The 123,326-nt window shown below is 47.3% G+C and overlaps 3 protein-coding genes across 5 annotated transcripts; 1 reads left to right on the plus strand and 2 right to left on the minus strand.

Annotated features, from left to right (window-relative positions):
* Nucleotides 1-3,981: 3,981 nt before the first annotated feature.
* On the minus strand, nucleotides 3,982-89,842 carry LOC8033295 (HEAT repeat-containing protein 5B). Of its 3 annotated transcripts, none has more exons than XM_029988706.3 (41): nucleotides 89,739-89,842; nucleotides 84,888-85,024; nucleotides 83,824-84,038; nucleotides 83,232-83,340; nucleotides 81,438-81,587; nucleotides 79,788-79,959; nucleotides 78,534-78,688; nucleotides 77,636-77,882; nucleotides 74,829-74,978; nucleotides 72,251-72,501; nucleotides 70,633-70,744; nucleotides 67,803-67,955; nucleotides 65,174-65,273; nucleotides 63,162-63,271; nucleotides 62,150-62,313; nucleotides 58,412-58,444; nucleotides 57,378-57,452; nucleotides 53,015-53,221; nucleotides 49,068-49,136; nucleotides 48,839-48,960; nucleotides 47,721-47,880; nucleotides 45,896-46,085; nucleotides 45,263-45,432; nucleotides 44,561-44,702; nucleotides 43,988-44,227; nucleotides 41,960-42,226; nucleotides 40,123-40,226; nucleotides 39,758-39,835; nucleotides 39,224-39,292; nucleotides 38,331-38,504; nucleotides 34,718-34,925; nucleotides 31,582-31,866; nucleotides 28,994-29,156; nucleotides 25,065-25,180; nucleotides 23,598-23,900; nucleotides 22,174-22,422; nucleotides 18,959-19,107; nucleotides 18,386-18,623; nucleotides 17,011-17,156; nucleotides 6,448-6,636; nucleotides 3,982-5,452 (listed from the first exon to the last, which is right to left on the minus strand). In XM_029988706.3, exons 2-40 carry the CDS (start codon nucleotides 85,014-85,016, stop codon nucleotides 6,463-6,465), a joined length of 6,348 nt encoding a protein of 2,115 aa, XP_029844566.2. In that variant the 5' UTR covers nucleotides 85,017-85,024; nucleotides 89,739-89,842; the 3' UTR covers nucleotides 3,982-5,452; nucleotides 6,448-6,462. The 3 variants fall into 3 exon arrangements, with proteins under 3 accessions (XP_029844566.2, XP_029844573.2, XP_029844577.2); XM_029988713.4 differs by having other exon boundaries at nucleotides 3,982-5,447; nucleotides 89,739-89,820; XM_029988717.3 differs by lacking the exon at nucleotides 58,412-58,444.
* LOC121046995 lies at nucleotides 10,640-11,284 on the plus strand. The gene has a single exon (XM_040501791.2). It carries the CDS (start codon nucleotides 10,640-10,642, stop codon nucleotides 11,282-11,284), a length of 645 nt encoding a protein of 214 aa, XP_040357725.1.
* A 3,927-nt stretch (nucleotides 89,843-93,769) lies between the features above and the next one.
* On the minus strand, nucleotides 93,770-123,194 carry LOC120841784 (RNA-binding protein 25). The gene is made up of 13 exons (XM_042288568.1): nucleotides 123,158-123,194; nucleotides 123,005-123,075; nucleotides 122,125-122,220; nucleotides 112,632-113,086; nucleotides 110,909-111,020; nucleotides 110,487-110,576; nucleotides 109,451-109,524; nucleotides 102,605-102,755; nucleotides 101,460-101,627; nucleotides 98,837-99,107; nucleotides 97,242-97,522; nucleotides 95,886-96,032; nucleotides 93,770-94,672 (listed from the first exon to the last, which is right to left on the minus strand). Exons 1-13 carry the CDS (start codon nucleotides 123,192-123,194, stop codon nucleotides 94,580-94,582), a joined length of 2,046 nt encoding a protein of 681 aa, XP_042144502.1. The 3' UTR covers nucleotides 93,770-94,579.
* Between the last annotated feature and the right edge of the window lie 132 nt (nucleotides 123,195-123,326).

The raw sequence follows: 123,326 nt of genomic DNA on the forward strand, positions 1-123,326 counted from the left end.
CTGGTCGGTTTTATCAAAATCGGCCCTTAAAGGGGCGATGCAACGATTTTCGTATTTTGCGCAAATACCGCTTAGAACGGATCCCTGACGTTAATGACCTGTGAAATACCCGTTCATTTTTTACCACGCGCAATCGAAGTCGCAGAAAAAAATAAAGAAAAACGAGTAGAGTTCTCCCCCTCAACTCGCAGCCAGAACAAGCGGCCACGTGATCTGTAGCCGATTATATGCCGCCAATGTTGATCATAGCCACGCGCTGGGGTTGGCAAGGCACAGGACACGCGCTGCGTTCCAGACATTGTTATGGGTCGGCTGTTGTCGTCATTGCAGCGGTTGGACACAGGACACCACCCGAATGCTTCTCAAGCTATAGATTATCACGAGCCCAAATCGAGTGCCCACGCAATGCTCGGGTCCAATCTATGAGCCGCATTCAAATATCGTCACTGGGCGGTACTGCTACCGCCCAGCTACGTCATCAGGTTTTGAGAAGTCGAGATTGAATGAAAACGCTCAGTTTTGTCCTCGAAATTACAGCACAACAAAGGAGTTTCTAAGTCAGTGGCGTTGCGTGCGAGTATCCTTGAGTCCCACTAGTGCCATTAAGCTCGTGTAAAGTGAAAAACATTCCAATTGAATATCGTTGCATCGCCCCTTTAAATAGGAAAAACCAAACCTTCGCGGGAAGCAAATCTTCATCTAGTTTTATTTTGGCACTAAACACTGCCTCCAATGAACCTGTCCACGAGGCTGGTTTTTGCTCTGGATCCCCACATCTCGTTTCTTTCCCTCGTCGGTACGGGGATGTATTTCGATTATCCGGGTCACGCGAATGTTCCGCGGAGATTGGGGAATCACATGCCCCATTTTCTTGAACATGATATCTGATAACCTCAGTTTTTTCGTCCAACACCAAAAGTAGTCATCGAAGAACACCGACTCTGCAGGAAAAAGTAAACCCCGAAAAAGCATCCACGCATTCTAAGAAAAACCCCCAAAACGCGAAGAAAGCATGAAACCTTACCAAACCTCTGAGCTAGGCAGCACCAACGTGTGGAGACTCGCTCAAAGCAATGAAAGCTCTAGCTAGCTATACCTGTTTTCACCTCAAGAACCGAAGTAAAACAAGTGCGGCTTCACGCGGAGCATTACTTATTTCCCCCTTTATGTGGTTAATTAAGATATATGTAGGTGAATTTTAGATTAGATACATGTTATCTTATCGAGACATACACGTTCTAAACGCTAAAAGCATCGCTTTTTCTTCCGACAACCAAATCTCGAAAGAACTACTTCGCGCCGCGTATGAATAATGCGCAAAACTTCCTTTTTTCTTGAGGTGAAAACGGGTACAGACGGCACTCTGGGAGTTAACCAGGCTGACCAGCGAAAAAGTTGCAGTTCATCAGTACTTACACTGAAAAAGAAAGGGGATAGGATTCCCTTACCTCCAATGGAGCATGCGCGTGAATCCCGTACTGGTGAAAGAAAGGCGATAAGGAGTCTGAAGGAAGCAGCAGCCTCGCGGACAGTTCAGTGCGAGCGGTGTTCCCGTTCAAAACAAAATAAAGCTGCGATACAGGTTTTCTCCCGTGAATCTTGGGTTTCAGACGTTTAGATTTTTTTCGTTTTCTTTGATTTTGATAAAACCAGATTGGAGGTCAATTTTTGGGTTTTTTAGTATATACCAGAAAGATGGAATCCTACTCATGTGCAAGAGAACCCCTTTCATCGGCGTCGAGTTCAACTAGACACAGTTTCTTTCTGGTCCTCCTAATAAATTTTGGATTTCGATTTTGCCACAAGAAATTTTTGCGTCTGCTATTATGTGACGAAACATTCGCCAAAAAGCTCCACACCAGATTGCGTGGTACAATAAGGCCTACGAAATAATATTTTATCAAATTATGTCCCGAATACCCTTTTAGCCTGACTCTGTTGTTTTAACATATAACCAGAAAAACAAGCACTAAATAAGTTAAGGGCAATAAAAAAAAGGCTTACCATTTACGCTGCGCTGCATGTGATGTATCTGATAAGGCCCGAACGGGCAAGCAAGGCTTGGTCGGCTCAGACACCATACAGAAACAAACTCTAATCACAAATCCCGGGTCAATTGCTCGTTGCCATTTAGTGTGGCCATAGAGTGTAGACTTGACTACCTTCGTCTAAACCTGAAGAGATCGGAGTGACAGCCAGTAACACCGAGATTGTTCACAATAATGCTGGCTCCTCTCTTTCTGCCTCTCTGGATGAATTCTTCGGAACAGCAACAAAAGGTTTTCGAAGTTGGTTATCCGTAGCCTTTCCCACTTAGAAGTGCTAATGGAAGCTCGAAGCCTGGACAGGGTGCTGGGAAGGAAAGTAACGACCCTCAAAGACCAGTCACCCTGACGCCTGCAGAACGGTGCCGTATCTCTGTCGTGCTCGGATCTGCTATTATTTTCGACATTCTGCTCTTTAAGGGGGGACACTACCCAAAAAAGTAAATTTTTTAACCACTTGTCTGATTTAAATGACATTTACAGGGCTTGTTGCCGTTCATGTTGAGAAAATTTCTGCCAAAGTTTGTTACCCTGGGTGAAGTACAAAAAGAATTGCAAATGTTTGAAGATGAAAGTGGGCGTGTCTGCATAGGAAAACTATCGTTTTGAAAATACTTATAAATTTGTCGTTTTCATGTGTTATATTGCTTTAGGACAGTCCAGAGCAGATAGCTATGGAGCTATATTTCTATATTATACCACCTTTAATGACAAAAAAGCCACATAAACTCAAATACTGTTTTTTAGATTTCCATTCTTTGTCCAAAATTTTCATTCTTGAGCATGAAAAATGACAAAAATAAAAAATACAAGCTCATAGCTATCTTCCCCTTTAAATTTCTCTCTAGAATAACTCATAAAAATGAATCCAAGTTACGTAATAACAAAACAATAGTTTTCCTAAAGGTAAAATCATGCCAAAAAGTGGAACGGAGAAAAATGCATTCAAAGTGTTCCAACCCCTGCCTTTTCTTTAGCATTGGAGGACCGAAAATAATTTATAAAAAATTAACTATGCAGTGTAAACTAATGAAACTTTCTGGGAATACTCTCTAGGTGTTGGTGGATGTAAATATGACATTTTTAAAATCAACTTTTTTTGCCGAATTTGTTTTTTCTGGGTAGTGTCCCCCCTTAAGAATGGCGACGTTTAATCCCCTCAAGCCTGCCGAAGCCTTCCGAGGATACGGTGAAGGTCTCTACTCTTAATAAAGCCCATTGTCAAATGGAAACAAGCTCGTTTTTTTTTGTTTTTCTACACCACATCGTCACGAGGATGCAGCTGCACTTTGACATTTGGGGCCCCTGCTTATCATCTTAACTGGCAAGTCGCAGGAAACGACACCACTACATGGTTTGGACAAACTTCTCGGAGGTTTGACTGTAAAATGTTCAAAATTTTAACTTTGAAAGTTCGAATTTCCTGTGCTCCAATACAAATGTTTTTGAATCCATCAAAGTTTCGCGCCAGGTCCTGGTTTGCGCAGTATAGTCAAACAAGGGGTGGTGGGTGCTGATATGTCTTGGGAGGATTTCAAGCCCCCCCTCCCCTCCCCTGCCCTCCCCCTCCCCCCCCCCCCCCAAACCTGGATCTGCCACTGCCTGCACGACAATCTGGGCTTTTGCCTCGTTCAGTACGAAGTAAACATCAAATGCTTACTGATTGAATCATCCAATCACCGTTTGTTTTGACGGTGACCTATGCATATTCGTGCGACAAGGGGTCAAAAAGTACAGATTGACCAGCAGGCAAAATTGCTGCAAGGTCCAAGGTCCAGAGAGCAGCCTTCCCTGCTCGAGCCATTCCATTGAGCGTTATGTCATGGAGCAGTTTCGCCGCTGCTACCAGGATAGCGCTCCCGCAAGATGAGACGCCGTTCGCGTATTCCGGGTGCAAGTTTGGCCAGCGCTGTATGTCATTACACGACTCTGGAGATACTTGGGGACTTGTTTATTAGTACACAATTATCAAACAATAAAAAAGAAAGTAACAAGTGTAGACAGTATATATATATGTATATATAGTGGTCCAGAAAAAAAAGGGTGGAAAGATTGGTTCTTTGGAGGAGACCGACTGGAACACTTTTTTGAACATTCCATGAACATGGCTGTTTCATGCGCTTTCTTTTTTCTACTGTTCCTTGCATTGAAGTTCCAGATATGTACACTGCAAACTCCTGCGGGGACTACTACTATGCACCCTTACATCTGAACAGCTTCAGCTATCTAAATAAGTCTTAAAGGAAGTGTCTGACGAGAGGCTAAAACGTGCTTGGCTCACCGAACCCGACTACTACGACATCAACAAAGGCACGAAACACAATGTTACGAATAGGTTGATGCCAGTTATGACCTTCGATAGCCAGGTGATCTACTCTGCCATTAGTTCACTGCCTCTGGCACATTGGTGGCATGTACAGCTCCAGTTATTTAAAAGCATTGCGCGAACGTCGACTTGCAGGCTGGTCGGCCCCGTACCATTGAGCAGCGCAGCGCTGTGTGCGAGAAAAAGTGTGTGCACTTAATGCACATTGAAGTGCAAGTGTCGTCTGTTAGGCTCATCTGCTAACTGCACACGGCGCCTGCTTTTTACCTGTCAGTAGAGCTGTCCGCCATGAATGCCGTGTGCAGTCAGCAGAAGAGCCTAGCAGACGACGTTTGTACATAAATCTGCTTTGTCCGCGCACGCTTATTTTTTCTCGTATTGCCGCGGCGACTCCGTGACACGGTGTTGACAGGCCTGTGGGTCGACGCTTTCACAATATTAAAAATTTGGAGAGCTGTACACAATCGAAGCTTGTGCAAAGCACCATTCAAGACAATGAGCTCTGCTGCAGAAAAGATCTTAGACACACCATCATTCTAAATCTGCTAAGAACTATCCGTGTCGACTAAAGTTCTGGCTCAAATCCACAACAGCAGTTTTAGCCTTCGGGAATCACCGCCATACTTTAAAAGCGAGCACTTTTGTTTGTGTATTTACGCTAAACATTAAGAAATCCCCAAAAGTAACGTAAAAAATTTTAAGAGATGATTGGCCGTCGGTTTTTGCGAGGTTCCGTTACCAGTTTAAAGTTCGTCGAAGGACGTATACCGGTTTAGACCTATGGAGAGATAGAGAGGGTACCAGTGTGGCTTGTTTAGTGAATCCGCAAACTATTAAAAAGAACCACTAGTGATTGTGCGCATCCGACCAGCAGATGACTTTGTTGCTTGTTCTAGTGTTGCTAGCTCATCCCTGTAGCTGGCTGCGGGGCAACCGTTTTCTGTCTGACACAAGCACCTCGCACGAGCCCTGTTGCCAGGTGTGCCGACCCTCGTTCCGCAAGTAACACAGAAGATGTGGATGTCCAGAACGACGTTTCCTTCCAAGGCTCTCCCATTTCTCCAGTTTGAACACATCTGTACTGGAAAAAAAGACAAAGAAAAAATCTGGGTTAATTATTTTATTTATTTTATAGCATTTGTATCAGTACAATGTCCCCCCCATAGTCTTCATATTTCTTTTCTCTCTACATAAGTAGGCATATATATAAAAAGCTATACCAAGTGAATGAAAGTATGGCAAACTAAAACTTCCAAGTGCACTCTTTTATTCAATTAAGTAGGTAGTAGACTGAGCTTCATGACATTCGAAGGTATCCCTGGTGATGCTATTTGTTCCACTTTATCTTTGGTGAAATACAATTAGTAGCAAAAATTTGGAGAAATAAATGAAGTGCTGCAGAGTACTCCCAAAACCAAGGCGATTTTAGAAGAATAAAATAATGGCATCAATGACCAAAGAAAGTCTGGCTACAAGGTATGTACAAGCTAGCTGGTTGACGAGCATCTTGGTTTAAAACTGTGCGACAAGACGAGGACAAAGTAAGGACGAGACAACACTGTCGTCTGTCTCGTCTGTCTTGTCGTGCTGTTTTAAAGAAGTCTGGCACCAGAACTATGAGGGTTTTGTTTGTCAAAACGCATTTTATGTAAATCTGGAATGTTTTGAACTGCTATTAATCTGAGTGTCTTCGGCTATCTAAAAACAAGCGACTATCAGCAGCAGGTGATAAACTAGCATTATAAATCGCATGCATATTGGATCGCCGACATAAAGAAAAGTCTCGCCCTGTTGACTTCTGTATATTTACTTGGCAAATTTTAAGTTTTTCAGTACTTGATAGCCTTGCCAGCGCTCTGTCTTTCCTCATCTGGTCCCTTGTCCCGTTTTAAATCTCAAGTATGTCGTAACAGCTCGCCCAGGCTTCAACTTTAGCTGTTTATAGCAGATTGACAAAGTCTTTGCCGTAATTCTTGAGCCATAAGACGTTGCGCAAGCTCTTCCTCACAGTGCCCAAGAGCTTACGTCGTCAAAGCGAGCAACAAAGAACCGGCCAGTTACGCCGACGTTGCTCACCCGCGTCTCTGGCGTCTACCCCGTGAAGTTGCTGAAGTCTGTCTTGAGCTTGATGCTGGGTGTGCCGTGATTGGCCGGGACGGCCACCTTGGGGGCCTGGCTCCTCCTCCCTTCTTCGTCGCTTGACCGAACGCTACTCTCTATCTTGCCCTTGAGCTGAGGCAATTGCGCCATGACGGAGCGAAATTCCTGTGGCGAGGATAGTTGCAGAAATATTTGAGTACAAGTCCCGGAATAATGTGCCGGTTAGCCTGACGATTCGGTCAGAATATTTCTATGAGCGGGCAAGTAGAGGTTATGAACACAACTTTCACTTAAATCCAAACGTAGGAATCTTAAGGAAAGCATATATCCACCCAAAAACATAAAGACTTCCATTCCAAGAAAGAAAATATTATGATTCTATGGCTGTAACATTTAGCTGAGGTATTCCAAGCCAAACCAGGTTCTAACACAACATGATGATTCCTTGGCTGCTAATCGATTTAAAGTTTAAACAGAATGAATCGACTGTATCAGCGCCAGTGTTCGCTAAACAGGACAGGGAAGAGATGTGCCCTTGACGTTTCCGTCTGCCGCACTGGTCGCCTAAGCGGAACCCCTCACTGTAGAGGGCGTGTAGGCACAGTGAGCTACGGGGAGCCCTCTAGAGTGTACATAAAAAGGGTGTGTGTGAATAAACGGGGGGCTTTTTCCGTCCGAGCACTGGGAGCGTCAGCTGTGTCACTCTTTCCTCCGCGGCCCTCGGCTCTGGCCGTCACCTCGGCCGCCTCGGCTCGAACCCGCCCACTACATGGTGTCAGAAGTGGGATGCCCTGTTCCCAAGGTTCGACATGGCTGCTAAGGACGCTCCGGTTCCTGCCCTTGCTGCCGCCAGTCTCCGGAGTCCGGCCCCGTTCTCCTTCGACGATGCCGGCGAGTGGCTTCCGTGGTTGCAGCAATTCGAAGACTACGCCTTCGCCACCGGCATGCACGTGGCGCCGGACGAGACACGAGTCAGGACCCTCCTCTATTGCATGGGTCCACGGGCACGCATTGTCCTCAGTTCGCTGATGTCCGACGAAGAGGCCTACCAGTCCTACGCAGAAGTCACCCGCCGGCTCACAAGCTACTTCATGCACCCCATAAACGAGGCGTACGAGAGCTCCCGGTTCCACAAGCGGACGCAACAGCCAGGCGAGACCGTCGACAGCTTCTTCACGACCCTTCGGAACATGGTGCGCAAGTGTAACTATCCGTCACCATCTGTTGAAGACCGTCTTGTTCGCGACTGTTTCGTCGTGGGTTTGGGGGATTCTCGTCTCTCGGACAAGCTGTGCCGCACACCGAGCCTCTCCCTGGACGACGCACTGGTGCAAGCCCGTCAGCACGAAGACGCCGAGCGGGAGAGGCAACGCCTGTCCCTCACAGCTGGTCAACCGACAGCGCACGTGGACGCGGCAACTTCGCGTAAACCCGTGCAGCGTGCACACGGACGGGACATCAGACGGGACTCTGGCAACTCTGCGTCACGTGACAGGCCCGAAAGTTCTTGAACCAGCAATGTTCGATATAGGAGGCTGTTCGAGAAGTTTCTAGAAGCAGCCAAAGTGTGCAGTGCCTCTTCTGCGGTCATGAGTATCACCGACGGTCGGACTGTCCAGCTGCGAAAGCGGTCTGTTACCACTGCAAGAAGCGAGGTCACTTTTCGTCAGTGTGCCGCTCAAAGAAGCGCCTCGGTTCCGTGAAGCTCCACTCCGTTGCAGCGGTAACTCGGAACGGGCGCCCTCTCGTCTTCAAGCTGGACTCTGGCGCCGACGTTTCGGTGGTTCCAATCTCGTTTCCTGGCTGCCCAGTTGTCCTCGACAAGTCACGTGGCGAGGAACTTTTCGGACCGGGGAAACAACCCTTGAAGGTTCTCGGCACCTTCTCTGCGGCGCTCTCTTGGCGAGGCAGACACGTCAACGAGCGGCTCTACGTCGTTGCTGGACAGGAGCTGCCCCTTCTCGGCTATCCCGCTATCGTCGCCCTTGGCGTTGTCAAGTTTGTCGGCGCAGTCACGGCGGCCCAGACCGCTGCTCTCCCGGACACACCACCTCGGAAAGTCTCTCCAGCCCTTTTCGCCGGCCTGGGCACGTTTCCGGACGAGCACACGATCCGCATCAAGCCGGACGCGGTACCGTATTCCCTCAGCACAGCCCGGCGTATCCCGATACCCCTATGAGACGTAGTCAAGGAGGACCTCGACAAGATGGAGCAGGAGGGCGTGATCCGGCGCGTCGACGAACCGACGGACTGGTGTGCCGGCCTTGTCGTCGTTCCAAAGCCAGCGGGGGGTTACCGGCTTTGCGTTGACTTGACCAAGCTCAACCAAGTTGTTCTGCGTGAATGCCACATACTCCCGACCGTCGACCAAACCCTCGGACTTCTCGGCGATGCCTGCGTTTTTTCAAAGTTAGACGGAACTGCAGGCTTCCATCAAGTATGTTTGGCCCGGGACTCCCAGAAGTATACGACCTTCATCACTCCCTTTGGCAGGTACTGCTATTGCCGCCTCCCATTCGGCATTACGTCGGCCCCGGAATATTTCCAGCGTCAGATGTCTCGCCTGCTGGAAGGGTTGGCCGGCGTCGTTAACCTCATGGACGACATCCTCGTGTTTGGTCGCACCATGGAAGAGCACGACCAGCGCCTCCAAGCAGTCCTCGGTCGCCTCCAACAAGTGGGGATCACCCTCAACGCCGCCAAGTGCAGTTTCGGCGTGTCAAGCGTGAAGTTCCTTGGTGTCGTCATCGGAGCCAACGGCATTGCTCCTGATCCAGACAAGGTGGCGGCCATTCAGTGTATGCCAGCTACTTGGGATATTCATGGTGTCCAACGCTTTCTGGGTATGCTCAACCATGTCGGTCGCTTCCTCCCGGATCTCCCTCAAACGACTGCACTGATCCGAAGCCTCCTGAACAAGACTGCAGCCTGGACGTGGGGACCAGCACAAGCCTCAGCATTTGAGAAGCTTAAGACAATGCTGTCCTCGGACATCTGCCTCGCAAGGTACAACCCTGCACTTCCGACGACCGTCTCCGCAGATGCCAGTTCCTTCGGGCTGAGTACAGTGCTTCTTCAAGATCAGCCATCAGGGTATCGCAGACCAGTTGCATACGCCTCCCGTGCACTGACAGAAACGGAACAAAGGTACAGCCAGATCGAAAAAGAGGCACTGGCTGCCACCTGGGCCATTAACTGCTTCGACGAGTTTCTGCGGGGCCTTCGTTTCACCCTGGAGACTGACCATCAGCCGTTGGTCAAGCTTCTTGGAACCGCGGACCTTGACCTCATGCCACCCCGGATCCAGCGCTTTCGTATCCGTGTCCTCCAGTACCAGTTTGATGTCAAGTATGTGCCTGGGAAACAGTTGGCTACCGCGGATGCACTCTCGCGGGACCCGGTCGACCAGCTGCCAACGACTCCAGCCATCGACAAGGTTGAGCTGTACGTCCAAGAAGCGCTCCGCGCTATCCCTCCCATGTTTGCGGTCCTCCTCGACGACTTCTGTGCCCACCAGGCTGCGGATTGGGAGTGCGCTCAGATGAGGGCGTACTGCGAGCAAGGGTGGCCTCGGAAAGAAAGCCTGCCTGTTAGCATGGCTCAGTTTTGGGGCCATCGCGCTGAACTCAGTGTCGGCGACGACCTCCTCCTCTGCGGGGGACGTCTACTGGTGCCTGCTTCTCTGCGGAAACACGTCCTGTCCCTCATCCACGACGGACACCTGGGAGTGAACCGCTGCCACGCCATCGCCAGAGAGGCTGTCTGGTGGCCGACCATGGGGAGCCAGATAAAGGCAATGGTGGAGAACTGTCCCAACTGCGCCACCACGCGGGTCCAGCAAGCAGAGCCACTGCTCCCTACGGTGACGCCTAGCCGCCCCTGAGAGAGAGTCGGTGTGGACATTTTTCATCACGAAGGTACAGACTACCTTCTCCTCGTTGATTACAACTCAAGGTACCCAGAAGTGCTGTCCCTCCGCACGACGACATCCACTGTGGTGATCTCCATTATCAAAAGTGTCTTCGCAAGACATGGTATCCCGGAGACCCTTGTCAGCGATAATGGACCTCAGTTTTCATCAGCAGAGTTCCGTGCCTTCTCCCAGAGCTACGGCTTCTCCGTCACCAGCAGTCCCAGGTATCCCCAGCCCAACGGTGAAGTCGAGCGGATGGTGCGGACTGTCAAGGAACTTTTCAAGAAGTCTCCAGACTGGCCCTTGACTTTCTTGTCCTACCGTAACGCACCGGGGGTGACTGGGTACAGCCCCGCTCAGCTGCTCATGGGGCGCAGCCTTTGGACCCGCCTCCCAGTTCCAACCGCCATGTTGGTTCCAGGATCACCTGTCAGGGCTGATTTCCACAGGCGTGACACTGCCCAACGACGTCGCCAGCGTCAGGATTTCAACCGCCGGCATGCTGCGCATGCTTTGCGTCCCTTAGGGGAGGGGGAGAGAGTCTGGATACGCAACGCAGATTGTGCTGGCACAGTCCTTAGCCCAGCACAGCGTCCACGCTTTTACGTGGTCCAGACGGATGCAGGTGCCCTCGTCTGCAACCGAAGACATCTGGTACCGCAGCAGTCTCCAGCAACGAGTGGCTGCGACCTCAGCAGCTCTGGTCCAGGGCCGCAGGAATCCCAAGGTCCACCACGATCTCCACTTCACCCAGAGCCTGCGTGCGGCAGTCCCACTCCCAGGGCAGCTAGTCCTCTACCAGTTGCATCGCCAGAGGGTCCCCTGCTGCTCCCTCAAGACTGCCTGCGTCGGGTGTGCGCACTAGGTCTGGACGCTGCGTTAGGCCACCGGTGCGGCTGAACTTGTAGTGCACCATGTGGCTTAGGTCATTCATTACGTTCCTTGGGAGCTAAGTGTGGCTCTCGTTTGTTTTCCCTAAAGGGGGGATGGAGAGGGCGTGTAGGCGCAGTGAGCTACGGGGCGCCCTCTAGAGTTTACATAAAAAGGGTGTGTGTGAATAAACGGGGGCTTTTTCCGTCCGAGCACTGGGAGCGTCAGCTGTGTCACTCTTTCCTCCGCGGCCCTCGGCTCTGGCCGTCACCTCGGCCGCCTCGGCTCGAACCCGCCCACTACACCCACCTTCTGGATACCTAGCACAGGTTTTCATTTTAGTGGTCGCTGCTAGTTTTTGTATGTTTTATTTTGTGAGGGTTTATTCCGCAAAGATACCAGCAGCTTAACTCCATTAGAGATGCTGTGTGTCGGACCAACTTCATCTTCCGTCAGCTTCGGACCGTCGGAAAGTAATTGTTCTGTCTCCCATCACTTGGATGTCAATCCTCACTGCATCAAAAAGGCACTACAAAGGTGTATTCATGGACATTTATTTGCTCTGAAGCGAGTGTGCTGATATATGAAGAATACAAAGAAATAGGCATTCGAGCAGTAGACAGCACAACACGTGTTAACCTGTTTGCTGTTTCTGTGTTATATTACCTCTTACTTAACATCAATTTGAACCCCCAAAACATAAATTAATATTCTTTTTCCCCCAAGAACAATCTGTGATTGGAACGACCTTAGAGAGAAAGTTGCAACAAGAAACTTTTCACATAATCTTGAAAGCATTCTTTTGAATGTAAGTTAGAGAGCCAAATATGTTTGTTTCTGTATTAGTCATAAACCGTAATGAAGACTCTATTTTTATGGTTTCCTTTTTTAATGCTATTAACATGCAAATATGTGCACCTAGTAATTATGTTTATGGTTTCCTTGTTGTAGGCATACTGAGTCCGTGTTTAACTTTACGTTTTAAGTTTTGTAGTTTGATTTATACCATAGACCCATTCAAGCCCCTAAAAAGAAAAAACAGTATTTGGAAAAATAAATTGTAAAAAATGAAATGGATAGTTTGAGATACTAAAGCATAAGGTGCTAACTGTTTATAAATCAAAATCATCTTCAGCATTACTTAAAAAAGCCTACTGTAAATTACATTTTATTTTCGCAGGCTCAATAGTTTGCGAATTTCGGAAAGTGAGGGTTTCGAGAATATTCTGCGGACCCAAACTTTGTGACTTGGAGTGAAATACTATGTATTCATCACCGTGGAGTGACAAAATCTCGAGACAAATTTTTCGCAATAGTTTTGCGAAAGGCTGGTTCACATACTTGTGGCCGCTTACGACCGGGTGCCTTAGAAACTTAAAATCTCTTGAGGCTCGTTCACACAGTTGCCTTTGAGTGAGACTGCAACCACTTACGACGAGCCAATGGGGAAGCACTGTGCGGCACAAAGTAACGCAGCGCAGTTGACACGACTGTGCGAACGAGCCTTTACGATGAGAGAAAGCGCTGGCACCGTCTACCGGGAAGCTCGTAACACTTCCAGTTTTCGTATATTTCATAATTTTTTTTGTGCGTTATCCTTTCTTTTTTTTTTTTGCTTCAAAAAACTTTTTACCTTGCTATAAACAAACATTTCTCATGGGTAGTAGGTACATTTCATCTCGCAAATACCGCAGAACCTTCGATCTGGTGAAATGCAGTTCCAGGGTCACCTCGTAGATGGTGCCACCGTGCGAGTGTCTGCTCTCGTTGTAAGAGACAAGAAGAGCTCGTTCCTAAGGAAATGAACCTCAAAGGGACACTGACAGGGTATTTATGCTCGCCAAGGTGCTTATTCCTACATGACGTATGAGAGCCCAACTGCCCAGAACACAAGGTGCGGCTCGAAATTCGTTTTCTTTCCGCCCGAAAACTGCCAATCGAGAAATGGCCAGTTTGAGTCGCGCTCACTCTCTTCTCCATAGTCATGTCTACGGCTTAGACACACACCAAGTATAATCAAAGTCGTGAGTCATTGAAGGCACACACCCAATATTAAAAATAGAAAACAAAACATGATACCCAATTTTTGTGGCTTCTAAAAAGCTGCAAATAAGTTAATAAAAAAAAAAGTTACACAGAGAATTGGTTGCACTCTGTGCATTCTCCGCGTAATTCTCAACATGGCGTCGTATCGCAGAAGTTGCAGGCTGGGCGACTGATAGAAGCAAACTATGCGATGGCGGTGGATGACGGGCGTGGAATCTCTACTCAGACCAGTCTCTAGTCGAGATGTCACGTTATTACTTCGTGCTTGTGTTTCGGTTTCGAGCAGTCGCGTTTTGTTGCTTTATTTAAAGTATATGTTTTTTGAAACTCTCATATTTGGATTGAATATAGTTTAAAGTACCCACATGCAAAGTTTCAATGCCCATTTCAATGTCCAAGTACAAAAAAAAAAAATGCTAATTACGATGCCTCAGCAGCGTTCCAATCGCAACTATAAAGCAAAAAGTAGTCGAACTCATACGTGGCACCTTCCGCAGCCGCCCTGTAGCTGCTCGTTGGATCGCGGCCATTTTGGCCTTGTTGGAAAGCTGGTTCTCTTTCCTCCTTCCCCGACCCACTCATTCTCGTGACACCATCAGGGAACGTCCGCATTCCGCGGGTTTTCCAGGCCCCCCCCAGCGACTGCTGATTGGTAAGCGCGCATGGGAGCACATACGTCATATCTTGCATTCCCGCTATTGGCCGAGATGGGCCCCTCCACTCTTTTTGTCATCTCCTCCTCTCGGTTTGTGCGCTGACGAAACCGTCGTTTGCTCCGTGTTGTCGGCTGCTCGCTAGTCTGCTTTGTTTCTTCAGTGATCGAGTGCACATTTTTAGTTCCGGTTTGCCTGCTTAGATTGAACATCGATCGTCGCCTTGTTTTATTAGAGGACTGCGCAAGTTTCGAGTTCTCGAGATGCGGGCCGATGCTCAATTGAAAGTGAGCATGTGGCGAGCTTATGGAAGGAAAAAAACATGCCTGGAACAAGATGCCAAAGGGGTCTCCCGCAAATGCGCCACACTGCAATCGGCACTTCTGGAATCGTTGGATCTGCCGGCAAGATTGGCCAGGTCGCCTGTCGAAGACATCGCGAGTCCCAGCTGTACCACGGGCCATTTCTTGAGCTCTTGAACTACAGTGCGAGTCGACTCCACATACTTCTACGCGGCTGAGAGGGCGCAACGCGTCCAACAAGAGGAGCAATGCAAGCGTGCCTTATCAGAAAAGTTGGGTAGCCAGCGCAAGTTCGACCTTCCCAGCGTCAATGCGGGAGGCCAGACAGGCGATGCCGGGACACAGTTCATTGTAGTGAACAAGAAGGTCCTCAACTACCTCTTCGCGCAGATGAAGTGTGGAAGCTGCGGTGCAGGAAGTCTGACGATCACCGAGGCTACGGACAAGGAGTATGGCTTAGCAGTCAAACTTCTTTTCGTCTGCACCACATGTGAAATTAAGAAAAAGCAGTTTTCTTCACCAAGAGTGTCCGGATTGGCAAAGATCACTCCCTTCGCAGTCAACATGCAGGCCATGAAGGGGATTCAGTTGATCGGCAAAGGAGTTACAGCCTTGGCGGACTCCTGTGCATGCATGAACTTGTCCCATCGTGGCCTGCACCCCAAGTCCTTCCAGGGGCACTTGAAGGCTTCTGAAAGACTGTGAAAACTCGGCAGTGTGAGTGAAGCTGCCAGTGTGATAGTTATGAAGAAGCTGTACGCAGACTTCTCAAACCCTGTTGCCAACATCAACGTCGTCTTTGATGGATCTTGGATGACCAGAGGACACAGATCCCACATTGGTGTGGGCTGCATTGTCGAACTGTATTCGGGCCCATCCTCGACCATGCGGTCTGCAGCGACTGGTACGCAGTCCACAATTGTCGAAGGAATGTTGACTGTAATGCTGGTCGCATGGAGGTTGAGGCTGCATTGACCATGTTTGAAAGATCCCTGGTCAAGCATGGGCTGCACTACACCACCATTCTCTCAGATGGTGACAGTCGGAATTTCATGCGTTGACAGATGCATATGTGTATGGCTTTGTCAAAGCTGAGAAGAAAAACTGCATCAATGACGTCCACAAGCGGATGGGGGCTGCCTTGCACAACCCCCCGGACAAAAAGAAAGCTCAAGGCAAAGTACTCCGTGGAAGGGGCAAGCTGACTCAGGAGAATATCAAGAAGATCCAGAACTACTATGACTCTGCCCTCAGAAGCAATAGCAACGATGTTCCGGGGATAAAGAGGGCAGTGCAGGCCACCCTCCTGCACATGACGTCTACGGACGACACCCCAGACCACAGCAATTGCCCTGATGGTGCCGAGTCCTGCTGCAGGTTTAACAGGGCCTTGGCAAGCTGTGAGCCTCCTCCGCCACACAAGAATTTACTTGTGGATTGTGTTTGGGATACACTTAAGCCCGTGTTTGCGAGGCTCAGCAATGGAGATCTGCTGGCACGGTGCAGTGAGGGCAAGACCCAGAATGCGAGCGAAAGCCTACATTCAGTCATCTGGATGCAGACGTCCAAGAACGCATATGCCTCCCTGGACAGCGTGAAGAGGGCTGCAGCTGAGGCTTTTGCCATCTACAACCAGGGAAGGAGGCTGACCAGCAAGTTCATTGCCGCAAGCCTGGAATATGCAACTGATAACTACATTGAACGCCGAAGTATCGAAAAGGACAGTCTCCATTTGCGTAAAGGAAATGCTGCACGCCAGAGCAAAAGCAAGGCAAAGGAGGAGTATGCCCGGCGACACAAGGCAGGAGCAGTTCAGTATTACTACCCTGGACAGCTGTAGAGGCACCTTGCAGAGTTGCACAGACCAAATGCCCTTTTTAGAGCCAAACAAAATTGCATTTGGGGCTTCAAACTATTGCTGGCCCCTCCCACTGTCTCTCGTAAAATCGACTTGTTGGTTTGCAAAATTTTATTTTTACATTGTAGTTATCCTTTCTATCTTTCAGATTATTTTTAAGGTTTTAAGCCCATTTTATCTCAATTTGTTCAGAAAGAACTACTCTGCATAATGATGAAACTTATTGCCTAGGATCCCTCATACAATTTTCTGCAATCAGTGTCAAATCTTCAACTGCGATTTACTCAGTTTCATGTGTTTCGTCTCTATGCTTAGCCTCACAGAAATTTGCAAAGCTTTTCTTTTTTAAGGATTTCCATAAACTTTATCGAGTTTAATTCAGTGAGAAGTGAACTGTGGAGCTATGCCATTTTTGTATGGCTGAATGCACTTGAACAAATATTATTAGGAATAATGTGACCTCGTTTTATATTATAAATAGGGTACTTGACATAATTGTACTAATTTGATCAAATGATCCTTTTTAGAGTGCAGCTCTTAGGTGCCCGTTTCCAGCTTGAGCAGCGTCGGCGTAACCAAGGTCACCTGACCCCCAAGGTCACGTGACCACTCCCAAGGTCACCTCAAGGTCACGTGACCCTCCAAGGTGACCCCCCCCAAGGTCACGGGACCCCCCTCCCTTCCGAAGTCACGTGACCCCCTCCCCCCGAGGTCAGGCGACCCCCCCCGGAGCATATTAAAGAATGAGGGGAGGAGGAGGAGAAGGAGGAGTCTACTCTCCCCTCAGCACCCTTCCCTCCTCTTCCTCGAGAACTGCGCTCCAATTCGGCGTTACACGGAGTTGTAAACGGCTTTTACTTTTTTTACAAAAGTACACTGGTGTTTGCTTGCCACTACCTGCGGGTACTGGGGCCCCACCCTGGTGAGGCGCCCCAGGGCGTTCTGGTGGAGCTGCTTCCGGGCCGACAGCGCCGACTTGTGTCCTGCGGGGTCCAGGAGCAAGTTCACCAGCACCGGCACGTACAGGAGCATCATGTGCGCCTCTGGAACCGACGAAAAAGCCCACGGGTTAGACTGACGCGACGGCACTGGAGCCACTTGGAAAATTGGCGTATCTCGATTGTATCCGGTAAACTCGAAGACGCGCACGGGATGTGTAGCAAATGAGCTGGGCACATGCTGCGGTGTGTATGATATCACGTCGTGAAGACGCGCGACTCTCCGATGTCACAGCGACTTGACATCAAGCCACAAAATCATGTGACCTCCTGATGTCAAGGTCATATATAAACAATATACCGAGTGTTTCTGCAAACTCTTTCAAGAATTCCTTACAAATAAGATGGTTGAAAAAAAAAAATCCTTCTGAAAACATTTTGCCAGCCACGGCGGATGTCGGGGATTGCGGAAAAACACACAAATTGGCAAAGTGATTCCCGAAAATTTACTAATCACCCTCTTAATTAGTAAGAATAATCATACGGTTCCAATAGACCCTTTCTCGAATTCAGTGCCATCTGGTGACTCAAATGGCAGTTTAACTTTTGCCGTAATAATGGTGGCAGCGAACCGGTCTGCAGTAATTGATGTGGCACCGTCACTTTCGCAAGTTTCCGAAGACGCGGTCGGCAATTGAGAATGTGTGTTTCACTGTACAGTTCTTTTTCAATCTCATTAAGTGTCGATGGCGAGAAGATGCAACCAGTCAGAAGTTAGAACAAAGCACCAACCCACATAGAAGCCTTGGTGAAGTTCTATACATCAAGGGGCTGTGAAGCCGAGTGTGTGCTACTAACAGATTCACTGTACACAAGTTAAAAATGAACGCTTACGCAGATCTTGCATCCAATTCCTGATTCATGTCACGCTAACATCTAAAATGTATAGGCCTTGAATCATTTGCTTAGAATCATCTTCAACTTCTTCCTTCATCAGTAAACAAAAGGCCGCCATTAGTATAGCACATGCCATTTTTCTGATGATGATAGCGATCAAAGTGGCCAGACTGAATTCTGGAAAGGGTCTATTAGAAACTTGCTGACGTCACAGGAAACTCCTAAATCAGTCAATTTTAGGTAAACTCGAAGCACGTGAGAAGCGTGGGGGTGTGCAAAAGTTTACGCTCATGCAGCAAGCGGAAGGCTGCCGACAAGAAAACGCGGGCAATTTTCTTATTATCTGCGTTTCCGCACACGAAAAAGGGAGTGATCGCGCGCTTGCTGGTCACGTAGAGAAGACTGGACAGCAAACGAGACAAAAGGCCGAGACTCACTTCCTTCAGAGGGTGCGGCGATGAGCAGCGACTCGAGCGTCTGAAGGCACTCGAGGGCCACGCTGAGCCGTAGGTCGCTGCTCCCGCCTGTGTTGCCCGGCGCAGAGGCCAGGTCCTCAGCGCAGCGCACCAGTGTCTCCACCACCCGGGGCCCCAGGCTGTGGATGTACGGCGTGGACACTGTGCGGTCCTGGTGCTGGAAGATGGACCTCAGCGTCTGGATGCACCACAGCTGGACCTGAAATGCCAAAGAGGTGCGTCCACAGCGCTCGTATGCCATACTTTCTGAACTATAGCCCGCATACTATATACACGTTTGAACGTTAAAACTATATGCGGTGCAGACCGTCTACAGGTGCGGGCTATGCGAGGATTGGGTGTTCTGAGATCGTTCGCTACGACGAGATGCAACAGATTTCGTGAATGACAGATTACGCTAATTAGAATAGTACACGGGTCTAAGAAGCGGATTTATACGATCCAGTGAGTCGGCATCAGGTTAGAGCGATTCACGGCCGTGTAAACAATACACAACATGGGTCACTTGCGTGCACTTCATTGCCAAAGGCTCACCAGATCATCTTTGAGGAGTCCCTGCTTGAACAGGTTGATGCAGGGGTACTGCAGGTTGGGTACGGAGACCACTTCCTTGGGAGCGTTCAGCACAAACATGGCGATGGCCAACAGCATCGAGATGTCGTCGGGCGTACTCGCCTCTTCGCCTGGGGAACGAGGGGAGTTGTCGTTGCAATGATTGAGCGTCGCAGATACGCCGATGGCATTTCACGTTGGGCAGCCTAGAGCCACTAAGTAGGCTTGGCTTCAGAGCGATGACAGTTCACAGCCACAGTTGTCAGTTATTTAAAGGTTTATCTGAGATGGCAAGACTCTCTTTTGCGTCCTCCAAAAATGTTAGAACAGTATGCGACAGAGCAAAATGACATCGCTGGAGCTTCCCGACACCATATATAAAAGTCGGGAAGTCGCATATTTGGATCGCGACAATTCAAAAACACACCCGCTCTGTGCACCGAAATGGCGGTGCCCACAAGAAAATCGGGGTTTCGAGTGCCAATGCTCTAAGCGTAACTTCAATAGTGGCTCCGTTACACACCGGTCCCCAATGTTTACAAATCCACAGCTTAGCGTGCGGTCTCCACAGCCAACCCTGTGTACGTTGGTCGCTTTGCAAAGCAAGCAGACCACATTCCTTATGAACAAATGCTGAAAACGGCACTCGCTAGAGCTCGTTATTGGAATGATCTATGCGGAGAGCAAGTTGTCTGCTTCTTGCGCAGGGGTTGCGGTGACGTCAGAACGACGGTGAGCTATGGTTGGCTCTGACTGAAAGGATAGTGGGTAGACCTCAATGCTAGACAACTTAAGGTCTACCCACTATTTTTTTTAATCAGCCAATAGGAGTTCGGTGTTCTGACACCATAACAGCCCCTGAACAAGAAGCAGACGAATTTGCACTCCGCATAGCCAGATTCAGCCTTCTCACTAGGATTCATAATAACTACATGTTATCCTGAATTCAATATGGTAGTTCTTGTAAACAGACCTCGTGGTTTCCTTTGGCTTTAACTACACACACGACCACAACCTCCGCATATTTCTTGCGGTTCGCAACTATGCAGTTCCGGAGTCATCAATTTGGCTCGGCTTTCAATGATTGCCAAAAGCTCTTTCCTCGCTTCTTGAAACTAGATTAAGACTGCCTCCCTCATGTATCTCTGCTCCCGTCTTGCACCTTCCCTTGCTCACACACACTCAACAGATTAATCACCTGGATTCTACACAAAGTCTGAACTAAGCATAACGCAGACTTAAAGGTCTGTCATAGTGCGACATATGACATTTTTTCTACTAAATTCAGCAGAGGTTCGTCACTTGACACCAACCCCACGATCACGTTGTGTGATGTCACTTATGCTGCAATGCCACGTGAGACTGAAGTTATTTCATTGTGTGACATCGTGACGTCAAGTTTCATGGTCACATGATCGCATTTAGCACCAACCATGTGGTCGTCATAAACCTATGTTATCAAGTTTTCATTACACCTCTTTGTGAAACTCGATATAGGAGCCAGCCCATAAAAGGGCTGGCTCCTAAATCGCTTTAAGGGGAGAGGGTGGCAAGCAACTTAAACTTTTTTTATTTTTATAGCTATTTGTATGAAAATTTCAGGGTACATTCATAGCACATATATATGAGTAATTGCTAAGTTTTATAAAGCTGTGCCCATGAGTTCTTAATTTACAATTTTTTTTTCAGGATGGTTCAATTGCTTCTTTTATCCCAAGCCTGGAGAAATAGCAAAACATAGTGGGAATGTGAAATTTACTATAAGCATTCCTGCATAGGCACCCCAGGGCATGACAAAACTCTTTTATTTCTTTTCTTTAAAAAAAAAAAAAAAATGCACAACATTGAATTTTATATTGTTGGTCATATTCTTATCCTTCAAATTTAATTTTAATATTATAAAATTTTAATACAATTTTCTAAAAAAGGAAGCTTGTTATGCCCTCACAAAGTTAATTAGGAACAGAACAAAAAAAAAAAAAAAACTGCATGCAGATTTATTGATTAGTTCCCGAGATATCACTGGGATAAGAACCAATGCCAGTGGAAAATTTCATTTTGAGAAAATGGCAGTTGAAAGTTGAACACACATTTTCAGCATTGAACTCGTTTCACGTGGCACGATTCTGCTTGCACTTTTCATTCTTGCGCGACAAAGAGCTTGTGGAAACAATACGGATGCACATTAGTCATCGTCTATGGCCTTTATTTATTTGTTTTCTCTCGAGAGAGCAATGTCGCAACAGAAAATCACGAATATCGCAAGCCGGATTGCACTACGTGAAACGGCTTTACTTGCAGTGTAGCTGAAAATGTTCTTGCATACAATCTTTTTGTTCCGCTGTTGTCTTTACTTAGGTTTGACGGTCGACGGCATAGGCAGAAGAATCACAGTCTGCAGTAGCGACGCAATGAGCACTGGTAACCCACTGCGCAGATGCGGGCCGCCAGTGCTGCTTCCTATGGTCGCGATGCAAAAAAGCTTGCATGGACTGCTACCGTGCATCGAATGCATGCACCATCTCGTAATTCGTTTCCCGCATCCCTTGCGGCCACGAAATACATGGGCAAAGTATGCAAAATTACTAAAACAAAGGGCTGCAAACGATCATAAAGATGGAGAAAAGCGAAGTGGAGTTGACAAGGCCCAGGAACAAGCAGGCGATGCGAGGCTGACGCGGTGAGACGCGTCTCTGCGGCGCAATGGCCATGGCAATGGAGAACAAATGTCGCAGCCAATAATAGTCGCAAGCTCCCTCCCTTGAATGGGAGTTTTGGCCAATCACAACTTCGAAATCGCGAGGCGGGTAATTGCCGATCAAGCCAAAACTATACTGCAGACACTATTTTGAAAGGCGGCAAAAAGAAGAAAAAAATCTCCGCTTCAAAACAAGACCAAGATGGTGGCCGTCCGCCAAGTGGAAAGCAAACGGGAATTGCTCAAAGTCTGGCTTGATTTTGGATTTTTAGCACGATTGGGAAGCCGCCGGGACCTCATAAATATTTTTTGAACTTATTTTCACAGTGAATCAGGAGCTAATAATTACAGAGGAGGTAGTTCATGGAACATACAATCCAAAAAAGTGGTTTTCCTAAAATCCACTTTTTCGTACTTTTTCGGTTTTCAGTTTCCGCGTTCCCCCTTTCAGAAGGCAAACGAGGCGAGAGAGGTAGACACGGCGTGAGCCTAGACCCACTTGTCTTGCTGAAGTCGATGATCCTGGACAGCGTGCTTCGCAGAAGCGAGATCCATTCCTTCGAGTGGTCGCTGTTCTGGGACAGCGGCAGCAGGGCCAGGGCCTTGAGAGCCTGGAGCACCGCGCTGACCGGAGCGGTCGTCACAATTGGGTTCGCCTGCTGCGACGAGCCCGGCTCGCTCTTCACCGCCACCTCCTTCAGAACGTTTGTGGTGAGGAACAGGATTGTCGGCACCACTGTCATGCAGCCTGCGGGAGAGACGAGGGAGCTTGAGTCAAGAAAGTAACCGTTGCCTTGGTCATCATCACTTCAATCCCAAGCTCCATCATCGTTTTTGCCTTTGGGACTACGTAAAACCGGTTAAAATGAATCAGATAAAGAGCAGTACCTCCCTGTAGCAAAACTGATACGGCAAAGAAATGTAGTGAACCAAATTAGAATTGCTCGTAATATATGCAAAACAATGGACACGCCGATACCGTGATGTAAAGATACAATTTTCACGCAACTATAATTTTACTATAGAAATTAACTTATGGGTAGCTCAAGTGTGGCATGTTGCTTAAGAGTGCGAATCAGGTTATGTATGGATCTGAATTCCAGTAGTTTGAATGTTCTCTAACTGGAACGGTTTCAAGGAAGGCCCATCTCTCCCGGCTAATTGCCGAGGTGACCCCCCTCGTGGCGGCATTCGTGCAACAAGGCGGCGCAGAAGCCTACAGATGTTCTATGATACGATGCGCACATGCACATTATTGTGGCTCGCAGTAATGCATCAATGGGTGCATCAATAGATCCACTAAAATACTTCTTAAACTTCGGGGAAATTCAGGGGTTTCCCCGAGTTCGGGAACAGTTCACTGAGCGCTTTGACCTTTTGTTGTCATCCAGCTCGAAATATAATGGCCAGACACTGAAAGCTGCTCGTCTTTTGACATGTCAGAAAAGGCAACTCTGACAGCAGCCACAGGAATGAAAGCAGGGGTGGTGATACTGTGCTGCCCGGAACACCCTTTCAACTGGGGTTCTGATTTTGGTCATTGCGAGAGTGAGGGCGAGACCTAATTTACCTCTCGCGGAGCGAGCGAAGATGGCACACGTGGTCGATTCGTCTGCTAGCGCAAGCGAAGGACGCGGTTCATCTGTTACAAAGCTCCATTCGCAGACGGATACAAAACAAGAAAACACAATATGTCGTCCGCTAACGAACCAAAAAAAAGTGCCGATCGTCTGGTACGAACCGAGTGCTGCGGCAAAGTGAGCTCGGACGCAGGATGAAGTTGTGATCGTCTGCTGACTTGCTTCTTTTGCAAGCCTAAAGTTATTCTGATGCCATACGAAAGCTGACGTCGACTAGTGGATGAAGGGTATGCGGTGAACATGCTGGTCGGAGACCCACCCCAGGCACCGTAGTGATACTGACCTGCGGGAGAGCAGAGCAGGGGAAGGTCGGCCATCACGCCCAGCGCCGCGGCGACCAGCTCCCCGGTGTCGGCATCCAGCCTGCGTGCTCCCTGCGCCCGCCCGGCACCGTGCACGGCGTTCGCCAGGGTGGGGCTCAGCTGTGGCAAGTGGCGAACCAGGAGGCAGAGGCACACCTCCAGCAGGGCGTGCACGACCGAGCGCCCCGCCTGCAGCTCCCCTCCGTTGTTGTCCGCGCCCTCCCCGATGGACGCCAACGCCGCTTCTGCAGCCCCCCGGGGCTCTTGATTGGCCGGACCCAGTTCTGCATTGACGGTAGGGTTGGACCATATTACTTTATTTATTTTCAAATACCACGAGTTTTCTTTAGAAACTGCAAAAAAAAGGAAAGTAAGAAAAAAAAAATGCGACCATAGGTGCAAGACACTATAGCAACGGGCTTTTAGGTTTCATTAAGAATTGAGATTACTACAGTCTGACACATTTATTTTAAGTGCTCCAGATGTTTATACATGATACTTCAAAGCTGCCCATACCTTCTGAAAGTAAATACTGTTGATGTTCTCATACCTTTGCCACAGAGGCAGCCAAACGCGTACGCAGTCAATGAAAAACAATTGTTAAACTCAAAAATACCTTCCGTAAACCTTCTCAAACTCTTTGACCACGGGGAACCCTGATCTACCTTGAATGGCAGCGGAGGAATCCCTCCTGGTTTTGGCATTGGTCCAATAAAACAGTAAAGAAGGCTGCAGACCTTGTAAACAAAAATTGACAGTAACCTTTAACTCCAAAGTTCTATAATATATGAAGTGCAGTATTTGAGGAGCGACTGTTCAAATTTGTTTAGAACGCATTAAACAGTAATTTTGGGGAGTGAAGAACCTACTTTAATAATTTTCCCGCTAAATTCATGTATAGGTCTCGTAACGTCAGGTCACGTGACGTCAGTTTACCCGCCAAATTTAGTGGAGAAACTATACTATTTTGTAGAGATCATGTTACATAAATTTTTCTGCAAAATTGAGCACGGAAGCTGAATTAGTGTGTAGGTCACGTTACATCCATTCCCCCGCTAAATTTAGCGGGAAATGCACAAGCAAATGGATAGACGGACAAAATTTTAAAATTGGAAGTTTACACTGAAAAGCATTTCATGCTTTAATAATGCACATAGTAGAGTGTTTGAGTTAAGCATCAGTGAGTAGCTCAGATCTGCTAAAATGGTTCACTGGAAGAAAAGTTTACTCCGGAGACAGGGGCGGCCGAGAAAATTTTAGCGCTGAGGAAACCCCAGAACTCCCATGAAGCTGTTCCAGGGAACCCCAGAGTTCCTAGGGACCCAGTTTGCAAACACATGCACATAAACAACATTAAATGTTTATAAAATACAACAAGACCCTTTTGTAACCTCCACCTCCATTGCATTTTGGCCTTATATTGAGAGAGGCAAGGCTCCAGAACGCACCCCTGAGCTTGTTCTTTCTCTCCGTGTCGTAAGACTCCTGCCAGGCGCCAACCACCAGCTTGGCGATCTTTATGACCATGATTTGGCACTGGGCGTTGTCTCTCGCCAGCAAGATCCTGCGAAGCAAAGAAAAAGTGTGACGCTGTAGTCATTGCGGGCGAAGCAGCAACGAAAGTAATTTCACGAGATAGCCCAGAACACTAGAATGCAGCCAGAAAAAAAAAGAAACTGGAACTACCAGGCAAAAATGAAACTGAACTGCGTCATACGCAGTAATTGAGAAGACGTCATAGGGAAATTAAAAGGCTTCTTAATCCTACGGATGAAGTTAGGAAACATTGCGCTCCTCCCACCATTAATTAGGAAACAAAGACTGCAAAAAATCTGAGTATGTATGTACCAACTATCAATATGCTAATCAAAGCTGCACTGCTAGTGCAGGGAATAGGTTATCCGATTTCTGAGCGACAGGTTAGCTGGGGTATACAAGTCTTCTCCAAAGATGAATGGATGACTAAAGATAAAGCCCTAGGCTTGGAACCCAGTCCTAAGAAACATACTGTGTTACTAAGAAAAAATATAGCCCCAAAATTCCAAATAAACATATATATTTTTTTAAATATTGAATTTATGTTTATTAATTCTTAAAGCAAGGTTTTAGAAAGTGTAGTTTATAAATATGTAGGATTTATCTTACAAAAAATGTTTTGAGTTAGGGCTGCTTTGAGCTTATTTAACAGCCAGAACATCTCACCCTCAATAGAAGCAAAATTTATCCTAGTTTTAGCATGCAGAAGCTTTCTAAACACCCCCCCCCCCCCCCCCCCAAAAAAAAAAAAAAAAGAAAGCTGAAAATATGGTATTATTAGGGATCTTATTGCTTGATACCCGAAATGGGCCTTGAGATTGGCCCTGCCCAGTAATGTGATATTGTTTTTATCTTCAGCAGCACCCTTTTGACAGTACCTTCCACTCCAGATCATATTGCTGATTTGCTGCTCTTCTTTAGTATCATTTGCCTCTTAGTTCTGGGCAGTTTCCCTCCTGTTGAGGAATGCCTGCTACCAAAGTTAGCTCGCCCACAGAAGATGTAAACTGGCAGCCGTTGCCAGTGGAACCACAAAGTCTCAAAGAGCAGGATGTTACCTATGCTCCAGATTTCGTGTGCCTGGGGCTTGTAAAAAAGGAAGAAATGTAAAGCTGAAAGTTCAGGTACATTTTTCTCAGTTTCACTATTAGGCAGGGTATGTTGGACGACGAAATTAACCATTCCACGTTCTGAAACCGTAAGGACTTCCATTCCGGAGTGTACTGGATGGAAATCTTCTGAGTAACAAGTTAAGCCACTCATATTCTAGAAAAGCTCACTCCTTTATGATGAAAACAAAATATTATAAAGCACAAAATTTGTGAAGACTTTTTGTTCTGTTTGGGTGTATTGTTTTTCCCAAGAATTGCGTTAGCTACAAATAATTTTTGCCTTAAGGGGGGACATGGGCCTAAATTTTAAATTTTTTTGAAAAAATTCATTTTTTAATTTTGAGGTTTTCAGTTTTAAAAACTAATTATACACCCTTACACCAAATTTGATGACCATACGCCAAATAGTTGCGTTGATATATAATATTTTCAACACATTGTGAGGCAGTAACAAAGTAAAGGAGTTCAATGTTTGAATGCATTTTTCTCAGTTCCCCTTTTTGCTGCAAATTTCATACGAAGGAATCTTTTGTTCGAAGGTGAAAGTATTCTGTTACCCCAATCAAGATGTTTCTGAACTGAAATTTACTCAGGAATCGGGCTATCTACTTTATTTTGTTTTAAGTTGAAGTTCTTAGTGAGAAAAAACTAAGTTTTCAAAAATTGACAGATGACAGATATGCATCTCATAGTTTGAGGTAATAACTCTTCCTGAAATATTTACATTTAAGTTATTAAATCTAGATAGCCCGAGGTCCCATATCCCCCACTTTATATTCAAGCAGTTAAAATTATGCTTAATAGCTTAATTTGCATATCATAGATTTCTTAATGAAAAGTGACACATCATCTTCTGCAGGTATGTAAATTTGCCCTAGAGAGCTGAAAGTTTGCACAGTACACCTACATCTGAAGCTAAATCTCCCCTGCAAATTTCATTCCGATCACTTGAGTAGTTCAAAAGTTTGACCTCTAGCCAGTGTCCCCCCTTAACTTGCACTATGGGCATTCTACTTCACATTAAAACCAAAACATTGTGGGAGGCAATTATTTCTTTTGATACACTTCCTTATAAGTCATTTTTTGTTTTAGGCTGATAAGCGTAGGATGTTGTAGAATAAGCCCACAATACTAAAACTTTGAATTTAATAATTCCTAATATAATTCAATATGCCCTGAGAATTTGAATCGATTTAAGTGAAGGGTTAGAAAGTTGACCCTCTTAGGCCATATTCTCCCTGCAAAACTCTTTACCGTCGAGAAAGAAATTCTCATGGTTCAGAGAGACGACTTCTGACCTATCCTCATCCATCAGCGATCAGCACATATTTTGTGCTGTTTGCTGATGGATGAAAGAAGGTCAGAAGTCATCTCCCCAAACCATGAAAATTTCTTTCTTGACTAGTAAGGAGACTTCAGGGGGAATATGGCCTGAGATGGTAAACTTTTGCATGCTACTTGCTAAACGCAAATGAACTCAAGGCTTGGTTGAGCCATCTTATCAAATACATCACCTAGTAGAATTCTATACCACGGTGGTTCAGAATACTTGATGGATCGAGCGACTGGCACAGAATGCATAGTGTGCTTGTGTCTAATCTCCTAAAAGATTACCTCAAAAACCTAACGGGCAAAACAAACAGAAACGATTCAAACAGGTCGACAGAAACACACGACGCATTCTAGATCGGTCGGCTTCATGCAAAGTATAAAGGCATCAAGGCGAGTTATAATTTTCGTTACAACATTAGGTGACACTCTAGACTTGGAACCCAGCCCTAAAATGCATCCTGCATTAAAGGGGCACTGACACCCCAAAGGTCGTATTCTTTTTTATTGTCTAAAACGATGCAAGTTGTAGTCATAGACACGCAAAAAAAAAACGCATTGCGAAAAAAAATTTCACTGCGCGCGCGCGCGCCTTTTTATTTTTGGCGTTTATATTTCCCGCGCTCACCTCCTTGCTTCTTTTGATCGGTGACGTCAAAAATCAGGACATTTAGAAGCTTTGTAGGCGACATTTTTATAACATTTAATAACGGCAATTGTAAAACATCTTTTTTAACGCAATGACGAACGCACTACGGCCTTTCTTTTTGAAATACCAAAAATCAGATTTCGGTGTGATGTCGCTTCCTGGACTTGTGTTCTCCCTCGGAAAACTTGGTGGCGCTCGAGCAGAGGCTTATCGCCGAGTCGGGGAAGAAACCGGTTTTTCCCCGCGCCGACTCCCTTCTATCCCGCCTGCTCACCTCCTCCTCTCTTCGGGTCGCGGTAGCAACGGCGCTTTGCTTCACAGCGTGGTGCGGAAGTCCGAAAGAAAATCGAGTCGCAGGAGACCGCAAAATTTGACTCACTGCACTGGCGCGGATCGCGCGGGAACTTCAAATTCGGCATTTGGAAATTGTTTTTTTAATTCACAAATACTGAATTCCCAAGTTTCGAATTTTGAGGGTAATGTCCCGGCATCATTTTCAATCGTTTCAGATAATAAAATAAATTACGATTTTGATGTGTCAGTGCCCCTTTAAAAATGCACCCCGCCACCATATGTTGGTGCTTGCAGGTGTTTCCTAGCTAGCTTCCACAGCCAGTGCAGCTGTGGTGCCATCCCGTGGCGACGTTGCAAACTTTATGTGTGTGCTCCAAACCAGTCCAAGGTCAGCACATGTACCAGGGCATTAACGCTGACACATTTAAAGAGAACTGTGAGCCCGCAGGAGCGTCACCTGTGCAGCACATTGCAGAGCTCCACGGAGAGCTGGAGGTCTCCGCCGAGGATCTCCCTGGGCAAGGGATGACTGAGCAGCTGGTGCAGGGCTTGCAGGCACACCAGCACGCACTCGGGAGGTTCCGACACTCGAGGACCACACAGCGCCTCCATGCACACCCCTGGGAGAACGCAAGTGCACGTCAAACATTGGGCTTCGCAGCCAACTATACTGTCCTTCTCACCTCGCTTCTCGGATCTACCTCTCTGGTGTTGCAGACGAGGCCATGCTCAGTGTCAACTACGTATTTTTCTCCACGTTGCCAAAACTATGCTAGCCTCGACGACGCAGAACAAAATAGTCGACACCGAGTACGGCCTCGTCTGCAACACCGGAAAGGTAGATCTAAACGGGAGAACTTCTTCCTGCCATTCCACAGTGCTCCAGCTCTGCGAAAGCTAGCTTCGCGAGCCTGTGCAAACGAGACGCGAGATGAAGCTACAAGCCCTCGCAGCAGTGCGGGGCTGCGGCGCCGTGAAAGCCACCGCGGAAGCCACGCTAGCCTCGACAACGTAGCGCAAAATAGTCGACGCCGAGAGTGGTTCGGTCACCTGCTCGAATACTGTAGGTGCTTTCGGGCTACGACGAGGGTGGGAATCACTTTAGTCGCATGCATTAGGTACTACAATTCACGATTTGTCCACAGACACGTGCCATCTTCGTGCACTCCTATGACCACCGAAAAAATGAGAATGTTGGGGCATGCCTTTTAAACACTTGGCCTCCTACGTGTACTCGGGGTGCATGAGACGCTGGAGCATTGCCGAAGGCCGGAGTGCACGCCGAAGGCAGAAAAACTTCTCCCCGCCATTCTCACCTTATCAGTGACTACAGTCGGACGCCTTTGTAGCAGATGCCTCTACTATGAAAACGCCCTTTTTATTGAAGTAAAGTGAAAGTCCCGGCCAATCTCCTATGCCTTCAATGCATTTCTCTGACCACTACAACAAATTCCTGATGAACAAATATTTCTGTTTAATTGAAACCATTTTGCGGACCCACGAAGCAAAAATTACAGGCATTACGAACGTTCGAGGAGAAAAGTTGTCGATTTCACGTAAATTGTCGCTCAAGTTATGCGCATAAAGAAAAGAAATACTGCCGCAGAGGCGATGGTTGACACCGCCACTGCGCCGCATGTTCTCGGGTCAAAATAATTCGGTAGTGTGCAATCTTGCATTCAATGCTGCTATGCGACTGTTGCTGCGTAGAACGCTTGCAGCAACATAGTCACATAGAGCCATCTTGACAGACGGCTGCACGCTAACAAATTATTTAGACCCAAAACTGAGAATGCGTGTACGCACTGCAACGGAGGCAGCGTTACGCCTCCGTCGCACTTTCGTCGCATGCATACTTTTGTTGCTTTCGTTTCGCTCACGCCGTTGAGTATGCGCCACTCCGCTCCAAGATGAGATTTTTTTCTCAACGTGTGAACGAGAGTATATATATAAGTATATTGTCATCGTCAGTCGCAACTTTCTTTACAGTGTCTTGGCATTTGTTTGACTGACGCACCGATCTTCATGAAGATCCAAGATCCTCGACCTTGCCCGACCGGAGTCCCAACTTGTTCCACCTTGGAGCGATAATATGTGGTCTAGCAAACAATCTGTGACTCTACCCGTGATGCCAAAGTTCAAGCGAAATCAGCGGAGCTGCACAGAGAGAAATGTGCCCCCTTTTTGTCCGGACAGATGCGAAAAAGAGCTCAGTTGCCTCGGCTGTCCACCGCTGCACGTGCGACAGCGCTTGGTGCTCGAGAACCTCCTCCGAATGACCACAAGTCGTCGCCCGATTCCCGATTTAAGAAAGGGTAAACTAACACGGTCGGCGAACGCCTTCGCTGCGTGGTCGGGGGTCGATGTCGGTGGTTTAGTGATTTCTGCGATTCATATTTTGGTAAGTCAGTTAAGTTTGTTGCGTAGAACTTGGAAGTGCTTGGCGTCTCGGCTGTAGATGACAAAACTTTGCCAGTGGCAGTACTAGTGGTACGACTGCTAGCCTGATTGCGTCATGCAGGGGTTAGTACATGAACGCGTGCCGGTACTATTTTCATTTAGAAAAAATAATGAAGTGGTAATCGAGCCCAAAATGACTGGATTCTGCAGTGCGAGCTTTTGCCCCATGTGCTCCGAGCTGCGATGCGCTATCAGACTTGTCCACCGTTCTCCCTTTTTGGCAAGTCGATTGTCAACGTATGAATCCTTGTTTCTGATGTCGCTCACACTATATTTGGCGCTATACCGTTTCCTAAACTACCTCGAATGTCCCGCAGACACGCCAATATGCGATAGCACAAATTCGGTTTCGTGTGATTGACTTTTGACGCTACACTACAATTACAACAAAGTTACCTGTACTACGAAAAATATTGCCGGTCCCGCCGACTTTCTTATAAAAGCTTTGAATGCATAACCGTAACAGGCATGGGCTTGTTTGCAGTCAGGTACGAAGAGACAAAGCTTGCACTGCTGCGATCAACACTTCCAGTATCAACCAGAGCCGGAAAAGGCTCCCTTTCCCAAAGAATCTGGCCGACGTACCGAAGAGGAGGTAGAACCAGTCCTTGTTGATCTGCTCGGGGCTCCTGCTGTGGGCGCCCCTGGACAGCTGCAGGAAGGCGGGTCCCCCCCGGAGGCCCCCCGGCCCCAGCGCCCCCTGGGGGGCCTCCTGGTGCAGGGCCCCCTCGAAGCCTCCCCCCTCGCAGAGCCACAGGGAGGCCGCATGCAGGATCGGCGGCCACGCCTCCCGGTAGTGGGGTCTCGCGGACTCTACCGTGTCCGACGTGTAGAAGGCTCCGCCGTCGTGCGGCAGCTGGCTCGAGAACTCTGCATGGTGGACACGCCCAGGCGGAAGAGGTGTTTTAAGGTTCTCTTTATGTGTGCCTTGGGACAAAAATAGGTGCAGGCCACAATGCTCTGTCAAACTGCCCAAGAACGCCTTTTCCCGTGAAACATGCTTTGTCTGGAAAAGGGGGGGGTCTAGAAATTTGTGAGCCTGAAAAGTGAAGCCACCGGTTAACTCAATGCTGATTGGCTGAGCTAGCTGATGAGATCACACCCCCTAGCTCGACGGTGACTGGCTGGTTCACGTTCTCGAAGAATGCCAGGGGTTCGAAACCCGGGTTAGTGCCGGTATCTCCATTCCGGAATTGCTATTGAGTGTACATGCCACGCATTAAGCCACTTGCTAAACTTGCAGATGAAGAGCGCCGAGAGTGCAGATGTCAATCCCAGAGGAATCAGACTGAAACCACACGTTTCACATGCAATACAATTGCCCAGCAATTTGCTATGCATTTTTATTGTTTTTTCTTTAACAATAAAAGTAAAAAAAAAGCACACACACAAAAAAAGCCTACAGGCAGACAGCTGCCCAGTCAGGTCAAAGTATATTCTCAGCTCTGACAATTCACAAAAACACTCAACAGGTCACTTCATAAGCATGGTTACATGCAGTAAATAAAAATTCAACTACAGGGTAGTCCCCAAAACTAATTTACGGTTGTTTCTTCACCGCAAAAATAAACTATACATCGCCGAATGCTCGGTCTGTGCCAAAATGTAGCCCTACTGGTCCAGTCCAGAATCCAGAATTTGAGAGCTTGCCGTTATCTGGTTCAGAAGATATATTGTAAAGTTCCGAAAGAACGTCCACCCAAAATGAAGAGATAAATGGTGAAAAACATGGGGTGGTTTATCTTTGGAGATGCCATAGCAAAACTTTATGAAAAAGTAATGATAAACATCCTGGCGCCGGCAACGAACCATGTGACATGGGGAGTGATACTGCAGATTGCAGACACCGCAAATTCATGTTTCTCGATGCGATAAACACGCAAAATACGCTACGATTTCCTGTGTGACGGGAAAAGATGCCGCAGGTTGCGGACACAGCAGATTTGTGTTTCACAGTGCGAAGGACTTGCAGAAACATGGCCGAGAACTCGCATCTCACAGGAACGACTACTGCAAATCGCAAATGCAGCAGATCCAAGTTTTATGGTTTTATGGCCACGACAAACCAAACAGAAAAAAGACAAACGCGCATCGCCCGCCCCTCGCCGCCGCCACTGCCCTCCCGCCCCAGTAATGTCCACCCCTCAGAAATTCCTGGGGAGAACCCTGATTCACGCCATATTTCGTAAACATGTCAACTGTTTGGAGAAGTTAGAGGGCGCGCAGGCAACAGTGACACAAAGTCGTTTCACCTTAGCAATAACAATCCAATCCAATTCAAATTTTTGTGAACACATCTGTGTCTCCTTTTTGCATCTGGTCCGTATATATGCCCTTGCGTCGAACATTCAATCCGACTCATCTTCATTTCTTAATGGCCACTGGTTCTGATCCTGGATTCTCTTTGACACATGACTTCCAAACGGTACTTAATCCCTTCAGTAGTCTTCAGCGGTAGCAAGCACACAAAGCAACCGCAAGGGCTCGATGAGCAGATGAAAAACTCTCCTCTGCATGATGCGTCTTGGCGCACTGATACATACGACGGAGCAAATATATCATGCGGTTTCTAATAGGCTCGTGATTGGACTCGGCGGCCTGGAGCATTGAGCTTCAGTCCACCGTAGGATAAGATGGAGTATAGCGGCTGCGCTATCAACCGGGACGGGTGCTTCTTTCTGAGGCGAATGCAAGCCTTTCCGAGAACATGACTCAGGTGGCAGTCATAAACAAAAAGCTGCAAAACGGACGGGCCTTTGATAGGTTCTGTGTGTTCAAAATAAACAATGCACAGTAAATTGCATCGACAGTTGTGGCAACTTTTGTATACAAGAAAAATCTGTTTAGTAATTCCTCACATTGGACTTTTTGCCTGTGGAGACCAACATTAGAAAGCAAATTAGCTTGTACTGTCTACAAGACGAAAAGAAAAAGAAAATCGGTAGTTTTGCAAAGTAAAATTTTTTAAGTAAATTTAGGTGATCATGAGATTTCATAACTGGAAGCTCAAAAGTACTTCGAGAAGTTATATTTACGCTAAAAGGGCTCCAAATTTCATGTTTATGTGCTCCAAAGTGTCCTAAAAGCAGTTTTTAGGTGCTCCAAAATTCTTTTTCAGGTTCTCCAAAAATTGCTCCAAATCACAATTTTGCAGTAGCATCCCTGAATGACTCATTTTCTAGATTCGCCTTATGAAATCTGCCCCCTAACGTGACCCACGCCAAACATGCACTGCACGCAGTACCCAGTTTCTCTCGTCAACACCACTTTTAAGAGTAACCCAGAACAATGATTCTCAAGTAGAATGATTGACAAACTCGTTTATGATATGCACTTGAACACGCCGCAGGCACAAGGCACTATTAGCCATGTAGCAGATAATAAAACATTTTCGACGATACCAAAGCAAGGCTGCCGGAATGTCCTCTCCGATGTGCTCGCGACTAAACCCGAACTACCTCTGACGGGTCATGGTCCACGCACGTGGGACTACAATCTCCGACAGGACGAGAAGGGCAGGGTGCCCTTTCGAATGCCCGGCTTCCAGCACGCACTTGCCACCTTTGGCTGTGCTTCGGACAGTGCGTGCACGCCCGAGGCTCGTGAGACGCTAAAGCGTTATCAAAGCTAGAGAGCTTGGACTAGAGGCCGGACAACTCGAAGCCCTTCCAGCAGTTCTCATCCCGTCGGTGAGTACGGTGACTAGTGCGAGGCGCCTCACCTCCGGGCAAGGAGAGGAGTGCGTGGTCCTTGAGAGCGGCCAACCAGTAGCGGCTGAGGCACACCAGCTCGGGAGAAACGAGCTTGAGGAGGGATTCTCTGCCCAGCGCTTCTTCTGTCGGCACCGGGTCGCCCGTTTCACCGGCGGCGTCTCCGCTGCCCCGCTTTGGCACGTTCTCCTGCTCCTTCTCCATCGCCACAATGTACACCTGCAAACGCACAAAGAAAAACTTTGCTGGACGAAGACCGTGCAAGTGGAACAGGAGTGTTGGCTCCACTAACTTTGCAAATCGTGAGAAAGGCCAAGGTATGCCTTGTGCCTCCCCCTTGTTTGCAGCTTCCTCCTCTCCCACCTTTACCCCGCTCCACCCAAAAGTGTGGTCCTCTGCCTCGCAGAAAATCGGGGTTGTATGTCGGCCTTTAAGTATGGAAAGAGATCACCAGAAAATTCCGAGCGAGTGCCCAGCCCCCCAGGGATCGCCCACCTTGTATTTTTCCCTTTTATCTCCTGATAGTGGGTGCGGAAGGTAAGTTAGACGCCGTTAAACGTCAGGTTCCGGTAAAGACACCATGATGCAAAGAGTGCCACATGCTTTTTGGTGGTAGAAGTAGAAATGGGACATGGCGATGCAAGAGTGAACTTCTAGAGCATACCACCATATCACAAATGGATATCAAGAGAGTGGGAGCCACTGGCTCCCACACTCTTGATAACCATTTGTTCCCTCCCTCGAGAAGGCATAAGCCGTGGACATGCCATTTGAAGCCGTCTGGCTTTGAGCCTGCTCGTACCATATCGTGATGGGGAAAGTATGCCACCATGCCGGCCTATCCTCTCGCACCCCTCTGCGCGTCTCTCATTTTTAGGGGACCCGCGAGATCACGCGATACGGTCGAGCGTTCCCTCTTTTGAGTGGACGGCCATCTGGTCGAGGAGTCCTGGATCGGACTCCGGGCAACGGGGCGAGTTGCATCGTACGAGCTAGTCCGACCGGCAATGACTTAATGCTAGCCTTTCCCCTGGCTCTAACAGTCAGCGTCCCCTCCTCTGAGTCGACGTCCGTCTGCTGAGAGTTCTGGCCCAAACTCCCGCGATGATGGGTAGCGGTGTAAGCTCAGCCCATTGGCGATGACTCCGCTCGTGATTCGCCTTTGGCTCTCAGGTTGGCGGGCGCAGCAGGCACTCTGTGTCCACGGCTCGCTTGACCCCAGTGTCTTGTTGGGGACCCAGTGATGTGATTGGCCTAAGCCGTTTTGGAGCACCTTTTGGAGCAGCCAAAACAGTGTTTTGGAGCAGCAAAAGTGGCCTTTGGAGCAGCCAAAACAGTGTTTTGGAGCAGCCAAAACAGTGTTTCGGAGCAGCAAAAGTGGCCTTCGGAGCAGCCAAAACAGTGTTTTGGAGCAGCCAAAACAGTGTTTTGGAGCAGCAAAAGTGGCCTTTGGAGCAGCCAAAACAGTGTTTTGGAGCAACCAAAACGGTGTTTCGGAGCAGCAAAAAGTGGCTTTTGGAGCAGATTTTTTTATAAAAATAAAAAATGTGTTTTAAGTGCTGGAAAAAGGAAGGGCAATTTGCTCGCAACAATAAACAAACTATGGTCAAGTTAGACGACCTGGGAGTCTTTCAAGTTGTTAACTGAAATGCCAATGACACAACATATTTTGCAATGCTTCAGTTAAATGACATATATGTACCCGCTATAGATAAATAAGAACCAAATTGCACATATTAAATTTATTTGAAAATGACCAGCTTAGCAGTAAATACGAAAGCATAAACTTCACTAGTTATATAATATAATAAATTGAAGCAGTATCCAACTGATGAAAGACGTAACTACTGCAATGCAATACGAAACTGTACATATAAAAAGGGTGCAGTACGACTGGTGGGTGCTTTTCCTTTTGCTTGTTGAAACTTTCTACAAGGCTGCTGCCAGCCTTGCTTAGCTTTCGGCAAGTAATGAATGTCCACTTTCAATGTCTCCAAAGAGACGTTGAGACATCCCACAAGTGTACAGTGCTGTAGGCGTTGCCGAGCAATTCCAAAACGTCTCCCACCGTTTTACTGGTTCCCGACATGCCAGATTTTCTTCAGAAGCAAGCAAATGTAAAGCAATGGATTGCAAGCGTCCCGGCTGGTACCTCTGTCGTGCAATCATGTTCGCACGCATGTGAGGGCAACTTCGGCAGCTTGCAGTTGCACGCGCTTCGTTATGCGAGCGGAGACGGCTGTTCGATCGAAACCAAAACTCTGCCACTCCGCTCCGACACCATCTGGTCCCCAAAATTGTATGCAAAATGTAACAATCCAGAATAAAAAAAAAAAGAAGAACAGTCCAGCGGCGCGTGCTTGCCAGGCCAGTATGCGAGGCACAAGCTAAGTTAAAAGGTTAAAAAGCGCAAACAAAACAAGGACAATAAAGCTAATAAAAAAATTAAAAAAAACCTGAGTGCATCAATGCAAGACATTGCGAGTCAGGGTCAAAAAGTTCTTGGAGCGCTTTGTGCAACAACTGAACTCAAGATAAACAAGCGCGCTGTGCGGGTTCAGCGTGCAGGCATTGCCTTTTGTTGCTTTAGCTAACTTGTCTTAAACTTTCTTTTGCGACAGACTTTTCATGTACCGGGGTCCCTCTCAAAAGAAATCCTACCCAGAAAACCTAGGTAAACAGTACTTCGACACAACAGTCTTTGAGCTAGAGGGATTTTTGTAGTAGCGTTTTATTGTAAACAAGGACAGGATTGCTGGTTACCCCGCAGCGGTCCTTACGTTTCATTTTAGAAAGCGCCATATCTGCAGCAATGTGTGGACGGGAACACCCGACGTCATAACCACGGTGACTGGTATAGGCAGGGACCAAAAAGAGTTTTGCCACGGCCGTTTCTTTCAGAAGCGAGTGCTTCAGATCACAAGCAACTCCCAATGCGCAAAAACGTGGTTTCGTTTTACAACATGACGGCATGGCTGGTATCCGGCAATCTAGCGTCGGGGCGTCCATATACGCATGCATCTATAGTTAAAACATTTTCAAGAGGATGCGAGACGAGACCCACGAGAGCGCGAAATGAGGAACGGCGGGAAAAACCATGCCAGACCGGATGGACGATTGATGCAGCATACTTTCTGTCGGGCGGTCGCTTGCGCCACATAACCCACGCATGCTCAATTACGGTACTCAGTTTAGTTTCGGTTTTGAAAGGCGACTGAAATTAGTCCTTTGGCGCAGGCTTGGCGCAGTTTACCCATATTTCGGCGAAATGTAGCAGGATGTAGCAGGGTTAGCCCCTTGGCGCAGTTTGGCGCAATTGGCGCAGCAATCACATCACTGGGGACCCCTGTTCGCCAAAAAACGTTGTTGAATATAGGCGTCATCGGTGTTGGCATGGCATTGGTGAACCCGGCGCGGCGACTGCCCTCGCTGGTTTCTGTCGGCCGCAAGGTGGGACGGGCATCAGGTTTTCCTTCCAGCACCGGTCCCCGGACATAAAGGTACATAATCCTCCCCACAAGACTTATCTTGTGGACAAGCGAAAAATAGTCGTTTTTGAATCAAATCAAACTGAGTGCGAGAGATACGACAGTTTTAATTAGGCTCGGAGGTAAGCTGGCTCACCTCAGCCCAGGCCTTGAGTATGGCCAGCTTCTCAAGAGTGGATGCACTCTCATTGTAGAGCAGGGAGTTGGCACCCTTTTGCAGCTTTGTCAGGGAGGACACGAGAAGCTGGTGAACGCGGCGCAGGTCATTGAGGTCCCGCGCCACTCCGCTGCCGATCCAAGCGCTGCACACCTGGGGAGAATCGCATTGCAATTGACGGCGTCGAGTTTGATATGAAGCTACACAAGGTATCATTGTTAAGACGGAAGCTTGCGCGAGTTGGTCACAAGAGCTAATGTTAGCGGCTACAGAGCGTTACGAACAAGGGCAAAAGGAAAAAAAAACACAAAAGAACAAACAGTGCCGCGTTTTTGTTTAATGTATTCTCTCCTGGGCATATTCTCACAAAGGTACGCATATTCTCACAAAGAAACTGAGCTTAGGAGTTTGTTATGCGAGTAAGTTTGTACTAAAGGTTGGTTCACACATCCGCATTTGAGTGCGACCGAGAGTGTCGCGCCCGCTTGTGACTGCACACGATAGAAAACACTGGCACGCTGGCACCACCTATCGGGAAGCTTTGGAACACTTCTCGTCTGCGTACAACTAGACTAAAGGTTTTGTAGTATTCGCGATATCAAATCTATGCACCATCTATGAGGAATGGTTGCTTATAACTTTGTTAGAATTACCTCAAGACGACGGAGAAAGAATGATGCGCAAAATTTAGGAAATATATATGCCGGTCGGAAGTCGTCCAGGGCTACCCCTTAGATGGTGCTAGTATGTTTTCTCGTCGTGGTCGTCGAAAGTGGGCACAATGCACCTGGCCACAATGAAAGGCAAATGTACGAACCAGCCTTGAGCATGCATGACGTTATGCATAGTATAAATACTGTGCTAGAACGTACCTGGCAGGCCATTGCAGTTACGTGGGAGGGCGTCTCTGGAGAGAATGCAGGCCGCAGTGCTGCTCCAACCTATTTTTTAGAAGGGGGGAAAAAAACAACTAAATGCGCATCGCAGAATTTTAGGTGATATTCTACAATTAGTATCAAGCTAAAAACTCTTGGCATGTAGCAATTTAGGAAATCAGGTAGGTAAAAAAAATAAAAATGGAATAGTGTTTGGAACTAGGTTGAATTCACAGTGCACTATTATTGTTCGAAATGTTCACAAAGAGACTCTACAAAGCTTTGAGGAAAGTATAAAATAGGAAGTTATTTTGTGTGCTTATAGTTGTTTCACAATTACGGGCACTTATAATTTTATTGAAAAGTCAACAGCTCATTCATTTTTACAGTGTACAACTGTGATGCTATAACAAACTGGTTATATTTTATACCTTTTTACAATGTCTACTATAAATAAACAGACAGTTATAAAACTTTCCTGTACAGCTGGCTGTGACATTCGCATTCAATCCCATCCAAACAAATTCTCACCTGTGCTTGGTATTGCTCGAGGATGACATGCCCCGGGAACTCTGGCTCTGGCACTTGTGAAAATTTGTCAATGATGAGCTGTGGAAATATACAATGTACGAATGTAAGAGCATTTTAACTAGGATTCCGTGCTTTTGATAAATGTACCAATAAACCCCGAGATATAACCCCCAAACAGGTTTTATGTGTAAAAAAAAGAAACGAAAAACCTCAAACTGCAATTTAAATAAGAAAAACCTAAGCTTCACAGGAAAAAAAACCTTTGTCTACAGCTTTATTCTGTGATGACCCAGCGTACAGCCCGAACTGAACAATCCGCAAGGTTGTTTCTTTCACCCTTTACCTCATCTTCTTTTGTGCCTTACCTGCAGTGTCTTCAGCCCCTCAAGACGCAAGGCATCGCTGTCGGAGGTGGCGGCCATGAATGCCATCCGGACCAGGTCGGAGAGGTGGAGCACCAAAAAGTCCTCTGATAATGGAAAAGTGAACCCATGATGAGTTGTCAACTTGGTCAAACAGTCCTCAGTGCCACAGGTTTCAAAACTACCACAACCAGGCTTCTCTAAATTCAAATGCCGGTCGCTCTAACTGGCATATTCAGATTGGAACGAGCGAGAAAGGCTACACGACTTCTCATGGGAGATGCATTCAGCTCACCCGATCGGTTATATGCAGCGCCTGCAAGCATAACCTGAAAATTCTTAAAGGAGGGAGTGTTGTGTGTGCTTGTACAGTGGGGGCCGATAACAAGGAAATTGCTGAAAGCGTGCCCTTGTCCCCTGTGAACAAGTGTGAATGCAGCATTTATCCACGGATAAATGTAACTTTGTTTGTAGCATCGCGCAAGTTAAAGGAAAAGTCACCTTCCCAAAATGAATACCTTTTTGTCAAACAAAAACAGAACCATATCCAAGTCTCACTTCAAATTACAGACTTCTCTCAAGATTGGAAGCCTCCTCAGGTGACTGGGAGGCACACACAAACTAATACAAAATAAAAGCTGGAGGTACACCAAAGCACTTCTTATGAGTTGTGAATGCGAAAGCGTGCAAGCCGCTCCCCACTCCCTTTTTCGTCTGCTGCATACTTCGCGTTGCCGGTCAGCGCGCGTGCTCCCCTGGGCACGCTGACCTTGGACGCTCCGTGTTAACGGCGCGCTGATGGACACGCAGCACTATGGGGTGAGCGGTCGTGGAAACTGATGAGTGCAGCGACCAATGAGAGCCTTGTCGAAGCGCGCCAGCCAATGGGACCGAAGGCGAAATCCATCAGCTTTACTTCGCTCCTTTGGGATCGGGGAAACTAGGTGCCGTTTTCGCGCTTCAAACTGATGATGTCAGCTCGCTCCATGGGACCCCCAGTTAATGCTTTCACATTAATAAGTGGAACAAGTGACTCAATCCTGTGGGATCTATATATTGTCACAGTCCCGAAGCAGCCCGTTACTGCTAGTTTTATACGTGCGATCAGTTCAGGAATGTTCCGAACCAAAACGCACAATAAAAGCGAAGAAAGAGCTTGAACTTTCAGAAGAGTACAGAGTTATAGAAGAAAAAAGTGGTTTGAGCGGGGTTCAAACCCCATACTTCCACACAGCAGCCAAGTGTGCTGACAACTCCACCATGCACACAGCAATATTCTTGTTAAACTCGCAAATGCTGTGGTGATAATGGGCTCATTCGATTTGTTGGCACCAGCCTACACAGGTGCAGAAAAGTGCAAGGCAAAGTACTTCGACTATGCGTTTTAAGACTCCTATAGTCTGCTGCAACTCAAGAAGGTGGGGCGAGGGAAAGCAAGGCCGGAAAGGTGCAAGCAAACGGAATGCAGGAGAGGAGAGGGCGAAACCTTCTTCTTTCTCCAGCATTCCTCCTCCCCAGCCTTCTTTTTTCTCGCCCTACCTTCTTGAGTTGCAAGAGACTCTAGATCAAATATGGTGGAGCGCATAAAGTGTAGCTGGTGCAGGAGGTGTAGGTATATCAGACGAGCCTAAGATGTATTGGCCATAGCATAGTCGGTCTAGGTTTTACATTTCCCTTCTCTATGTAGTTTAAAGATAACATCTCTCCTTCCCTTTCCTCACAATCCTTCTTCCTTAGGTTACATCGTCAATAAATCGGTTCTTATCCCATCTCCAACCCTCACGGCTTTATCGGCCCGCCCGTTTGCCGGCCGACGCAATGCCGGCCAAAGTGAGCTCACCCTTGGGATTCATGGACTTCTCTTCCCTGGCCAGGGTGAGGTCAAAGTGGGCTTTATTGCCTTCGCAGAGCGCCACAATCCGGTGCAGGGATTCCGCGGCAAACACCTTGGTCGGCCAGCGCGGGCCCACAGCCGGGTGGGACGCCGGCTCCTCTCCGGCCTTGATGGCTTCCTCGTCGTCCACATCTTCGTCTTCGTCTCCGGCTTCCAAGTCCGTCTCCCTTTCCACGACCGTGGCTGTGGTCGCTGTGGCAGAGGCTGTTATGTCTGCGACGGAAACCCCACCCGTTCCCTATTTTTGGTACATGCCGGACACTGCTGTCGCTCTAATTTAAGCTTAACAAGCTTGTCAGTTTTGTATAATGCCCTCGTCCGGTAGTTCTCAAATGTCGGCCCATGAACTCTTTGGAGTCCCCAAAAGAATTCATGAGATTCCAAAAGCTCTCACCTCTCAATCAACCCAAATAACTTTTTTTTTTATTGATGCTGGCTGTCCCACAGAGCTAAATAGTAGACCAAACCGCGTGCGCTGAGAGAGTAGGGTTGATTATTCACCGTTCCACAGCCTCAAGGTTGGTTTGCACGCATTTACCGTATTCTCCGGACTATCGCCCGTGAACTATACATGTTTAAAAGTTGAAATTTTAGGCTGTGCAGACTATCTATGCGTGGGGACTATACAGGAATTTTTTCTTTCAAGATCGTTCATTATGACGAGATGCGACAGATTTTCTGAATGAAAGAGTACGACAATGATGATTTACGTATAATACAAGCATCTCTGTGAGTTAACAAAGCAGACATTCGTCAAGGTGTGCCGTGCGTGAGAAAATTTTCGCGCCGACTAAGCACCAGGTGTGGACTATGTACGGTGTATGGACTACAGTCGACTCTCATTAATTCAAACTCTCTTAATTCAAACTTGCGGATAATTCAAACTAACATGCAGGTCCCATCCTATGCCTCTCTATGGGAGGGAACTCCTGGTAATTCAAACTTTCCTTTATTCAAACAAATTTTCGGTCCCCCTCGAGTTTGAATTAACGAGATTCGACTGTATGCACCGGGTGCAGACTATAGCGGTCCTACTAGAGCAGCGGTCTCCAAACTTTTTGGCTAAGGGGCGGGATCAGGGTTATGTCACAACCTCGAGAGCCGGGAAAAATAAAAGAGTATTTATAAAGAAGGAAGAACTAAATAAATAAACCTAGGTGAACATTCAAACACAGAAAATAATATTTGAGCAAGTACTAAAAACCCCAAGGTCGATGAATACACATACTTCAAAGCTAATTATGACACTACACAACAACTGTGACCAAGAAAACTTACCAGGCAGAAATCAAAGCGCTTGGGAACTTCCGACATATTCGCGCAGTGCAAAAGAGTAATGAGAATGATAAAACTAATGTTGACAATATGTAACAGTCGTGACAGAGGACATTAAGCACAGTGCACGTGAGGTCGCAAAAGAATTTTAACATGGTTACAAAGACATGATGCAGGGGGCTAACAATGTTGACGCTGGTGATGGCAGAGTTAAATGAGTAGTATGGCGAGAGCACCCGCATTACGACGCTGTTTCTCTCGTCCTTTCTGGTATCTTCATTTGCACAATCAAAGCGCGTCGCGGCGCCATTTCTTTACGCGCACTTCTTTTCGCGCCGCTAGCTGCGAGTCTGCTGGAAGCGGGCCGCGAACCGACCTTTATTGGAAGGACGGCGGCAAGCCGCAAACCGGTCGGAAGACTAGCTTGCGGCTTGCTTCCAGTTTGTTGCTCTAGTACAGGGGTTTTAAAGATCCCCGTACTAGAGGAACAAATAGAGGCAGCTGATGCCAACTAACCTCAAGCATGTGTAGTATACATGCAAAGGAATCTCTGGCAGGCTTACTATCTCTCGGTGCTTGCGAAGTAAGCGCGAGAGATCCGTGGTGCGCCTCAAACATAGGCCGAAGCATTGCCGGAACTTGCAACAGCGAGAGCCGAAAGGAGGCCGGACCAGAGGGAGAGCGGGGCAGAGTGCTCACCGGCCGCGGTGAGCACGTCCTTGCAGAGTCCCAGCCAGTGGCCGAGGCTGTCGTCCAGCATGGCCTGCAGCATGCTGGTCAGCGAGTCGTGGACGTGCGACACCAGCCGGGGGTCGGTCTCTCGGTCCAGCAGGGCAAACAGCACGCCGGGCAGTTCCGCCTCCCAGGGCAGCGGGGCGCCCTCGCATGCCCAGCGCTGCTGCTGGGACTGGCTCTTGTGGTGCGACGAACCCCCCTTGCCTGCGAGCAAGCGACTTCGTTTCAATTCGGTTTCCATTTGTCATTGCTCGTCGAGAGATACGGTCTACGGTTGCCGACAGAATGAGGATGACAAAACACGTCTTCCGAACGCCCGGCCTTTGACCCGCGCTCGCTGCCTTCCTTGGTGCTTTGGCTGCACGTGTGCACTCGAGATGCACGAGACATCAAAGCATAGTGGAATGTACAAGGCTCGCACCTCCAGTGCAAGCTTCCTACGCCAAGTTTGGGGGTTTCACGTGCCAAGCCAATGGAGGGCGTCTAGCGTGCCTTAACGAAAGACAACCAGTGTAAGAAAGACGGGCAGCCACTCACCGTTGGAGGCGCCCACTCTGGCGTTCTCCTTGGCCCAAGAGCCGGCGTGCTCGCAGACCTCTCGGGCCTCTCGCTGTGACAGCTGCCTGAGGCAGGCCACGGCCGCGCGCCGCAGGAGCAGGTGCGGGCAGTTCAGGGCACTCTGTGAGAACCGTCGTCCTTCTTGGAAAGTTCTGTCTTCTACATTTGTCTCCATTCTTTAGCACGACAGGTTCTCGAACTAAGTCTCCAAAGCACTCTCTAGCAGCGATGCGATTGGTTCGAGTCATTTGGGAGCACCCTTTGGAACTGCCAAAAGTTCATTTTGGAGCAGCAATAAAAAAAAGAAACCCTTGGAACACCAAAAATATTTTTTATTTTTATTCATTCTTCTGCAAAAACCATGTTTAGATTCATGTGCTGGTATGTCAAAAAAAAAATATGGCGTGTCTTTGCCTTCACGTTTCCACGTAAACACCTCTGACATCACTTTTTCATTGCTGCCAGTGGAGACTTTCACTTTAAAAAACCAACTTTGTATTTTTAATAACTTTGCAAAAAAAATACCTTGGCCCATTATTTGGATCACTATTTCAGCGATGTTTGTTGGTGTGTTTAGCAAATTTTCAGGCAAATCGGGAACTATAAGAAAACCGCCGGAGTGCCCCTTTAAAACTAGGCACGAGCGTTAGGCATGAGCAGAAAGAATTGCACAGGACTCACGCAGAGCACGGGGACGAGGGAGGACAGGTTGACGTGGCGAGGTGCAAACATGTGCAGCTGCTGGAGGCAGGAGATGGCCTCCGTCTGCACCAGGGCATCCCCGTGATCCTGCATGATGCTGCAGGCCACCAGCAGAGAGGACCGTGCAGTGCTGATGGAGCTGGTGTTGCCTGCGTCGGTTGCGTCATAGGGGACTGAGTCATGCTCAATAATAGAAAGTACATATTTAGGAAAAGAATGTAAACATATGGACAGGCATGATTGTTGCCAGTTGGGAGCCATGTCTGTCCATCCGTTTATGTTTCCTCCTTACACCCGAGTGTCGTATGGACGTTTGCAAGCAGCCGTCGACTACTAGTCTGGCCACCGAGGATGGAAAACGCTTTGTTTGGGCGCCAGTCTGAAAACCGTGGGTATGCCTCAGCAACGCTTGACTATCGGACTATCTACCCACGCCAACATCAAGATGGCAGCGCTCAGGAGACGTACTTGCAAACGAACATAACCATCCCGCTCATCCCGAATTTGACTTGGAACTTTCTCGGCACAGAGACGCAGCACACGTAAACCGGCCTTCACTGTCTTCGATGGCACCCGCGTCCTGGCCTTCCCGAGCACGGGCGAGTCCCTCACCTTGGAGTTCGGGCCCCACGGTGGTGATGACGGCCGAGAGGCACTTGCCGATGCACTGGTGCACGTCCACGTGTGTCGGGGGCATGCTGAGTAACAGCTTCAGGGCCAGGGACAGGGTGGGCTCCACGTAGCCCCGGAACATGGGCCCTCCCGAGTCGGCAATCAGGCCTAGGGCGTGCAGGGCCCACACCTGCGGGCAACGGGGCGGGGTCGTGGCGCTCGGCACCCAAACCAGCGACCGAAGAAGGCCTCGGGGTCGGAAGCACTAGTGTGGAGCTGGGATTGCGTCTCCGACTACGGTCGCCGACGGCCTCAACTTTTCGCATAACAATTCGTCGTTCGGCGTCCTTGCCGGGGAGTACCGCAGTCTCATTGGCCGCGGAGCAATAATGAGATGCTCGACTTGCCTCGCCTCGCGTTTCTCGAGCTGTCTGAGAGCGCTAGTATGGTACTTGTGACGCATTTCCAGCTGCTGTGCTATGTCCCAGTTGGTGGCCCCTCGATTTTGGCCTAATGACGACGTAAGGCTGCCTGCCGTGATCCTGGCGGTGGCAGGGCGACAGAGGTGGATACGGCAAATGCCTGTTCTGCTGTGGGTGAATCTCCTGCTTGACAGTCAACGATACCGTCGGAAGCCGGGAGTAGGGATGCTGTAACGACGGCGACGTCGCGTGCGTCTGTCTTCTTTGACGGACCTCCTATGACCGACCGTTGGGTTCGCGACGTCCGACGGCGTGGCGAGCCTACTTCTGCGACAACATTTTTTGCCTTTTCGGGGTCACCTTCGAAGCGTGGGCGGAATAAGACGCCGAACAAACCGGTCGAAGGTGCGTTCCCGACACCCTAACTCTGCTGTCCCATTTTCCTCCATGTGCAGGTTACTCGTTTTATCTAGGCCGTCTGGTCATGTACCATTACATTCGGAGAGAATGCCCGCCCCCCGAGAGATCGCCCATCCCGTTTCTTGGGCTGAATGTCAGTAACGTAAAAATTCCGAAACGACGCCCACTCACCAATTTTTGCCTGATATCAATTTCACGATGTCTCACGGGAATTGCGTTGGTATCGGCACATGCGACACGCGTGTTCGCCACGGGTTCCCTTGCGTTTACTGTGCCGCGACGCGTGAATCTGCTGCATCCACAATCTGTAGCATCTGTTCCTGTGGCGAGGAAGTTCGTAGCTCATTCCTGCATTTGCACGCGACGCTGGTTCCCATGAAACGCGAGTTAGTAGCGGTTTCCTGCGTTTGTTGCACCGCGAAACGCGCATCTGGTGCGTTTGCAATCTGCGGCATCTCTTCCCGTCACACGCGAGTTCATGGCGGGCTCCTGCAATTTTAATTTTTTTCGCAATCCGCATGCGCAAGGACATTGGTTCCCATGACGCTAGAGTCTGTAGCGGGTTTTTGCGCAACTATTGCATCGTGAAGCGTGGATGCGCTGCAACAGGGGAGTTCATAAAGAATTCCTGCATACTCGACACACCCTGAAACACAAGGTTGCTGTGTCCACGATCTCTGGCATCAGTTTCCGCTTCCTGTAATTTGTAGTGGCAGCCCGGTCCCCCCACTCCTCGCGCTTATCACCATTTTTTTTATAGAAAAGAACTGAGCTGTTGCACTTCCAAACAATGCACACCCCATATTTTTCCCCATTAACCCGTATCTGTTTATTTTAGATGGGCATACTTTCAGAACTTTACGGTAATGCCTGAAGTACACAAGGAGCGACATTTGCAGCTGTATTTCAATCCGGGCATCATACTGCTAGGGACGCGGCACCGGACGCTGTCGGCACGATCGAGGGGTGTCGTGCGGTCCCACCTGCACCACGGGGGCGTTCATGTCCTGAGCCAGGGCGAGCAGGATGCTGACGCTAGTGTTGAGGTGCTGACCCGAGCCCATGCCCCCGACGTAGCGGTGCAAGCAGCCCAGGGCCAGCGAGTGGCCCGTGCGGGACACCGCGTCACGCGCCGTCTTCAGCCTGCAACGCAATTTAGAGACGCGCCCGGCATGGGGCTTGCCACAACTGATGTGTTGGGACTATCTCATAATTTGCGTTTCCAGCGGTCCGACTGAACTACGATCTCGCAGTCAGGCACGTAGCCAGGGGGAGGCCCATGGGGCCCGGCCCCCCCCCCAAAATCTTTTATTTTGCTGGGACCCTCCTTTCCCCCTTCCCCTCATACAGCATTTTGTCATGGGCAAGCCCCCCCCCCCCCCCCCCCCCCCCCGAACCAAGATCCTGGCTACGTGCCTGCTCGCAGTAAAGATGGATTTCTTGGGGACCCTGACTCAAATGATGCTCTGTTTGGCCATTGTCGGCGACAGGTTAAGAATTCGGAAGGAGCTTTGCCTTCAGCCCATGCTCACTGCCTTCTGCCGGGCTTTGGTAGAATGTGCGCTGAAGTGTTCTCAAAGGGAGAAACCTTGCGCCGGAGGCGATGCTTCTACAGGCTTTTTGACCTGTCGCCGACTATGGGCGCAACCACGACGACCGGTTTGCAATCTTACGGTTGAATATCCTCACTAGATTTAGACGACCGGTTTGCAATCAAAGTTATCGGTGGGCATTGCAAAACTAATCGCGATAACTGCTAGCATTTTTCTATTCCACGAGACAAAGGCACAGATTCTCCACGGTTGCGGTTAGGTATTGTGGCAATTGTTTAAAAATTTTCCTCTTGCCACGAACAGGCCTCCTTGAGAAACAGTTCAGCTGGAGTTGTTGAATACGTTGGCTCTGCATCTTCCTTAAACTGTTTAGGTGGTATTTATCCTTTGCAACTGTTCAAATTATGTTTCTGCCTCTGTCGTCATTCTTTGCAGATTTGTGTTATTGTGTACCCCCTGTTGGGGTCTACTCATAAAATGAGCAATATTGCTATATAAATAAAAAAATGAACAAACAAATAAAACGCAGAGGTATCCAAAGTCCCAACCTGTCGAAGCTGTCTTGGGCCATTTCGGCAACAAAGCGGCCGTCGCCCACCACCTGTGCCATGCGCCCCAATGCCTCTCCTGCGGCGCAGCGCAGGATTGGATTCGGATGACTCAGGGCTCCCTGAAAAAGGAAACAGACAAGCTTATGTGGCCTCTTTGTATAAACTATATTTTGAGGAAGAAATGGACATAATTTGCATCAAACTGTTTGCCGAAAAGCCCACTCACGTGAATGAGACCGACAGCTGCCTTGCGGACGTCTTCGCCTCCCAACGAATTCTTTGTCTCGGCCAAGGCCTGGGCAGAGTTGAGGGATGAAACCACCATGTTACAAGAGGGCAATGTAGAAGCAAAGTAAATATTGCAGCGCCTTACATAAAATCTGATCCCGGGCAACATCTATAACAGTGGTACAATCTGGTAGAAATAATAATTAAAAGTATAAAGCATGAAACCGGTGATTTAAAAAAAAAGTATGAAGTGATTTGTACTCTAGGCAATGTATAAAAAAGTTTATTGAGTGAAGAGTACTTTAAGAATCTTAAAAATATGATGTAAATTCCTCCAAAACAAACTACGGCACTTGTTTGACAGAGTCCTTTCCAGGACGCCGGTTTTACTAAAGCTCGTCTGGCAGCTACCAGAAATGTAATGCGATAGCATTTGGGATTCTTTGCACCTCTTCAAACGCCAATCCAGACTGTCCAGCTCGGACTGCCTCAGTGCAGTGTTGTGTTCGCGACAATTCTTCCTAACTTGCATTGGTGTATGTTTATACACCGATTCAAGTTTTCCAGATAAATTTAGCGAGGAAATTGAACCGGTGTGGCAACTATACAAAAATCGAGGTTTTCCCGCCATATTTAATGAGGAAACGCTTTCTTACTAAGTGTAGCAGGGAAACTGAATTGGCATTTACACAAGGTTTTCCTGCTAAATTTGGCAGAAAAATTGAATTGGTGAACACTGGTGATGAGCTAAACTTTTACCGAATCGAAAATTCGGCGCCGAATCTTGCGATCCGACAAAGCCGAAGTTTTGCTGAACTTTTTTAAAGATTCGGCAAATATACATTGCTGCCAGACTTATAAGTTGATATTTCGTTTTCATGGCCGAAAAAAAAAAAGAAGTTCTTTAGGATTTCTTTTTAATGCATGATATTGACACCAATAAGGTGGTATTCTACAAGGCATTTGTATTGGTGTCATTCTTGTGTATTTACTGGCAATTTTATAGTGACATTTTGCAGAAATGTTCTGACAACAAGGTTGGGTAGTAGCGAGCGCAGCCATGATACGCAAGTTTCGGTTTTGAGGCCTCATCATGCACAAGCCTGCAAGTGTGTGTACATTGTTAGAATAAAGGCAGACCACTGTGCTATTTTTACTTTCTCTGCAAGTCACCGTTTCGTGTGCGAAAATAAATGCAACGGCTGCTGAACCTTCATTAGAAGAGATAACAATATTATTGTAAATATAAATGTTTTAATGCAAAAGCATTAACTGTTTCATGGAGCGAACCGACGTCATCAGCTTTGAAGCTGCGCAAAACGGCCCCTTCCCCTGTCCCAATGTCGTCTGTAGCAGAAATCTGATGGATAGGCTTCCATTGGCTAGCAAGCGTCATCAAGGAACAAGAAGTACTTGGGCGTACTCGGACTTTCTTTCGATTTGAGTCACTTGACGCCAGCTTTGCATGAAAGTGTGCGTCCCATATTTGCAACATCTCGTTTTTAACTTTTAAAATGATGGTTTCTGATGTTAGGACACACGTGGACGTTTAGGAAGATGAGAAGAGTTAGGAACGCCGGATGTGCAACATCGAGCATGATAGTAGTTCTGTGTTTTGTTTTATGCGGATAGATGAAAACCGCAAAATAACACGAAGTAAAGAGCAATATTATTTTGTTTGGCACAAACTATACTTGTGGGTCGAAAACAGGATTGCTATAACTGCAAAAAGTGCTTTAAAGTACTTGTCACTCAATGTTGCAACTACCTCGTTGCATCACTCGAAAGGTCAAATGAGAGAGAGAGAAGGGTTTGTTGAGGAAGGACAGAGAGGTTAACCTGAACGTAGGTTCTGGTTGGCTACTCTGTACTGGGGAGAAGGGCGAGGGGGAAGAAAAGATATGACGATGAGGAAGAAAGATAAGGTGAAGTTGTCAATGAGGGCGAGCAATGGTACAAATATTCAAAATCTCACAGGCATTTTTAAGCACCCTACGAAGTGTCTGATAATTCCGTGTTTGTGAGGAACATTACCAAGGCCTTTGTGGCCTTCATGAAGGCCAAATGAAGATTGCATCATCTAAAATGTACCGCATCATTTGTCACTTGCGGAGTGGACTGCGTCAATTCCTGATCGATCTTCTGTTCTTGATGCAGAAAATATTGAAGAGAAGCACACTCACAAAGGTTGACAAACCCAAAGTTACCATATCGCCTACTCTGCAACTCGCCGAAACCACTGGCAGTACTGCACCGTACGATGGTAACTACATAACCGCATAGCGTCCATTTGCAGTGCATTGCCCCGTCGCATTCTCGAGCGTGCGCAGACGTTTGCCGAATTTTCGTCAAACCTTTGCCTAATGTTCCTTCAAAAGTTGGGCATGCGCCGAATGTTCCTTCAAAAGTTCAGCAGATTCGGTTCATCACCAGTGAATACATGAGGTTTTACTGTTATGTTTAGGAGGGAAATTTAATTGGTGTTTACACGAGGTTTCTCCGATAAATTCAGCAGGCAAATTGAGGTGGGGTTTACATGAGGTTTCCTCGCTAAATTTGGAAGGGAAATTGAATTGAAGTATGCATCAGGTTTCCCTGCTAAATTTAGCGGGAAGACTAAATTGTCGTTTACAAAAAGGTTTCCCCCTTAAATTTAGCAGGGAAATTGATTTGGTGTGTACGTACACACGGTTTTCTCACTAAATTTGGCAGTAAAATCGAATTGGTGTATATACGAGGTTTCCCCACTAAATTTAGCAGGGAAAATGATCATGTGGTGTATACATGAAGTTTTCCTGCTAAATTCAGCTATTGAGTCGCAACGAAAAAACATTTTCAATCTCGCGGTCTGGTGGCCCTAGAGATGCAATCATATTTAAAACTGCAACAGGAGATGACTACAACTTCAGAACGTAAAGCTGAAGCAACCAAAATTAAAATGAAAGCATGTGAAGCCCAAAATATTGGAAATATTGGAAATAATCCCAATATTGCTTTACACAAACTTTTTAATGTGAAACATTCTTTGTCTAAGTATTTGGTGTCTCGTGAAGCCTAAAAGTGAAGCCTGGATAAAAGCGTGGCTTTCCGAGGGGAGGCTATCGTAGTAAAAGCGCCAGGCAGGAATCGAATCCAGACCACTTAGCTTATAAGGCGAGTGACTTTCCAGCATGTCACTACATGTCGCCATAAGTTGAGGCGCATTTGACAAGAAAGCCCCGAGGGGCATCCATTCTGCGTCCGGCAGACGGCAACTTGAAACCCTGTCACACGTTTTAATGTGAAACGTTCTTTGGCTAGGTGCTCAACATTTTATGAAGCCCAGATAAAAGTGAATGCTGGATAAAAGCGCGGCCGCAAGTTTCGACACCGATTATTATCGTTATCGGGTGGGAGAGGTGGAGTGAGGTGCTCGGCACTGATTGTTTAACGGGGATGTCATGTAACTCGGAGGGGCAGGCTAGGGGGAGCTCGACCACCCGTGTGCACGGAGGGAGAGGAGGTCAAGAGTGTGGAAGGCTCTGGAAGATCGCCAGGTTTATCGGCCTGATTAGCGGTGGTATCGCTTCATTCTAGAAACAGCTATTGAGTGTAGACACATCACGCGTTAAATTATCCGATGAAAAGTGTCGTGAATGTAGGCGTCTGGCAACTCAGAGTATCGCTAAATGTTTGTGGTGCAAGAACGTTTCACATATCCAACGCAATTGCCTAGCAATTTTCCATAAAATTTTTTATTCACAGAAAGTCGGGGCACAGACGAGCTGGTGATGGGTGCACATGACAGACGAAAACCCCTCAGCTAGGGAGAATGAGAGACGACACGACGGAGTCTTGGACTCCTGCGTTTTGTCGTCCCTTGTAGTTTCTAGTCTCGGGCTTTCAGTCTATTCCCCTTTTATATCTATCGGCTAGAACGGTTCTGGGCAACGGGAACTGCCTTACCTTGAGGGCACTGAGCAGTGCGGTGAAGATGTTGATCTGGACTGCCTCCTGGCGCGTCGCCTTGCTGTGTCGCACGCACTCGGAGAAGTGGTCCAGCATCTGGAGGCGGTGCTTGAACGCCACGTGGGGAAAGACCAGACCGTACAGGACCACCGACATGTCGATGACGGCCACTCCCAGGGGCAGCGGTCCCGGCAACGCGTCGCCCTGCACGGTGCGGAGCGTCAGGTAACGGCCGGGCGGCAGGCGATCAGGAGCCAGATTTTAAATGTGCAGAGTTCGCAGGGCTGGCTCTTAGGGATTTCGCGTTTGCGCTCCGGGATGTGGTCTCGACAGTGACATCACGCTAGTGACGTCATGCTAATGACGTCACGGCGTTCGTGACAGTTGGTGTCCGAGTCCGGCGCCAGAAAGGGTGACGAGCCCTGAGTAGGAGTGACACGGTGGGCTCGCCCGATATACCCGCGCCTCCTGCACCGGTGCAGAGGAGTGTAGGGTGGTGTACTTCCGGTCATATCTAAATACATGTACCGGAAGCATACTGCCCTACGCTTTTCTGCACAGGCGCGAGAAAGGCGGGTAAATCGAACGAGCCTACAGTCAGATCATTTTTTATGCGACAGTGTATCATAGGACACCATGACATGCGACACTGTGATGTCGTAGTCATGTGACATTAGGTGACAGAACGATGTCATCGAGGGCCTATATATGCCACACATTTAAAGCACCTTTGGGACGCACAAAAGACACAAGCAGTTTTTCCAAGACAGATGTGAATGCTTAGTACATGAATCCGTAACAGGATGCTGATCTGAATATGGCGGTGTATCTGGATATATCAACTTGAATACCATTGTATCCAATTTGAGGTTTCAAATAAAACAACTGCATTCATAAGTCCCAAATAATTTGAAAGGTTATTAGATAAAGCTACTCAGCAAGGATATTTTGAAAAAAACAAACAAACATCAATTTCTTTTTTGCCAGCTAAAATTTTGATGCGTCCTTAAAAATAAAAACGGTCATGGCTATTAAACAATACGCCGGTCACGTGTCAGTGGCGTCTGTTGGAAGACAATTCAAATAAAAAATATACATATAGATTTTAATACATTTGCCACAAATTATTTGCAATATAGGAACACAGTTACTGTTTTACAGATGGACATATGTTATTTTATTAAAATTTCCTGCCTTCAATTAGGAAGGTTTCATAAAAATTCCACCCACACCTTTCAGTTGCTAAAATACTTAAAAGCTAACTGCAGACTTGGTATTGCCATATCAACTCCATGTGAAATATTGCAGTAGACCAAGGACTGAAGTATAACTTTAGTTCTCAGCCCATAGAGGAATGGCATCTTCTCTCCTTGTCTGGATTTTACATTTTACAATATTTGATTCAACTTTTAAAGCCTTTCTGCCAGGATAACTTACTCAATTCATATTCAATTCAGTCCCAAGCACATGCTATGTGCACACAACTAAGCGTTATAAGAAGTAAGCTTCAGGAGTCCGCTAACTAAATTATAACTGCTTTCCAAGCTGCTGATGAAAAAGCTGAAGTACAGCTCTAGATCTAACACACTCAGAAAACTTGGGGAAAAAAAAAATAAATAGGGCACTTCACAACACAGAATGACATGGAGGCAGGCTTAACTCTTGTGAACATAGTTTTGTGTTACTATATGTACAGTGCTATGGTTGGTTCACGCGTTTGCACATGAGTGTGACAGAGCATGCTGCACCCTCTGGTGCTCGCCTGCGACGAGCAAAAACACTGACACACTGTCACCGTCTTACCAGGTGGCCTTGAAAAACTTCCAATCTGTAAGCCTAATTCTGAAAGCTTGACGCATCATTTTTTCACAGAGGGTGTGAGAGACCTGTGACAATGTTATAAGCAATCATTTCTTATAGATAGCACATAGATTTGATCTCACAAAAACTGCAAATTTTTTTGTCTAGCTATACGCAGATCGGAAGTGTTTCCAGGGCTACCCGACAGATGGCGGCGGTGAATTCTCTCTCGTCATGAGAAGTGTTGGTAAAGTACATCTAAAAAGCATTTAGAAGTAATGTACAAAGTAAATGAGAGGTTATGTACTTCAAGACAAGTAGTAAGTCCACCAATCACCACATGCTTGAATTAAAGTACTATAAATACAATGTACTTTTTAAGCAAAGTACAAGTACTTTTTAACACAATCTTTCATGATGTCATTTATTTCCCTAATACAGCGTTGTTGTTTTTTTTTTAAAGCGTAGCTGCAAGGTGCTTGTTTTCGGGTTGAGCGGCGTCGCCCTCGACGTCGCCGTAACCGCGCTAAATTTCGCGGGAAAATTGATTCGAGTGTTCTCAACAGCAACTCAATTCCCTACTAAATTTGGCGGGGAACATTACGTCACATGACTTGGCGTCACGTCACTTATGAACAAATTCAGTTTCTCCCCTAGATTTAGCGGGAAAATTGATGTCACGTGACCTCAACACCAATTCAGTTCCCCGCCGAATTTAGCGGGAAAATTGACGTCACGTGACATCAACACCAATTCAGCTTCCCCGCTAAATTTAGCGGGAAAAATGAAGTCACATACACTGGTGTCACGTCACCTACGAACAAATTCAGCTTCTCCGCGTGATTTAGCGGGAAAATTGACGTCACGTGGGGAGGAGGAAGAGGAAAGGAAGAGGAGGAGGAGGGGAGAGAAGGAGCAGTAAGAAAGGAGGAGGGGTGGGAGAGAGGAGGAGGACGGAAAGAGGAGGAAGATGGAAGGAGGAGGAGAAGGACATACCCTCCCCTCTTCCTCCTCCTCAAGAGCTGCGCTCTAATTTCACGTTGCGGAGATTCGTAAACGTCTCATTTTTTTTCGAATTGGTGTGCACTGTCCCAGGGGTAATGGGGGTGCACCAGTTACTTTCTGAAATGGCGGTGAATATTGAATAAAGTCAGGTTGCCACAGAGTAGATGTTTCACTCTCACTGACGAAGTCAACTTATAAGGCACTTACGTGTATTGGTCTTATAGCCGCCATTACTTCACTCGGAGAAATGACGAGATGACGTCTCAGAAGCCGATAGCATGTTTTCTTATGACAACACCGTAAAATCCAGAGAGATAGCCCACCTAACATCAAGAGCAAATCGGCTCAAAATATGCAATGGACTGTCTTTCGATGTAGGATCAAGAAAAGTTTTAAAAAATTGCTATTTTTAGGTCGTGTCCCTTCAAGCCTGTTACGGTGGCGAGGGGCAACGAAGCAAAGGTGACTGTACTTCCCGCAATAGCTAAGTGGCCGCATTTATGCTGAGGTCATCATTGATCCCAACACTACTATTACTAGGAGTGGGCTATCTTTCGGGGGTGGGGCATCTCTCTGGATTTTACGATATGCTATTTTTTTGTTTTCAAATTTGGGGAATGTACTTCGAAGTCGGGAGTTGTACTTTCCCCAGAAAGTACCAGAAAAAAATACTTGAAGTACACACTCAGAGAATGTACTTCAAGTAAAGTACAAGTTTTTTAAACCTACTTGAAGTAGCACTTTAAGTGCAATGTACTTAAAGTACCGTGCAGTTCACATAAAATGATAATGTGCAAAACCTGAAACTAATCTTTTTTAGTTTAAAAACTGATCGTTATAAGCGAAACATTGTTATATGTGGTATCGTTATAAGTGGATTGCACTGTACTTCCCAACACTGGTCGTGAGCGGCCGCAAGCGGGCCACAGCACAATTCGCTCAGTCACACTCAAATGCGAGTGCGTAAACCGGCCTTGAAGTTAGAAACATGTCCTGAAGTCTGTATTTTCTTTTGTGAGATGCTGTAAGATACTCCTGCATGGGTAGAAACTGAGGGAGAGGAGGCGATGAGAGTGAGAGAGGAAGCCAGAGCTCAGAGTTCTGGTTGGAATGATTAGTGGATAGACGCAAAGCTAGCTCCCTTTGACTTTACTCGCTCTTCGAACGCAAATACTGGAGTTTGAACGTTTAGAGTCTACTAAGTACAATCTCCTATTACTTACCTAACCAGATGGAGTTCTGCCAAAATATTCACATTTAAGTTTGAACGCGTTCAAACGGCGAGTAAAGACAGAGACAAAGCTAACTTTGCGTCTATCCGCTAATCATTCCAACCAGAGCTCGGAGCTCTGACTTAGCCTCTCATTCACATCCTTTCCTCTTCCTCGGTTCCTACCCATACAGTTCTCATGGAAGGTTTTTAAGTTCAGCTGTGCAGAAAAGAAAGCAACCTGAAATTAAATGTGCCTTGATGAATACCACTTGCACCGTAGCACCAATATTTGACTTTTTTTCTTTTTGCTTTTTGTTTTTTTTAAACAGAGTGCTTGTGTACCTTGTTAAGCGATCTATACAGTGCAGTGGTGTCATGCTCCAATGCCCCCGAGCCCGAAGCACTATTTGGCTGCAACTGCAACGAGAAACAATAACATAAACCAAAGGAAGTCTAAACCGTACGTCAACATAGTAAAAAAAAACAGCAAGGTGCAAAATCAACATTGTATGCATTAAAGACAATTTCAGCACGAACCAATATGAGGACAAACCGTAGCATCTTTGGAATCTCAATCATAGCAGCAATACAGACAAAAATGACCTAGGAAATGGCTTGTAATATGCCACTGCAAGACATAGAAATCCTCAAGGCTCTTACTGTATTGCAGCCATTTCAAGAAGGCAACTTGCTATTTCTAACAAAAACAAGAATGTAACAATTAGCACAAAAAAAGTTCACTAACAACTTTATTAGGTAAGGATGAACTACGATAGTACTGATGGCTAAATAACACAGGCAAGAAACTTGCAAGAAACTTGCAAGTAAAAATGGTTGCATATCTCAACTTTTGATAGTCAAGCAGGAAATCTGTTTTTTTTTTCTTTTTATCACAAGTAGTATGAGCTACAACAGATAGAATTACCCAAGTACGTTTTTGCCTTCCAACAATTAATCTCTCAAAAAAAAACAATAGTTGCTAGCATCGCCTTCTCAAAATGGCCACTGTTTGAACTGTTTGTTCCGAACAGAAGTGAAACTGCAGCATTTGCTAGATTCTCATTTTAGAGCGGGTTCTACCATAATCAGAACATGGTAGGGACAGTAGCAAAGCCACTATGTAGCACGCGCATACGAGCACTCTAAGTAAGCAAATAACATATGTTTCGAACAATGTTTCGTGCAAAGTAGCACAAAACAAAAAACAGTCGGGTCCTCTAGCAGCAACATGCCGGCACATGGATCATGCTTCCGACAGCAATGGCCGCCTGCACGTGCTTAGCAGACGACGAGAGAACACGTGCCACGTCATCTAACAGGCGCAAGCTGGGGGGGCGGGCAAGCTTAAGGCCCGCTCAAGTGCAACCAATACTCACAAAGGCCTTGTCCGACTTCCTGTGGGGCTCCATCTAAAAAGTTGGGACGCCGTTGAGATTCCCTTTCCCTCTAGCTCTGCTAACACGTTAGCGTTTTTTTGGGCACTCTGCATCTCGTTAGGCATTCAGGAAAAGGTGAGCGTTACAATCTTTTGTCAGCTGACCGATGCTGGCAATGTTATAGGTGTTAAATTTCTCACAGACTGTGCATAGATTTGATCTCGCAAACATTCCAAAACCTTTGATCTAGTTACATGCAGATCCAAAGTATTCCCGACCTACCCGATAGATCGCCGCCGTGCCAATGTGGTTTTTCCATCGTAAGTGGTTATGAGAGATTGCGATGCAGTCGATAACACTCAAACACCATTAATGTGTGAACTGGCCTTTAAAGGGGCCCTGCAATCATATTTAAGCGTCTACCTTTTTTGCGGTTTCCACGTCTCTTGGGGTTCGGGCAAGCCAGCGGGCACGGAGAAAGTAACTAATTATCAGTGCGTCATATTTTAACCGGACGACGCGGAAACCTCCTCCACCGACGAGGGCGACCCGCGGTACCGAAAGCGCGCAAAATGTGACGTCTTTGGTCCTTGGCTTACTACTGGTCAGAGCCGCTAAAAGCTTCTTTTTAGTCGAAATACAAAATATAAGTGGCGCGAACCGTTTCAATTACTTATAAAAGTAGTTTTTGTTCACTATTTTAGAACAGAAAAGAAACAAATGCAGTTTATAAAGTACGGAAACAAGAAATGACCGGTCGACATACCTGCCACCAAGCGGTGGAAAAGGCGGCGCATACTAGAAAGAAGTAGTGGGATCAGGCGCCGACACGGAAAAATCCCGGTTGTACGCGGCAGCGCTGCGGTCGTATGGGCAGGAGGATCCGACCGGCTCCGAGCCTTCCGAAGGCCTTCGGCAAGATGCTTGTCTTGAGGTTTGGCCGTTTCGCGGTATGGCAGCGCGAAGTGGCTCCCACTCTGAACTGATCTTTACCCCATGTTTGCTGTCGTTTGCAGCCAATGAAGTGTCATGCTGAATTAGTGTTTAATCATGCAGCAAATGCAATGAGAGCCGCTCTGGCTGCCCGCTGCATATAGCCTGTCCAGAACACGCTTTAGTGGCGCCCTCTCGCGCCGTCGACACGGAGTGCGGTAGCCGTGAGTGCTCGCGATGAGCTCACTACCCCTCCTCTAGTTCACGGCCGCTCAAGCAACCAAGGACGTCATGAGGGAGGTTATTTTTTGCTTGTTTTTGTAATTTTGATTTGCCTATAACTTTTAAAATAAAGCGAATTTCAAGAAAATAAAAGTTACACTAAGTTACTACGTTCAGTGCGCTCAGGTTTGGTACAAATTAAAAATTAGTAAAAACGTGCTTGCAGGGCCCCTTTAAGAAGATAAATATAGCACTCCAACTTTTTATCAAAATTTCTAGTCAAATATGCCGACCTGAGTCTGCCACACCAGCCGAGAAGATGTACCGAGATAATAAGATCAAGGGCTGAAGGGAGGACACTACCCAAAAAGGTCAACTTTTGAACCTTTAGCTTCATATGAATGAAATTTACAGTATATACTGGCAGCCGCAAGGCAGAATGCGATGCAAAGTTTCACCTGTGAACGTGAATTGTAAGAAGAATTAGAGTCGTTTTTATCAAGAACACACTGATATTGTTTAGGAAAACTATCGTTAGAAAACTAATGTAATACCCAACATTTTTCTTCACTAGATCTACAGCAGAATGCCTGGAGAGTGCAATTGTGAAAACAAAATTTCCCAAAAGTAACTTATTTTATGCTAAAACTGCACTGACAAATTGAATACATTTTTTGCCTCTTATGTTGTCGGCAAAATCTTGACATCTTTTATAAAAGACATCCACAAAGAAAAAAACTGTGTCACAGTTGAAGAAGAGTGGCGAGCTGGGCTAGTTGGTATGAAGACATGTGGAACATAACAGTGCACAAAGGACAAGGGCAGAGGAAAGGAACAGCGCCTGTGTGTTGTGTTCTTTCCTTTGTACTCGTCCTTTGTGTGCTGTTATGTTCCACATGTCACAGTTGCACTGCCCATTAAATTTCAGCTAGGAAAAACAATGAGCAAGCCTTTCCTTTCGTGCCGTTACCAAACGACAGTTTTCGTAAAGTGAAATTTATGCCAAAAAGGGGAAAGGAAAAAATCATGTTCGAAGTGCTAAAACCTCTCATTTTTTTTAGCATCGGTGAACCCAAAATTATTTTTAAATAAAATAACTATGCAGTGTAAACAAATTAAACTTCTTGGAAAAACTCTCTAGACGTTGGTGGTTGTAAATGTAAATTTTTTCAAAATCAATACTTTTTTTTTTAGATTGTTTCCCTTGGTGAACCAGATAAGAGACAACTTTAACTGAATCCTAGTATGCGGCCTGACGAACGGTTAAAATGTGACGTGAGTGGGCCCACGAGGTAGCTCATCTGCACTTTAAACCCTACTTTAATTTTGAAGGTGTTCACATTATGGTTTTGCCCCTGCTTTTATAAGCCTTGCCTGAAACTCGTTAACTACAAGGATACGAGCCATTTGTATGCTGCTTTTACTTACGGGGTCATTGGGTATGACATTGGCATAGAGATTCTGAAAATTTTAAAGAAGGTTGGTCTATTGCTGTTTCTTTTGTGTCGTGCAATTATTTCTTCGAACCACAATGCGAGAATTTGTCAAAGATCTAGTAGTTTAAAATGTTTCGCTTCTGCGGTAGACATGACCCAAGAAGCAACTAAAAGACAACACTTACAAAGTCACAAAACATTACAGTAACCCACGTCAGCAAACAGTTTGGCAACAAGAAAGATGCTGTTCGCTGTACGACACCTGTCTCGTCTTTGCCTTTCGCTAAAACAGGTTATATTGTTGTGCACGAAATCTGACCCCCTAAGTTGATTTTCCAGATGGTAGTGCTCCAGTTGGTAAATAAACATGAGAAAAAATGGCAATAGCATGTGAACGTTAGCTGTTTCACACCCTATAGGCACACCTCCCTTAGAGATTAAGTTCATCGCGTGACGTCCTCAAACTATCGCCACTTTCAGATGTGCACGTACTCACATTCCTCTTGACGTTCATTTCTGGTGCATGACATCAGCTTATATGAGTAAAGGCAATGATGGGCGGAGGCGTCCTATTTGCAATAAAGTACCGAAATGTCTACTACGTCTCTATAGATGCTTTGCAGCAGCTGTGCATGGGTGCCGCCATAAGTGACCTTCAGTTTTTGTTACCTTTTATTACAATTACTTCACTTGATCATTAACACAGCAGGGCAGGTTATTGCCCTTTTAGGTTCTGCTGTGTCTTTCTCCACAGCAATGACTTTTGTGGAGGCTCGTCAACACCCGCTTTAGTTGCTTGGCATCTGGGAAAGACAACTGAAGGTCATTAATGGCTGCTGTAATTTGGCGCATGTGTAAAGCGTCTATAGCCATTGAAGAGGCAAGAACAACAGGGACGACTTTAAGTCATCCTGCCTCCAGTACAAGCTTCCTAGTTCCTAGCTTCGATAACAATTTGACATCTTGTGAGCGTGCGCACCTTGTGCGCTTGTTGCGGAAAGCAAGGAGCGCGTGCTAGAGGCAGAGTGCCCAAAAAAGAATGCCCTGGCATACTCATCCTGCCAGTGACCATAGCGACTCCGAAAAAAAAACGAAGTTGCCAAACAGGGGAAGCAAGAAACATTCCGGAGCCGTGACAAAAGCACACCTGATCTTCTATGGCTTTGTGGTCCGTCTCCTGTAGCCACGAGCCGAGGATGACGCTGTCATCGGAGTGGCACAGGCTGCGGAGCAGAGAGGTGGTGGTGTTGGCTTGGTTCTCCGTGAGCGTGAACTCGGCTACCAGCAGCCGCAGCAGGTTGTTGTAACTGCCTGTCGTGTGCAAAAAAGAAGCGAAAAGCGTCGCAATAACTTACAGACTGGAAGGTGGAAAACAACCGGTCAACTGCCCCAAAATGAGGTTAAAACTCTGGCAGACTTTCCTCGCTGTTCGGGCTAACTGAGCTACTATGTTTCTGTCCTCGGTGACCATAATTATTTCATTCTAACTTCAGAGAGTAAAAGTAATTGCGTAAAACTTTGGCAGACTTTCTGCACTTGCTGTTTGGGCTAATTGTGACCATATTTTATTATTTTCTGTGACCATATTTTATTTGATCCTAACTTTAGAGAGTAAAAGTAATTGCATTGCGTGTTTGTTTAGGCGGCGGGAAGTTGGTTGGCCCAAGCCGGCGTCTGGTGTCTCCGCCGCGGATGAGAAGTTTTGCCAGTGCTATACTGCTGCTAGCCTGAGGTCTTTGACATGCACCCCGCAGCAGTGATACACTACTGCACGCCAGTTTGATGCTCTTCCAGATCCAAGCAAAGAGGGGTGGTGACCAAGCCCAGAAACCCTAGGTTCCGCCGTGCAAGCTTTCGCTGCATGCGCTCCGGGGTGTGATGCGTCGACGCACTCGGCCACTAATCCTCCACTTTAGAGAGTGGCCTCTACCTCATTGACGCAGCAAGAGATAGGGGTCTTAGATGTCGACCCAACAAAAGGCATCTGGCAGAGCCCAGCAAAGCACAGAGCACCTGGAGACCTTTAGATCATCGCTGGAATCTTGGCAACACGGCACTTTCACCTTGACGAGCCTTCATCAGATTGTGGGATCGACGTTGTGCAAACGGCGTAAGTATGAGGTACTCTACACGTCGTGAGCAACCCAAGGTACACTTACTCTCGTAGGACTGCGGCGGCAGGAGAGACATGGTCTCGTACAGGCGCAGCCTCACCATGGCTGCGCTGGCTTTCAGGTGCTGGCCGTACGACTTGATGGTCAGTCCAATCCTACGCAACAAATACGCCACGTCATGTTTCTGTCCGACTTCGACCCAAGTTTCGAGAGCCACCAGCCTCCACACCTGTCTCAGTCATGTTTGATAAAACTCAAGTACACAAGGAATGTGTTGCGAATGAGTGGGCACATGCTGTGTGTGTGAGGGATGTCACGTGAAGTTGCAATGTCATGTGCCAAGTTGGCGTCGTGCGACACCCTGTTGTCAAGGTCATGTAAGCAATGTAGCCTCATAGGGTCTATTTTGCTTAAATGATGAGTGTTCAGCTCGAGCGGAGGGTGTTGCTCTTCTCATGACATCCAGTCCTATATCATATTCTGTGGTAAAAGGGAAACAATCTTTGCAGCTGTATTTTTGTCAAGAAAAACCTGCAACTGACGGGAAGTGGGCAATGTTAGCTGCAAGCGAAAATTGCAAACGACCACATAAAGTGTGTTGCAGATGACGACGGTAGCTGCTGCATTGTGGAAAGGCATGTTGAAGATGTGCCTTCAGCCAGTGTGCTTTACAATGTTTGCAATGGGTTCTTTGCTTTTAGTGGAATTGATGTAGGAGACGTGTGTGAGGAGATGTCTGCTTTGGTGGAACAATTGCACCAGACGTTGCATGTGTTAGAGGAGGACAAAGAGACATGCTTTTCGTTTTTTTGCTGAAACACTTTTTCAGGATGGGGGTGCCTGTGACGACGGCTGGGGTGGAAGAAGCGAAAGTATGTACACAAACTGTTCTGTAAAGTTGCGGAACGCCTTCACAGAACAGCTCGCTAACATACTTTGGGCGGCAGCAGCGGGGAGGCGAGGGGCCGTGTCCACACAGTGCATCAACATGGGTATTTCGCAAGGGAATGGGGGGGGGGGGGGGGGAATGAGAGAGCTTGGCTGTGCATGGGGAACGATAAGGAGAGGGAGAGAGGTGCCTCGGCTCTAGAGTGGGGTTTTGTGTTTGCGCATGAGCATTTTTTGCCGGGAAGGGGCACCGCTGTGGAAAAATAAAAATTCTTCTTATTCTAGACTTAACTCTATTCTTGCACCAGGTTAACACAAACTTTTCTCAAAGCATGTTTCGCTTTGCTACTGTTAATTTTAAATAGTAAATGCATGTTTCACGAAGAAAACAAAGATGCGATGGGCTTTTCAGCTCAGCTTAAACCTTGGCAATGTAGCATCTAACCTATTCATTAGTAGTAGCTTCAATCGATTTAATACCTGCGCCTCTTGCACCGGTTCAGAAAAGCGTAGGGCAGTGTACTTCCAGGATGTGTATTGCCGCGCGCATTGCCGAGCGAGCGCGTGGTCGAATGGTTACCGCACTTGGCTATCATACGGAGGCTCCGGGTTTGGTTTTTAGTGAGCGGACTGTTCTTCTATTTATTCTTTCAACTTGACATTCTCGTAAGTTCAAGAACCTAGTCGTCTGATTGAGTTACGAATGTTCTACACGCCGAATGTTCCAGAAACCCACGCAGGCACAAAAAGTGCTCCGTGTGGTGGTCCGGAGTCAAGTTTCGCCCCAGCGCTCGATCCTGCTGTTTCGCCGACATCGACGCCCGCGACGCTAACCTTTTTATATTTTGTTTTGGGTACAAGTTCGGCCCATTAAAAGGTTCGTCACTTCATCATTCGTGACAGTATTAAGATACGACCGGAAGTACATTGCCTTGCACTTTTCTGCACCGGTGCAAAAGGAGCAGGTAAATCGAATGCAGCTACTCTTGGAAATCCTGTAATGAGGCACGACTGGTGGCAACAAGCAGATTAGAGCATAAAAAAGATCCAAAGCTACCCACAAACACCTACCTACAATGTCTAATGTATGTGGGAGACTGTTAACATCTTTCTGTGTCGCTTTGGCAGCGACACAAATCAAATCAAACGAGACACAAGCTGCCACTTACCCGGACAGCATGAGCAGTGCAGACTCCACGGGTGACAAAATTCTCCTAACTATCTCATCCGAGGCCAGCTCTTTGCAGTGTTTCAGGAAGCTTGCCATAGCTGGGAGGAAGAACAAAAAAATTAAAGTTTGCCTCAAATATTTTAAGAAACTGGGGAGCACGGAATGTTTTGTGCGTGTATTATGCGTGCATTATGATTCGCTATGTTCGGTTGCGAAAGCTTTGGGTGGTTTCGGACTCGCTGCACACACAACATACTCCCATGATTTCCGGGTTTTTCAGAACGATCAGATCATTCTGTCTTTTTCTTTCTCTTTCTTTTCCTGTCATTAAACATAGTTGTAACGAGTGGCGATCCTTTCTCTCCTGTTCTCCATCTCTCAACATCGTGTGCTAAATACCTCAATATATATAAGTTTAGATTTATTTGGGAGTAGACTGTGTCACGGCCATGTTTTATGAGTTTCCCATGGTTTCCGCTTCTTCGCTGGGCACGTGCTGAATTCTCAGTACTCTTGAATTTTTAGGAGCCCCTCGTGGCAATTGAAGTTAATCGTGAAAAGAAGAGGTTTTTGCAGCACCTTTTACAATATCAATTGAATTTTGCCCGAAGTTCCGACGTACACCCGCTGCGCTATCCTTTGGTACATTACGATTCGTCTAGCGATGTCGCGAGTCCACGTGGAGAGCGTCGGGAACCGGCTGTGCGCGCCGACGGCCACCTGCAGACAAACTATGTTCCGTTTCCCTTTAAGTCTGACCGCAGTCGACACTACAATTTGGAGGGGCAAATCGAGCAGTCAGAAAAGTGCATCGTCACGGTGCTGATCGTCTTTGTTGGTCTGCCGTCACCGACTGAACCAACTGCGCACAATGAAGCACCGCGAACCCGGCCTTTTTTTTCTCGCGTGTTTGGTTTGACCGGAGATGGCAAACCCATCAATATACGAGCACCATGATTATGCACTTTTTGCACCGCTTGACTGACTCCGCGACATCATAGCGCCGGCTGTGACAAGATATATAATTAGGTCGAACTCAGTATGACTCGCCCCCGAGAATCGCCTGCGGACTAATTACGATGAACCAAGTGTGACTTGCCGCCAACTGTCGCAAACTCAGTACACTGGACTAAATATGACTCACCGCTGCCGACTGCCTGCAGACTAAGCATAATGGACTAAGTATAAAGTACCGGCGACGGTCGCCTGCTGACTAAGTATGATGGACTAAATATAGATCGCCAACGACCGTCATCTACAGACTACCTAAGTACGCTGGACTAAGTGTGAATCGCCGTCCATGGTTGCCTGCAGACTAAGTATGCTCGAATAAGTATGACTTGCTGCTGACAGTGGCCCTTGAACCAAGTATTCTGAACTAAGCAGGGCTTGCGGCCGACGGTCCCCCCGCAGACTAAGCCTACTGGACTAAGTATAACTGCCGGCGACTGTAGCCTCCGCATTAAGTGCGCTGGACTGGGTATATAACTTGCCTCTGATGGTTGCCTGCAGACTAAGTATGCAGAGTATGCAGAATCAAATATGCTGGACTGAGTAGCACTCGCCGCGGACAGTTGCGTGCTACCGAAGGCGACCACCTGCGGCAAGTCACGCTTAGTCCAGTTCCTTGCCCTCTAGTTCGTCTCCAGCTTGTGGCAGCAAGCAAAAATGTCGGACTGTGGATTGCAATGTCTGAGGTTCGACTCCTCCTGGGCTCCTTGGTCAATCTTTCCGGTTTACAATTGTTTCTTCTTCGGTATATTTATGTATGAATTATGACGACTGACTAGGCCTCCAATGTGCTCCGTCATTTATGCATTGCCTGCTGCGGACTATGCATCCTTTACGCTGTCTTGGCCAAGTGTGCAACGCTTTTCGTCACACTCGAGCATTACGCTTTTCCATGAAATCCAACCCATAAACACATTCTGTGTTAAAAAGTTTAAACTCGGCTCAATCATTCCGATGAACCCGAAGAGCATGGAATGTGTAGTGCATGTATTATGTGCGCGTTATAATTTGCTATGCTTGGTCGCGGGGTTGGATGCGCTGCACACATGAGACGCTCCCGTGATCTCCGGATTCGAGAGAGAGATCGAGACAAGTTTAAATTTTGCTTTCCATGGAGCTCGGGGGTACCCCAACACAAGGCAAGTAAGCTGGATTTTTTACGTAGTTTTTCTCGATCGAGCACAAAGCAAAGGTCGGACATGAGGTCAGCGTTCTGCTGAGACTCGCGTTCAAATGGTGTTTCAATGATGGAGCATGAGTCCCAGCAAAACGATGACGCAGCATTCGGCTACGTCAGCAGAGCGTTCCGTCAGAAACACAAACAAATAATTTACGCCGTTGTTGTTCCCCGAGGGTTTAGTTCTCAACTAAGCCACTAGGGGCACAACGGTTGGATCGTGTCGCCAATACAACACTAAACACATCAGCTGGAAAGTACTTTCGAGGCACCGTTGTATCCGCCATTTGTTTCGGCCATCAAGTTAGATCTAAATCGTTTCAGAACACCTCCAAGTAAATCCTGCAAAAAATGTTTGAGCAAGGTGACTTTTGTAGATGAAAGAAAAAGAGTGGAAAGAGAGAAATAAGTCAAAGCAAAAGAGGCGGTGTGGACTCACAGCTGAGCGCTCCCGATCGCCCTTCGAGGGTCACCTGCCAGGTGAACGCGTCCCCTCGAACTTTCTCGGATTCAAGCTCTTTGGTGGAACGCGGGAAGGAGTTCTTCCACAGCAGCAGCATCCGCGGCAGGAGGCTCCTCACCACGGGAGGCCCTGGAACCGTTTGGCACGTCTTGTGTAAGGAACATCTCGAGAAGAGAGTGCACACAGATGTTCACTTTTTCCTTCGTGACAAGAATGAACGATGCACTTATTCACTCTTTGCTTTGCAACACGAATGAACACATTCATTTATTAGTTTGTGACAAAAAGAGACAGTTTGTTCACTTATTGGCGATATTCATACTTTTCCGGGTGTTGATCGCAGCGGGTTAACCCCATTGGGTGCGCTTCTCACAGAGCACGGGTGCGCTGTGGGGAAGCAACACCAGCAAAAGAGAGCTCGTTGTGTGTTGCTTCCTCACAGTGCACCGGTGCTCGGTGAGAAGCACACTTTTTTGAGGTAACCTTATGCAATCACCATTCGGAGAAGTATGAGTATTACAATATATCTTATTCAAATTCGAGCTCCATCTGTTGTATGTTGTGCCAACCTCCCTCAGCAGCCTCAAACATGGCGACCCATGTTTGAGGCTGAGGGTAGAGCGCTGCTAGAGGATGAAAGTCATGCCGCACTAATGCTGTGTCTTGCTGAGCAACCAACAGGAAAATAACGAATAAACCAAAGTAAATTCATGAATTGCATTGTTTTTCCTTTCAATTTGAATTCTTAGAACAAATCTTGAAATAATCATAGCGTTTTACTTGGACTCTCAAAGTGTCAAATTGACAGGGCCCATGCCGCCAGAGCCGCACACATAGAGGGTTCGGTCATTAATTGGTAAGAATAGGGCGACAATAAGGGCACGCCATTGGCTGAAATTGTTTCAATGACCTTGAGCTCATTGATTGACGGCACTTGTGACTAATCACCAGCCACAAGTATTTTCCTAGAAGAGGCAATGAGCTTAGTTTATCCAGTCACAATTTCGGTGTAAAGATGCATTTAAGTATTTAATTTCAGCATGCTAGAATTGAAATTTGCGACTCTTCGTCACTGAAAGGGCAAGGCATGTGACGTTATCATCACGGCGACATTCAAAATGCACTTTATCTTTCTTTTGATTGCAGTCACAGCCGCGGCCACGACAAAGTGAACGGTAAAAACCACGGACTCGGCTCCGTGGGAGTTTTGCAGTTTCGCCTCATGTGTCAGGAAACTTTTCTCGTCGAAGTCACCTCTTCTGGCTCAGTAAACGCACTCGGCACCTTGAAACACCCTATTTCCATCAATCTCTTACAATTATACATTCATGTACTTTCAGCCTCAACCAGAAACAAAAAATACCTGCGCCGCGGTATGCGCCTCTTTTAAGGTCATCTTGGATGTTTTTACTTCGCAGGATCATCACGAGAGAATATGCGGCGCTGTTGGCGCCGTTGCTTTTGCCGCTCCGCCCCGACTTCCGCCGGCTCCTTCCATTGACCAAACACTCTCTATATACAGCTCAGCACGCCGCCTGCATCTACTGTGAGCTCAGTCAAATGTTCTTGATATGTGGCAGTCCACGTTACTGTGTTAAAGGCTGGGTCACGTGTTTGTATCGGCCGCCTCTAAAGTCGCCAAAACGAGAGCAGCAACAAAGACACCGGGGCAGCTGCGGCTCATGATCGTCTCACGACTTCTTACATTGCTTGTCACGTTCTGTGCGGCAGTTATCCCGGTGACTATGTCATTGGCATCGTTGCGGTCATTCTGAAAGCAAGCAACGCAACTGTTGCTAATGTAAGGTGCATTCTGAAATACTGACGCCACTAACCCACCCGAAAAAGCAACGCCACAAGACGTAGCGCACAGAACGCTAAGCAGGCGGAGCCGGGACGGTGGGGAAGTTTCGAAAGATGGCACGGAAGCGCACATGGTCGCCGAGAGATGGTGCTAATAATGAATGGGGTCTACCGCGTGCTTGGGAGAAAAGCACACTTTCAAAGTGGAATAGTCCACGCTTTGAAAGGTGTTTTAAAAAAAAGAAAAAAAAAAGAAACATAAACTTTGTGAATTTTATATCTGCATCGAAGTAATATTTTAAAAATTAAACTGTGGTAGTTATGCAAGAGTATATGTTAGGCAGGTCTGCCCTGACAACATGCATTCATCATTTGTGATTCTTTTCTTTCTTATATTGAACATTAAAGAAAGAATATTTGCACAGAGCAAGATTTGCAAATCCACTCAATTAGGTATAGCTGGGCATCTCTAATGTATAATTTTATATCAAGTCCATCATTTACTTGACCTTCCAAGACATCAAAATTTCTGAGGTCACAGTCAATAAATTTAGTTGGATAAAAAATTAGCTTTACGTGAACAAGTGGAAGCTTGGGAACAACCTTCAAGAGTTTTGCTGGGTTTTTGTTTAAGCATGGTGCAACAGCAGCGAAAGGCTTGGAGAAACTGTTCAACATTCGACTCTAAAATATTCGGCCAAAACCACTACCTGCTTCGAGTTCACTTCGAGCTCAGCATCCACAATTCGCACATGACCATCGCTTCCTTAACCGACCAGACCTCCAGACACGCTAACAAACTAAAATAAAAGGCCATGAAAACGGTCGTAAAAAGGATCCTATAGTTCCGATCCTCAGAAATTCTAACCTTGTACGGAGACAATAAAAGGAACTAACTAAACGGCAGTTCGCCAGGACATTTGTCGGTCTGCCCTTCTTTCCACAGTCAAGCACTTCCAAGACATTGGGAAAGCTGAATGAGCAGTTGCAGCTGCCAGCTCACCGAGAGTCATGACGGCCCCCATCATAAGCCAGCCGGCCTGCGTACGTTGCAGGGACAGGCGACTGTTCTGCGACGCACTCCGCAGCAGGTCCTCGGCGAGGTTGAAGATCATCTGGGAGCACAATCGAGGCTCATTGCTTACTATATTTATTTATTTACTTCTTTATTTAGACCATACTGCTAGCCTTTTCAATAGGGCCTGCATGTGTAGGACGCAAAACGACAAAATTTGCTATCAGGAATACATAAAAAGAAGACTTTCATTCACTATTTAAAACTCAAATAAAAAGATACATATAAAAAAAAAATTACAAAGCTCGATCATGCTGACGAAGACCAGGGAGCAGAAAATGTGTCCCGCACGAACCATACTTCGTCTGTGGTTCGCGATATTTTTTTCTTTGTGCACCATACTACCTCATATTGCCGCGTGGCCAGCTAGCCAAGTAGGCAGTGTGCCCTTGGACGAATGGTTATTGTGCTGGGCTCCCACGCAAAGAGCCGAGGTTCGATGCCTGGCCGTGCATACGTCTTTTTGTTGTTTCTGTAAATGTCACATACTGGTAAATTCGAAAAACCTGCTGCTTATTCGAGGTTAGAATGTTCTACGTGCCGAACCTTCTACGCCGATTGTTCCAGAAACCGACGCGTGTACATAAGGGACTCGGCGTGGCGAGCCGGAGTCAGTCTCGCCCCAGCGGTCAATCCTGCTGTTCCACCCAAATCGACGCATGCTACGCTAACCTTCTATTATGTTTCAGCCACGAATTCCCCTCATTAAACGTTTAGTTTCTCCAGTTAATTTGCCATGTCATCATTTGTCATTCGTGACAATGTGGCTCTTATGCGATGCGTGATGTCAATGAGATGAGCAGTCACATGGTATAGCATCACACTGTTCTCGCCGGTCCAACCTGTCTAAAGATGCCTCGACACTGGAAGATAAAGCACGTATTGGGCCTGGGCCGGGGCCCAGACTCAGGCAGAGCTCCTGAGATCATGCAGAGCTCAAATACAACAAGGTGTTGAACTGGGCGAGTTGGTAAAAGATTGACATGGAGGGTGTAACAGCTTGAAAAAACGAGAACCATATAAGAAACAGACACGCACCCTGTCAAACTTTCACCAACTCGCCCGCTTCAACACCGTGCTGCAGTTTATTTATTCCACATCGGGCTCTTCTTCTGTCACCAGTAACCTTGTTCTACGGCTGTTGTCCTGTTGTGTCCGTTCCTTTTATCGTCCTCGTTTTTTGAAGCTGTTACACCCGCCATGTCAAGCTTTAATACAGCTCATCAAATATGATCAATACATGCTTAAATATTTGTTACAATGCTTCGTGACGCTCTAGGCCAGTGGTTCTCATACTGTGGTCCGCAGACCCACAGGGGTCCTCAAGAGTGTTCACGGAGGTGCGTCCACGCTAAATACAAAAGAACGCTCTAAAAAAAAGCCCTTCTATGGCATTGCGCAAGACCTCTGATGCAGAATGCATTGGGAATTTTCGAACAGCCTCCGACTGGGTCAGTGGGGTCCGTAATGGCCGAAATTTCGAAAACCACTGCTCTGGGCTTCCAATCCAGCCCTAAAACGCATTCGGCGTTAAAATTCCGCTCACTTTTCCCTTGTTGTGGGGCAGCCCCAGCGGCGTGTGGCGCGCAGACCCGAGGAGTGCAGCCAGGGCGGCCGAGTATCCCGAGATGGCATCCGGCATCGACTTGAGGGACTCCAGCTGGTCTAGGCAGCGGTCGAGGAGAGGGGTCAGCTGCGCCGGAACGGCCGTCGCCACGCAGCGGAGGCACCATGCCGCCGCCAGGCGCGCCGCGGGGCTTGTGTGGACCAGCACCGAGGACACCGTTTCCACCAGCCCTGAAGAACGACACGAACGGCGTGAAATGGTGGGATGCAAGAATTGACTGGGGGCGCTACCAATGGCGAGTGAAACGTGAAATACTTTTAGCGCGAGACGTGCTTTATGGCTGGCTCCCATACTCCGTTTCACTTTAAAGTTCAAACGCAGCCGACGCAACGATCCTACAGAGTCAATCAAGCGTCGTCAAAAGTGTGTCAGCCCGGCGCTCCCTTTGTCCGCGCGTTTGGTTTTCTGTGTGGTATTGGTTCAAACAATCAGTAACAAAGAAGAATGCAGGGCCACAGTGCATTAACTGTGTGCGACTGGTTTAATTGTCGTTAGCAAACGCACGAAGACAACGAGCGCCGCAACGATGCACTTTTGACGCTGCTCTACTCACTCCGTCGGATCGTAGTGTCGGCTACGGTCGGACTCTCTGAAACAGAGTAGAGCCACTCCCTGTAACAAACTCCCATAATGGGAAGAGCATCGCAGGAGTGCTGTGTCAGCGCTTAGCTCCAATTTGTGCCCTCGCTGATCGAACACAAGTCCCAGCTGAAGCTCGGCCTGTTGTGCCGAGCTTCGGTAGGCAACAGTGAAAATCAGGCACTATGGCCTCGTCTAGGAGTGTCGAGTAAGGGTGCTGCTACGTACGGTAGCAGAGTGCGCAGGAGACGAGGGGAAAGGGGACGCACTTCAAAGGAAACAGGGAGACACAAAACGGAAGGGTCAAGTATGCGGTGTGCAACCGCAAGAGATGGAAACTTTGCATCCTACTCCTGTTCGAGCGTCAGCTTGTGTGGCGCATTCTTTCGGGGACGCTGAGCACGACGACGTTTCAGCCGTCGAGGCGTTAAGTGCGTACCAAGTTTGTCTCTGGTACGTCACCGCGAAGCAACACAGAATATATTCTGCGTTACCGCTTCCTTTGCTTGTCCGATTTAGGTATTGATAAAAATTTGGAGTTGTATTTCTATCTATCGATCAAGCCGTCATATGCAAAAATTGTGTTTTATGAGAGACGCTGCCGACGCTAAATCCAGTCTCTGCCTTCCAGGCATATGATGCTGTGTTAGTGTTGCCATATCCTCGTTTTGTACCGTTTTCTTTTTTCCTTGTTGTTTTTGGGAGCTTTTGCAGCTCAATCAATCAATCATTTTATTTTTTCAAGTCAAATACAAATTCGACTTGAACGCTGGTGAAGCTTTCTTGAAGTGTCTCAGAGCCCTTCCTCCTGCTTTTTTTTTTTTTTCTTTTTCACAATTGCATTGTATGGTCGGCAGAGCTCTCGAGGCAAGTGTTCGGCAATCAGTCACGCTTTGCTCACTTTTTTCCAGGCTAAGTGAGATTTAGCTTCAGCAAGAGTGCAATTCCGCATTAATAGATACTTTCTATACTGAACAGAGTTTGTTAATGCAGAATGCGTCATATGGCTGGGCCCTAGCAGTTTCCGGTTTCACACTCTTGTGACGAAAAAGCGTCACATGATTACTACATCGGCATTCGGCCAGAACTCGCATCCTCACTGACGAACACGAGCCCCGGACGATCGCTGACGCAAAACTGTGCAATCTGAGCCAAGTTACCGGTGCACCCGCTTTAAAGTGTAGAAGATTTGACATCACCCACACCTCGTTTTCTTAATGCGATAGCATTATTAAGCTACTACTCAAAGTTTTCAGCTAAACGGCTATCCTGTTTTCCGGCCTCGTGAGGCACAGTAGGTATGCGCACTAGACCATTTGAGCTCCTTGTGCTTGCACCTCATTGTGCCGCGAGTGTGCAAAGTGGCAGTACGCACTCCTTCACATTTGCACCCCTTTTGAAGGACCCAATGACCTTGACATCATCCTAGAGGTCGTCCTAGACGTTGTCCTTGAGGTTGCCCAGACTCTATGTCGTCTCTGAAGTCGTCCTCTAGGATGTCGGTAGTAATTGAGGTCGAGCTCTAAGAGCCTGACTTCTTTTAAGGTCGTCAGGTCCTTAGATGTCACAAAACCTGACGTCATGTAACTTCAGGTCCCATGACCAATGCATCAATTAATTTTTCCGGCTAAATTTAGCGGGAAAATTGTTGTCACGGCCTATGCACTAATTCAGTTTCCCTGCTAAATTTGGCGGTGCGCAACGATAAGAACTTATCGCATTCATAGATAATCACCAATGTGGTTCCCACAAATTTGCCTCGACCATCAATTTGATGCCCTGTAATGTTTTTCTTCAAAAGTTGGAGGAAAGAGGGCTTGTGGTGTTAGCGGCGGCTTCCTGGCAGGACAGGACGCACATACGTTCGTAAACCGAACACGGTAGACAATTCGATCGAAGATGACCAAGCGAGACGTACCGACAGAGGAGTCGGAGAGGGTGGAGACGGCAGTCGTGCCCAGGGTCTCGACGAGGCAGCCCAGCTCGTGCAGGGCGCACACCAGAATGTGCTGACTCAAGGCCACCTCCTGCTGACCTTCTTTGCCTCCGTTGTTCTCAAGAATGGCATCTGTCGAGAGACAATGCACAGGTCGACTGGTCAGGACAGGCACCGATCAGGGGAGGATCTCTTTTATGCGCAGCCCTCGTCGAAGGGACGAGACTATACCTCGACTCGACGTGTCGGCAAGGACACATGCCGAGTTTCGTGCAGTTCGACGACTAACTTTGGGTCTTTCTTTTTTTACGCTCTGCTGATTTCAGACGAGTGAAGGCTGGTTTGCACACTTTCGTTTGGGTGTGTCTAAATGTGTTCCGTTCCTTTGTGACCATTTACTTTTGTGACCACCGGCACCATCTATCACATAGCCCTGAAACACTTCCAGCCTGCGCATATACTTTGATACTCTTTTAAGCACCCTTCTTTTACCGTGAGGCTAAAATGTTTCTGACAATGTTATAAGTAAGGTTCCAATTAAATATTGACAAACCCCCATAAATAACCACCGAAGAGGTTTTCACCGAATTCTGAAAAACGGATAAAGCCCGAATTGGAGCTGCCCTTGAATAGAGAAATTCCCATTTTTGAAGGAAAGAAATCTGCAGTATTGTTTACGTGACCGCGAATGCAGCCCATACTGTCAATTCTTGAGGTTTTTTTTTGTTTTTTTTTCCTTTGGGAACCGCGTCCCTTGCCCTGGGCCCCTGTCGTCTTCTCCCTTTTTTCCCTTCTTCCTTTTTTGAGTGCATGGGTCGCGGGCGTACTAAGCTCCGTGGACCTTGGACGGATTCGTAAATTCATAGATGTGCAGTCGCTTTATAACATTAGCCCCGACAAGCCAAGGTTTCTTGACCAGCATCGAAAATAAACGCCAAAAAACACAGATTCCGGGGAAAAAAAAAAAAAAAAACTTAGAATTCGAAGAATAAATCCCGGAAACAAGGAATCCTAGTTATAGGTGACCGTTTGTCGTATGTAGTGCTTAGATTTGATCTCGATAATAAATGCAAAAACATTCAGTCTAGCTATATATGCAGTTTGGAAGCAGATCCCAGGCTTGATACTTGAATTTTTTGAGTCAGACTACTGGAGTTTCCTTTTGAGCCCCCCATTATAATCGACGGAGATAAAGTTATTATTATTATTATTATTATTATTACCGCTACAATGTCCGGAAAGAGTCTTCGACTGGTATGTTTAGGGCCCCATCCCACAGCGCATCAAAAGTTGTCCCGAAGTAACAACAAATAAGGTCATAAAGCCGACGCGTCGCGTCGTCAGACGTCCCGATCCTCGCGGCCGTCGCAAGAAGTCCTGGCAAAAAACACGAGCAAATGCGATCGTCGTCGTCGTCAGGGAGTCCCAACTCGTGGCTGCCGAAGCTTCCGTGGACCGTGAATCTGCAGCAGAACGGGTGTCTCCACCACCGCTGCTGCGACACCACCGGTATCGCGGCCAGTGACAATGTGACACCTCTACAACATCGTCAGGCGGAAACTGAGGGACAGCCTCTCTGGACGCGGCAAGCAGACAGGTTGGAGATGCGTTCAAGGCACAATGCTGCTACCAGTATATCGTAAAATTCCGTAAGGATGCCCTCCCCCGTGAGACTGCCCGTCCCAGTTTTTCTGGCTGAATATTCATAACTCAAGAAATTTCTAAACATTGCCCACCACCGATTCCCGTCGGATGTTGCGCGATGTCCGACGGCAACCGCATCAACCGCGTGATTCGCGGTACCGGTACGTCTGACAAGCGAGTTCGTAGCAAGTTCCCCCTTCTTTGTGATATCGGCTTCCCGTAACATGCGAGTTGTTTCTGTGCGTACACTGCGTCGTGAAATGCAAATTTGTTGCGTCCACAATCTGCGGTACCTGTTTTCATGACACGTGAGTTTGTAGTAGATTCTCACATTTTTGTTCGCAACCTCCGCGCGAGCGATATCAATTCCCGTGACGTACGAGTTTGTGGTGGGTTCCCGCATGTTTATTGCACCGTGGAACTTAAACCTGCCGTGTCTGCAATCTGCAGTATCCATTCCCATGAAATGCGAGTTCTCGGCGGGTCTTTGCGGGTCCTTCGCACTGCGAGACGCGAATCTGCTGCGTCTGCAGCCTGCGGTATACTTTCCCTCAACACACGAGTTCGTAGCGAATTCCCACATGTCTACCGCATCGTAAAACGCGAATTTGCCGTGTCCGTGATCAGCGGTATCAGTTCCAGTGTCACATGGTTTGCAGAGGGTGCCCCAGTGTTCATCATTAATTTTTGATAAAGTTTTGCTGTCGCACCCCCAAGGATAGCCCACCCCATATTTCACACCATTTACCTCTTCCCCTTGGGCAGGCATTCTTACGAGATTTTACGGTCGCCACAGACAGGGTGCGAGCCGCAGGGCGTGTCTCTCAAACGTCCGTCCTTGCCATGCTTCCACCGCGCTTTGGCTGCGCGTGTGTGCTCGAGGTGCATGAGTTGTTGAAGCGTCGGCCTAAGTCGGAAGCCCGCGCTGGAAGCGGTACAACTGAAACTTCCCCCCGCTGTTCCCACCCCGTCAACGACCACGCTTGCCGTAAACGCCTGCCAGCGCTCGCAACGCACGCGGTCATGCTCAAACGCAAGTGTGGTGCAAACCAGCCTTCAACGTCCTTTGCGTGCAAACATCGGGGCGATCAGCGAGGCGCCTCAGGCGGCCCCGCGAAAAACTCCTTTCGCGCCGAAGAACATACCCGAGTTGAGGTGCCGCACCACGACCTGCACGAGGTCTTTGCAGGCGGCGGCCTGCGCCTTGTCGCCCAGCATCTTGCCCAGGACCGAGCGGAGGGCGAAGGAGACGCACTTGCGGCTGTACACCGCGTCTACGTGCGTCTGCACCGCCTTAGGGTGGCCCACCAACTCCAGCAGGTGCGTGAGCACTGCCGGGAGGTGGCGCTCCAGCCAGAGGCCGCCCAGCCGCTGGAACAGCACCACGTACGCCTGCGGAGGAGATCATGTAGGAGCAAGCATTTCGGAAAACGGAAGACACATAAAAACTTGAGGAACGGATGAGACGAACGTCTGTTCTAACTCACGCTGCGGGACCTGGGAATCAAAGGTTCTTTGACCTCCGCCCCTGCCTGTTTCGACCTGAACGAGCATCGTACCGGCGCGCAGTCGTGCGTCGCTACTACGTGGTGCATGTTAAAGATATTTCAGGAATATGGATGATTACTAAGGTCGTTTCTCGAAGTCCCAACAATGTAAGAAAGAACGAGTTGGATTGGCACTAATCAAGACGGTGCCCACTTTCACCTTCCTTCAAATTGGGGGGTTTTACGAGCCAAACTGATGAAAGGCCTGTGGCACACCCCAACGGAGGACTGAGGAACAATTTCAATGACCTGGGGATCCTTTGATGTGCAACCGAAATCTCGGTTTCACGGTGCCTTCTCAACAATAAACCCACATCAGACTGCGGGCACCTCAGCCAGGATTCGAACCTGCAACTTTAGGATTCAAACCTGCCACCTGGGGATTCGTAGGCTGGCGCCTTGCCTCGGAGCCACTGAGGCAGCCTTTTACCTTTCCTATTCATATCTCGACTCCCTTCGGTTGTAGATCTTGAAACGTTTGGAGAAGGTAACTCACGTGAGTGACGCCGACACGTATCTCTCGGCTGACCGAGGAGCCGCCCTTGATCATCTCGCCTGCGCTGCCCTTGAGGAAGCCGATACCGCCCCGGAGAAAACCCGAGGCCAGCAGCGCCAGCACTTCGTCCAGGCTGGCCAGTCGGTTCTTGCCAACTGAAGAAGAAGAAAAATGAACGCCAGTGTCTTGCAGCTTTTTGCAAATTAACTGAAGCAACACCCGTGGCACTGCACAACCTTCCGCACACAGACCACACACTGTCATTCTCCACCACCGGTCGAAATTTGGCAAGGGTGCAAGGGTTACTTTGTTGCTCGACGTCACCATTTTCCCCGTTAATCCTAGCAGGGCAATGCTTCCCGCTCAATTCAGTGGGAAATGGCGACGTGGCGTCACAGTATTACGTGACGATTTCCCCACTAAATTTACTAAAGCTTAATAGAGAAATGATTCCTGCTAAATTCAGCGGAAAATTCTGATAGTACGTCACAGTCACATCACGTAAACAACAATATCACGTGATGTCACAATTTCCCTGCTAAATTTAGATGGGAAACAGTCTGCATTATGTCGCAATTTGACAATGATTTCCAGCTTAATGTAGTGGGAAGAGTTTTTGCTAAATTTAGCAGGCCACACGCCTAGACCATACATTGTACGCAAGACACAAAACACCAAAGACACCTCGGGATCCGCTGCGAATCCTCGCCAATAGCGGCTGTCACCATGAAGAAAACCCGGAACTGAGAACGGCATGAACAGCCTAAGGAAACTGAAAAAATGTGGAAGAATTGTCTCTGGCTCGAGGTAGAACAGAAGTAACGGTCAGTTTTTACAGGAAACCTCTCTACTACATCTATATCAGTAGCTTAAATGCCTCTACCAGTGTTACAAGTGTCCTTCAACTTTTCTTCAACATATTCATACCTTTACTATGTATTAGTTTCCTTTAAGAAGTTCTATTCCACCAATAATATAAAGAAATGAGAGAAAGCAGCAATGCCTGCTAATAAAGTGGGTGTAGTTATGGATCTAATACTTTACCAGACTACTTTATCATACCCTGGCAGTTCTGAGCATGGGGTGTGCAGAGCGAGAACGGCAGGATACAGAAAAGAAGAAAGTGACCTCTTCTAAAGTGTTTGTGCCGCTAGATGATGTAGGCACGAATACTTAAAACAATGCAACTTCCAAAAAGCAGTGGGCATGAGAAGAAGCAATCAGGCATGTGTGTGGACTGAATGCGACACCAACCCTGTGCCTGGGAGGCCTGCTGCGTGATAGCCACCAGTGTGCCCAGCAGTCTGGCAACAGTGCAGCGCACTTCATAGTTGGAGCCCTCGAAGGCGCGGAAGCAGATGGAAGCCACCGTCTCCAGGTCCGTCGTGTACAGGAAAGGGGCGTGCCGCACCATCTCCAACAGGCACTGCGCACCCCACCGGGCAGAATGATAAACTGATTAGTTTAATTATATATTTATTGTTTGGCTTTTCATGCAAACTAACTAATAATAGACACCTCTTGGGGAATGCCTCCTACAAAACCACGGCTCAGTAGAACGTTGAACGTAATATTTTGTTGAACAAACAGGGGCTAAAACAAACACCACTATAAAGTTCCTTACAAAACAGTCACGACTAATCGACTGCTACATATCAAGAGCTGGACACCGTGTGAAACAATTATGAGCGACCTGGATACGAGACAGAGGACATGTGGTGTTGGACATTTTTATTGCCGCACTATGACTGTCAAGGCATTACTAGTACCTAAACCGAAGCAAAGCTCCGAGAGAGCGCTGCCAGGGCATAGCCAGGGGAGAGGCTTATGAAGCTTCAACTCCCTTCCCCATCCCCCCGAAATTTTGGCCCCACCCCCCCACCCCAAGTCATCGACATTCCAACCACCTCAACCTCCCACCCCAACCCCCGGCGAAAAATTCCTGGCTACACCATTGCAGTGTTGGTTGGTGTCCAACACATGAGTCACATTCGGCCGCAGTGTTTCGAAGTCTCAGTTAAACAGACCGGCTCCGGTGAAGTTGATCAAAATACCCCCACGTGGCATTGCAAGCGTAATTGCAGGGATTTGGTTGCACCTTGCAACCAAATCTTTATGTTATCTGAAGGACACAAACAACAACAAAAAAAACACAATTTCTTGGTGTATAAGTTGCAGTTCTTTTCACAAATTTCAGTCGGTGCATCTTACACAATGGTGCGACTCACCAACATGCATTGTCTTTTATAACCGCGGGACGAGCAAGGATTTAATATGACCCCAGGGGCTATATTTCTTGTCCGATTTAGTGGCAAGAATATTAAAACTGCCTGCTCCCGACCATACATATATTGAAATCACCATGCACATATGCGGGCTTACCAATACAGTTTTGCAGTGCCGGCCACACAAAGTGCAAGTTACACAAAGGTGTGACTTATATGCCATGACAATGTAGAGCGTAAACAGACGAGACAGAAGAGAGAGGACAGACAATTGCTGATTGTGCATCCTCTCTCTTCTGGCCCATCTGTTCTTGCTGTATGTTTTACCAACCTTACCAACATGGCCAAGCTTCCATTTCAAACATTTATATACCAATTTTTTCGAGAAAACAGGCAATTATAGGGGGGTACGACTAATATAATTATGCGACTTATAGACCGGAAAATATGGTAACATGCTTTAATTCTTGAAGCTATACAGCTGAAATTAGACTTCTGTCTCGTTAGCATTTGCACATTCATAGGCCTTTGCCACATCTGTGTTAGAACGCTTGAGGGTAACTCGTGAAGTTCTAATACAGTACCATTTCATGCCTCCTTCAACACCTACAACTGTTCAAGGGCACAATAAAAGATGCACCAATTGACCAACAACTTAGCAAAACGATATGGTACGAACCTTAGCAGCGGCGCAGCGTACAGCCAACACCCGGTCGGTCATGCAGTGGCGCACAGCCTTGAAGATATCCTTGTGGATTGGGCTTGCTGCCACCCCCATGCCAGCAACTATCTTCTCCATGGTGGCCATGGTCTCACATCGAGACTGCGACTGGAAATGGAAACAGGTCTACAGTTGAAAGATGAGTTCATGTACTACTTCGGCATTCCAGGGTCTTCAGCATCTGATTAGGAGCTGTCTCCCTTGGACCACAACCTAACCGCACTTCTAAATTTAATTAAACCTCTAAGGCCTACCAACAGAATGTACAGGAGTCACCTAAACCGTCAATACCAAGTGCTCCAAGAAAATCTTGGTATGGCGTCGATAACGAAACAAAACTATAATCTCTGTTTTGCTGTCTCCCATCGAGCAATGCCCTGCTGATGAACGTGGATTGTGATCAGACGTTATTCTACTTCCCATGTAGCTAACTACACCACCCAGAGTTGGCTGAAATTCATTGCCTTGACATACCACCCTACACACGTACAGTAGAATCTCGTTAATTCAAACTCTTAATTCAAACTTGCGGATAATTCAAACTAATATGCAGGTTCCATCCTATGCGTCTCTACAAACAAATTTTCTGTCCCTCTTGCGTTCGAACTGACGAGATTCGACTGTATCATGTTCCTGCGCGACGGTGCTTGGTTAGCCGACTTCAAGGGGAAAGAGGGGGGGGGGGGGGGGGGGGGGCATGCACGTAGCACATTGTCACATGATACGTTCACAGAGCTAGTAGATTGGCTTCGATGGTTCGTAGCGACTGCTGCTGTCCATCACAAGCTAAAAGAGATTATAGCTTGGAAAGATTTCTGTGGCGTCGTCATCCTCCGATCTCCCCTGTAGATTTCGGCGGCTCTTTGAGCACTCACGGCACAATGTATACATGGGTATTTATTTCAAGTGTACACTTATTGCAGCTACTCACATTTCAATTTTATAACTAAAATTGACAGTTGGATACTTTAGAACCACGTTACGGGATGGCCAAGAAAACATGCTTTTCGTGTAAGGTTTATCATGTTACAAGACGCTGGAGAAAACCAGCCTTCTGCGTTCAGCCTATTATTTCGAACGCTTTTTGTTTGCGTTCCGCCCATTGAAAAGCATGCGGGAAGTGCTTCAGCACGCATTTCATATTACTGCGCCGCAGTGATCTTCCACAACAAAAAGGCCGTCTGCTTTCATTGCCGTCACCATGGCAATGAACGCTGAATGACCTTTTCGGACGGCGCGTGTATCTCTGTGGAGTGTGTTAACCCACCCTCCCGCCTGCGTTCACGGCGACAGTCTGCGGCTGCTCACTACAAAACTATTAAGCTTTAAGGCATGCAGAAAATCATCTTTCGTTGCCATGGTGATGGCGACGAAAGCAGACGGCCTTTATGCTGTGGAAGAATAATGCAGTGCAACAATACAAGGTGCGTGCTGAGGCCCTTCCCGCAAGCTTTTCAGTGGGTGGAATGCAAACAAAAAGAGTTAGAAATAAGGGCTTAATGCAGAAGGCTGGTCTTCTCCAGTGCCTCATAATTTGACAAGCCTTACACGAAAAGCATGTTTTTTTATTTTTTTTACAGCATGGTTCTAAGGTGTGCCCTCAAATTATATCTGCTTTCTGCAACAAAACGTCCACATAGTGTTCCAAAAATATCTGTAGCATCCAAGTCACATTAACTCGAGCAGAGACACCGTCAAATACGACAAACAAGCCCTACGAGGTGTCGTAAAAAAAAACTGGCAATACGATACCTCCGCATTTCGGAGCGACTTGAGGAGGATGTGAACGGTGTCGTCGTAGCTTCTGCCCATCATGCGACCCAGTTTCTCGTACATGGCACCTGTGCTTGTGATGGCAGCTCTGGAAAGGTGATGGGGAACGCCACGTGTCTCAATCCGAGACGACACTTCGTACCTTGCAGCGCTAACCCAACGAAAGTATAGTGACTGGAACGCGACTCCGACTGGTCTGTTTACTGCGCCCTCAAAAGTGGTCCATCGATTTCCGGCGGATGGCGCCGTAAGGGCGTCACGCCGGTGTCCGTCGTGAGCCTGGCAGTGGCTAGGCGGCGTAGATGGGCGCAGCAGACACCTGTCCCGCTGCAAGTCGCTTGCAGCTAGACAGTTGACAAAAACCGAGGTTTGACACAAGATGGAACGCTATGACAATGGCAATCCCTACGTCCCCTCGCTTTCTTCGTCAGCATTTCCCCCACTATCTGCCAGGCAATGGCACAACGCTTTTACGATGTCAGAAGGCAAAATCGAGGGCCCACAATTGAGGACGCGATAAAGAGGCCGGTCGGAGACGTGCTTTAGGTACCACGACGGAAGGCAGACGTACAGGCGTGCGGGCAGGTAGCTGGGAGAGTCGTCCCGATTGCGGAGGATGTCGTTGCACTGGTTGACGGCGTCGAAGAGCAGGAAGGTGTCCCCCACGCTGAACAGGGTCGCCAGGCAGCGGCCTAGCATCCTCCGCGTCGGGGGTCCCGGGGAGCCGTCCCGCATCTGACGCACCAGCTGGTCCACCAGCTGCTTCTGGCACTGCTTAATGTCCGACTGGTGGCCCGGGGAAACAGGTTGCCCGGCTTAAGACGTTTCGTCGAATTCAACAAAGGTGCGGTAGCACGTGGCGGGGTTTTTTAACCTTTCACACGCTATGTGCACAAATGTGCACGTCTAAAACCCTCGCTTTTTTTCTTTTTTGGGGAACATATCGCATGTTGAGTCATTTTAACGATTTTAGTGGAATTCTATACTCTATGTCTGGTGAGCAAAGTTTGCGGAGAACATTTTTGGGAAAATTTTCTACACAAGCAGACTGCAAAGAAAACATTTTCCACGATAAATGGTAATCGGAATTTGAAAGGGTTAACAGGCAGAACTCTCCGAATTGCCTCTGCACATACATTCTGACCGTGAAATGCCTCGGTGCCTACTAGATTACTCAAATGACACACAGCTCCTGCATCTATGCGGCAGATTGGGGGGGGGAGAGAAGGGTTTCAGTGCTACGCCATTCGTCGTGCCTGCCATGACGTCGAACCAACAGTTGTGCTTCATTGCCGGCTATCTCTCCCACAGCCTTTCTATGGTGCAACCAGCACCAAAGCGAGCAATCAAGGTTTGTACCACCATGCGTGACAGAACCCCTCTTCGGTTGAGTCAATGCATAACCATACTTTCGTGATGCAGAAATAAAAGATGCCTCGCTGAGTGTCGTGCGAGCGGCCGGGATAAGAGGTCAAAGTTTCAGAACTTAAGCTTACCTTATTAAAAGAAAAAGGCTCAGCACGCCCTCTGCCTTACCAAATTCGCACCTCTACCATACGATGACCGCTTGTTTACTTCTCCCAGAGTACACTTTGCACACACTGGGGCATGGCTCGAGCGATGCTCCGGTCATACCTTTGGAGCAGCCGCCAGGACCTTGTCGAGGAACCGGAGCCACTCGAAGACGAACACGGGCCGTTTGACCTCGGGAAGTTGTGCCAGGACCTCTTCGTTGAGGGTGAGGCTGTGAGACAGCTCCATCATCTTGAGTTCTGGAGCAAGGAAAGAGAGAGAGAAAGATGATGATGATGATGATGATGATTAGGTGTTTAATGGCACAAAATGGAACGTAATCCATTTGTGCCAAAGAAGACAACGATAAAGATGTACTGTAACAGAAAAAAATTGCCGTGCAGAGGATCTACAACTGCTGTAGATAGCCAGTTTTGTTTTTTTCGAGAAAATCTAGAACACAATCAAAAGGGACTAAAGGTACATCTTCCAGCATAAAGGCTGGGTGAAGTGGAAGAGAAATGAAAAGTTCAGGGAAATGTGCTCAACATTCTTGGTTAAAGAATTTGCAGTGCCATAGAATGTGCAATACAGCTAACAAATCACCACAATGCTCACAAGGTGGAGTCTTTACCACAGAGAAAGGTATCAACAAGTCACGCATAAATGTCCAGTTTACAAGCGACACGTTAAAACGAAGAGAGAGACATGCAATCTTAAGGCTGCTTTGAGTTTTTGGCTCCTTTTACAATGTACAGTATCTTCACGAACAAGATACTGACAGACTTAGTCTCCAAACTGAAATCTGAAGCTGTGGACGTTGCTTTGGGTTAAATTCTCTGTTCAACCCTTAAAGGGATACTTCAACAAAATTTGAAATATACCCGTCGTGTTCAGAAATAGGCTGAATATGATCCACCATATCCGTAAATGATGATCGCACGTTTGTATTTCGAGTCTGATGGCTGCATTTTTCATTATAAACGGCCCGCTCTGGCAAGCGCTTTAAAGAGCAGCCAGCGCAGACCACGTGACATCCGTCGCAATCGTGACATAGATTGTCTCGGGACGAGCAAAGCTGTGGCAAGGCTGACATCAAGGGGATGTCCTAGCTGTTCCAGCCACCAAAGCACGCCAGCGATCAGGTTACCACAACTAACCCCAAAGCTGCTTTTGTACAAAGTTTTAGTGATGGGTTAATCTTCTTTAATCTTGTAGAAGGATAATAGCGAAGTCTGGGACACACAAAAGAGAGTCTCGGGGAGAGGCGAGTTCCTCCTTTCCCTGTTTTCTCGTGGTGGCCGGAGGTGAGACAGTTATCGTTATTACCTGTCAAGTTCCTAGACGGGCATTACAAACGAGGCGGTAGCGACATCCACCAGGTGCTGTTTGCTAATCGTTTAATTTGTTTTAATATTCCTTTTCGCGTCTTTTTTAACAGGATACTGGTGTGTCCGATGCGATACTGCTCCTTTAAACACATATAGACCAAAACAAAGCTCGAAGTACACCAAAGAACTTCTTCCAATGAGTTGTGAATGCGAAAGCATGCAAGCCGCTTGTCCGCTCCATTTTTCGTCTGCTGCATACTTTTCGTCGCCAGTCAGCGCGCGTGCTCTCCTGGGCACGCTGACCTTGGACGCTCCGTGTTAATGGTGCGCTGATGGAAACGCAGCGCCATGGGGTGAGCGGTCCTGGAAACTGACAAGCACAGCGGCCAATGGGAGCTCCGTCAATGCGCGCCAGCCAATGGAATTGGAGGCGAAATCGCGAAAACTAGGTGCCGTTTTCAAGCTTCAAACTCATGACGTCAGCTGGCTCCATGGGACACTTGATGCTTTCGCATTAACAAGTGTGCCGAAATTTCATTGTACTATCCCTTTAAAGGGACACTGACACCCACCAAATTTTTTTTTTTTTTTTTCTGCCAGGCGCTTTATTATGGTGTCGGAGGACTACCCAATTAATATTTTGCAACAGAGTAGCATATTTTTTTAATAAATCCAAAAGAGGCAACTGCTCGAAACCGAAACCGGACGGAGGTCGGAGAAGTGGAGAGAAGAGAGTGAGTGGCGGAAGTCATGTGGCTACACCCGACCGTGCGTTTTTTTTTTTTTTTTTTTCTCCACTTCATAGCAGACGACATGCGGCGTACGGGAACCGTTCGCCATGCGGTTGGTTCGTTTGCAGTTATGTTTGTTCCGCTCGTTGTTCTGTACTCCAAGATGAGTTGTTTTGTACATTGAGGAGTTGGGAAATGAGTAGTGAGTGCCTGTGGTGAATTTCCATGATCGGCTCCGAAAAGAATACACCCAAGATGTTGCGTGAAGAGCTGGCTCACATGTCCTGCGTCCGAAAAAAAGTGGCATTGTGCGACAGAGTTTCTGAAAGATCAAAAGGATCGGGACCAATGGCTGGCTGCAATTCCTGTAGAACATTTACGGGCACCTCAGAAAGCGGACGCTACCTGATTTATATGCTCCTTGCATTTTGTGGAAAGCGATTACATCGAGTTCGCAGGTATCAAAAAGGAAATCCCATACCATTTAATTCAGTGACGTGTCGTCCACAACATTTGTTTGTTATTTTTTTTTTTTTTTTGTTTCTTCAGTGATAATTGTAAAAAAAAATATTAAAAACATCAGAAAATGATTGAAAAAAAAAAAAAAAAAAGGTTTCTTGAGGGATTGAATTTAGTCCCACCGCGCGTGATGCAGACGTCTTTCCCACTGAGCTACTGGGACATATCTTTACTGGGGGATCTCTTTCCTTAGTAATATTTCAGCCGGTAGACTAAGTTGGAAAGTTTGCTGCCGATTTTCTTCCAGCAAAAGCGCTCCCGGGTCGAAATCGGGAAGCACCACGCATTGGCGACATTCGCACCTAGTAAAGAAATCGTACGCGTGCATATTCAACTCGAAGTAGACACGTCGTGCTTGACGTTTGCGCGAGCGATGTCTTCAGCCAAGAGAAGGGAGCGACGGCTTGGCGACGTCTTAGTGCAAATCGGCTTGGTGGTCGGGCGTGTGTACAGGATGAATACCAATTCTTTTGATCAGTCCCAAATTTCTCTTTAAAAGGCACACAGAATTCGCCGGTACCGCGAACGACAGTTCTGAAATAGAGGTCCCACGCCCGTCGTCCGCTGCCATCGCCGTCCCCGCGAGTTCCACGATACGCGAAACGACACACGCACAGAATGCTTCCAGTTGTCTGTGGAACTTTTTTTTTTTTCAATTAACGTATTTGCAGCTTTTTAGAAGCCACAAAAAATGGGTTTCATATTTTTTTTCTATTTTTAATATTGAGTGTGTGCCTTCAGTGACCAACGACTTTGATTAAATTTGGTGGTCGCATCGATACCTTAGAAAACGGCCCGTGACCACGGAAAAGAGAGTGAGCGAGACTCGAACCGGCCAGTTCTTGATCGGCGGTTTTCGGGCGGAAAGAAACCGAATTTCGAGTCGCAAATTGTGTTCTGGGTAGTTGGGCTCTCATATGTCATGTACAACTAAAAACCTCGGCGAGCATAAACACCCTGTCAGTGTCCCTTTAAGTGTACCTTATAGTCAAAATACACAGATGAATGAAGTGCACTGATCAAATGGGATAAATGTCACAGATTATAGTCAAAATACACAGATGAATGAAGTGCACTGATCAAATGGGATAAATGTCACAGATAATAGTCAAAATACACAGATGAATGAAGTGCACCGATCAAATGGGATAAATGTCACAGAGCCGCCTAAAGACGAAATCGTTGAATACACCGTAATATTTATTCCATCTGATCAGTACAGTTCATTCTTCTGCATTTCAACTATTCCTTCTTTAGACATCATGTAAGACAATGAAAATGACCAGTTACTGCAATAAAAGGTGCATACAATAAATATATTTTACATAACCAAACTTATTATTACTAAAAAAGAAAAACAGAAAAGAAAGCCACTTTAAAGCCAGTTATTCTAAAAAAAAAAAAAAAAAAAAAAAAAAAAAGCTTTGTTTTTGTGAAGTATTGACGAATGGAACCATATTTCAGTGCATGCTATGAAGAGTACAGACACTTCCTTTTCCATGAAAATACTGTGTAGGTGATTGGAGACTTCGTAACATATCCTGCTTCGACTTCATCGCTGAACATCAGATACAACAAAAACATACATATATTCAACACATCAAACATTATGCATGTAAAATGCGTCAAAATAAATTAAGCAGGAACAAGACAGGCTAAATGCAAAAACAAATGTGTCTCCAAAAACACACGAAATAAATTAAAAATATTGTTTTGTTTTCTTTGTTAGTGAAGGGAGGAATGAACTTGTTATTAATATTACAAGCCCGAGTTATTGTACGATACTCATATTTGTTTCAAAATTAAAGAGGTACTGCTAGTCCCACCTTGACAGGCTTGTAAACGCAAGCAGCAACGGACGACAAAAGAAAAAGTAGAACTTGCGACCTAAGCACTAAGGTCTTAGGTTTTCCATTCGAACATAAAACGGGCTCATCCACTCGTGTTTTTAAAAGGCGCGATATACCGTGTGCGAATGCCCACACACTTCGCGACAGTTTATATTGCTGAAATGAATTCTCTACCAAAGGATCGCCCCAAAAAGAAAGTGACAGTGCTCAGAAATCATCCCACACAGAATTAATTTACACTTCAGAGGGGGAGTGTCTCTAGCCACCTACTTTCTAAACAGATCGCATCTTAAGCTGTTCTTTTTTGGCTTGTCAGAGCATATATATCGCGGAACGGTTCCGAGAATTGAAATTTTCAGTATTAAAAAGCACTCTGCGGACAGCCGACAAAATAATAATATAAAAAGAAAACTGACTTCCCTGCCGTAGGAGGTCAAGCATATGATCTCAGATATCGTGAGAGTGAAGCGCATCGAACAGCTTTTTTTCGGTATTCTGAGAGCATCACTTCGTTACGCGAAGAAAATGTGCAGGTTCGCTTACCTTATTGAGTTCCTAATTATTTAAAAAGAAAAAAATATTACTAAAGATTTCGTAGGATGGACCGAACTCCATTGGAAATATGGAGCCCCATAGACGAAACAAGCTTGTTTGCGAGATCATATTGTTAAGCTTTACCAACCGATTACAGGTGGCGCTATAAAATAGATAAATATCGAAAAATCGGCAGTCATGATTTTTAACGAGGATGAAGTTGAGAGGCTGAAGATACAGAATATTACAGTTGAGAGAGCTAGTAAATACAAGTATCTAGGAGTATGGATATGTGATGGTGCAGAATATCTCAGAGACCATGAAAAGTATATAATAGGTAAGGGCAACAGAAATGCAGCTGTAATGAAAAATAGAGCACTTTGGAATTACAACAGGTATGAGGTGGCGAGAGAGATTTGGAAAGGGGTCATGGTGCCTGGCTTGACTTTTGGAAACGCAGTGCTATGCATGAAATCCGAAGTGCATGCGAGACTAGAAATAAAACAGCGCGGAGTAGGTAGACTGGCTTTGGGGGCACATTGCAAAACGCCAAACCAGGGAGTACAAGGAGACATGGGATGGGCATCATTTGAGAGCAGGGAAGCGGTGAGCAAGGTAGAATTTGAGGATAGGTTGAGGCAAATGGACGGGGAGCAATGGGCACGAAAGGTTTTCAGCTATTTATACATGAGGAGTGTAGACACAAAGTGGAGACAGCGCACTAGGAAATTAAGAGGAAAGTTTTTGGGCTATAGCGAAGATACGGAAGAGCAAGTCTCAGTTAAGAAGAAAGTTAAGGCCACAGAAAGAGATTGGTGGCTAGAGGGAATGCAGACAAAGACGGCTCTGGAAAGCTATAGATTAAACAAAAGAGTTATTGCCAAAGAAAGCATTTATGACAATTCTAGGGGAAGCTCATTGCTGTTTGAGGCAAGAACGGGTGTTCTGCGAACCAGAACATACAGAGTGAAGTACCAGGAAATTGATACAGTGTGCACTGCTTGTGGAGAGGAGGACGAGACGGCTGAGCACTTGATACTCTACTGTAAAGGGCTTCACCCTATGCCTACCGAAGACAGCATAGATTTAATAAAGTCATTGGGTTTTAGAGACAGCGAAGGGAGAGTGGATTTCAAGACTGTAGAGATTACCAAGCAAAGATTAAGTGAATGGTGGCAGAAATCGAGAGAAAACTAGGTATTTTCTTATCCACTGATGGCCAGGGGGCTTCATAGCCTCACTTTCTTTGCACTGCGGAGTGAATATAGATTTCACATTTAATAGTCTAGGCTTAAATGGTAAAACAAAATGGCTAGGTGGCGTAAGCTACCGCCCGATCCAAAGGGCTCAGCCGTAATCATCTATCCATCCATCCATATTTACAATTTTTTGTTTTTCTTTTTATGCTTTCTTTTCAACTTTTGTTAGTCATTAAAAACCGACGTACAACCTCGATTTTCTGCATGGAAAATAATTTTTTGTCGCTTCCCTCTCCTAAGCTAGTGAAGCTAGTTCCACTGATCTCTATGACAATTGCTGGATCGCGCATCCCCGCTCCGCGTGTGCGGCCACCATCTTGCACCTCGAGAAATCGCGTTTCCGGAGCGTTGCGGAGGCTAGCGGCAGCGTGCCGAAGACACGTTTTCTACTCGTTCGTCGTTATTCGCTGCAGAAGCTCATTAAAATTCTTTGCAAGCCGTGAAACTTTCCGTCAAAAACACGTGGAAAGTTTTACGGAAGCTCAATGCCGCAGGAAAAAGGCACAACTCATCGAATGCAAGTTTCGCCACCGGTCTCGCGGCATGATCAAAGCTTCTTTGGCGTGCCGAAATGCTGCGTCTCTGCGCCTTCGCACGCTTGGATACCAATCAAAAATTGACGCCGTATGTATGTGCTTTGCGAGTGCAATGTGCGTGAAGCCGTATGGGCCTCTGGATCAGCGTCTTACCAGCGATTTCCCTACGCACCCTTGGGGTGGTGTATACCCCCTTGTTTTTCTGAAGGCACCCCCTTAATTCGCAACGACTCCTCTATTCTCAATGCCCCCCGCTTCCTAAAAATTTAGACCCCCCCTTCCCCTAATTTCAATTCCTGGGGAAACCCCCGTGTCTTATCTCGATTATGTCTCCTACATAATTTTATCACTCCAGCACCAACTTATCTAACCCCCTGATACCACATCCTGAAAGAATCTCGTCAAGTCTCAATCACAGCCGTTGCATCAAACGCATAACACATTCTTTCCTCGTGCTATAACCATCTGGAACTCTCTTCCTGTGGAAATCATCCTTATTACTGACACATCCACTTTTCGCAAATCAGTGGCTCCATATATCCAATAAATTTTAACAAGTTACTTCTATTTTTTGCTTTTGTTGTCCTACATTTTTGTCTCAAAATGTTCTGTACTGCAGAAAGAATAAAGCAGTATACTAACTTATTAAAAATTGGACTATATTACGTGGCCTTCACGGAGTCGGTGATTCAGTGTTACTGCAGTTATTGCCGCCTCTCTTGGTTTTCCAGCTTGCATTCGTTTGGAACGTATATCCCCCATGCTGAAAAGTACAGACGGCATGTTCACACTAACAGTGTCCAACAGTGCACATAAATATGTACCAACCCGTCCTAGCACTGTTTTTAATGCAATGCATTTGGAAGAGAAATGCTGTAACTGACCAATTATTTTGTCTGTGCAACTAAGAAATGTTTTAAGCTAGTACATATGAATTATTCGGGATATTTTCTCTTATAATCGAGCACAGGGAGAAAATTCACTCACTTTTTCCCATGGAAATGGAAGTCAATTTCGCCTTCTTCGTGGCACTCAGTTCGTCGAACAAGGTTGAATGAGATGGCGTCATCAGTGAAGGCCAACGCTGGGCACAGATTGGACACGACAATCACGTCAACGTTCAGCTCAAACTTGACTGAGTTTTTAATTTGTCCAGCGTTGGCCTTCACTGGCGACGCCAAAATGTCAGCACTATGAACTTTTCTTCTGGGCAGTATTGGTTGGGGCAAGGTAAAAAGTGGAGAGGATATAGGAAAGGTGGAGGTGGGCAAAAGTGGAAAGCGCAAAGTGTACGTCAGCCTTTGGGCCATTAAATATGTGGGAATCGGGCACCCGAAAATCGCACGTTTCTCCCAGCATCTTTCTCCTTTCTATTTCTTTATCACGTGTAATCGATATAATGACGAAATTTCAACTTGTCTTGATCACTCTGGTAAACACTGAGAGCACGGAATATGTCATGCATTATGATCCGTTAGGATGAGGTGGTTTCGGATGCGTTGCAGGCACAGCACACTACGAGTAGAGGCAGCTGTGCGCACTGACACTCGCACGCTACCGCAGGCTCTGGATATTTTGCTTGGTCCAGCTTTTTGCACTTCTCTTTGAGTCGGGCTGCGGATCGCATAGTCCGGGGTTCGATTCCCGCTGTGCCGCTTAGTAAAACCCGCTCATTATGACATACTAAGCTTAATTACGACTAAAAACTATGGTGTCTGGAACGCTTCTCCAAATCGTATGGTCCCAAAGTGGCAGCAAACGACGTCACAGAAGCCGGAATGTGATGTCGGATGTTGCGACCCTGGCGGTTGGTCGCAGAAATGCTGGCGAAAAGCACGAGCGAACGCGAGTGCCGCCGTCGTCACAACTGCTGGCTGCCAGAGGTACCGTGCAGCGACAAGCTGAAATAGTGACCTGCAGCAGAACAGGCATCCGTCACATCCACCACAGCTGCCGAGACGCCACCAGGATCACAGACATCAACAGGTGGAAATCGAGGGACCACTTTTTTGGGCACGGTAACTACTGGCCAAAACTGCAAGCATTCATTGGCTGAAAGAGCCACTCCTTTCCTTTAGCAACTTCCAAACATTTTTTTTTTAAAGAAACAGGAGCACATCTTGACATCACCGTACGGCAACCAAGTCAACCGTAAGCCAGCAGAAAATATCCCAAAACCAGATGAGTGGATATCCCACCAGCAACTTCTAAAGGAACTACCATATAAGCACACAGCACAAATCTGTCGACTCCACATACTCCAGCTTTATTTGTGAAAACTCACGAAGACAGTCCGAAACAGTCGCAAATCAACTGCTCTTGTTTTTTTATTACAAACAAAATGCAAAAAGGAAAGGGCAGAATGAAAGACGAAGAGAAAAGAAAATTTGGTTCTCAATATACAAGAAACTAGACCCGGAAGAAAACTTGCATCCGCGCCAACAGACATCGTAAGAGAAAAAAAAAATCCTATTTCACGTGCGCTGCAGATTGCCGAGCGCTGATCACAACTTGGAGGAGAGCCTTCACCGAATGAATTTGGAGATGGTAGAGACAAATCTGCGCAATACCCGCCTACTGTAAAACCAGTTTACGTGCTTCTTAGTCGGTTAAAAACAAACTAAGAACTTGCGGCACGAGAAACCGCGGGGTCAGGAAAGCTTGCCCTAAAAGCATGCCAAAAGTGACGCATTCGAAAAAAGCTGGGGGGCCGCAACGACGGACACACTTGATTGACCCTCGATCCGTCATCGCGGCCGAAATTGATGTTTGTGCTGTTTTGCACGAAGAAACCGGTTCTATTAATACAAAAAGAGAGAGAGAGAGAGAGAGAGAGAGAAAAAAAAGTAACTGGCAGTTGAAATTACCCGGGCAAAAAAAAAAAAAGACGTACGCCCGGGAAGTGGAAAAGAGGGGACACCATATTTACAGACGGTGGTACTTCGTAAAAAAATAACCGACAACGATAGGAGTACCACAATACAGAGAAGGAGGGGAAGAAGGCGGTACAAAGTCCCGATGCACGCCGCGTCGTCGCTCCCGGACCGGTCCGGCCTCACTTCACGAGACCCACTTTCTTGGCTTCTATTTCGTAGATGAGCAGGCGCCACATTTTCACCACAAAGACTTCCGCTTCCTCGTCGAGAACCTGAAAGAGGAAGGCGAGGTACGCGGATTGGGAACCACAGTTCGTTGGCTCGGCGGCGAAAACTCGAAACAACGGCGTAACACCATCGCCGACGGGAGAAGAACGCTCGCTTCGGCATGCAGTTGACTGCGCGAACACTGATATGGCCGCCAGTGAAGGCTACCCGCTTGCTTGAACCGACTCGTATGTTGCAACGGATTCGCTGTTGGAAATATTGCAAATCGAGACATTGATAAAAAATTATCGTGCAAGCGTACGTTTCCCGTAGGCCAATTCGCATTTGCCGTGACTGGGTTGGCGGTTCAAATTATGTCAGAGTTTTTTAATCAACGGGGTCAATTTAACGAGGCCCGACTGCGCAATGTTAGGAGAACAATGCAAAAAAGATCATACTGCTGGCCAAAGCTTAAGGGGGAACGCTGGTCTTGAAGCTTTTTTTCTTATTTTATGACCAAACTCAATGAAACCAGAGACGCTTGTTCAGCTTTTTGTGCTGATTTCATATATCTGGTAATTTCCTCAGTCAGTAGAATTTTCCTGAAGATAATTAAAACTTGTCTGCCTTTGTTTGCAGGAATGATAGGGAAAAGACTGCTCAACAAAATATCCTTTTTAACACATGGCCAGATACTACGAAGTGTAAAGAATACAATGTTGGAAGTACTTTTAAGATAAACAAATTATTAGTGATTTCACAACATATTGAAGTTCAGTGCTCAATGCATGGCTTACAAGTAATAAAACAAAAGATAAAATAAAAATAGTTTTAGACTTATATTAAAAAAATCTGCTCTCAACATTGTATGCTTCACACATTTAGCAACGCATTTCAAGAAAGATCATATTTCTGACTGCTTTAGATGCTGAGATATCCTTTCTGTAAATTTTCAACGAGTCCAAAAATTGTGTTATGTGAAAACAATGTTTTAGAGTCAACTTTAATGCACATTCAGCCTGCATAGACGTTATAAATTGATTTATAGCTCAAATATTCATCCTCGAAATTAGAAGCTTGGTAGATTCAGAAGAACAACAGCCATCACCATTTTCAAAAGAATGCAGTTTTAGGAAGTTTTTGGCTCCAAAGACCCATGTCCCCCCTTAATGACCATACTTAACACCAATACTTTGAGCACATGTTTTGAAGTTTTTGTAAAGGACTTGCAGTACAAAGCAAAGATTGGCCCGACGATATACTTTGAAGAGCACCCACCATAGAGACATCGTTGAGTATGCTCTGCGCTGCACTGCCCGCCAGCACTTTGGAACAGATAAAGTCCACCAGGGTGGGTTCCTCCTCTCCAATGTACTCCACAATCTTCTTGTTGATCCACGGTCGGATCCTCTTGTCCATCAGGGCCTGAAACACGGTGCGCAAAGTTGATGCCAACCTCTCTCTCTCACTTCCGCCACGGGCGTTTGAAACTTCTACGACTGCGGCGAAAGCTGAAAGCACAAGAATCTTGTCTACGGAGACGTATGGTGCAATGACGTGTACTGTAAATGCTAGCTTAGCATCGAGTGTGTGTTTGAAAAGAACTTAAAAAGTGGCCAGAAGGTTAACGCAAGCTTTGTGCAGAAAATTCGATACTATAGGCAGTGAGGGGATAAGAACGCTCTGCCAGGCCTTGGCTGAACGTGCGTGAGGTGCTATCAAATGTAGAAAGCTCGTGCTAGAGGCGGAGCTTCCAAAGCGTTTTTCACCTGTCACCGATTGTAGTTAATTATAACGAAAACGGAAACCAATAAACAGCATTATAACTAAATTTTTCTTTTATGTATGATATCAAAGTTTGAGCAGTTAATTTGGTATCAACAAGAAGCTGACAGAGAGACCGTTTTACTACGGTCGATCAACCGGCCCAGTAGTCGACACGTTCGTAAAAAAATGAACCTTAAAGTCCGAAACATTTCTAGAATATCTACGACAGATGCCTTTGTAAACAAGTGCCCTCCTCCTTTAATGTTTATACTGCTTCACAGAACTTTCCCAAATTCAGTCAAGCAATCAAGGTTGGCAAACTTCTCCGTCCACAACTGCACTTTGTCTACAACTGCCAGTCTGCTACATGTTTCTAGTGCAGTCAACACTCTCTTCAAAGCACTGCCTTCTATTTTCAGAACAGTGTTGCTGTTCCTAGCTTTTTTATACCCACCAGCGTCAAACTCAACACACATCCAGACGAAACCGTCCAGGGAGAGAAAGAAACCCAGGTACACTGCCATTCATTTGCATTAGATAGCATGCCTACAGCATCAAATCCTCCCCTAACAGTGTGGGCATCTCACGTCCGAGAAGACACACGAGGATTACGTTCTTCACGCTGTCGCACAGCGTCGGGGGAGGGGTCTGTCACCGGCACAATAAGAGAGATACCAATTCGCCGAGACGGCCGTCTCGACTGGCACTCGAACGCCCATGATGACAGGTCACTCCTCCCAATTCAAAGGGGCAAGCCCAGAGGCTGCGGCGTGTCCAGCCATTCCAAGCATGCAGGACCTGTCCATGTCAAGACGGTCGGATTTTTACGGAGCGAGATGTATTTCCCCAAATAAAGTATTTGCTCACATTGTCTACGAGGCTGCGGTCGAAGTTGAAGTTGAACAGCTCCTCCTTGGAGGTGGGGATGCGGTCGATGAGGCTCTTGATGTGCTTGCGCTTCTCCTCCGTGTTCATGTGCTTCTCGTCCTCCTCCAGGGGCACCAGCTTGCGCTTCTTGCGCGTCTCCACCACCTCCTCCTCTTCCTCGGCCCCAAACGCCTCCGAGGCCGCCGCCGACAGCTGCTTCTTGCGCTTGCCGCCCCCCGCGGAAGGGCTCTTGCGCCCCGAGGGCGGGTTTGGGCTGGCACCTGCATGAAACACGCCCTTCGTGTGAGCACGGTAATCTCGTGCTTCTGCCAGGCCGTCGACCAAACTGCCAGACGATAAGGCCTCTGTTCGCAACTCTAGCCCGCCGTTCGTCCTCTCGCAGGTGAACGAAGGACCGGAAGTGCAGAGACAGCGGCAGCAACTGACGGCCTTGGCACTGCCGTTTCTGCACGATTATGGTCGGTGCGTTCGTGCATCATGCAGTTTCAATGGAAAAAGCAAGCGCGTCAAAATAGGAATGGTCGTGTCCCGTTTCAAATGCCTGTCGGCATCTTGGTTACCCACGATAAGCTCCCGCCCCGGCCGCTTCGTATGTGTAGCCAAATAAATTAATTTTGGCACATCGACCGGCGTCAGCGAGCAAATGAGCGGGAAATCCCAAAGAATCTATTCCAGTCTTTTGCCATCTTAGAACTACCGCCCCACCGTCTATGGGGCTTTGGAGTTGCGAATGGTCGCTGAAAAGATTAGAACGACAGCAGGGAGGGCCTATGGTTTTCCCGCCTCTAGTGCAAACTTTCCACCTTCGACGACGCTTGGGTGTCTCGCGAGCTGAAGCGGCACCCTGCCGTCGTCGTCTCGTTGGCGACCACGGCAGGCTGCAAACTTTTCGCATTAACAATCTCGCAAATACCGCGAAACGTCCGGTCTAGTCGTACGAAGATCGAACGTGTTCCAGGACTGCCCGATAGGTGGTGGCAGTGCGTTATTTCATCACGAGTGCTTACGAGCGGTTGCAATGCAGTCTATCACACTCAAACAGACATATGGGAACTGGCCTCTGGTCCATACATCCAACAACCTATCTACCCAACACGATACTGTCGGTGCCGGTCTTCTTCAGTTTTCTTCCGGGTGAAAAGGATGGTCATCGAAACTACTAGGGTTGGAAGTCTTCGTTTAGGCAAGCTTTGATGCTCATTAATACTGTTTTAAAGTAGAATCCTAAACCGTGCCGATGTCGTGCTTATGCCAACGTCGTCTAAGGTGTACAATTGTGAACAATACGAGCAGGAACCTCAGAGCGCTCGGCATTCGATGGACACTGTGCTTCCTCGGGGCCGATAAAACGGCGTAGTAGAGAGGGAGGGCTGTGAGAGTGCGCACGTTGGAGTAAGCGCACATCCTTGCAGCCACCTCTCCACTCCACGGTTTTATTGGCCTCGAGGTGGCACGGCATGCACCGAGGGCCCCGTGCTCCGGCGTCCCCGCTCGTGCTTTTCGCGATAGTACCCCTCAAGGTGCCCCAAAAATGTATGGCCTTCGCGGCCCCTCCGCAAACTCACCGCCAGTGCCCAGCTTGAGCACGCCAAAGCCGATGGGCCTGGCCTCCTCCTTGGGGGTGACCAGGACGTCCGAGAAGCCGGACAGGCTGTTCTGGCCGCTGTTGTCCTCCTCGAGCGAGATCAAGGGGGCAAAGGAGGGGGCCCTGGGGGACACCGACGACAGTCGCTGGGGGGACCCCACGGCGGCGTAGCCGGCTGCCCTCGCCGCGGAGGGAACCTCCGGCTGTTCCGGCGCCGCCATGGTGGGTGCCGGGGATCGCGGCTCGGCCGCAAGCGGCGCCTGGGATGCAATGAGGCCATTCGGAAATCCACTCAGTCTTAATGCTAGGACCGCTCACACATACAGCGCAGCGTTATTCCAGTGCTAACTCGGTCTGAACTTAGTGTTAATGCAGCGTTTGCTAAAATAGTGTCGATATAATGGAGGCAAGGACTGATTCACATGCTTCCGCTTGACTGCGACCAACTGGGCTACAATTTTTAAGTTTCTGCGGTTGTAAGCAGCCGCGAGTGTGTGAAACAGCTTTAAGTGACTTCAATGATAACGTCTCATGCCTCGTACCTAAGACGTTGCAGAGATGGCTCACGGTGCTTGCGATTCTGGTGACTTGTTCCCGTTTAAGATCAACACGTTCGACAGTGTGCGCAAAGAACACGGCCAAAGCTCCAAGCCTTGCCCCAACACCATAACTAGTCTTTCTCAGAACAAAGCCATCTCAGTGCAACTGCACATGAAATTGGACCAGTGGCAAGGGCACTTCCATTGCCAGCCAAGGAGCTCATGAAACTGATCTCGCTGCAGCAAGCTACCTTGCAGTATTATTGCAGGCAGTAGAACCTCATTGATATGTTTTACAGGGGACCGCCGAAAAGGATGTATCATCCGGGAAAACGTAACAACCGATAATGCACTTAGGGGGGCTCTACATGAGATAGAAAGCAGCTTTTATACAATGGTTTATTTTATGTGTACTTACAGAACTGCTAAGAACTCAGACACTCCAACTTTGCGTGTTTTGCCCCTTGAGCCTGTTTAAAGCCTGGTTGATAAAAAAAGAGCTTTCGCCTCAATGTCCTTTCATTTGGCGATGATGCTGTTCAAAGTTGGCGGCGCGAGTCCCAGGTTTCTTGCGATGTCAGATCTCTTCCGGCTGGAACTGTGATCCACCGTCTGAAGTACCTACATTAAACTTCTCTTTAAAAGAGAGTGCCTTCTTTTTTCGCGATGCCATGACCGTCGTCAATGGGAGCAAAGCGCACATACTCCAAAACACCACGGTTCACGCAATCGAGTGGAACAGAAACTAGAAGCGCAGCGTGCATGCAGATGTACCTCGTGCCAGAGAAAGGGAAGGACAAATGAAAGAGAGAGCAAGAGGGAACGAGCGTTTGCCGTCCAGCCAGCCTCGCTCCCCGTCCGAGCAGTGCTCCAAGGTCGCACCCGGGCAAGATGGGAAGCTGTGGCAGAGATCAGCAAAGCCCACCGAGGAGACAGAGAGACGGAAAAGAGGGGCAAAAGAGTAAAGGGAAGACTGGCGTCTGCGTGCCCACGCGTGCCGTGCAACCCGCATTGCACTTTCGGCTTTGCTCCGCTTCGAAGCCAGCGTGGCAGCCTGGCACCCGGCGCGCCAAGGTGCCACGATGCCGACACTTTTGGACGTAAAAACCGGGAAAGCAAATATGACAGGCAGGAAACTAATACATGTATTTCTATAAAAGTAAAATGAGACCGGTGTTTTTGAACGTAACAGCCGGGAAAACATATCAACCGAGAATTTATCAATGAGGTTCTACTGCATCGAGGAGGAAACCTCAGTGGTGAGAGGAGAAAATACGGTGCAAAATCAGCGCTAAATACGTGGCTAAATACACTGCTGATATAATGTCGAGTTGTATGTGTGAACCGGCCTTTAGACACGTTAAGGAGCAGAAGCTGTTGCCACCGTGAGCCAATGAGAGCAACCAGGTGGAGCACACGACAGCTCTCCGCAGGAAGAGTGTCAGCCGGCGGTGTACCGTCAGGTGCCTCACTATCGACGCTCCGATTGGCTCGCCGTGGCTGCCGTCTTTACTATTTGCAAAGTTATACTGAAACTGAATATAATATTGATCTTGGAATTGAAGAAATATGAACCCCGCTCGAGGAGTTATTGCCCGCGTGCGAGTCCAGTCTCCAGCAAGCCCAAGAACATATTTTACGTTAAAATCAATATTCTCAGATTCTAACAATACTTAGTTTCACCTTAGATTCGGACACAAGTGACACTACGAGCTGACGGCACTAATCAGGTGCCTCACCCTTGAAGACCGCCATAACTGAACACCTTTTAATCCCGTGCTTTGTAAAGATTTGTTTGTGTGATTATAGTACTTTCCATTAACGCAGTTTTCGAAACAAGACAATGGTGTTTGTCATGTTTCAGTATATGCTCTATTATCGCTGAACCATTCATGTACAGGGAAGGCCCAGTGACTTGCACTTTTGTTGATGTTTCATTGGTTCAATCAGCTCGTAGCGTCGGCCGTGTTCGACGTAAGGTGAAGCGAAACAAGATGAATGCCGAGAGAAAATCCTTCGAGAGCTCTGAACAATTGAGCAAATGATGGCCCTTTGCAGCGAGGGGAACCTCACCTGCTTGGGCGACGCCTTGGGGGACCGCTTGGGGGACAACCGGCCGTGGTGTGGCCGCCGGGGAGGGGTCAGGTCTCGGTGTGCTGGCTCCGGCGCGGGTTCGGGGTCCGGCTTCCCGATGGGCAGGAGCAGGGGCCTGAGCAGCCGCACCTCCTCTTCGTGGTGGATCTGGGGAAGGAGGGTCCATGGGGTGCACACTCAACTTCCGTTTCTCCGACCCAAATGTAGGTGTGTGAACATGCAAAACTTGTAATGTTTCGTGGATAGTCTATTCACGGCACACTTCTACTCTCTAGAATATTCCGAGTTTTTCGAAAATTCGAGAGGTAGGAATGTCTTCAGAATTCTTTCATTTGTCACCATGGGCCGATCCCAGAGGCAATGCAATACCGAGCCAACACAAGGCATAGGTGAAGCGAGCTTCAAGGACTTTGCCGCATGACAACCATACCATTCATATCTTGGGTTCAAACAAGACTTGTATCAGGTATGCTGATAAGATTTTGGCTATTTCAAATAGATAAGGTAGTCATCACTTGGCTTGTTATGTTACCTATCTCATTGAGGCAAAAAGTAAGCGAAATATTTCTCCCAAATAAAACAATTCCTTTTCATAAATATGCCTTCCAGAAAAAAAAAAAAAATCATTGTGATTTAATGAAGTGTTTATGCTCAAATCAAATTCAATCCGTAACAAAATTTTAGAAAATTAAAAAAAAAAAGATCACCAACCAAATCGTATGCAGAGTGCAAGTTCGTCTGCTTCTTTTGTAGGGGTTGTGGTGACGTCACAACGCCGAGCTCGACCTGGTTCTAAATGAAAGATGGTGGGTAGACCTCAAGGCAGCTTGTTTTGAGGTCTACCCACTATCCTTCAATCAGAGCCAATCAGAGCTTGGAGTCTTTCTGACGTCACCGCAACTCTTGAGCAAGAAGCAGACGACTTGCTGTCCGCATAGAATTTAAGCGGCAATTTTATTCGATTTTCAAATCTTCTCCCCAACTAGGGAGAGCTCTGCCAAAATGTTTACGTTAAAATAAAATTTTAATGTTCACGTTCAGTTTGCAACAAAAAATTTGACATTTACACACCTGTACCAGAACGCAACGCACGCCGCAGCACGCTTGTCTCGCGGTCAACTCACCCGCTTGGCCTCCGCCTCGGGGTCGGGGTGTCCTTCCTCGGTGAGCTTCCGCCGCAGTTCTTCGAGCTCCTCCCTCTCTCGCTGCCGGTCCCGGTTGTCCAGTTCCAGCTCCTTCTCGCGGTCTTTCAACCGGCGTTGCAAGGAGCTGCCCCTGAAGATCGAGCACGGGTCAGTATCGCCTTCGAACCTAGACGCCAGCAATCCGAGATTTTTTGCGAAGCCCAACAAAACACGGTGCTCGTGAGGTACTCTTGTGTAACTTGAGAAGGTGAAAGATAGTTCACATATTTGTGGTCAAATAGGACAGAGTGCATTGCAACTGCTTACGAGGCGAGACCACACTGGCGCCATCAATTTGGAGTAGCCCTGAAACACTACCAATTCGTGTATTTCTCTCAATTTTTTACGCATCACTCTGTCACTATGGGCGTGAAATACTCGTGACATGTTATATGTTGAGTTCCATGTTTTTGAAAAAAATCTGAAAAAGGAAGTCGGTAATTTTTTCATTAGCTCGGATCTATCCGAAAAACTCAGAATTTTGAGGTCACGACAAAATTAATACAACAACAAGAAAGACAGTGTTTTGCAAATAAACTTCATAAGAGCACAGGATAAGTGGTCCTAGGAAAGTGTCACTTCAGTTTCCTTTGAAATCTAGAACTACTGACAAAAGGGATTCGCCTTTTAGCCCGTCAAAGTTCCTTGGGGAGAACAGGTCATGGTACCCGGATATTAGTTATTTTGTTTTTGAATTTTAAAAGTTGAGAACACGGTAGCATAAACTCGGGAGTTCAGAGAAATAGGAATCCTACAAAAATGAACTCCGATACAACCAGAATTTTCAGCGAGAAATGAACTCCCCAAAGAGACCTCTGAATTTGACGAGAAATAAACTCAGAAAACACTGAATCCTAGTTATAAGCACGGTGTAAGAAGACTTAGGTGAGGACAGAGCGCGCTTGCCCGCGACGAGATTATGTCCCCTCGCCGCTGTAGTTCTCACGGCTGTTCATAGATGGCGCCGCGGACCGGTGCCCGCTTCGCCTCACGCTTTTTCCTTCACGCTATGCTGGCTGTGCTCCACAGCCGCTGGCAGCACGTGAATGCCGGCTGCTCCCAATTAAATTTTCTTACGCGGTATTCAATCGTTTGATGCGTTCGCAGACAAATCTGTGTGACATCAAAAACCCGCGGATCCCTAATTAAGGTATGAATCATGAGGCATGATTCACAGAACTAGCGAACTAATCGACCCGCCCATTTTCAGATGGCTCACATTCGCGGGACGGATACCGCTGCTGCGATTAAATGGTGTGTGCGACGCGGACGAAAATCATGATTCGGTCCCTCTTATGAATCTCGATCCTTTTGTGACCTCTTGTCCCACTCCTTCATACACGCTCGGTAACCCTGCACCGAAAACTTTATAGGATAATGTAACAGGCTGACACCCATGTGTAATAGTAGCATGTTTCCATGAAAACATGCGAGTGTACATGGGGACTTATTATGTGCAAGACAGCAGAACACACTCAATTAGAGTAGAAGTGTTGAAAGGGCATGAGACAAGTACATAACAAAATATTGCAGTGCCGAGGGAAACTGAAGCGGTTTTGTATGCGAGTAAAAACGCTTAGATCGTCTTCATTTGGCCTCCAGGATCACGAATATCGAGGTTATTTTTCAATTTGGAGCATAGAGGCTGCAGAAAATAATTTTCAAAGTACCGCTGAAGCCCCTCCTTCCCCGAGCGTTACGTTATAAAAGGAGTTTTCGGAATCTTCGCTCTCACGCAACTTTGGCGCTTATCACGCTTGCTATTTTCAAAAAGGTAAGAAAAAGATATCACGACTGGTGTCAGTGCGGGGGAATATACATGGCAGGCTTGCAATTGCACGCACTGCCCACACCAGCGACACGCGCTTTGCGGCCGAAATATCTTTATTACGTAACGACTGGTCGGAGGTTCTTGGTATTTAGTTAGATCTTCGGAGAAAACGAATGTGTTATTCATATTCACAGGATAAAGTATTCTACAATTCACCTATAACTCGTTTTTGGCAAGAACCGCTTCAGTCTCTATTTAATAATAAATCACGATTGGTTAAATAGCTTTCAAAACCAATTTATTTACATTCCACATTACTATCAATGGCCTCTCACTCACTTCAACAAAGGCTTCATAACTCGGAAGGTGCCATAAAGACTTCAGACATCACACGTTGCAAACCCTCGCCTGCTTCTTTTTCTCTTTGGCATTTTTGTCCGAGTCTCTAGCTTCTGCTTTACAGTGCTGCCTCATACGCATACTAACGTAATAGTGCAGTACCTTTGACATTGCCTCATTTTTGTGCTGGCTGCAAGGAAAGGTTAAGTCACAGGATTCAAGAACATAATCGACGGTGTCCCAGAACACATTTAGGTCGTTCATATGCTCCGAAAAGTACTTCTCTGCACAATGAAGGATTCTGTAGAGGTGCACATTCGGGTGGATGAGCCCTCCACGTGTCTTGCAGGTGGTGAGGGATGCTTCCTTCTCTGTTGCCGAAGACACAGACAATGAGTCCTTGCAAATTTCACACGAAAACATCTTGCCTAGTTTTCTGCACAGGAAACCAGTAACATAGTATACAATGCAATCAACCACTTCAGGTTGACTCTCATCACTGGCCACAACCTCATCACACTCCCACGCTTCGGTTGTAATCAGACCGTCGACTTTTTCCTTTAGCCGTTCCAGGCTCGACATACGATACGCTCCTTCTTGGTTCTTGAATGTACTTTTGAAAAATGAGAAGTCTAGCTGTGGTGCTTCTCCGGTCAGTGCTTGACAATTCCCAAATTTTGGAGGCTTGAGGAGGCTGTACACCATTAACATTCTATACAATTGAAGAAAGGTAGGCATGTTGGGATGATCGTTTTCGCATGCTGCTTGCCGGATTTTCCCGAAAAACCTCTCCAAGGGATCTTGATTGAATTTGGCGGTGAGAACGTAATCATAGCCACAATTGTTCAGAAGGTGTTTGGTTAGATCAATTGTTGACCTCATTGACACTCTGAGGCCCTCAGCCGTCGTTTGCGTCAGAAACATGTCCTTAGATATCTTCCCAGACTGTACCTCGCGCTCCCATTCATCAAGCCACTCCATCGCTTCCTTGATGACAATCAGGTCCTTGCCTCCCTTCCGAATGCCAACATCTGGGTGTTGCCTGTTCATAGCATCGAACAGATCATTACACCGAAGTGTAAACGCCATTGTACCAGTGCAGTTCCACAAGCTTGGGACTTTTCGGTCACTGTAGTACTCCATTCCCGACTTCATTGCCCTGCTGAAGACTTGGGTAGCAAGTTTTACCCTCATGAGGTCCATGTTCGAGGGGTAAATGTGATGGTGTGTTATCTTGGGGCACACTTTCAGCTCACCAGCATTTCTGCAGTCTTCTTTGTATACTGCCGCATAGTCCGACCAGTTGACCCACTGACCGTTTACTTTCAGGAGGCGTTTTCTGAGGAGCCGATTCCTTATACATTTGAAAAGGTGTGGGACGTCTGAAAATATGTATACTTTCCTATCCTCGTCCATTGGATGCGAAAAGAAATGTTTGGGGTTGTTTATCTTCCCACTGACACCCAGCTGTGTCCACATTGTCCGGTTAGGGCTCGCTCCATAGCAAACTATGCCATCAATAAGAGCACCTGCGCCTTCCAACAAGGTGATTGCCTGAAGCAGTAGTTGACAGAGTACTGTCCCCTTGGTTGCAGATCTTGAAGCAAACACAGCAACAGGTTGCGCATAGCTCTCACCGAAGGAACAAAACATAAAGACTAGGCCGTGATTGGCTAGCTCGGAGCTTTCCTGGTCGGTGTCTCCGTGGTCGACGAGTCCGGTGTAACTCAATGTCTTCGAGTTAACAGCTTTTCTTTCCCTGACCTGGATTTCATCAAGCAGCAGCATGCCATGTCTTTGGAATTCAGATTTACCTTGAAGCTTCCTTTTGAGTACTGCGAAGAAGGTGACATCGAACCCGCACTTGATTCCGACAATGGCAATGTACCGGCGGATGGTTTTCACACACGGCAGGGGCAGCACATCATTCTCCCTGAGCAGTCTGTAACCAGCCGGGCTGCGAATGTGTAGAAGTAGGCACAAAAGTAACCAATCGTCTGTGTAGCGCCTTCCTTTACTTGAAGTGCACTTAGCCGCTGATATGCACTCGCGCAGCAGCATTTGTTGAGGTTCAGGCAGTGCCGACTTATTCAAAACATCATTCAACTTCTCGCTGCTCAGCTGTTCCAGACCTTTTTTGCACATAGACAATTCAGCTTCAAGCTCTCTCTTTCTCTTTAGCAACCTGACTTTAGACCTGGAGCATGCAATGCGTTGCCTTCTCAAGATATCAATCTTCTTCTTTTTCGAAGGAGACAGGGGCATCCTCACCCTTTGTTCTTTCCCTCTTTTGTCCAAGCGTGCCTTGTGAATACGGAGGGTGTTACTGAGGCTTGCACAGAAAGTGCACCGCAGCTCTGTTTCATTCAGAAGTAGAGGACATCGGTTGTGTCTCCACATTCCCATTTTGTCAGTGGATGCACACTCCGGGTGTATACCAGGAAACCTCTTGTACGCTGGACCCCCCGCGCAGACGGGCTTTTGGTCAAACGCATGTACCATTTCGGTGATGTCATGCGCAGTTTGCGATGGGCACTTTGCTTGAAGAAGCACAGAGTTAACTTCGCGATCCAAGACATATTGGCGAACCCTCAAAGACTTTCGGCACTGCTCCAGAGCGAGGCTCTTGTTGGTAAATGGCGGTTCAATTGCTGAAATGCTTTTCATCTCAACGCAACAGAGATTCTGAAGGCCTTCCGCGTCAACCTCGTGACACGCCCATGCCTTACTTGGCATTACAATTGCGCTCTTCTCTGGCAGCACGCTGCGGAAGGGCACACTGTCCTTACTTGGCTTTTCGGGAACCGTGGCTGGGATGTCATTTATGAAGTCGTCTTTCCGTACCATGCGCGTCGAAGGCTCCCCGACAGTATCTGCTTCGGCGTCTCCAGCGGTGCACGCGGCGATCCCGGGCTCCACGCGATCAGCTGACGGCTCTTCGGTCCCCACGTTTGAAGTCGTTCCATTAAAATGGGTGCCTTCATTACATTCGTCCTGCAGCTCCATCTTCCTTCGCTTGACAACGGTTGCAGGTGCGCGCTGTCTATTCTTCGGCAATTTTCGTTTTTTCGCTGTCGACGACAGGTAAGGCGGACATCCCGGGAAAATATACGGCACGGCGTCCGGCGCTAGAACAGGCCTTTTTGGCTGGTCAAGAAGCACTTCACCCCCTAGCTCTGCGTAATACCTTCCAGCTTCTATCGCACCGTCGGCAAAGTGTTTTTCGCACAGGTAGTCTTTTGGTGTGAGCTGCCGGTCACTTCTCGGAATGGCACGAGCCCACAAGGCTAAACGTTCCGGATCGGAAGGCGCCCGAAACGCATTCACCTTCTCCTTGCATGAACAGTATCCGCTGTTGCAGTTCGGCGCAAAGCACTTGCGACCCATCTTGGGGGTGTTTGGGTGCAGCGAACTTCATAGAAGGTCACGTCAACAGAGTTTGAGGGTCCGAAACACAAACGAAAGAGTCACCCGACTGCCCACGTTGTTGTTGTCGAGACAGGCGCGCGCGCGCTGGGGAACAGCGGAGAACCGTGGGGAACGGATCGAAGGCGCCATCTACCGGGAGCTTGGCAAAATGTTTTTGACGCGTGACCTTATCTGGCCGCATCCTCCTCTCCTTGGCCGCCGAAGTGTCCTCACCTAAGTCCTCTTACACCGTGGTTATAAGCAATCACTTCTCGTAGTTTGTGCATAAATTTGATCTATGGGGTGAGATAGGCCAACCTGGCTTTTCAGCCTGCATAAATAAACAATGCAGTGCAGAAAGATGAAAGTTTGTGAGAATGTAACACTAGCGGTGGACATAAGTTGCAAAAGTTTGAGCACATGACGTTACCTAGGTCAAACGATACAAAAGAAAAACGAAATTCCTCAACGAGCGACTTTTCCTAAGCCTAATATTTTTCAAACCATAATTTGAGATCATGGGCACCTGTTCCCTTTATTTCAGTGAAAAAAACTGGTCAATTAGAAAGAGAATATTGTTTTCTTTCACGTTGTCAAGTTCTTTCACTGACATAATTGTTACAGGCACCCACAATCTCAAAAATTGGTCCGATGAAAATCAGGCTTACATGGACGTCAGCTCATTGAGAAAGTTTGTTCCATTGAGAAAGTTTGTTCCCCTTTAGTATCTTTTGACCCAGGTGATGTCATGTGCTCAAACTTTCGCATTTTATCATCACCACTAGTGTCACATTTTCACAAAGTTTCAGCTTTCTACGAAGCATAGTTTATTTATGCGGGCTAAAATGCCGGGTTTACCTTTCGCAATCGGACCCTGTAGTAAATACTTCGGTCAAGTTATTAGCAGTTCTAGGGACACCCAACAGATGGCGGCAGGGCACACAGTGTGCTCCGCTGATATGTGGTGCGTTCCCTCGTCACAAGCAGTCGGAAAAAATCCCAGCGCACTTGGTCACTCTTATGCCAACGGGTGGAATGGTCTTTGGGAGGCAAAAACGAATAGATGCATGTGAGGAGTCTCCAGACATGGATGGTCCGGTTTGCAGATCCCACACGAATCCTACAAGGCATCGGCTTTTAAATCTATGTAAAAAAGGTTGCAATGGGGAGTCGATGAAAGGCAGTCTCTCTGTTACGAGCGACTCCCTCTCCCTAAACATCAAAACGGCGTTGGAGCAGCTTGGAAAGGTTCGCCTGGGGTCACTCACTTGTAATACTTGACGTCGTCCCGTTCATCTTCATAGTCTTCGAGGAACTCCTTCAACCGTCGTGCCTCCTTCCCCTGGGGGATGAGAAACGTATGCGCAAATTTGTAATAGGACCCCAAAGTAATTCTAGTCTCATTTTCCGATAATAGAATTTTAGTATCCCAGAAAATGCTGTTAGGGTTCTAGCCAACTCGGGAAGATTGCTTGCCCCAATGAATCAATCAAGAATTTAATTCCGAGACCAGTGGGTGATAATGCGTGCGTGGTGGTGGGGGGGGGGGGGGGGGGATGCTGGGAGACCTGTTGGTCTTCTGAAGTGGTCCCTAGCAATAAAGTCTTTTTCTGAGGGGGGAAGTTTTAACTTTGAAAGGTCTAATAAGTAACTTTCTGTAAGCCCTATTTTTATAAAAACGTAATTATCTGAAAATTTAATTAGAAGAACTGGGGAGAACACTGAAGATGAAAAACACAATTTCTAAAAATTTCTGGCAAATTGCTAGGTGGTTTGTTGCACACGTATAATGTTTTAGAATCACAAACATTTAGCGATACTCGGAGCTGCCAGACGCCTACGTACACAGCGCTCTTCGTTAGATAATTTAACGCGCACCATGTGTACACTTTGTAGCTGTTCCTAGAATGAAGCGATACTACCGCTAATTGGGCTGATCCACCGGATGATCTTCCAGAGCTTTCCATACTCTCGAGCTCTTCTCCCTCAGTGCGCACAGGTGATCGAGCTCCTCCTCGCCTATCCCTCTGGTCACACAATCTCCCCGTATACTGATCAGCTTCGGGCGCCTCATTCCTCCTCTCCCATCCGTCAACCAATCAGCGTCGACCCTCGTGGCCACGCTTTTATCTAGGCTTCACGAAATGCTAAACACCTAGCCAAAAAACGTTTCACAATGAAAAATGTTGTAACAGACTTTTGGAACTAACTTGAATTGGTGGACAGGTTCCTGACATAGCACCACAAAACAAAAGTGTGAGTAATGAGAAGAAAAACATAGGAGGGAGAGATGTGCACTGTTACCTCTTCAGACCTCTTCTCTTCTTCCTTGAGGCGTTCCTTCTCGTACTCCTTGGCCTTGCGACGCTCCCTCGTTTCCCAGTTGCGCAACCTCTGCAAGCACCGAGCAGACATGTTTGCTCGTTCAGAACGGACACGAGTAGCGCAAAGTCAAATGCAATGAAAACTTGAACCCCCCCCCCCCCCCCCCCCCCCCCTCTTTAAAAAACTCGTGTCCCACGGGCGTCTGAGCTGGGGCCCTAAGCTGGACACTTGGCGAGATTGCCGATTATTGCGATTGGCCAGCGCTGGGCTAGACCTTGGCGCTGGCCAATCCTGGCAGTCGGTGATCTACTCGCCAAGTGTCTAACTTGGAGCCCCTGGCAAGGTTTAGCACTTGGGATCTGCGGCATCCATTGAATACCAACGAGGGTCGAGTTCCTCACCTCCTGATAAGCGGCTTCCTTCTCGCGCAGCTTCCTCTCCATCTTCTTGCGTTCGTGGGCGTCCTCCTCTTCCTCGCGCTCCCTCTCCCAGTCTCGCTCGGAGTCACGTGGCCTACGAAAAGGGTCACGCCACGCAGTGTCCCCGTGTAAGATTGCAGTCCAGTCACCATTCACTTTCGAAACGTGCCGGCCGCAAAGCAACTGAATCACTCCTAGAGAACAGCGATACTTTTTGTTGCGGTGAAAGCTACCTTTTGCGATTGTTGTTCCTCAGGTTTTGAAATAAAGGGCCAGTACGAGTTCGTATTCTTGGCAGCTTTCACCATTGATTGACCCTTTCGTTAGAGAGGCACCTTAGGGTGCCTTTCTAACAAAGGGCACCCAAAGTGCCTTTTGTCAGAAAACATGCAGAAAAGCATAGATTAACAAAAGAGAAAGGAGACAACACTTGGATATAGGTGACAAGAGGACAGTTTTATCCATACCTAATGCATGACCATGTTTCACTAGATTTATTTTATTTAAATGGTAGAAGTGCTTTCCTTCATTCATGTTAAGACTGTCAAGACTGAGGAAGTCGGGGTAAAATTGCAACGCCCAATTGAATTGCCTCGTCTTTCCAAGCGCATTTTAAGAGACTTCTACAAACACGCCCGCAAGTAATAACAGAAAGACCAAAATATCAGCATTGAATATGTTATAGGAAGAGGCTACGTAGGAAAAGATAGACAGAGAAAAGTGACATAGAAGTGACCTCATCAGCGTTATGCGACCATGTCACATCACTTGGTGATATGGTCGCAAGACGTGGTTTGTCGCGCCACGTACACCAAAGCCACCGACCTCGTAGCATGTTCCACGAACAAGAATTTTGTCAGGGATGACTTAAACGGACTGCAAGCTTTTCCAAGAAAAAGTCTGTGCTCGGCTCTAGACAGAGCTACAGAAGGAAAAGTAGCGCTTCGACAGGTCCCCGGGGGCAGAGGCCTGAGACTCCACACATCTTCGAATAAATCCGCGAGGCGCCATTAGTCGGCACACTGCCGCGCGCAACCACACACAAGAGTGAGAAGGTCTTTCGAGACCCAGTGCCCCCTTACTTTTCCTCGGTTACATTAGTGGTGGGTCGCTGAACCTGACCCTTGTCGCCTCGTCTGTTGAGAGATGCGGGAAGAAGAGTGTTAATGAGGCCTTAGCCAACTAAGCGACTCATCCTCAACTACACTGCCCCAATCTGCAATCCCGCAATATCGCGAGAGTTCCGCCGAACTCTTGAAAATGCTGTTTAACACTTGACCGATGAGCACTTGCAAGTTCTGTCGAGCACTTGTTGCACTTGCGAGTTCTGTCAAACTCTCTAGAAATTGCATAAATAAGAGAGCAGACACATTACACTCCTGTTTCATTGAACGTAAGCGGTCGACTCACAAAAATAAATGAAGGTGGACCAGTTTCTCGACCGTCCTCAAGCCTTGTCGAGGAGACGCGACGATTCCCAAAGAACAAGCTCCCCCAGGAATTTCCAATGTAAAGACACAGGTTCATTTGATTGCAGCACGGTCCCAATACACGAAGCAATGGTAACTCGAATCTTATTATTGTCTCACAAGTCAAAGGCTTGCCCTCGCCGCTTTTTCCGGCCCCTAAAGTCGCGACATTGCACGCCTAGCCGCGCAAGAGGCAGCACAGACTACCGGGGCGAGACACAGAATCTCGGACTCACCGAAGCATCTCTCGCATCTCCTTCTCCCGTTCTCGTTCCTTTTTCTGGACCCAGTCCGGTGACTCCGACCGGGCCTTGGAAGGTGCACGTTCTGAACGCGGCGGCGCCGGCGGCTGGGGCGGCTGTTGCGACGACGACGACGGCTCTCTCGCCTCCCGGTCCCGTTCGCGCTCGGACCTCTCTCTCTCCCGTGACCTCTCCTCCGCCTTGTCTGGGTCTCGAGAGATCCTCTGGTCCTTCTCCTTGTCACCGCGGTCTCCACGATCGCCGCGGTCCCCACGATCGCCGCGATCGCCACGGTCACCCCGATCGCCGCGGTCGCCCCGGTCACCGCTGCGTTCCTTGTCTCTCTCGCTTCCCCGGTCCCGGATGCGAGACCGGTCGGGCGACGGGCGGCGCTCCTTGCGGTCTCGCCGTCGCTCCCGCTCTCGGTCGCGGTCCTCTTCCTGCTGCCTCTGCACAGAGCGCAAAAGGATGGGCGGGTCATCAGCGCACTCGCCTCGCCCACGGGATAGCCTCGCGCCGTGAGCAAACAAAGTCCAAACGTAGGCATTTACACGGATGATGCTATGCCATCTAGCGGCAAAAACCTAGATCCTAAAAACAAGCACCTCACTTTCACTGAAGCCTGCAGCAGTAAAACAGCACTATCCGAAAGCAGAACTACGAAACAAGCAAAACCCGAAATCCGAGAGAAGCTGGGCAATTTCGTGTCGCTAGACAGCGTGTGAAACCTGCATATATCAGTTTACAGATAACTTCGAGACAGTTTCTTGCACTAGCTTGTTTTCAAATTAAAGCAAGATTTTAGTCAGTAGCAAATCTTCCATCAAGGTAAACAGTGCTATGCCACTAAATAGATTCCTCTTAGCATATATTAGAAATGGCCCCATGACACTTGGTGCCTCATACACTACAAAGAACATAAGCGGCAAGGTGCAAGTCACTTCTAGATGAACCGAAAGCAAGAAATCATCTGCATGCTCCTACTTTATACAAAGGATGATGCCAAGTTATATCAAGCTGCAACCTTTTACTTTCTAACACCTACCATTATGCAACGCATGGCTACAGTTGCTTGCATAAAGCATTTGCACCGTCACTAGATTTAAAAATGCTGCCAATTAAACACACACATTTTTTTTTTCTCCAAGTCCCTCCTTGCTTGCTTTACCTTCACCGCAACAGTGGAGGCACAAGTAAAAGAAAGTTCCGTGTTTTTACCTTTCGTGGCAAGAAGTGCATCGAACTCAGTAACCAGAAACAGCGAAAGAAACCGGAAACTCAGCTTGCGCCTCCTAAAAACGCGCATTCCAAAAAGCGGAAGCGTCAACAGCGACCTTCTCGCTAACCGTGTGAAAGCAAGCACATCAGCACCAATAGCCAAAAGATGGTACCCCTCCCTCCCAACACCAAACTACAAAAACACACACACACACACACAAAAAAAAGTTTGTCCAGTTAATTCATGCAAGCCCAGGCAAGCTGCCAGCCCACTCCAAAGAACTCCACAGCTGCGTCTTTAGAGCCAAAGAAAGTGACCAACTTTGCTTGAAACACTTTTTGGGACACGAGACGAATGACGCCCGCTTGTAAAATTCTTAGAAATCTCGAGACACAAGCGCGGGCCGCTCGTACAAGCGTTTCCAGAAGGCAACGGACAAGTTCGGGGAACACGGAGATGCTAGAGAGAGTGGGACAAAGCCTTACTTGCTTCGCCAACACGATCGGAAGTCACTTTAGAGGTGCAGCAGCCCCTCCCCCAAAAAACAACTAATCCCTCCAGAGAGGAATCACGGGAATCTTGCTGTCCACTTCTCAAACAGAACTAAGGCACTCACAAAAAAACAACAATCGGAAAAAAAAAACTCCCCAAATGACTGAATTACTTTAGAAGCGCACTTCACCCCAAAAGCGAGTGAAAAGCAGCACATAGAAAAAGCCGCCTAGGCGTTCCCATTAAAATATGCTATGTCAAAGAAGGTACTCTTAACGGAAAGTACATAAAACATTTTCAAAGTCCCCCCCCCACCAAATAATGAGAAAAAAACAAAACAAAACACAATCAGCTGGGGTAAAAAAGAAAAGAAGCAGTCATAGCCACTGAGAAGGCGAGAATGGCAGGGAGCAGCTTCAGTTGTCCCACCCCTAGTGCCAGCTTCCTACGTTCGACAACTCTTCAGGAATTTGTGCACCACAAGCACGCGTGAGTGTGCAGCCAAGCACGGTTAAAGGCATGGTACGCGGGCCGAAGGCCGGGTTTTTGAAAGGCGTGCCCTGCCATCCTCACCCTGCTGGTGGCCAGAGTCCCCTTCTACGATGCGCCGAGACAAGGCCTTCCAGTTCCCCCAAAACTCTGCGCAGTTTCACTCGCCAACAGCAATCGGCGCGCGGCCAGCGACGGCGGCCGAGACAGTCCCCAGAAAAACAGAAAGCTTCCCAGACAACGGCTACTGATGGAATCAACGGACGTGTCACACTCACCACATTGCAAAATATTTGTGGAGAGAGCCCTCGGTGGCTGCCAAAGCAGATTTTGTTTTTCTCCCCTTGTGTTCTTCGCGAGGGAAACGACTTACCGGGGTCTGCAACCGCGGGTTCCGGAGAGACTGCCCCACGTACGGTTCGCGCGCTTCACGCAAGGATCACGACAGAAAGGTTGTCCTCTCACCTGAGGTTTCCGTCCTCCACGGTGGCACACCTACGTCGCCGAGAACGTGGGGGAGGGGGGGGGGGGGGCACGCGAGAGAAGTGGATTGGAGGTGCACTTACCTGTTACTAGAGGCCGTCTTCGGGAAATGAGAGCGAGGTTCAAGCACGGGAGGCGCAAGCACGAGAGACAGAAAGGGGGTGGAAAGCTTCGAACAGAAAGTGGCCTCGAGAAGAATGTAGGAAGTATGTGTTGCCAGAAGCCTCACGAAAGAGACTTACCTCGGTTTGGTGTTCACCCAATCACCGGTTCTTTTCTACCCCAAAAATGCACCTGCCTCGGTTTAGTATTTGCCCTATCTCCACTTCCTCTCTGCCCCGAAAATGCGTCTGACCATCTTTCCGTCCCCACAGAAATGCGGCGCGATCGTTTAGATAGACCCTTTCTAAAAGCTCGTCCAGCAACGTTGGCCGTCGCCATTTCTTGGGCATGAAGCGCATGACTGCATCCGAACCTTCGTCAAATGCCAATGCAGCTCTCGTTTTTGGTGCGAGCTAAGCACACTTCACACAGAACGCCGACGCAACCTTCACGTCCAGTACATGCTCGAAACAATGGAGGACTCAGATAAATGACACATCAGCTACTGGGGGGTGCGCACTAGTGCCGCTAAATAAGCTACGCTTCAGAGTAACGACACTTGGCCATATTGTGGCTTAAAATCGTGATTGCCAGTTATTTGAAGCTTTATCTGAAATCACAGGAAACACTTTTCCGTCCTCCACAAATGTTTAAACAGTCCCCGACAGAGAAAAGCAATATTACATGAGCTTTCTAACACTGAATTGAATGCTGAGGAAGTCGCACTTTTGAATCATAAGGATCTGCAGTTGTGTCTGCTCTGCACAAGCCCCATAATGGCGGCGCCGACAACAATGTCGGAGAACGGAGTGCCGGTACTCTAAGCGCAGCTCATTTAGTGGCTCTAGTGCACACTTTTGAAAATGGTCTAGTGTTGTCTACAGCAAGGCCCCATTTCAAATACCAGAAGGAAAGAAAAGCTTAAACATCCAGAGATCCCCCACAGCAGGCATTATATTTTTTTTTATAAACAGCATCAGGGGCTGCAGGGAAATATTTCTATGTGTTCCGAATCCAGTTTCGACAACCTTGGCATTTTTTAACGTTTGCCTCGGCATGCGTCGGCCATCCCGAGATTTCGGATAACTGTTTTATGTGAGAAATTGCTCGACGCATAAAATATTTCTGCCAATTCATTCATGTCCACTGAATTTCTACGCTGATTTGCCGCTTCCTGGTCCAAGTAGCTCGCGCATGTGGTATATGGCATCCAAGAGAAAGCTTGTTAAAAGAGACAGGAATAAGTTGGGACATAGAGTGATGCATGCACCACGGCCGCCACCTCAAGTGAAATCATACAGGCCCAAACATGCATTGGCCAATCAGCCAGCCAACAAATACTACTTACATGGCACCGATGCCCAAAACACGAAACCAATAACCACTGTTTGGACATAGGTACAAAAGCCTGCAGACACGAGCCGAATGACCGAGTTCCGCTCATCAAAGGTTGCGATTTCCATAGCTGCAAGTTAGGTGTGATATACATGAGGTGGGTAGGGTGACCCCCAAGTGGTTAATGAAGCATAAGTGTGCAATTCCAAGCATGCAAGCCACTGACAAGATTTTTAACACAGAAAAAAAAAACATTGTTCACATGAAAACAAATGAAAAGGACCAAACTTAGGTTGCCCAATTCAGCATGCAAACTTGTTAAAAACTGCAATAAGCACTGCTATCAGCACCTTAAGACGTGACATGAGACGGACCACACTTTGAACGCACAGGGTTAATATATCCAGTCCGCTGTGACAAATTTGAATGGTTAGTGAAACAAGCGTTCCATAAAAAAGTAACATCAGCAAGAATGCCAAGTATTGTATGCAATGAAAGCACACTTAAGTACATGCAACGTTTTAAGATGATCAGCTTTGCAACATGAAACGGCTGAATGCCAAAAGCCATGCAAACAATGCAGAATTTGCATGCAACAGCCAGAATACATGCGGGTCCAATTGCAAAGGTGTGAAGTGTAAGCTAATAAAAGCAGAAAATCTCAAGCTGCCTTTTATGGAAAAAAAAAAAGCTAAGGAGATGAATAAAAGAGAAAAAACATGACACAGCAGCTAGCAAGGGAAAACGGTGAAATGCCAGCCATATAAAAATACTGTTACACATTCTGAAATTCTTCCTATACATAAAAAAATAGAGGATCAAAGGTAAGCTAAGGTTGTTAGGCCTTAAAAGCCAGTGTCCAATTTTTTTATATACTGTAGTATAAACTTCCAACTAAATAATAATCATAAAAAAAAACATATTGCACTTTATTTTAAAATATAGCCCAAAGGCCACACCAGGAGAAAAAATAACCAAGCAGAAATGGAGACGAATTACTCAACAGCCCACCAAATAGAGAGGTCTAGAATCGAGCACGTAGACAAGAGACCAGCCCATCTCAAAGACAGTAAGATGAAGAACCACCACCTCAACTTCGTTCCAGAGATAATCGACCGTCCCTGCTAGTCAGGCCAGTAAAGGAAAACAACGCCACCACCGAGAGAATTGGAGGGTAGCACTCAAAACGCCATCCGCCACCGACCGAGAGAAACCGACTAGCGGTGTCTACCCCTCCGTTCACCTCTTTCGATCTTGGTGGCACTGACTCCGGTTCTGCGAGTGGATCTCCGAGGGCGAGGGTGGAAATGACGGGAAAGTGGGTCACGTGAGACCCAGCGGCGCTCTGGTACGAAGCAATTTTCACCGTGAGCCCGTCTGCTGTCACCGTGGCCGCTGAACTAGCCTGCTTGGCGGCCATCTTACGTCGCAGCCGTTGCACGAAGCTCCCTGTTGGGGCATTGCAACCCGGCGCTCCCTTGCATAAGGAGGCTTTAAAAAATCCATTCCCAAGTCCCACCCTATCTTCGGTATGAAAGAGTGTTTGTTAATTAATACCCCCGGAAAAGAAACTGAATTGCCTTTTCTAGCGCAAATTGTAGTCGAGGGGTGGAGTTCTAGCTAGTCGTGACCCAACATTCTGCCGGCAAATTGTCAGACGAACCTTACCCTTTTCAATGATTACCAGACAATCTCAGACACTAGCAGCAAGCTGGCAACAAATTTCCCACATTGCCAGCAAATCCCCAGACTGGCCCGGCAAACCCTTGTGAAAACAAGGTTCTGCTCCCCAACAAATTCCTGACTTCGTGCCGGCGAATAGCCGGAACCACAGACAAGGCCCAAAGTCGTGCCAGCGGAACTAAAATTTGAAAAGGGTATCTAGTAAACTCTAACCAATTTCTTTATTGTGCTAGACATTTTGAAGCCGGCTCGACTCCTTGTTCACAGGTATGTGGGGCAAAAGGTCGCTATCTGTTGTCAGCTTCTTCCTGTCAGTATTATCTTCCATTTTTGTGCGACACATTGCGGGTATACAGGAAAGCAATGCACGCTGGTCGCGACCTAAACTTCTGGTCACACCACCTTACAACTCAGAAGTCCTGTGTAATGTGCATACTTTTAATGCACCCTCATGGTCTGCTCAACAGAGAAGAGTTGATTTTATGAAACAAGACCTCCGAAAAAACAACTACCTAACAAGATTCATCAACAAGATATACGAGAAACTATGTCACCCTCCTGCAGCCAAGAACACAAACACCTTCAGCCGCATATGCAGCCCGAGGTCCTTGCCCGTGCCCCTAGACCGTACGGCATCGCAGTTACAAATAAGCCCGCCTCAACCATAGGACATCATCTTCTTTCAAAGGATCGTCCCCCAAAAGAAAAAGCTTGAGGGCTGGTTTACTGAATTCACTGTACTGAATGCGACGCCTCATATGCGGGGGAAACAAAGAACTTTCCCAAACATCTGCGCAGACAGATGCAGGTATGAGGCGAAGAAGGACACTCAAGGCAATGCACTGGAGGAACATGCTGACAAGACTGGCCACGTCGTTGCCTTTGACAGAGAAAGAAACTAGAGGAGACGGCTCTCGTTAGAATCTTTGCATACAGAGAATATCCACGACAACCTGAACTGATCCACCGGAACGCTACCAAGCAGCCATATACACGTTCTGCAAAGATAACAATGACAGATTGCGACCTTTGGGACCCCAAACAGCCATTCTTGAACAAGGAGCCGGCTTCGAAACGTAGGGCACGATGAAGGAATTGGACAGAGTACCTCTTTCACATTGCTTACCCAACCAGGCAGTGCTTCGCCGAAGTGTTTACATTAGATTGTGAATTTGCCAGTCGGTTTTTGGGTTTCAACCCTCGAAATTGATGGCCATAAATGGCAAATCTTTGAACTTACATAAAACATGCACACTCTTTCACTGCGCTTTGCTTCAAGCCTGCATAGATGTGTACCGTACCTTCATGCCATTTCCCCATGCGGCTAAGGACGAATACGAGTGCATGTGGACTCCGTAATATGAGTCAGGTGCAACAAGGAAAGGCCTCCCAGCGGAGACAGAATTTGGTAAGCGAAGGTGCATCAACCGGTCGCCAGGACGCTTGGGCAGGAAAAAAAAAAAAAGAAGGAAAGGGCAGAGACGGGGGAAAAGAAAAAGGAAAGCACACTACAAGAGAGCAGGTTGCTACATTTTCGTTACCAGCAGGCGTACTTACCCCACGAAGTCACGTTCAGACCAAGGTCAGTGGGCTGCACATGCCGACGATCGAAGAAAAAGGACAACACACAAAAGACGAAAGGTACTTTTAAGGATGCGAAAGGCCCGCCAAAAGTTACAAGGTGGGAATAAAAAAAAGAAAAGAAAGAAAGGAAAGCGGTCCAAATAACGAAGGTGATTCGCTCGCCTCTTTTGGTTTCGTGTCCCCAGTCGGGGGGGAGAGGGGAACGACCGAATGCTGTTGCACGGATTGCGTGTGCAAGCTACGAAAACCGAGGAAACCGAAAGGCGTGAAATCACTCACGGCCAGCGGGAGGGTACTGGGACGATGAGGAACCGGTGGCGCACTCGCACACGCACACACATAAACAAAAAGAAAAAAAAAAATCCAAAAGCCACGTTTTTGAAAGAACGAGACAGGAGTAGAAAGGAGCAGGTAATGTACACAGGTATATATATATATATATGCGTTGGTGGAATAAAGTTGTGGGTGCATACTCACCGGGTCCTAGCTACATATTTAGGCTCTCTGATTGCGCTCATAGAGTAGCACGGCGGTGCGGTAGGAGTAGTAGAGCAACGCCTGGTGTTTGGGGGAATGGCAACAAGGCGCCACTTAGGCCGGAACGGACACTTTCTCCCTCCACCACCGTCTCTCATCGCAACCCCATCCTCCCGGCTCCGTACCCCGCCCCATCAGAGACCGGCTGCGATCTGACGACACAGTGAAGGGCATGCAACCCCGCCTTCCCCCCCGCCTTGCGCATTTACGCGGTCCCGTTCTGCCCCCGTCCTTGACGATCTCGACGGTTAAGACGAGCGCACGGGCTGCGTCCACCAAACTGCGACGCCCGTGACCGCAAAGGCTGGTTCAGACGTTTCCATTTGAGTATGATCGACTTCGTCGCGACGGCTTCTAACCGCTTGCGAGAGAATGCACCAGGGCCATTAACACTTATGGCATTGCCAGAGGAGACACTCTCCAGAAAAACAAGAATTTCTGCGAAGAAAGTTGATTTTGAAAAATAACATATTTACATCCACCAACATCTAGAGAGTATTCCCAAAAAGTTTAATTTTCACTGCATAGAATTTTTTATAAATTATTTTCTGTCCAAAAAAGCTAAAGAAAAGGTAGCGTTTGGAGCACTTTGAACACATTTTTCTCCATTCCACTTTTTGGTATAAATTCCATTTTAGTCAATCTATCGTTCGATAATGGCAAAACAGGGAAGGCTCATTTTCCCCTTTTCCTGACTGAAGTTTAATAAGGAATGCGGCTATGGAACTTTTTCGTCACTTTACAGAGGTCTTTTATAAAAAATGTTGACATTTTGTCGAAGACACAGAAGACCAAAAAGTTGACCGATTTTGCAGAAGAGAAAATTTATAGAAATAAACAACTTTTTAGAAAAAAACGTTCCATAGCCACACCCTCTAGGCATTCTGCTACATTTCTAGCAAATAAAGAACTTGAATATTGTGAGTTTTGTGACAATAGATTAACTAAACAATGTAAACAAACAAAACGAGGCAAGACTAGATCTGGTGTGCAAGGTCAGTGCTGGTAATTAAAGACTGAGTCGACAAATGCGTTCTCTTGTTGTAAACAATAGTGCTCACACTCAACTTCAAATATGTGAACCAGCCTAGAGTCACCAGGACAGTCCGCAATTGGTGCTGTCGCAGTGGTGATGCATGCAGTCGGTGCAGATGAGTAACCCCTAACGATTTGCACTGGAAGTAACATTAACCCCGGAGCCGCTCTACAAAAAAGGGTTTCGGCCCCCAACAAACGTGGGAGAACAGACGACTTTCGTCGACCGGAACTTTAAGCGGGCAAGAAAAAAAATTCTCTAAACTTCCCCCACAATGCGCTTTGTGACGCAAGCCAACGGACGTTCCGAGGAGAAACGGACACGGAGATAAAGTGATGTATAACAATATAAAAAAATCAATCGGTCAAGAGATTAAAAAAAAAAAAAAGATACTCATTTGGTGGGTCGATCGAGACCAACGAATAAAAATAAAAAATTAGTGACAAAAAAAAAAAGGAATTAAAAATGACGGAAAGTTTAGGGAGAGCGAACAAAGAAAGGCGGCACCAGGTGGTGTCGTAGCGTACCTTGTAAGTGTCCCTGAATTTGTCGATCTCTCTCGTGATCAAGTTCCTCTTGTCTTCTTCAATGTCCATTTCGTCCAGTTCTTGCATCAGACGGTGCTGTAAAAACAATTGTTTGGTGCAGCACGGTCAAAACTCAGAGGAAAAAAATGTCTTGTAGCGCAGACTGATCTACAAATGGGCTGGGCACACACTGTATTCGCGACGCCACGCGCTTGCGATGCAACGCGCTTGCGACGCCACGCAGCTGCGACACCGCGAGACGTTTGACGTCAAGCTCAGAAAAGGAATGCAGCCCCATAGTGCTACATTGCTTATATCACCTTGCCCCGAATTAATAAATGGGACAAGCCCTTTGTGCTCCAACGGTAGCGGCGTAGTGCATGGTGAAATTTCGGCACCCCGCTCGTGGGCTGGCCGAGAATCTCTACTAGGTCGACAACGTAGGAGCGCTAAAACCGATATCTCGTAAAACGACTACCACGAAGACCCCCACTTTCTTTGAACTCTTATTAGGCCAACAATGGCGGTGTTGGCCAGCACCGAGCCACAAACAGGCTTCCTCGTTGCAGCAAATTGCCACCTGCCCTCAAGAAAGGCAACGAGCCATAACAAGATGCTTAAAGCCACTTCAGGGTGATGGACGAGGCATTTTTAAACCATCCACACGAGCAAGCAGAGAAGGAGGAAACAATTGCTCGAGGCTAGTTGCAGCACATTGTAGACCTCGTGGTAAGCATCAGAAAACGGCACCAAGCGGCACGAAGGCGAGTCGCAATGGGCTGTGCGACCCACCCTTCCATGAACACGAGTACGTAATTCCAGATTCTCTCCTGTGACTCCACGACCCGACGGCAGCATGTGGCCAGAACACTCCACTTACATTTCTGCTCGACCTGTATTCCCTCTCATTGTCAGGGCTGTCGCGTCGAGACTGTCTTGGAGACCTGGCTGCTGTAAAAGAAAAAAAAATTAGGCACCAGATTCTCACGGGTTACTAGCAATGCTCATCACTGCACGACCGTAGCGAAACTGCCATCAGATTTTATGTCTAAGATTTCTCCACTAAACATTGTTGCACCTTTAAGCGGAATAGTTTACTAGGTGGTATTCCAGAATACGGCCGGCATCGTGCGAAATTGTCGGCGGGAAATGGGAGTAAAGGAACTCAAAGGTGACAGCAGCCCCGTGTGTCAATAGCTGTA

Source organism: Ixodes scapularis, unplaced genomic scaffold (genome assembly GCF_016920785.2).
Source record: "Ixodes scapularis isolate PalLabHiFi unplaced genomic scaffold, ASM1692078v2 PGA_scaffold10__122_contigs__length_95168666, whole genome shotgun sequence".
Taxonomy (NCBI): domain Eukaryota; kingdom Metazoa; phylum Arthropoda; class Arachnida; order Ixodida; family Ixodidae; genus Ixodes; species Ixodes scapularis.

Excerpts from the sequence above, each read along its gene's own strand:
- LOC121046995 (XM_040501791.2), top strand. The coding sequence starts at position 10,640 with ATGGTGCGGACTGTCAAGGAACTTTTCAAGAAGTCTCCAGACTGGCCC.
- LOC8033295 (XM_029988706.3), bottom strand. The coding sequence starts at position 85,016 with ATGATGGAGCTGTCTCACAGCCTCACCCTCAACGAAGAGGTCCTGGCA. Across the intron at positions 77,883-78,533 it reads TACGTGTCGGCGTCACTCAC|GCGTACGTGGTGCTGTTCCA; the intron begins GTGAGTTACCTT and ends TCTCCTCCGCAG. Across the intron at positions 40,227-41,959 it reads GAAGTCCATGAATCCCAAGG|AGGACTTTTTGGTGCTCCAC; the intron begins GTGAGCTCACTT and ends TTCCATTATCAG.
- LOC120841784 (XM_042288568.1), bottom strand. The coding sequence starts at position 123,194 with ATGTTTAGTGGAGAAATCTTAGACATAAAATCTGATG. Across the intron at positions 113,087-122,124 it reads AATTCAGGGACACTTACAAG|AGGCAGCAGGAAGAGGACCG; the intron begins GTACGCTACGAC and ends CGCTCTGTGCAG. Across the intron at positions 94,673-95,885 it reads TACTCAACGATGTCTCTATG|GTTCTCGACGAGGAAGCGGA; the intron begins GTGGGTGCTCTT and ends TTCCTCTTTCAG.